Raw genomic sequence first — 144,179 nt, forward strand, 5'->3', positions numbered from 1 at the left:
GATTGTTCCCCTCGGTACACCCTCGGGAGGTCGATAGTGTGATTTTTATCTTGGTTAATTTTCTCATGAATTTATTTAGTTATCACTTATTCTAGAAACTTCTACACATACACCTTGTTGGGAACACGGAATGGGGTTACAAGTGAAGCCCCTCCACCGACCTTACCCTACATAACCATGCTCATCACATGATGAGTGCCTGTAGGAAATGTAATTTCCCAACCAAACCCCAATGAACATAACTCAAATGAATACAATCAAGACATTGGGCCTCGTAAGCACCCAAAAAATGCATATGTACGTGCTCGTGTGTAGGTGCACCAACAACACAAAGATCATACAAGCAAGGGTTGGATGAGAACACAAGAAACATAACACTCAACATAAAAGTGCAACAGGGGTTAGATTGACATCCTACAGATAATCCAAATCCATGACCAACATCATGCCAAGAAAACTTGAGAAAATTGAGTGGCACACAAATTGAGGTAAAAACCTCAAAAACCCAACGTTGACAAAAATAAATAAAAAAAAAACCCATTCTACCCATGAGTGAATGAGCCACATAAATCCAATGAAAATTAGGTTCAAACAACGTATACAAAAATAGCCAACATAACGGTGTGAAACCCCTAATCCTCATCTTGAAAATCAAGGAAATGTTAATACCCAACCAACCGGGTAGAGCTAGTAATTAGAAATAGAGGGGAACACTATTTCTCAACCTTCTAACATACAACTACCAAAAATATAGATGAAACAACAAAATAGGTGAGTCCTACTTGATAGCCAAAAGGGCAAAACAAAAATCTAAAAAATGAAATAAAAATCTTGCATAAGTTACCAAAAAGTGAGGCAATCCAAGGTCTCCTCAAGCTGGATCCAACGAGACTGATCTTGCAATGATCCCACACCTATAGCTCCTACAACGAACTAGGGATCAAGGGTGAATAGGGTCTATCACCTAGAACTTCTAGAATCCAAATTTACAAAGTCTCAAAGCTCCCACAATTCTATTCACCCTCGAGCCCTAGTTTGATATACGCCTCTAAGTTCATTCAAAATTTAAATAAATACTTCCAACGCTTTCTCATTCAAGGTAACATCCTAGGGCTTCATAACATGCCATTATATTGTATCAAATTGATCATGGGTGTGCTCCACAACAACGTCTTTTCACTGCTCTAGCTCACCTACTCCCAGCAATCAACCTAGGGCATCACTCCATAGCTTGGAATCTAGTCACAAAAACACAAAAAAAAGAAAAACATTATTTGTAGAGTCTAACCTATCATCCTACAAGGTTTCACACATTTTCCACTGTGGATGATCAGGTTAGAGCCATAATTTTGGTAGCAGCCATGTGAATGAGAATCACAGACCAGTCACCAAGAAAATTCCATAACTCCCTAATCTAAAAACTTTAGACCAATATTGAATATGAAAAATCAAGATGAAACACTACTCTACAAAAACCAAAAGTCAAAACATATGTCCCAATCCATACACAATTGTACTAGGGCATTAAAACTCTACAAAAATAATGTAGAATGTTGCAATAGTCTGTACAAAAGGCACACACGTGTGGGGAATCTGATCAAAAACCTTCTAAACTTCCAAAATGTGTCTCCCATGCTCAAATTCTCAAGCATGGGTATTAACAACTTCCCAAACTATCATTTGTAATTTTTGGCAAAAGTTGCTCAAGCAACTTTTTGAGCAACTTTGCAACTTTTGAGCATTTTTTGCTCTTTACATCTTTTAATCAAATGGGTCCATCTAGGACTATTCTAGGACCCTACTTAAGATTCCTAGGACCAATTAGGTAACCAAATACCTTATTTTCCCATCCCTAACAAATTTTAACCCATTGGGTAACTTTTGGCTCATTGAGCAACTTTTGACCAACTTAGGACCTAATGAGCAATTTCGGCTCTTTTACAAATTCATTGGGACTAGTTGCATTTCAAGGACCATTGGAACTTATTAACCACACACAACCTCTTAACTAACCCTTAACAATTCCCAAAACCAAAAAGAAGGGAGGTGCCCTGCACCACACCACGAGGTTGAAAGGAGCAATATGGGTCATTTGAGGATTCATGAATCAAATAAGGCCTAAATGGTCATTTTATGATATAATGATGGTCATTAGATCCATTTGAATGTAATTTGAGTCCAAGTGTGTTAATATAATCCAATTTGCCCATATAGGCATATGAGACCTAATGAGGACTAGCAATGGATTTAAGGGAAGAAGAAGGATTTAGGTTATATTTTGAGTTTATAAGGTCAATTGAAGACCATTTCAATGTAATAAAGCACTAAACAAATGATAAAAGATGTAAGAGAATGCAAGTTGTTTCTTTCTTGTCAACTTTATAAATATAACTCATATGTGATAGATTGGGAAGATGCTTACGGTCGGTCCATGGTGGTTATGGGAATTTAATAGTTGGTGAGTTTATAAGGGCTTTAAAAGACATGAAGGACCTAATGGTAGGAAGCAAAGAATCAATGTATGAAGTTCTATGATCAATACAAATAAAGTTTCCTACAATTCTTTCTATATTGATAAGAATTTGGCACTATTTTCAGCATTTATTAATAATGTAAATAATTTATTTTTGAATAGTCATTCTAATGGCATGTTAGGGAATTTAAATATCTCTTCTTTATTTTTGTGGCATTCATTTTTATATGATATTGAGAGAGATATCAGTCTTGGAGTGAAAATAATCTACAACATTAGTTTATGGAGCCCAAGACATATAATATGTTGTTTCCTTCAAGATCCATGTGAATCAAAACCCTAAATTAGGCATGATGATGGGGATCTATGTATTAGATGCCACCAAATTTGTAAGGAACCAAGTAAGTGATAGTATGTGTTTTGGAAGAAGAAATATGCCAAGTTGTTGAAGGTGAGTGTATGATTGTAATAAAAATTACGATCTCAATAAATGGGGTTCATATTTCACAGATCAACAGTTGGATTTTTTTCAGTTTTTTATGTTGTTAAAAAAAAATTGGAAGAATCTCACTGAAGTGATTGACAAAATGTTCTTGAGATTAAAAGCTACATAAGATTGTGTATGGGTCTATATAAATTCTAGAATGTTGGCAACTATCGTGTAAGGCAAGAGAATAGTAAATTGACTTTGTCTTAATTTTAATGGTATTGTGTAATGAGTCTAGTGGTTATAATTCGAAGTATGATTAGACTCTTGGTTTTCTGAAAGGTTTCTTTGTGATTAGGTTGCTTGGGACACAATGATTGTAAGTTGACATAACTATCACAATAGAGTTTTATGGAACTATCATAAGGATTGTGAATAGTTTTTATGTTGTTCAAGATTGTGATCAGAGTTAATAGAGTGTTGATATGTGGAGAGTAGTGGGCCTTAAGGTGAATATTTTCCATTAATAGATCTCTTGAATGTGAAGGATACCTAGTTAGATCTAGGATTTGATCCCATAGAGTATTGTTTCAAAAAAAAGGGTAGAAAGAAGTATTCCTAATGAGTTTGTGTTGGGATTCATTTTCTCTCTACATCATATTGTTATCAAACAATGTTACCCCATAACTGGGGTACGTCAGGACACCGGAATGAGTTTCCAGGATGGGGGAGAAATGGGCCTCATTTTTGAGATGGTGGAGGGATGGCCAGGGGATGGTGGCAAGGGGAGGACGAGGTAGGGAGGAGTGTTGTATAGCATACATATAAAACTTGAAATGCTAGTTATGAAATGGTGTTTTAGTAGAACATACCAAATTAAAATACTTGAACATAGCCAAATTGCAACATGAACTAGAACCATTGAACACTCAACATAATAACATTCAAAAAACAAAAGTCAAATAGAAATCCAAGTCCCCATACTAGCGGCAACATGGTTGCAGAATAGCGGATTTGTGTTTACTTGGGTACGTGAGTGCCCAGTGTGGGGACGTCTAGGGAATAGGCACTCCGAGGTTTGGGAGGGGGTGCAAGTCTCCATGTAAAATTGGTATCAGAGAAAGGAAGTGGGTCCTTGCAGTTTGAGTTTGGAAGGTTGAGAAACCATCATAGAAGAATTTGAAGAAATGAGGGAAAAGTATTCTAAAAGGCATTCCATATTAAGAATAAGATACAAATGCAAAGGCAAACTATGCAAGGATTTTATAGACCATGTTTTCTTATAAAATTTAGTCTCAGTTGAGATGGTTGAGAAGTTAAACCTATGGAGGACACCTCATGAATCACCTTATAGATTATATGGATTAAGTAAGGATAATTGGATTGATGCCACCAAACAAGCATGTATTGATATCAACATTGGTTCCTACCATGATTTTGTTCAATGTGAAATCATGCCTTTAGATGATTGCCATTTGCTCCTGGGAAGAGGTCATCGCTATCAGATAGATCAGCCCAATATGATTGTTTGAAAAATACATACACCTTTCACAAGGATGGGATGAAGTTTGTAATGTACTCTATAAAGGAGGGAGAGGCATCATAGATGATGTTAAGATGGATTGGTTTCATTGGGAGAGTATAATTCATAATGAAATAGGAACATAGTAATGATGAAAGAAATAGGGAAAGATGTTTGGTAGATCATAAAGTGCAGCAAGAAGGAGAAGAGGAACCTAATGAGGACAAGGTTCAAGATGTTGATGAAGACAACATGAAGTCAAGTCTTGAAGGGCTTGAACATAATTAGGTTATTCTAATTGGGATAATGGTATGTCTATTAAAGGTAGAAAATGGGACTCTCATGACAACAAGTTGTGAAGATAAGGATGTATCCTTAAAGGTGGATGATAAGTTGAGATGCCAAGGAGAATGGCATGAGGAAGAGAAAGAGTTGGTAGTAGAAATTACCCAAGAGGGACTTGATTTATGGCAAGAATATATGGATACTATAGAAGAATAGAAGAGAAATGATGGTATTGAATCTCATTAGGAAGAAGCCTTGAAGGCAAAGAATTGGATAGAGATGAAGGGTCAAGATGATGCTCAAGAATGGGTATATTCTCCAAGCATGGATATTTTTAAGACAGTCAAGGGGTGGAAGAGTACCTATAGTGGGTACACATGATAAAGATGCAAGCATATGTTGTAGACCTAATTGAGTATAATGAGCAATGATAGATGGTTCACATTTTTTCAATGGGGGGGAAACCAAAAGTAAAGTTGAAGGAGGGAAATGAAAGACAACATCAAGAATGTCATGGATCAAACATGATGACCTTTTCAAACCTAAGATTAAAATGAGAATTGTTTTTCTTTCTAGCTTGTTTATTGCAAGCACTTCCAAGAGGACTCGGAAGAACTTTAATTTGGGGAGAATGGTACAAGAGCACTAGGAGGTTGAAAGGAGCACTATGGGTCATTTGAGATCTCATGAATTATGAAGATCAGATAAGGACTAAAGGGTCATTTTGTAATGCAATTATGGCCATTAGAGTCATTTTAATGTAATTTGAGTCCAAATCTGTTAATATAATCCAAAGTTCCCACATAGGTATATGAGGCATAATGAGGACTAGTATGGTGTTTAAGGGAAGAAAAAGGATTTAGTTTATATTTTGAGTTTATAAGGTCAATGGAAGACCATTTAAATATAATAAAGAACTAAACAAATGATAAAATATGTAAGAGAATGTAAGTTGTTACTTTATTGTCAATCTAACAAACATAACTCATATGTAATAGATTGGGAAGATGGTTATAATCGGTCCATGGTAGTTATGGGAAGTTATAGTCGGTCCATGGTAGTTATGGGAAGTTAATAGTTGATAAGTAGGGGATATTTCCTACAGCAAGTCAAATTGTGATATTCCTATTAGGGTTGGTAGTTTTTGAGTCAAAGACATTGACCTATGTTAATAATTTTGACTCAAAAATATGGGTCAATGAGCTTGACTTAAACACTACATAATTAAATTATGATAGCAATATCACAAGTTAATAGTTACTTTGGTGAGTTTATATGGAATTTAAAAGAGATGAAGAACCCAATGGTATGTAAACAAGAATCGATGTATGAAGTTTTGTGATCAATACAAATAAAGTTTCTTGTAAATCTTTGTTTTTTTAACAGAAATTTGGCACTATTTTCAATGTTTATTGGTAGTATAAACAATTTATTTCCAAACTCTTTGTTTTTTTAACAGAAATTTGGCACTATTTTCAATGTTTATTGATAGTATAAACAATTTATTTTCAAAGATCCATTCTTATGGTATGTTAGGGAATTGAAATATATCTGCTTTTGTTTTTGTGGCATCAATTTTTATTCTATATTGGCAGAGACGTCGGTCTTGGATTGAAAACTATCTAAAATCCTAATAAATGTGACCCGAGGGCATATAAAATATAGTTTCCTTCAACATCCACGTAAATCAAGAACTTAAATTGGGCATGGTGATGGGTATATAAGTGTATTACATGCCACCAAAATTTTAAGGAAACAAGTTGATGATAGTATGTGTTTTCAATGAAGAAAGATGCCAAGTTGTTCTGTTATAGAAATTACAGTCTCAGTGCTGGGGACATAAATCACAAATCAACCGTTGGATCTTTATCAGTTTTTGATATGTTGTTAAAAATCAAGTTTGGAAGAATCTCACCAAAGTGATTGACGAAATGTTCTCGAGATCAAAATTTACCTACGACTGTGTACGTGTCCATATGAATTCCAAAATGCTGGTAAAAGTAAAGTAAGGCAGAGAATAGTAAAGTGGCTTTGTTTTACGTTTGAGAGCATTGTCTAACGATTCTAGTGAGTATAAGTTTGAATGTGAGCAGTCCTTTGGGGTTCTTGAAAGGTGTCTTTGTAATTAGGTTGGTTGGGACACAATGATTCCAAGTTGATGAGTATCATGATAGAGTTGTATGGGACTATCATAAGGACAGTAAGTAAATGTTATCTTCTTCAAGGATCAAGTTGAGTCGGAGTATTGAGTGGGTTGGTCATTATAAAGGTAATGTGTAAAGGTTTCCATGTTTATAGCTTATTTAGAACCTTAGGCAAGTAGTGATCCAATTCTAGGATCTAAAAGATGGATGCAAATATTCATAAGCAAATAGATGAACTTGACCAACAACATGATCAGAGTATGTATAGTCTACATATGGATATGTGCAGTGTAGTTTCCTAATGAGATTGATGTGAGTCCGCTATATCTCCTCATCACATTCTCACAAATATCAAGTCTTGTCGTACCAAGATATAGTGGTTGTACTCCAAGATTACTGAATTGACCATATATAAGGACTCCTGATGCATCATAACTTAAATTCTAAACAAAGATGAAAATCGCTTGCATCTAATTTATGCATTATTGGATGAGAGTTGAATGGCTAAGAATGACTTAGAGGATCCAGGGACTGCATTTCCTAAGAGTATAGGAAGGATGATAAAAGGTAACTTTTCTCTACTTCGTTGGTGAAGGTGATGAAATTCAAGACCATGAAAAAATCAATGGTTAATGATTACCTAAAAGAAATTGAACGAATGAGATGGAAAGGGGTTCTTTAGATTACCGTGGAAGAGGAGTAGGTTGAGGTGCTTGATCTATGTCATATTTAGCAAGGCTCGTGTCACATATGTAAAGCCTCATTCCTTGTGTAAAAAGACTTATGCTTGTGCACACTCATAGAGGAAGTGTATGATTTGACAGTCTTTGTGCAAGGTTAAGAATGTGTAAGTGAATAATTAGTGGGTTAATATGTTAAACCCACTTACTGAAAAGTCAATATAATAGACAATTAAACAATAGATATATTTAATTAATTTCTAAAATGAGGACAGGAAACTTAAGTAAATAAAAATACTTGGATTTATATATATGAAGAAGATTGTATATGAAATGTAATTAATGATCAAAAGATGAGAAATGGGTTCAAGTGAATAGTGATGAATAGAAAATGAAGAGTTGGTGTTTTTTAATCAAATACTAAAATGCTATTTTATTAATAAAGAGAAGAAAATTGGATAATTAATTGAATAGATCATTGTTAATTGAATAAATAGTTATCTATTCAATCAATGATAACAAGAATAGTTTGAGCAATAATGATACAATCTATCTTTTCAACACAACTTATTTATCAATTATCTTGTATTGATCTCCCTAGAAAAAATAGGGATAAAATTAATAGACATCTTGCGACTTTCTTTTGTAAAGGAATAGGGGAAAACATAATTTTTTTCCTGTTAGCTTGGGACAAGGTATGCAAACCAAAAGAAGAGGAAGGTATGATATCAAAATCCAAGGTAAAGTGTTAGAAGCCAAACTAGTATGGGGATTGTATAGGAAACCACAACTCAAGTGGGCAAATATCCCAATAAAGAAATATCTTAGTAATACCGATCCAATCAACATATTCAGGGAGAACTCACCACCTATAGGATCAAGAATTTGGAACTTCATGATGGATTGTAGATCCTCCATCTAGGATAAACTAAAATGGAACCTAGGGGCAAAGGAAGAAGCTCTCTTTTGGCAAGACCCTTGGGGAGGATATGTTGCTTTGGAAAAGGATCGTAAACTAGCCCAATAAGGGTTGACACTTGAAGCTAGATGTGGAAAAAGAGTACTAGATTATGTGACTTTTGAGGGTGGAGGAAAGAAATGGAAATGGAAGGATTTTAAGGACATGAAGCTCTCAACTAAGGAAACGGATTATCTAAAAAGAACCTTATCAAATAGAAAAGTAAATTGTAATTTTGGCAAGGAGAAGTTGATGTGTGGTGGTAGCAAGACAGGGAATAGTACTCAAATGAGGGGTACAAATTCCTCAAGTCTCTCCAAATGAGCACAAAGGACTCCTCCCTACAACATTATGTTGGAATAAAGCTTGTCTTCCTAAGGCAAGAGTTTTCACCTAGTTAGTTTTAAATAGGAATGTCCTCACCTAAGAAAGATTAAGAAAATGGGGTACCAAGGCTTATGTCGATGTCCTTTATGTGAAAATGAGGAAGAATCCATTGACCACCTTTTTTTTTATTTTTCCATTATTCAAGTCAATGTTGGAAATCACTCTATTCATAGCTAGATTAGGTATTGGCATTTCCAAGAACTATAATGGATATGTTACATGGTTGGCCACTCCTTAGAAAGGATTGTATTTATAGCTCTTTATGGATATATGCACCTTCCATAGTCCTATGGGGATTATGGAAGGAAAAAAGTTGAAGAATTTTTCAGGATAAGGAGATGAATGTAGAACAACTCTTAATTATAATTGATACTTCTGTCATTGAACTTATCAACAGTCGGGTTTTAAATAAATAAAAGAAGGATGATATAATGTCTCATTGGGATGAGAAAATGAGAGGCAAGTGGATAGGTCTAAAATTGCCCCCTTTTATAGCAATAGGAGGGGAATCTTCAAAAAGAAAACTAAGATGTGCCAATGGAAACCACCCCAGGAGGTATGGCTTAAACTCAATTTTGACAGAACTTCAAGAGGGAATCCAACAAGAGCAGGCATTGGTAGTAGTATCCATAAAATCAAAAGTCCTGGAGATAGCAAAGTCAACAATATATATGGAAAGAAACTAATAATTGGTCAGGATTAATGGCTTTAGTAGAAGGACTAGAACAATGTAAAACTCGTGGTTGCAAGAATGTAGAGATTGAAGGAGTTTCTACAATTATAATAAATGCTATAAGGAAAGGATCCTTCATTGATTTGAGACTTGATTCAATTTTATCAAAAGCCCTCTCACTATGTCAAACGTTTGACAAGATCACAATCAATCATATATACCGAAATGGCAATCAAAGAATGGATGAACTGGCTAATATATGTATAGAAGAAGAACATAAATAAGTAGCTGAAATTTCAATATAGAGACTCCATTTACGTATGGTTTAGATTTTTTAGAATTCCACAAAAATTTACATCTCATTATCCTAGGGAAGATTCAAAGGTTTTTATTTAGCTTTTACTCATTGCCTACATCAAGCATCCCAAGACATTTTGATTCAATAGGTTGATTCATTTCAAAAGGTGGGGTTGGAGCTTGGGAAAATGAGTTTGAGGAGAATTTGGAGGTTGTAGAATAATTTAGTTTGGACTTGATGGACAGGGAGCCTCTTTCCCCTCATTATATGCCAATAGAGTAATATTGGTTTCTTATTCTTGTATTTTTATGTAACTAAGCTGGCAAAACACCCTTCTATGTTACAAATTTATAATACGTTGCTTTAGATATGTTTTCTCAACTAAGGTATGACTACTTCACTTTATTAGATGTATTTTCTGATGATTTAGATGAATATTTTATTTTTGTTTAAGAAAATGCTTTTATCGCTTATATTTCATTTCTATGCCCTTTCTATATTCATGCTTCATGACTTTTCAAAGCTTTATCCTTAACATAAGTGCAAGATGCAGTGCTTAGACTATCTACAAATCCTAATTGGTGGCGGAAGAAGAAGGGAAGGATGAGGAACAACCTAGAAGGAAAGTGGAAAAATGTAATTAGGAGCTTAAAGTTGATTATCTAGATGTATCCAGTTACTTTATATTGTACCAAGGCTTAGATCATTTATTTATCAAAAAAAAAGTTTAAAGAGGTGAGAAATAGACTCAATTAAGTAAAGATTAATATTTTTAATCAAATACTAAAATATTATTTTATCAATAAGGAGATGAAAAATGGATACTTGATTGAATACATCATTATTAGTTGAATCAATAGTTATTTATATAATAATGATGTTGGGAATAGTTAGATAATTAGCTCAAATGATTATGTTTGAATTTTAGGTGTCTATAAAAGTAATATGCCATTTTTAATAGACTTGTCTTAGGATTTGTGTTGGGATTCTTAATTCAAATGATAGTGTCTTAATTTTACGTGTTTATGAAAGGAATATTTCATTTTTCATGAACATGTCTTAGGGTTTGAGCATTAGGATTTTTAATTAGGGAGTTGCATGTCAAATTTTAATTTTTTTTAATTTCATGATTTAGTAAGTTCTCATTAGATAGCCTAGTGTACTATTTCTACTATTAATTAGTTTATTAGGATGGAGGCTTTTGAAAGTGATTTGTGGGTTTTGATATACTACTTGAATTACTTTATGGTAGGTTGTTATCAATGTCCATATAAGCTCATGTACCTAAGATTATGTTCTAAACTTTATTTCTATTAATATAAATGGTTTGTGTTTCAAAGCGTTATTTATCTCTGAAATAGGAATCACCCAAGTATGCATTTGTTTCCATATAATATTATCTTCGTTCTACTTGTATATCTCCCTTTTGTAAGAGTAAAGATTTGCATATTACTTTCCTATAAGGTTATTTAGTTATATGTATTTGTTTCCTTTCAATAATGATAATATTTCATTGATCATAAAATTATCCAATATTCACAACGAACATATATAATATTTCAAATGGCATTTGTATGAAATGGAAACCTCATAATATTGACTAAAAGAATATAAAGAAAACCATTTAATTTTAAAGCAAGTAGCCTACTCATCCTTGTGAGTCAAATATAGCATTGGAATTTTATTTTTATTGAAAATTATAACTATTCACATGGTGTTTTATGCAATCCAGTATAAGTCAAAACACTTAATTATGACCAAAGGCAAGGTACAGAGGTTCTCACACTATTAGATCTATACAGGACAACTTGTGCAAGAGAAGTGTCATGATGTAGATGAGTAATAAGAATGAGTTGAGGAGACTAGGCAACCAAGAACTTCATTGCGATTGAAATGTTAATCAAATTTTAAAGAAATCTAAGGAACGTCTAGAGTGACAAGAAATTCATCAAAGTAAAAAATGACTAGAAAATAAAATTAAGTGAGCAAGTTGGTTTTTAATAACTTTGTCCGTAAGTAACGTTATGCTCAATATTTTTTGTTTTTTTGAGAGTTAGTTGATTGAAGCCTAGGTTATATACTATTCATTTATTATTAGTATTATTAAGATTAAAATTGTTGTGTTAATCTGATGGAGACACAACCAAAGACCAGAATGAACACACATGAAAAGGGAAATATTATGATCAATGAAAAATACCTTATGGGCTTACAATAGTATGATTCTAGACAAAGAAATCCTCCACATAGTACCTACTCTCTAACTCCACTAAGAACTGCCTTTACAATGCCAAAAATGTTCTTAAAAGACCCCAATTCGTTTAGGGTTAGGAATACATTCTAGAATATGCCAGTTGGCATCCACTGCCAAAATAGAAGGTTCTAGAAGTCACGTTAGAAGTAGGTGTAAAATTAGAAGAATCCAGAAATAGTAGTCCAACTTCTGGGAGGCATAACTTTTGAACCAGGACTCTGATTGATGAATCGTTTACATTTCTAAAAAGCTCTCAAAGTGCTCTACAAGCCTATGGACCAGCTTTGCTCATCCCCCATTTTTTGGGCCTGTATGAGGCCATTTAGTGCCTCAAACTTGACTTTGAAGTGCTCTTAGGAGGTCTCTAGGAAACATAAAACTGCAATAACTTTCTAACTGTAAAGCCTTTTAACCTAATTCCTTTTTTGGAGCACTTTAAATTACAAGTATAATCATCCTTCCAAATTACACCCTCTAACTCATCATAATTTTGGCTCTATTACAAAATAACCCATTTTTTGCATTTACACATATCCCAAGGTGCTTAAAAACTCTAACCCAAAAAATGAATAGTGGAACTGTGAGAGTTGGAACCTTTATTTGACCCAAATGGGTATCCAGAATTAAAAAGACATTAAACAAAAACTATCTCTAAGCATATTTTTGGGTGATACAGGATTTCCCTTACACTACTGGATGCTCCTGCATCAGACACCCAGGGTAGATTGAAATGTGACCCTATGACTTTATGGTAGAGGAAAACCCAAATGGGAAACCTCCACTTTTGATATCCAAGTTGAGTCCTCTATTGGTCATCCTTTCCACTTCACCAGGTACTCTTCATACTGCCTATTTTTGGTACTCCTACCCACACGACTATCCAGAATCTCTTATATCTCCTCCTTCTTAGAAGTAGGAATTGGACATGCCTCCAGCATCAACCCCTCATTTGCACCATCATCATGATATTTTGTTAAGTCTACAATGTTGAAGATAGGATAAATGTGAATCCCATCTAGCAACTCCACCTCATATGCATTTCCCGAGTCATGTTTCTTCAAAATTTTGTATGGGCCAAATTTCTTCATCTTTAGCTTGTTGTAAGTACCCACTGTATCACCTATTTTAGTAGAGTAAAATGAACACTAATCTATAAAAAGCATTCTCAATACTAAAAACAAATAAACACTTAAGATAGGACCAAAGAAGACAAAATTGAGGAAAGTAGACCAAAGATGGTAAACTCCTCAAGTGCTTCTCATGATGACGAAGCTATGTCCCTGATGGATAGTGGATGTATGCTCACGATGTTCTCAAGCTCCAAATGGATGAGTGATAATCAAATATGAGTGTTGATGAATGATTCAACAATGAAGGTATGGAGGGTTTTCAGCATTATAATAGTATTTTGGTAGTTTTTAGGCTCTCAAAATAGCATTATAAGTTTGCTTCAAAAGTGGATGATTTTAGTGAAGGGAGAGGCTTCTATTTATAGGCCAAGGGGTGGAAGGATGGACAGTCAGGATGCAAGGATGGCAAGATGGTAAGGGAGGGCTAGGATGCACTCAAAGGGGAGCACATGGATTGTGCTTGTTTAAAGCCAATTAGGAGGTGACACATGTCACAAGGTGATTGGATGTGAGAGGGTAGGATATGGGTTGGTCAAAGGAGTAATGAGGGAGGTTGAGCCATAAATGGGGATGGTTGGGTCAAATAGAGATGGTTGGGTCATAAATAAAGATGGTTGGAAGGAGGATGAGATTGTTGACTTTGGCTTAGAGGTGGTTGGGAGGAGGATGAGATTATTGACTTTGGCTTGGGTTAGCAAGTCTTAACCCTTGTTTAAGTTGTGCACATGATTAGAAGAGGGATTAGGATTAGCTTAGGAGTTGGCTAACCTTGTTTAGGGAATGTGACAAGGTTAGAGGGGGGTTTAGGATTAGAATTGACATCTTCTAGAAGAGTCTAGGCTTTTAGGATGAGGATAAATAAGATTTTTTAGAAAATAAATAAAGTTTTATTTATTTCAAGAGTTTAGGTTGAGGAAATATTTATTAAAATATTTTTAATAAATATGAGGATTAATATTTAATCTTAATTAAATATTTTGAGTTGGGATTAGGGGTAGGAAATGATGGGATTAGCCTTTAATCAAAATTAAAGAAGGATTTAGAAGATTTTGGAAGAGGTTAGTGGTCTTAAGGAAATTGGCCAAGTTTTGGACAAAAAATAAATAAATAATTTATTTTTGGATTTTTGGTCAATTTATTAATTAAATAATTAATAAATAAGGAAATAATATTTAAATAAGATTTAAACATTTTTGGGAGGGATTCCTTAATTAAATATTTTTAATTAAGATAAAGGGATTTAATGGCATAAAAATAAATTAATTAATTAAATAATTAATTAATTAATAAATGATGATGTCATCAGGGATTTTTTTCAGAAAATAAAAATACTTTATTTTCTAAAGGATTTTTAGGTGTCTACACCCACTAGAAACCATTCCTTTCGTAAGTGTACCATAACTAGATCCCCTACTTGCAACTCCTTATGTCTCCTCCTTTGATCTGCCCTAGCTTTATACTGTTGATTCATCTTGGTGATGTGTGCATGGACCTTCTCATGTAGTCTCTTGATATGTTTAGCAAATTCTTCTACCTCGGCACTTGTCCTCTCCCCTTGCTCCATTTTCCTTAATTCTGGTGCAGTCCTTGGGCTACTTCCATACACAATTTGGAATGGTGATCTACCAGTACTCCTATTTACAGAATTATTGTAAGAAAATTATTCTTGTGGCAAAATCAAATCCCATCCCTTGGGCTTATCTCCCACTAAACACCTCAGCAAATTGCCCAGACTTCTATTTACCACTTTGATCTGTCCATCAGACTACAGATGATGTATAGAACTTAACCTCAATTCTATCCTCAACTTCTTCCATAAAGTCCTCCAGAAATACTCCACAAATTTAGTATCTCTATCAGAAACAATACTCTTTGGGAGACCATGTAGTCTCACCACCTCTCTGAAAAACAAATTTGCAATATATACAGCATCATGAGTCTTGTGGCATGGGATGAAATGTGTCATCTTGGAGAACCTATCAACCACCACAAATACTGAGTCATTACGCCTTTGTGTCCTTAGCAATCCAAGAACAAAATCCATACTTATGTCCTGCAAAGGCTTTGATGGAATAGGCAATGGTTGATAAAGTCCAGTATTGTGACTAAATCCTTTGGTTGCTTGACATACTTGACAACTCTACGCAAATTTCTTCACATCTTTTGACATTTGAGGCCAAAAATAATGTTCTCTAAGAATGGCTATGGTCTTATCTCGAGTAAAGTGTCTTGCCATTCCCCCACTATGTTTCTCCTTGATCAAGTTTTCCCTCATGGAACTCCTTAGAATGCATAATTGACTGCCCTGAAAAGCATACCATCCTTAATCAAATAATCTAGCCACCTAGTTCTATCTACAGTAACAGGTTTTTTACAAGTCTTCCATGCTTCAACAAAATCAAGATCCTCTGGGTACAGATTCTTGAGTTCATCAAACCCAACCACTTCAACGTGCATTATTGTAAGCAACAACTGTCTCCTACTCAATGCATCTGCAACCCTATTAGACTTTCCACTTCTATGTTTCAACACAAATGTATAGCTCTGCATGAACTCTACCCACTTCATACGTCTCTGGTTCAATTTACCTTGGCTATTTAGGTACTGCAATGCCTGATGATTAGTATACAAGAAAAATTATTTTGGAAATAAATAATGCCTCCATTTCTTTAAAGCCTGAACGATTGCATAGAACTCTTGATCATAAACAGAATACTTCTTCTTTGCATTATTCAATTTTTCACTAAAATATGCAATAGGCTTACCTTCTTGGCTCAATATAGCCCCCATAGCACTGCCACTAGCATCACAATCTACTTGGAACACTTTACCAAAATCAAGAACTGCCAACATAGGTTGTTCTGTCACCTTCTTCTTCAACAATTCAAAACTCCTTGCAGTTGTTGTAGTCCACTTGAACTCTTTCCCATTCCCCCTTATTGTTTCAATCAGGGGTGCACATATGCCACTGAAGTTCTTAATGAACTTCCTGTAAAAACTAACCAGACCATGAAATGATCTCACCTCAGTAGCAGACCTTGGAGTAGGCCATTCCAAGATGGCTTTTACCTTCTCTAGATCCATTTTGAGACCTTCAAATGATACAACAAACCCCAAGTAGACTAACTCTTGTTTTACAAAGCTACATTTCTTCAAATTAATCAACATTTTCTCTTCCTTCAACCTTTCAAGGACACTACGAATGTGCAATAAATGTTCATCCAAAATCTTACTGAAAATTAAAATATCATCCAAATAGACAATAACAAATTTTCCCAAGAATTTTTTTAGTACCTCATTCATAAGCCGCATGAAGGTGCTTGGAAAGTTGGTCAATCCAAAGAGCATGACTAACCACTCATATAGACCCTCCTTGGTCTTGAATGCAATCTTCCACTCATCTCCCTCTCGTATCTGTATCTAGTGATAGCCACTCTTGAGATCTATCTTTGTGAAGTACTGAGTTCCACTCAAGCAGTCCATAAGATCATCCATTCTTGGCAAAGGAAACCAATACTTGATGGTTATTTTATTTATAGCTCGAGAGTCTATGCACATTCTCCACTCTCCATCCTTCTTTGGTGTCAGTACTATAGGTACTGCACATGGACTCGGGCTCTCTTGAATCAAACCCTTCTTCAATAGCTCCTGAACTTGTCTATTTAGCTCCTTAGTTTTAGTAGGAGTCATCCTATGAGTAGCCTTGTTAGGCCAACTAGCTCCAAGGATTAAATCTATCTGATGACTGATCTGCCTTACTAGTGGCAATCCTTCTGGAACATTATCAGAGATGACATCTCCATACTCACTTAATAGGCCTGAAACTTCAGGTGGGTTTTCACTACTACCCTACTTATCTCTTCTAGGAATTAAAGCATAACACATACACTGATGTTTCATACCATCCAAAAAAATCATTCCATCAACAAGATATATCCTAGCACTAATGCATACATTTTCACCTTCCTTTTCACCTTCCTTTATCAAGGGCTTTAGTTTGTGGCGAACTCCATCCTTTATTAGAGTATGTATTTGCATGACCATCATGTATAGCATGTCTATCAAATGGCCACGGTCTTCCCAACAATAAATGGCAGACATCCATTGCAATAATGTCACAATGAACTTCATCATGGTAACTCCCAATCTTGAACTTCACCAAACACTGTTCACTGACCAGGACCTTATGATCATCCTTAACCCAAGCAATCTGATAGGGTTTGGGGTGTTTCTCCCTCTTGAGCTTTAGCTTAAAGAGACCATCTCCTCAGACACCAAGTTGTCAGTGCTGCCACCATCAACAATCACATCACAACACTTATCCACGCAGTTGCACCTGGTACGAAACAAACTCCTCCTTTGTCTAGGTTCAGTCTCACTGCTTAGTAAGACCCTTTCATTTACAAGAACCTCTCCTCTTTCTGCATCCTTAGAATGTGATGACTTTGCATCCTCATCCACATGAGCAACCCTTGCTTGGCCATCGGCTCTCCTATATGTCCTTCCTTGTCTTTGAGGGCATTCAAATGCATGATGACCTTCTTCATTGCAATGAAAATAGGTACCATAGAAGCCTCCTCTTCCTGAACCTTATCCACATCCGCTACCTCTTCCTCTCTAATCTCCAAAGTTTTGATCATGGAAGTGGTTGAAACCCTCATTCCTCTAGTTCCTGCTAGTACCCACATCTTCATTTTTCTTCTAGGTCTCATTTCAGCCTCCAAATGACCTACCACCGCCCCTTCCTCCTTAACTGCGCCCTCTTTGCCTTCCATCAAACCTTTTGTTTAGCTTCTCTTCAACTCGTAGGGAAAATTGGTATGCCTCTTCAATGCTAGTCATTCTAACTAGACCTAACTCCTCCTGAATGCTAGGTCATAATCCACTAAGGTAATGAGCAACCTTCTCCTTATTAGCTTCTACATGCCCTACCCTAATAAGAGGTCGATAAAATTCCTCTGTATATTCCTGGACAGATTTTCTTGCTGCTTTAACCCTTTCATTTTTTTGAACAAATCAAGCTCATAATCAACAGGAATGAATTGCTTCTTCAATTTTGTCCACCATGCGATCCCACCTTGTGATTTTCTCCTTTCCTCTTCTATTCCTTTCCAGCTGAATCTCTTGCCACCAAATTTTGGCATGGCCTTTCATTTTGGCCTTCGCAAACCTAACCCTCTCTGGGTCCCTGATATCCTCATACTCAAAACACTCTTCTAGTTCATTGATCCAATCGATCAACTCATCCAGGTTTAGAGTTCCCGAAAACATTCCCACGTCAATTTTAAGTCTTTTTCCAAGCTTAGAAATGGCCCTAAAAAGCCTCTCCTCTATCTAATTTAGGACTTCCTCTTCACCTTCCCCTTCCTGTCCAATATTTTCTTCTTCTTCATTTTCTTCCTCACTTTTGTTGCCTACGGAAACATTCAGTCCTTTGTGGATCTCCTCCTGCAATGCTTGAACTTGTCTCTGGAGGGCTCTAACCTCAGGATTAACAACTCTAGCCCTTCCACCATGTTCCCTTCATGGAGGCATCTTCTTGTCTCAAAGCCACAACCACACAGTCCTAGTGCAAACTGCCTCACAATCGATGCTCTAACTACACACTTAGGAAAACTTGCTCTGATACCACTTGATGGAGACACAACCAAAGACCAGAATGAACACACAGGAAAAGAAAAATATTATTATCAATGAAAAATGCCCTATGGGCTTACAATAGTATGATTCTAGAGAAAGAAATCCTCCACACGGTACCTTCTCTCTAACTCCACTAAAAACTGCCTTTATAATGCCAAAAATGTTCTTATTTAGAGTCCAATTCGTTTAAGGTTAGGAATACATTCTAGAATATGCCAGTTGGCATCCACCACCAAAACAAAAGGTTCCAGAAGTCATGTTAGAAGTCAGTGTAAAATTAGAAGAATCCAGAAACGGTAGTCCAACTTTCAGGAGGCATAACTTTTGAACCGGGACTCCGATTGACGAACCATTTATAGGCTCTATAGGCCTATGGACCAGCTTCTCTCGTTCCCCATTTTTTGGGCCCATACAAGGCCATTTAGTGCCTCACACTTGACTTTGAAGCGCTCTTAGGAGGTATCTAGGAAACTTAAAACTGCAATAACTTTCTAGCCATAAAGCCTTAAAGCCTTTTGACCTGATTCTTTTTCTAGAGCACTTTAAATTACAAGTATGATCATCCCTCCTAAATACACCTTCTAACTCATCATAATTTTGGCTCTATTACAAAATAACCCATTTTCTACATTTACACGTATCCCAAGGTGCTTAAAAACTCTAACCCAAAAAACTAATAGTGGAACTGTGAGAGTTGGAAGCTTTATTTGACCCAAATGAGTATCTAGAAATAAAAGCACATTAAACAGAAACTGTCTCTAAGCATATTTTTGGGTGATACAGGATCGCCCTTACACCACTAGATGCTCTTGCATCATAAACTCAAGTAGATTCAAACCCAAGACCCCCCCGATGAGAGGCTCACAATTTGTCAATGCTTTGTAAGCTCTTGCTTGTTGTGATCAAGATTAGTAACAAAATTAGTGTTTTTATTTTTAGTAATGGACCAATTAAATACCCCATGTGTAAGAAGTTCAATAATATTCAATAATTAAAAAATATAAGTATCTAATGAATGAATTTTGAGTATTCATTTCATGAACCTTATTACCTAAACCACAAAAAGTCTTACCACCTCATGTAATTTTTAGGCCATTAATATTTATTGGATATAGGAGATAAAGCTTTGGAATTATTTATCTATTAAAATTTTAACTCGAATACCTCACAAGAAAATGGATACAAATGAAGACCTATAAGAGCCCCAAATGTTTATGAAAACAACATATAAATCACTAGCATTGTAAATCAATGTGTTTATATTAGTATTTTACAATGGCATTGGTTGATCTCCAAACCAAATGCACCAAAGACAAAAAAAAAATTAATTTACAAAAAAAGGTTAAACATGGTTCTTTTTCATAATCAAGAAAATACAACGAAATTTTCTCAAAAAAATTATCGTTTTCGATCACAAAATATACAGATCATGAAGATCATCTGCTGAAAATTTCAACAAAAAAAAAATTGTGTTCGTCTTTTTGAAATTTAGTCAATGATGTGATTTGTAAGGAGGATGTAAATTTACAATAATATTCCAACAAAACTCAACATCATGGAAAAAAATTCATGCTTAAGAATTTTATTATTGTGTAATTGTTTAGATTTACCAAAAACGTTAATTTTTATAATTAAACATAATTGCTAAATTATATTAAAATTTTAATAAAATTCAAACAATTTTTAAAGCATTATAGACATTGTAAAGTAACAATATTCTTTTTTTTAATTAAAATTTTATTTTTAAAAATTAATTAATTTTTCAAAAGTTTTTGAACATGACAATCAATACTAAACATAAATATCTTTCAGTACCCAAAAAAATTTTAAAAATTAATATATAATTTTCATCTTACTAATAAAAAAAGCAATCAAGTTAATAGATGCTATCTAAAATTTAAAGTTTAAATGTATAAATAATGAATTTAATCATTTTATAAATAATTATTAAATATTTATATTATGTTTTTGTTTAATATTATAAAATATTATAATCAACAATAAGAAATTAAGGATATCTAACTTTTAAATACAATATGAAAATGTCGATCCTATTCATTTTTTTAAATAATAAACTTTTTATTAAACATTAGCATTATATTTTAAAATAATTAAACTTTTTTTATAATTGAAATTAATCTTCTAAAATATATATTTTAATATATTATATATTGGCATTCAATTATACCAAAGCCATGATTAATGAATTATACTAAATTATATTAAACAAGAGTTCTTTGCTATGTAACAAGAGTTGGAGTCCCTATCTTTTGGGGTCATAGTGGGGTTGTAGGTGTCAAATACATAAGTTAAGTAGAAGAAAAAGTTAAATATTTTTTTACTGTTTTTAATGTATTTTCATCTCACTAAAATATAGGACATAAATTAGATTCATTTAAGGTGATGTAAAATTAAAGTTATAAAGAAAATAATTAGAAATATAAAAGAAAATATAAGTTGTACAATAATGTATGTTTATATATTTTAGGTGTAATTGGTCCATAAAAATAGTTTGTAAATTAGTGTTTAATTACAATTGAAATTGACACCAATAAATAGTAATATGGTTTTAATTGGCTCTTTACTAAATTTGTATTTTAAAGATGCATATTTACAAATAGTAAGCTTTGATACTTGGCAATAGATCTTCTATACGTCATGGAATTTTCATAATGATGTACTCTTATACCATCTTTAAAATTTAGAACAAATATTTAGAAATCTGTATTGTGCAATTGTAAAATGTTGTCAAACCTTCCAAACGATTTCAGAATAAGAATTATTTAAAAAATGTCACATAGTAGCTAGTACTTGTCATTAATGAATAGTGAAAAAGTATATTTATTGCAGGGTAATGTGACTCGCTGCGAGTCACATGAGTCAAGCGAGTCAGCGAGCCGCGCTGACCTCGCCGAGTCACAATGACTCGTGACACGCGAGCGGCGAGTCACGAGGAGTGACTTGCGTGACCCGGCCTTCTTGACTCAGCCGCGACAGGCAAGAAACCAGGCCATAAAAATATAATTTTTTGCATTTTTTTTATGTTTTTTTTTTACATATCTCACTCATATAACCCTAAAAGGGCTCCCGTAACAGTCTATAGTGAAAAGAAGAAAGAGAGAGAGAGGTAGAAGAGAAATAGAGGTTTCTTGTTTTGCAACCAACTGAAAGGAGGAGGAGAAAAGCTTGCATTTGTGACATTGGAGCTTGTATTTAGATCATCAAGGAGTTTATAGGAGCTCTTCTCAACACTTCCCAAAGCATTTGAAAGAGGTAAGACTTGATTGTTTAGATTTTGATGATTTTTTTGTCTATGCTTATGGGTTTTTTGCATGAATTTTTTTTGTTTGTTTATGAGTTTTTTTTTTACTTTAGATCTTCATAAAATGCAATGCTGAAATGGTAATATTTGGTCTAAAATGTCTTATTGCAGCAACCTTTACATTGTTCCTTAATTAAGTCATAATGGCTTCTGGAGGTAAAAAAACCCAAGCTCTCTAAAGGCAACAAAAAAGATGAGTGTTGGAAGTTCACCATAGAATTTCTGGGTAGAAAGAGAACTCAAACAAAATGCCTATTTTGCAAAACCATTAATAGTGAGGGGATAAATAGATTAAAATACCATATTGTTGGCTTACGTGGTCATGATATTGAGCCTTGTGGAGTTGCATCTGTTGAGGCTCAACGTTTTTGTTATGTAGCCTTGGAAAAATATGAATAAGAAAAAGAATTTTAAAAAAGAAAAAATTAGAAGAGTTAGCTTTGATTGGTTCTAGTTCCCTTCCACGCTCATCTGCAAATGTTTCTGAGTCAGTAGGCTATGTTGGAGAAGGTTCTTCCCCTCCCCCCCTATCGTCCTAGTGCTTCTGTTGCTCGTGCTTCTTCTACACCTATTCCTTGCACTTCTAGTGATGCTACTGTTGCTGCCCCTTCTAGTAGTGTTGCTCTTCTTCATCCTAGAGTCAGAAAATCTAGTAAGTTGGACAACTTTTTTGTACCGCGTACCACTCCTGATGCGCAACCCTCACTTGAGAGCATGGGCTGGAATAGGGAGATACATGAAGCTGGAGTAAAAGCAATTTGCAAGTTTTGGTTTTTCTGCGACATTCCATTTATAGCAGCCAGGTACTTCAAGTTTTCAACTTCATTTATATTTGATTGTTTTACGTTTTAAGTTTTAAAATTTATATTCAATTTTATACTTTTAACTTGATGTTGAAAATTTGAAATATGCTAATTAAAATTTTTTTATAAACGTAATAGGACTCCTTATTGGTAGGGGATGATTGATGCAGTTTCCATCTGTGGTACAGGGTTCAAAGCCCCCACTGAAGATGAGTTGAGTGGCCCCCTCTTGCGAGATATGGTTGAGGAGATGAAACTTGAGTTGGAGGACCACAAAAAGATTTGGAGCCAAAAGGGGTGTACCATCATGACAGATGGATGGACAGATAGGAGGTCTAGAACCCTCCTAAATTTTCTTGTTTCTAGCGGAGGTAATTCATCATGCTCTACTTCTTGAAGTCTAAAATTTAATGTATACTATTATTGAATAACGAAAATTTTATTTTATTGAGTATTGATTCTTGATTCTTGAATGATAATTATTTTGTTTAATTTTCACTTTCATGATCCACCATGTTTTTGAGGTCCATAGATGCTTCCTCATGTGTGAAAAATGCAAAATTCTTATATGAGACTATTGAGGAGGTCATAAGGGAGGTGGGGGAAGACAATGTTGTCCAAGTGGTGACAGATAATGCAGCTAATTATGTTGCTGCAGGTAAAATTTGAACTTCTAACTTTCTAAGTTCGACTTCTAAAAAAATTGTTTTAGTTTTTCATTAAATTTTGAAAATTAAAAGTTTTTTAATACATCAAAAATTTTCTTTGTTTACTAACTAATTTAAAATTACTACAGGAAAACTATTGATGGAGAGACACCCAAAAATCTTTTGGACTCCATGTGCGGCCCATTGCATCGACCTCATGTTAGAGGATATTGGCAAGCTTGTATGGGTGAAATCATGTGTTACCAAGGCCAAATATCTTTGTAAGTTGATCTATAATCATGCCTTGGTCCTCAGCACTATGAGGAAATACACGAAGGGAAAGGAGTTGGCTCGTCCTGGTATAACAAGATTTGCCTCTAACTTTATCACACTAAAATCCTTGTTGAGTTCAAGGTTATAGTTGAGGTGCATGTTTGTTGGTCCATAATGGAGTTCCTCCTCCTTTGCGAGCAGCCCTGCAGGGATAGATGCAACAAAATGCATTTATGATGATGATGATTTTTGGGAGCCATGTTCGAAGATTGTGGAGGTAATTTAAATTTTAAATTTTAAATTTTAAAAGCTTAAGTCTTAAAATTTTATAAATTAATTTGTCTCATACATATTTTTTATTTATATTCATTGTGCAACTTTGCAAAGTTTCATCATTCGCTAAATTGTTTTTTTGTTTAATTGTTTTGTAGATCACCGAGCCCCTTGTAGCCCTCCTACGAGTTGCTGACAGTGAGAAGCCCTCTATGGGCTACATTTATGAGGGCATGGATAGGGTCAAGGAGACTATTAAGGCCAATTATGTAGGAGTTGAGGAAAACTATGGCCCTATTTGGGACATAATTGATAAGAGATGGCAAAATCAGCTTCATAAGCTCGTCCATGCAGCAGCCTATTACCTCAATCTGGCATACCGTTTCCTTGATGATTTCAAGGCAGATGAGGAGGTTCTTAGTGGCCTATACACAGTGGTATCGAAGATGTCTCCTAATCCCACAGATGTATTGCTTGAGATGGATGCCTATAATAATGCATCAGGGCCCATTTTTTCAAGTCAAATTTGCAAAGAAGGTCGTACAAAATTGCAGCTAGGTAAAGATTGCAGCTTAAGCCTTATACAATCTAGTTTATAAATTTCTAGCTTTAAACTTAAAGCTCAAATTTTGAAATGAGACTAATATTTTTTTGTTTTTCTTTTTTCAAAATTCAGATAGATGGTGGCAAATGTTTGGGCCTTCAACCAAAAACCTTCAGCAAATCGTCATCCGCATTTTGAGCCAGCCAAGTAGCGCTTCTGGATGTGAGCGCAACTAGAGCATGTTCAAGCACATCCACTCGAAGAGGCGTAACAGGTTGTCTGTGCAAAAAATGAATAGTCTAGTCTTTGTGCACTACAACCTGCGCATTAGGATCAGGGAGATTTTGGATAGTGACACCTCTCCGATTACTCTAGAGGAGGTTGATCCAGAGTCTGATTGGATCACTGAGGCTATTGATCCTGTCTTTGATGATGAGGACCTACAGTGGCTTGACCAGGCAGATAGAGAGGGCTAGGCTGAGGCTGTGGCTATGGCAGCAGAGGACCAGAGAGCTCCAGTTGTTCCTAGTGGCAGCTCACAGAGATTGGCAGAGCCAGAGGCAGAGAGTACAGTTGATCCTAGAGGCACCTCACGAGCTGATGCTATGGCTACTAAAACATCCAGGACCTACCTTAGACGCCTTACTAAGAGGCGTTTTGTAGATTATACTGAGCCTGAGCCTGAGGTTGAGGCTGAGGTTGGGGATGAGGATGACGATGACGATGATGATGAGGATGACGATGAGGATGAGGATGAGGATGATGATGAGGACTCCGACTAGGAGCCATAGCTGTAGACTTATAGTCTTGTTTTAACTTTTTGTTTAACAGTTTAACAGTAACTTAATATATGATCAGCATTTGGAACATTTGAATTTGATGATGACTATTGAATCTTGATGTGTTGGATTTCATAATGCATAAATGATAATACATATACATTTTGATGGTTTGCATGGATTTATCTTAGTTTGACTTTAATTACTAGTAATATAGTATTTACTTTTAGCAATTTACCTTTGTAAGTTTGTAACTTTGTAGTTTGTAGTATTGTACATATGTAATCAATGTTTGACTTTTAAGTTTTAAGTTTTTAACTTTAAGTATGTGGCATGTGAATTATAATTTATGATCAAATTATCTTCTATTTAATGATGTTATTGTGTCTTTATGCTTTATTCAATAATGGGTGCATGGAATGTTCTTTAAATCCTAAAAAATCTCAAAATTTCAAGGTTTTTTCACTTTGCCGAGTCACCGCCGAGCCGGGTCACGAGTCAGAGCCGGGTCACGAGTCAAGTTACCCTTGCCGAGTCCGAGCCGAGTCCGAGTCTCGTTACACTAATATTGTAAATGAGAATATTGCAATTCTATGTTAAATATTAAATTACATTGTTGATATGAGACAATTTGTTCTAGAATTTAGAACAATAGTTATGTCACCTAGAAACTAGAATAATATCCATAAGTAATTCATAAGTAAAGCAAATATGTTCTTGCCAAACTATTGGTAATCTTGCTTTAAAATTGCTTGTAAAAAATGAGTTCTAAATTGAATACTTCATTTATCTAACATAAATAACATAAGTTTATATTTATGGCAAATGAAAGTGATGAGGTGAAATTTATCTAATTAATTTTAATAATATTATTTTATTCATAATTAAATTATATATATATATATATAAGAAACAAATTTTAAATCTTAGTAGAAGTCACATGTTTATTACAACAGAAACAATAGCTTGTGAGCCTATCACATGAGAGGCCTTGGGTTTGATTCTATTCGAACTTTTAAAAAATATATATAATTAATTTTAAAATAGTAATAATTAATCTAGGCTTTTGACTTATTACTAATAATAATTAATATTATTATTAATATTCAAATAGATATATCTATTTTAATAAATATTTTAGCAAATTTTGTTGAAGTGTTTTTTTGGTATAAAAATCATTAAAAATCTCAAGTTTAAAATGTTGATAATGGATATGCTAAAATTAATGTTTAAAATGTATTTTTGTTTAAAAAACAAGTAAATTTATTTTGGTTAAGATAAATATTTAGAATAGTTCTATAGTTCTAGTCTATGGCAGAAACTAATAATAGCCATCATCTAAAGGCAAATAATATATATAAACAATTAAATGGCATATTAAAATAACTTATCTAAGTGAAATTAAATAATTGTGTACAATTCAACAATTAAATTCAAGATGGAAATTATTTGAAATTTAATTTAATTTTTTATTTAATTAAATATATAGATAGCATAATATTATCTAAGTCATTATTAACTAGATAACATAGTAAAATTGAATGATCTTAAAAGACAACACAACAATTATCCGAGCAATATAATGACAAGGCAACTATACTATGTATTAGTTAAAAAAATTAATATTTATTCAATTGTAAATGTATAAGTAATTTAAATTTTGTACATGTGCAAGTATGTATAAGTAATTTAAATTTTGTATGTGTGCATGTATAAGCAACTCAAAGATCTAGCCTTTTTTAAGTGTGTATAATAAACTCAACCAATTGGTAAACCCATTGTAGATTATTAATATAGACGTGGCTATCCTCCCTACAAACTATACATTGACCAATCTTCAAAAAACATCATGAGTTTTTTTGAAAATTGTAGACCGATTGTAGATTATTAGTTTGACTTGGATATTGACAATATAAAGGTTATTTTCACTTCCTTTAACAATGAGTGTCAAGAATTCTATAGTAGTACTAAAATTGATCTAACAACCACAGTCAACCTTCTGCAAAAACAAGTTTGAAAAAAGTTATAAATGATTCAAAAATTGTAAATAAATGTTATCAAAAGAATATTTACAGACGACATTCAATTGAAATGTTTTTATAGAAATGATTTACAGATCACATCTAATTGAAAGATTTTTAAACAATTTCTGATAGAAGTGGAACAAAAGTAAGAAATTCTATTAAAAACAAAATTAAAAAGCTATTAAGGAAGTTTTTGAAAAAACTAAAATGTTGGAAATTTTTATTAAAAGACAACTTTTTATTTCCTTAAAAAACAGTCATATAAGGCACAATGTTTAAGACCAATGAAATTAGAAACTCTTAATTTTAAAATAAAATATGTGAAGTTATGAGTCCCACCCACAGCCTAGCCATGAATTGGAGAAGCCTTCTTGGAGGTCTTAATTTCAAAACTCCATTGTTACAATATAAAGAAATATAAAGATATAACCATTAACTTTTCCTTTTCCTAGAGACAGTTTATTTTGCAATAGTTATTTAATAAACTATGTAGAGATAGGGTTACAAATAATTTTTCCAGATTATCGCACATTTAGAACCTTCAATTCAACCCTCAATTTATAGTTGTGATGGTTAAAACAGATTTTAAGCAAATTTTCGGTGTCAGGAAAAATTCAGAACCGTAAGTCCTCAGGATGGGTATGCGTGTAAAATATTCCGAGAGATTTCACAAGCAGCATTGTCGTTGATTGTCATTTCTTTACATGAAGAAGCAGCAGCGACGGAGAATGGGATTGGATTTTTTCAGCAACAGAAAAAGATTTCGCAGGCAAGCTGAAAACAATAGCAATGCATGGTTTGTGGAGGCCAATACAGAGGATGAGTGCAAACAATGAATTCTAAAATCAGTTTGCAGCATTTTTTTAAGAATTCTCTAAACGAGATGGAGATAGTAGTCATTAAATCAACTTATATTATCCAGTTTCCTTTAGCACTGATTTGACACGTGGAGAAAGTTTGTATAAAATATCAAAGAAATTCAGACAAGAACATTAATTACATTCTTTTGGACTTTTTCTAAATTTTTGATTTGTTGCATTAAGAAAGGATTTTAATTCTGATAAATGATTTGAAAAATATGTAGTTAATAAAAAGTTTAGGAATATGTTGTTTCTTATACAAAAACATAAGGGTTAAACAAAAACATTAAACATTAGTTCCCTGCCTTATTTAATATAGAAAATTTTAAGATAGTGGTAATAAGTTAGACTGGGTAAATTTGGCACTGTCTTGGAGGAAATAATTGTCTTTAAATTTCAGACATGGAAGAAAGGAGATGATAAACGAAACAATAGCACCATAACTGTTTCCTTACCTATTCTAAATACACTATATACCAGCGAAGGGGCAAGTGATGTTTTGGTCATAGTCGACCCTGCCCTGATTTTAGAATACCATATTACAATTGAACATTGCCATAATTTTGCTTCTGTAAGTTTTCAGATATTATACCAAAAGTATAATAATCCTGAATCTCAATTACACAGCGCACATTAAGAGAGAAAATAGCTACACCTTGGAATGGTAGCATACAGTTCCCCCAACATGGAAAATGAATGGAAATTATGTCAATGTGAAGCCGCAAACTCCACCAAATGAGAATATTGTTCATCCACATAAGACTTTACCTTGAAGTTTGGAGCATCACATCTTTTCTCATGTTTACTAAGTGGAGAAGTGTACTTGATACCAATCACAGTTGCTAAAGCTGAACCACATTTAACACAAAAAAATTAGTTTCTTCTGCATCTTGGATACAAAAAGCTGTAAACCTAAAATCCAAACAAAGAAGCACCTCAATTCCAACGACCAAAATCTATTATCATTATGAAATTTCAATGAATGTATAATAGAGCTCAATTTTACGAGTTTTTAGTTACAGAGCTAGTTCCAAAAACTACTTATTCGTATATTCTCACTTGGAGAAGCAGTCCGCACAAAGCAAAAACAAAATCGAAGGTCTTCATACAGAAATATATATAAACAAACCTCAGGAAGATGAGAGATTATGCACATGAGATGCTCATGGAAAATTATGTACTAAACAAATCTATCGAAGGAACGAAAATTATAAAAGATAGAAAGCTTATGACCAGAATATCACCTATGTCAAAAAGCTGTGATATGAGAGAAAGACATTCTACAAAATCCATCCTATTCCCAAAACAATAATACTCCAGATTTCACTTAACAACATTATGAATTCTTCCATAGAAAAGTGAAAAAGCCACATTGGATTCATCAGTATGCACACTACTAGAGATTTGCAATTATTAAATTGATGAAAACACTAGAATGTATATATTAAAAGAATAGCATTTTACAGACAGTTGTTGGCTAAAGATTTGATGATTAGATGGTGACTAAAACAGCAATTATCAAGATACAGAAACATGGATGCGACTCAATTTACCATAAAAAGACAGAGTAACATGTATAGAACCATCATTAAACTGTAAACACTCATTTACCATGACGATTTTGAAAGACTTCTGCAATAAAGCAAGCAAACAAACCATCATAAGTTTCAGAAAGCAGTTAGTCAGTGGCATGCATTACATGTCCGCCTTCATTCCTTGTGACTGCACGAGAAAAAATAAATAAATAATTTAACCAGTGGTCTTAACAAGATTGAAAGAGGCTTTGGAAGCAGTCCCCTAAATGCATCTGCTGGTCTATAACAAATGAATGAGTAACAAGTGGTCAGAGGTTCGAATCTCACAGACCAAAACGAGTAATGCTGAGAGGGGGATTGTTGGCAGTGTGCCAGCATCTCTTGTGGGATAATGCAATCAGATTAACCACGATCGCAACATGGCTTAGCCGCCTACTATGTCTTCTATAAGCCTAGTGGTTGTATCAAGCATTAACAGGTCGATCTTTTGGTGAAACGGCAACCCTAGCGCGGTAAACAAGGACCACTACCTACAATTTTGCATGAATGTTTTAATGCGTAGCCATAATAAGCTACTCCTATTTCAGTAGTGGAAAACATCTCCATCGCATCCACTTTGCTTTGTAAGCTCCTAAAATTGTGGGTAAGGTTGAAGATGGACCACATGCTTTCATGACATTAGGAGGTGATGAATACTTGCAGTTTGCTTGTGTAGACAATTAGCCAGCAAGTTCATTCAAATCCCTTGCATTTCTTTGTCAGGTCCTCAAGCCTCAATTTTTCCTAGAAAAATCTAATATAGAAGCATCTTTTCATTACTTGCTTTGAGAGGTTGTGAACTCTTTCAGTTTACAATTGTGAACATTTGAACAGTAACTTCATTAAAATCTCTTATAGTCTTCACATATTCTTGAGCCAATCGTTCTAGCAAAGTCCAGCAGGGCAGCATTTATATCAGACGAGAAGCTAGGAGTTGGTTTTATGCAGGCCAGAAGTTTGAGAATAGCTTAACAAATTCACAGCAGTGTGCAAGAAATATGTTCCTTGATGGATTGATTCATGAGTATGATTTATGACCTGGCTGTGAGAGTTTGAAGTTCTTTGGATGACGTAGGGTACAGAACGTAGTGCCATATGTCACCATGACCGGGTGGTTTGCACAAGAGTTTGATATGTAAATTCATGTGTACAATGCGAAATTGGGAGAAAAATGCAACATAAAACATACTAAGTGAATCACTTCCCCAACAGGCTCAAGAGGTGTCTAAGGCACTAATTGGGAACAAGATTTGTCCTTCACTATGTAATGTGATGAATGAAATGAGAATGATTACATGATTAAATAGATCTAACAGAAAAGTCACTAAAAAGTTGATCAAAACAAACTAATATAAACTGATACAGAGTTAAAACAAACAAATGGAAACCAGAAGACAAAATTGACCTACTCCTCGAATTTCAGTCAAAAATGGTAGGGAATGTGAAAAGGTCAATCTGTACCAGGAACAGCAAAACCCAAACTCTACCCAGGGATGGAGAGAATTGATCTGTTCTTGGCACTTTCAGATGAAATTTTCACAGAATCTGCAACTGTTCCTGCACAGCTCAGATTCGAAATCGTAGCCAGCAGGCCGATTCAGACCTCAGTATTTTTATTTTTGATGGGGTTGGTTTTTGACATTTTGTGTTTTCCATTGTTGATCTGAGCTGAGGAGTCATGGCCTCCACACCTTGCAGACATATCTGCAAGATGTGGAGACCAATTTAACAGTTATAGTTAAAAAATTAAAAATTAAAATTTAAGAGCTTCTAAAGATATTAGTTTAAAATTCAATTTAAAAACTAAACTCAAAAACTATAAACTTACAGTTCTAAGTGTAAACTTGAACAATATTCATGAGTTCTCTGCTTACTCACAATTTCTGAGTTTTTATATTATTTTTGAGCTCCAACTTTTTACAGAACTATAAGTGTAAACATTAGTTCTGAGTTCTAAGTTGTTACAGGTCCGATTTTTGACTTTGCTAATCTTTAAAATAAAAAATTGTTCAAGTAAAAAAATTGATTTGTAGGGAAAGATACCTGTTGGGGAAAGATTGTGATTGTATTTGTGGGAATAAATGTTCAGGTGGAATAGCTACATATTGTCAAAACAAATGGCAAGGTTGTTACACAATGGTGAGGACTCATTTCTTTAATATACCTGGCAAAGCTGTTGACCCTTGTGAAAAGGTGGCAGTATGTCCCAAGGCTGCGAAGGATCAAGAAAGGGTTGATCAGAGAATATATCAAAATCTTAGCTCCTCTCATGCTTCAACAGCAAGGGCACCTACTAGCAACATGGTTGAAACTCAATTTCTGAATAGACAAACAATAGAGACAGATGCATCTTCTAGAAGGATGTGGCAACACAGCATTCACAATCATAAATGAGACCACACATTGGCAGCTCAAACCCCATTTAAAGGCTTTTTGATATGCAAGGCCAAGAAGTAGTTGATGCAGCGAATGTGCGGTTATATTGTGTAAATGGAATGCTATTTAATATTGTCCATTCACCTTTCTTTACAGAAATGGTCCAAGCTATCAATGTAAAAGAACAAGAAGAAGCTGGTAGATTGGTTAAAAGATAAAGCAAACTTCTGTTTGTCCATCTAGAATTTTAAAAAAATAGGAGTTACCCACTGAAACAGTGGCAACCTTCAAACATACATTCTTCCCTATACCAGAAGTGGGAGATGAAGAAGTAGAAATTAGTGCCCACGAAAGTGGTCCATTGGACACGACATTTATAATGTAGGCAAGAGACATTATTGACGAAGCCATTAGATGTTACCTCTATGTCCATGGTCTCCCTTTCAACTTGGTGTGATCACCATATTGGAAGGAGATGGTGATAGCCATCAGTATTGCACCAATTGGTTACACAAGTCCTAAGCATGAAAAGGTGTGTACTACCATATTGTCAAAATAGAGGACTTCTATAGAGAAATCTCTTTAACCAAATAGTGATTCTTGGACTACTTCGAGCGTCTCTATTGCTTTCAATCAATGGAAAGATACTTGAAACTGTCCATTAATTAATGTTATTCCAATGTGCCCCAAAGGGGCAATGTTTTTTTAAGCAGTTGATTGAGAAGAAGAAGTGAATGATGCATAGTTCAGTTCCAGAATTTTCATTGAGTGCATAGAGATGGTAAGTAGTGATAATGTGGTCTGGGCAAAAAATGCAAAAAATTGTAAGCATGTAGGTGATTCCGTTAAGGAACAAGCAGATCCAGATGTTTCTGATAGACCCCCCTTATGTCACAATCAATATTTAGCCTTTCCAAAAAAATTGGAGTTGTTGAAGGTAAAATGTACTTACTAATGTTAAATTATTTATTTCATTTTATAAATTTTATGTCATGTTCGACTATCAATTTGTCTATAAATTTTCTTAGTATTTATTGACATATTGTTATTAACTTACTTAGAGTGTTGAGATCCAATTTGAATCTCACATAATTGTTATGAGATGACTTCTCAAGGTGCAAGAGGCATTGGACCAAATTGTTATTTCCGACCAATAGGGTGTACGGAAGGCTTCAAATTCAGAGAACGCCCAAAAGGTCAAGACTGTTTTTACATGACAGTTGGTGGGCTTGTGTGTAAAATGTATTGAATTCCATTGAGCCTATAATGACTACGCTCTAATTAGTTGATACGAATGCACCTTATTTGGGGGATGTCTCTAATGGAATGGACGCAATGGTAGAGAAGTTAAAAATTGCAATACAACAACATGAGAATGACCCCATAGAAAATGACACCTTATGCAATAAGTTGGAACCAATCATTCATCACCTTTGGGAATAGATGACCACCCCATTGCACCTCCTTGCATATGCCCTATCTTTGAGGTACCACTTTCTACGTCAAAGAGAGTAGCATCATATACATATGACAAAGCTGCTAATGGGTACATGAAAGTTTTTGAAAGACTCTTCCCATATAAAGAAGTAAGAATAAAATTTGGGTTGTTCTCCTCAAGAAGAAATTACAACCATACAACTATTTATGACCAAAACGACATGGAAGCTATCATATGATGGTACCTCTTGTTACAAGCAAGGGTTGTCATTTCACCAAAAGATCAACCTGTCAATGCCCGATACAACCACTAGACTTATAGAACATAACAAGTAGTTAAGCCATGTCATGAATCCTAATGGGGAATGTTAGTAGTTAGTCCAACAATCCGCTTCTAAATGTTACCAAAGGAGATTTCAATCTGTGACCAAGTTCTGATACCTCTTGTTACAAGCTAGGGTTGTCATTACACCAAAAGATCAACCTATCAATGCCCAATACAACCACTAGACTTATAGAACACAACAGGCAGTTAAGCCATGTCACAGATCTTGAAGGGGAATGTTAGCAATTAGTCCAATGCCTCTATGGTCAATTATTTAAGTATCTACGGCCTCTTGCAATCAAGAACCTCTAACAAGTAAGTTTGTTTGTCTTCTTACCACTTGTATTCTATAGTCAGTACTTAACATTAATTATTTTACTTTACATTTTTGTTTTTGTCAACATTGTCCAGGTTGAAAGTTCTTCTATTACCGAAGACTTTTATCGACTCAATGAAGCATAAACAATTGGGCTCAAAAAAAGCTAAAGACTTGGTTATATTTATTGCAACATACAACTTATGTGACATAAGGATCCAATCTACAAGGATGGGGCAGCAAAGCATTAGGATGTAGCCCTGATTGTGCCAACTTAGATGTAACCATTGAGGATCAAATTGGACTCGCAACACATTAATATGATAATTGCATCCCGACACATGGTGAATCTAGTGCAAGTGTAATGTTCCCGTCATTAAATAAATAAATTATTAAAACCTTTGTTTATGGGCCATTTGGTTTAGCATATCTTGAACCCATTTTTATTTTTACTTTTTCATAGGTGTTTGTCATGTCTTCTATTGGCACTTAGTTTCTCCCTCAACGAGGTATTTATGTCCACGAGGTTGAGTTGTTTAAATATGTGATTTGGATTATTTCTTTGTACAACAAATTCCTATTGGAATTTTCTATTGTTCGCTATTTCGGATGTGAAATATCTTCCCTACTTCGCTTTCCAATTTTGGTGGAATTCAACCCTCGCCTTATTCTGTTCATGTACTAGTTTGCTTCGGATCCAGCACATCTAGAGCGTCATCTTTGTTTACAACTATATTTATTGATTGGTATCAATTAGTTATTCTAACCAATATTATTTGGCATTCATCATGTCTATAATTATCTAGAGTTATATTGTTTTGGGACATTCAAGTCGTTGATGGACTATGTATATAGTCAAAATTAGCAAACTTGTCATGAACACAACCCTACACACGAATTACAACTCATACGGCTTCCTCTTGTTGCCATCATACACCCTATGCTCTTCACCATACTACTCATAGTCAAATTTGTACAAGCTTACTCAACATTGAACGACACTACATTTTACCTCTACCATACATCTTTGCATCATATGGTATCTCATCCTCACCATACAACCTTGCCTTGGCACACCATATGCCAGGACAATGTCCCTACACCATTCACCAATCTTATTATATGTCCATCCCTGCTCAATGTACACCACAAGACATCTTTACCATACGAACAACTCCAACAACATTCACAGCACCGTATGACTCATGTTGCTACCCTATGAACTCTCTATCGTACGTCCTAAGTTGAGTTTGGGAATTGCATTCAGAGATTGCTTTTCTACATATTTTCTAGTTCTGAAACATTATAGCAAGTGGTAGCCCTTAAACACTATAATCAAGATTCATTGTGAGACTAGATTAAGACAGTTGATCCTAGCAACATTTTTCACCATGGTTTTTCTCATCTTGAGTTTCCACGTATTTCTATGTACTGACATCATTGTGTGATTTTCTCTCTTATCATTCTTTCTATTACGATTTATGCTTATCAAAGTTTAAATCATTTGAGAATTAAACATTTATATTAACTTTCATTGGTTCAGATTACACATGCACATTGATGTTTCTAAATCAATTGTCTACACCAATATAATAGTTAGCACTCAACTATATAACCATGTGATAATATTGAGGTGTCACATGGCACATGGAATTGAAGCAATGCACTCCATGAATGAGACTTTATATGTTAGCATCACATATATTGACTTTGTGTGAACCATCATAGTCCTTTCTTATGTGATCACACAAAATCATCATGTCATCTTTTAGAAAGTGTATCTCTCTTTTTGTGATAATCAAGTCTTTAAACATATATTCAAGTCAAACTACACCCGAAAATATTAAATCAATGTTTAAGCAATTAGACTCACTCTTTTGCCTAGAGGGAATCTATATTCAACTTGAATTGTACATTGATAATTTCAATTATATAAAAGTGTTTTTGACATCTTGGTGCTCATTTGGGTGCCCAGTTTCAAGTCTCCAGAGCTATCCTGTTGAACAAGGGAGGCACCACAGCTTTATGTGTCAATGGAGTTCTTGATAAGTTTCTCATCCCTTTGGATCAAATGACTAGAACTTCTGAATAGTTTCTCATCCCTTTGGTTCATAGGATTCAATACGTTTGCTCCATTTTTGTTATAAAGGCATAAGATGGTCAAATAATTTTATAGTGGCATCCCCTTTCATTTTTTTATTGTTGGTGGGTTGTACTTCGACCAAGAAAGGCAGTGATACAAGACTTTAACCTTATTGATGTTTTCCAAGAATCAGCGAGTATACTCTTCATAGAGTATTGCAAGTTTTGCGGACCATACAACTTGAATAGTTGTATGATCTCAAATGGCAATGACGCTTCTTTTTCTTGGTAGGGCATATTCTCCCAGAGACTTTGCTTACTTGATGATGGCTAGGGAGTTCTGGTCAATCTTTCATATGAAAAGCCATGCCTTTTCAAGATCATGAATAGTCTTCAGTGTTGGCTAATGGAAAACCATGTGCAAGTTCTAAAGAGTTCTTTCTTGTGTAAACAAAGAGTTATCATATTGCATATGAAGAGACCATGCGCGGATATTGAAGATTCAAGACAATGAAAGGTCAAGTCAACAAAGGGGTCTTCACTTTCCAACAGCAAGATAATGAAGAGTCAAGGCAATTTTATATATTCTTCAGGAGAAATTCATATGAGATTGATATTGATATTGATATCTTGTGTTTCTGAGTATCACTTCAATTGGAACCTTGTGTTTGGGCATATTGTATTTCTAACACCTTATTCATCAATAAAGTGATGTATTTATGACTGGATTTTTCTCACTCAAGTAAGAGGGTTTTCCCAAGATAAATTGTTGTCTTAGTGTTCATTATTTGTTTTCATTGTTTATCTTCATTTCTAGGATTAAAAGTTGACAACAATTATGTAATAACCCCAACCAGTTATAACTTCATCAACCACAAATTCTTCTCTAATTCACTTATTTGACATTTTGTCAAAGACTCTGCAAGCAAGCTCCTATACCACTGTAAAATCTTGTGCAATTCTAATTTTTATTTTCTAATTGCTAACTTGAGAATTTCATCAAACACTTTGCACACAAGGGATATATATATTGCAAATCTAAAGTCTGATTACTTTATAAATACCAAACTTTAATTGAGACACTTGCAAAACTCCAAACAGCCAACAACAAATGTTTTTTGGATTTTTTTTGAAACATAGAGCATTGACTATAAATGAGAAAATATGCATCTATATCAATAAGACGTTAGGGCAACAATTCTGATGTAAAACTCCGATACAAATCAGATTACAGATGATCTTTAAATTCTTCACATGCCCTAAACTATACAAATCTAACCTTCATGCATTACAAATGAAATAGATAGGAACTTGGAAAACTGCTCAAGGGAATCTAGATTTTTCTGTAGCAAGTTCCTGTAGCAGCAATGACACTGTAGCGACGGAACTGTAGCAGCGTCATTGTAACAAGTTACTGTAGCAACGGTACTGTAGCAAAGATATTGTAGCAACGGTACTATAGCAAGTTATAGTAGAAAAGTTCCTGTAGCAATATCCAACTTATTCCTTCTCCACAAATCTGGCCCTAGGCCACAAATTTGGCACAATGAAAAGACTGATTTGTCTTCTCCAACAATCGCAACCCTTCGAAAGATATTTCACCACCTCAGTTATGCAAATCAGTGGAAGTGTTTGTTCCCAACGATCAACGTAACAACTGCAGAAACCCTTGGCTCCACAAGCTATCCAGAAGAGTAGATGACAACACATTTGATGCCAAAACAATGAAGTTGTCCTCCCTATTTATTCTTTTCCTCCAATAGATGGACCTCCTTCTAGAAGAAATAAAATAATATTAAATTCCTCCTTCTAGAAGATTCTCCTAATTTACTTATTTAACTTGAGTCATTTTTAATTAAATTAATTAAATATAAAGTCATCTTTTAATTTTAATTTATTTAATGACTTTATAAGAAATTAATTTAATCAATTTCTCCACTTAGCCTTCAGAGAATGTAAAGGCTAAGAACTCCACTGAGATGCTAAAAAGATAGAGGATATTACAGTCCGCCCCTCTTGAAATTGCTTGTCCCCAAGCAATCTCGACTTTGGATGCTGCAAAATTTCTTCACTCTCCCAAGTGGCATCCTCTACTGACAAGTCCTTCCACTTCACCAAGTACTCCCTTATAGTACATCTCAAATTCCTCTCCCTAAACTCAATGATAGCCTCTAGTACTTAAAAAATTTCCACTCATCGTCCAAGTGTGGAAGCACTGTAGAAGGAACAATATGGTGTCCTAACGTCTTTTTGAGACGCGACACATGAAAAATATTATGGACTCTGCTCTTTGCCGGCAAATACAACTCGTAAGCCACCTCTCCAACTCTCTTGATCACCCTAAAAGGCCCATAATAATGTGGTTTAAGTTTTTCGGCACCACTCTTCTTGAGAATGAACTAGTGGTAAGGCTGCAGCATCAGAAATACCATATCACCTACCTCAAAAGTCCGCTCAATCCTCTTCTGATCAACATATAGCTTCTGTTGATTATGTGCCTTGGCGGTATTATCCTTAAGAGCCTTCACATGTCCTGGCTCTCCTATAAGAAGTCTCCAACACTGGGCACTCTACTATCTGATAGCAACAAAACCATGAAATTGAGTGCCTCATATCCATATAATGTCATGAATGGTGACATCTGGATAGACATGTGATAAGTGGAATTTTAACAATATTCACATAGATATATCCACTTAACCCAAGCCTTTTGTTGCCCTGCTATGTAATTCCTGAGGTATCCATCCACCCATTTGTTCACTATCTTTATCTGACCATCTATCTAGGGGCTGAAGCTAGTACTTAGAGTGAGCTCTGTCCCACACAATTTGAACAACTCCTACCAGAAGTGGCTCATAAACCTGATTTCCCTATCACTAACAATGCTTCGAGGTAAACCATGCAACCTAAATACCTCTTTGAAGAATAAATCAGCCACCCCTGTAGTAGTGTATATAGTGTTGATTGGGAAGAAGTGGGAAAATTTTGTAGGCCGATCAACAACATATATATAGTCTCTACCCTGGGCTCTCGGCAGTCTTCTGACAAAATCCATGGATAAACACTCTCACTTCCTGTCAAGAATCAACAGAGGCTTAAGTAAGTCGGCTAGGTAAGAGTGCTTTTGTTTATTCTGTTGGCAAGTAGGACCCTCTCTAACATATTGCAACACCTCATCTTTGAGCCCTTCCAAAAAAAAATGCTCACGAATCTGCCAGTAGATTTTGAAAAAACTTGGATGTCCTGTCATAAGTGAGTCATGATAACTCTCAACACCATCCTCTTAACCTTTGACCCTAGCACCAAATAAATGCGCCTTTTGTAAATGATAATCTCATTCACAAGGGTGAAATCACTATTCTAGATCGATCCATCTATGAATCCCAATGCCCGTGTATCCTTTGCATACTCTGCAAGGATCAAATGTCTCCAACCCTTTGATATATTTGTCATCAAGCTCAAGTGGGATCTTTCTGACAAGGCATCTGCTACTACATTCTGTGTCCCCTTGAAATAGGTAATATCAAAATCATATGCTTGTAATTTACTTACCCATTTCTCTTGCCTGGCATTAAGGTATTGTTGCCCTAGGAAATGTTTCAAGCTATTGTGGTCGGTTTGTATGCTGAATTTTCTACCCACTAAATGCTGCTTGAATTTGGCCAAAACATACATTATGGCCAACATTTCCTTATCATAAATGTTGAAGCTCCTCTCAAGCCCCCTAAGCTTCCTACTCTCATAAGCAATCGAGTGTTTGTCCTACATAAGCACCGCTTTGACACCTTCGCTAGATGCATCACAGTGCAATTCAAAAGGTTTGCTAAAATCTAGTAATGTTAGCCCTAGACAAGAAGTCGACTCCTTGAATTTATCAAAACATTCTTCTGCCTCAAGAGTCCATAAGAAAGCCCCCTTTCTCATCAAGTCCATCAAGGGTGTTGCATGCCTTGAATATCCACTAACAAACCTCCTATAGAACCCACACAACCCCAAAAATCCTCTCAGCTGTGTCAGGTTCACTGGAGTAAGCCACTCAATAATAACACGAATCTTTTTATGATCCATGTGTACTCCCTGAGCACTAATAATGTGACCCAGATATAATAACTCTGATATACCCAAATCACATTTGGACTCCTTTGCATACAAGGACTCCCTACTCAGAATGCTCAACACAGTGTCTAAGTGTCACACATGCTCATCCCATGTGCTACTATACACCAGGATGTCACCAAAGAAGACTAACACAAATTTCCTCAATTGATGCTGAAAAACCCTGTTCATTGTGGACTGAAAAGTAATTGGAGAATTCGTTAGCCCAAATGGCATAACTACAAACTCAAAATGGCCACAATGACATCTAAATGTCGTCTTCTCTATATCCTACTCTCTAACCCCGGTATGATGATAGCCTAATCTCATATCAATTTTGGAGAAGAAACATGCTCTATGTAGCTCATCTAATAACTCATCAATCTGTGGCATGGGGTACCTATTTTTGATAGTCTTCTTGTTTAGGACCCTGTAATCTATGCACATTCTAAGAGTACCATCCTTCTTCTTCACCAAAACCATAGAAGAAGCGAAAAGTAACTTACTTGGTCTAATGTGCCCCATAGCAAGTAGTTCCTTGATGGTTTTCTCAATCTCATCCTTCAATCTCTTTGGATGCCTATAGGGTGTGATCGTGATGGGTTTCGCACCCTCCTCTAACTCAATAATACGCTCAATACCTCTATCTGGAGATCTACCTAGTACTATTTCACTAAAAACCTTGTAGTGCTTGATTCTCAATTCCTATATGTCCGGGTGATATTCTGATTTTTGCTGCCCATGTGATGAGATTAAAGTGCAACGGGCTGCCCACTCAACCTGATCATGTCTCAACAAGCTCTTCATGCGTCTACAAGACATCATCCTGAACCCACTGTCACGAATGGCCTTAAGTATATGGGTCTTCCCTTCTGATTGAAACCTCATCTTCATAGCTCTCAAATTGAGGGTGAACTCCCCTATATCATGAAACCAAGTCATGCCAAGAACTAAATTTGTATCACTAATGTTAACAACATAAAAATCTGTTTTAAAATCAAAGTTGTTGATCTTTACGGGCAGACCTGTAATCTTCCTGTCACATTTGAGGATGTAGCCATAAGCTACCTGCACCCTCAAAACCTCAAATTGCTCTGTCTGAATCCCACGCCTCTTGATCAATCTGGAATCAATAAAATTGTGAGTAGCACCTGTATCAAGCAAAGTAATAACTCGTTGACCAGCCAATATCCCTCTCTTCCTGAATGATCCCTCTTGTTGTACACTACTAAGATGGGCCTCCTTAAGTCTACCCTCAGTCTTCTCATCACCTATATCATCTGTGCCTTCTTTTTCTTCAATTGATTCCTCATTTTCAAATTGCTGGTCTGAATTTTCAGAATCAGAATTCTCATAATATGCCGACATAACCCTGTTTGTTTTCCCCTTTCGCCTCAAGGGACAGTCATGGTTCATGTCATAAGGTCCTTTATAATAAAAACAAAGTCTTTTCTTCCTTAAATCATTCATTGTCTCTTTATCCAAATGAGCAAATGATTTATCTTTATTTTCAGCCTTTGTTTTATTTGTCTCAGGTTTCTTGAAGAATGGTTTGTCTTTGCTAGATGATGCACCCTTTAACTGAAATTTATTTACTGGGGTTGCTTGTTCCATAGTTCTAGCCTTCTTAATTGCCTCTTGCAAATTGAATGGATCAAAGGTTTTTACCCAACCCTTCAATAATTCGGATAATCCCTCAATGAACAAAACAACCAATCTCCTAGCTGATATATCTTGCACCATAACGGATAGCCTCTAAAAGTCACTAATGAAATACTTCAATCCGCCTGTTTATTTCAACTGGGCCAACTCCCTGAAGTAGGCTTTTGGATCCTTCTTATCAAACCTCTCTACCAACCTATCCATGAAGTCCTGATATGAAATCACTAGGTTATGTTGAAGGGTTACCATCCCATGGTACCACCAATCATGTGCAGCTCCGTCTAAATGTAGTGTGGCATTATTTATTGCCTCCACTTTTGTCATAGGTCTCGGTGCTAAGAAGGTATCAAACTTGTGAATCCAAGCTGGCGTTGTCATTCTGCTACTCCCATCAAATGTAGTCAAGGAAATCTTCCCTGTAGCACGCTTTAATTCATTATCCTCGCCACGAGGTCTTCTATTCTGTCCGACTGCATGTTTATGTTCTCTTCTTTGGTTCACAAACCTCTTAAAAGTCATTCTCTCCCGTACATGCGGTGCCAATAATTCACATTCATCATTAGCAACCATAAGGATATCTGCAAATGTCTCATCCTGTATTGGTTCCTCTCTAACAAAAGTAGGACTTGTGGGCTTGTCTGCTGTTTTGTAAAGAGTTCTATGAGCTCTAGGTGATCCCACTACACTCCTGTTATCCCCTTGTTCCTAATTTCGTCTGTCCTGTGAGTTCATGGGCTCAACCATGGTGGTGAATGCCTGCAAAGCCTGAGCCATCTGCTCTTGTCCTGTAACCATTGCTCTAAAAAAATTCTTTGTTTCCTGATCCTCATTCCTCTTGTCTCTTGGTGGGCAACGCTCTTGCCTGTCACCCATGGTGTCTAGCTATCTATCAAAATCTTGTTCCCTGTCAAACAAAGCTCGCCTACGAGTGTAAAATCTGTGAAAGCCAACCCCAAGTGGCTGCATGTGATTGCTAAACCCTAAAGATGGAAGGATTTAGCTCTGATACCAATGTAATAACCCCGACTAGTTATAACTTTGTCAACCACAAATTCTTCTCTAATTGACTTGTTTAACATTTTGCCAAACACTTTGTAAGCAAGCTCTTATACCACTGTAAAATCCTGATTGCTAACTTGAGAATTTCGTCAAACACTTTGCACACAAAGGATATATATATAGCAGATCTAAAGCCTGATTATTTTATAAATGCCAAACTTTAATTGATACGCTTGCAAAACTCCAAACAACCGACAACAAATGTTTGTTGTATTTTTTTTTGAAACATAAAGCACTGACTATAAATGAGAAAATATGCATCTACATCAATAAGACATTAGGGAAACAATTATGATGGAAAACTTTGATACAAATTAGATTACAAATGATTTGTAATCTCTTCATATGCTCTAAAATATTCAAATCTAACCTCCATGCATTACAAATGAAATAGATATGAACCTTGAAAATTGCTCAAGGGAATCTGGATTTTTCTTTAGCAGGAATGACATTGTAGCGACAGCACTGTAGCAGCACCACTATAGCAACGACACTGTAGCAAAGTTACTATAACAGCGATACTGTAGCAGAGTTCTTGTAGCAATATCCAACTTATTCCTTCTGCACAAATTTGGCCCCAGGCCACAAATTCAACACAATGAAAACACTGACTTGTCTTCTCCAGCAGTCGCAACCCTTCAAAAGATATTTCACCACCTCAGTTATGCAAATCAATGGGAGTGTTCGTTCCCAACGATCAATGTAACGATTGCAGAAACACTTGGCTCCACAAGCTATCCGGAAGAGTAAATGACAACATATTCGATGCCCAACAATGAAGCTTCCCTCCCTATTTAGTCTTTTCCTCCAATAGATGGACCTCCTTCTAGAAGAAATAAAATAATATTAAATTCCTCCTTCTACAAGATTCTCTTAATTTATTTAACTTTAGTCACTTTTAATTAAATTAATTAAATATAATGTCACCTTTTAATTTTAATTTATTTAATGACTTTATAAGAAAATAATTTAATCAATTTCTCCTTATTTCTCCACTTAGCCTTCGGAAATTGTAAAGGCTAGGAACTCCATTGAGATGCTAAAAAGATGGGGACATTACAAATTAGATTTTCTTCATATGTAAGTTGGGAGTCCCTCTTGAACAGAATCTATGTTCTATTCTTTGATCTCTCAAAATCTTCCTAACCTAAATCCACCAACACCAATAGTTACCACTAAGAACTTTGTAAAATTGATTGCACTCTCATATTTTGCGTTGTCAATTCTCTATACAACTATTATGCACTCAGTATAGAAACTATCTCAACTATTATGATTATTGACATTTTATTTTAGTCTTAGACTTCGGAAGTTGCCCCATTGTAATGTCCCCTTTTCTAGCTCATTAATTCAGGATGTGTCATTAACCCTGTTTGCCTTGGTCTCATGTGCTAACTAGGACTTTGCAAGGAGAAGTGTGAAATTTGGCCTAGGCAACTACAGTTTCAGGCCAATCCGAGTTGATTTGGCAAGGTTTCCAAAATTTTACTATTTTATAGTAAGTCAATCAGGTTCAGTATTTTTGACATTTCCATATTGGACTTGAAACGTCTCGTCAAGACCTTTCCAAAGAGCAATCACACATTTCTTTTTGCCAAAAGATTAAATAGTTTATTAAGAAAGTGACTGTTAAAATTAAGTACAGATTAATGTCACTATTATTATTAAAGGGACTAATTAAAGCCTCCGGAAGAAGGATGAACAAGCAAGCTGGAAAAAATGAAGAGCCACATGGTGTGCTATAAAAGAACTTTCAGAGACACATTCTCTTCATGCTTGGATATATGATTTGATTTTATACTCTTGGAGAATTTGAAAGCTTCAGCTTTCAGCCAGTTTGAGGACGGATTCCCTTGAGCTTGGAGGCAGTGGACAGAAACCCGTTGTCTATTGGAGATATCATGCAGATCTTTCATTTGTGCTTAAAATCTTATTTCTTACTGTCCTTTTCTACTGTAGTTTATGTGTTTACGATTGGATCTTGTTATTGCTCTGCTGAAGGATTGAAATGAAATATTATTTTTACAATTTACGTTTCAGCGGGTTACTTTTAATTTGTGAATGAATTGGTAATCAATAGCATGCAAAATCTGTTGTTGAGGTTTGTTTTACATTCCGACAAATTTGAGGAAAAATATCTATCAAGGATATTAGACCCAAGTTATCTACTAATGATTTAAAGAGTTTTATCCATGGATACACAATCAAGCACTCATTTAAGGATAATCCATACAAATTACTCGCAGGTCACATGTACATAATTTTTCACATCTCTGCAAATTGAGAGTCTTCTAATTAATTACTGGCCACTTGTTCACATAATGCACACAATTTCATCCCAGTAAAGTTATAGATCTGTGTAAGCACCACTGCCATTCAAACAAGGTCTAAATATCTAGTTTTGACTTTTGCCTAGTCCTTTTGGACCTGCAAAATAGACCTCACAAGTCATGACAAAATGCAAGGGCATCTTTAGAGCAGTGACAAGCATCTCAGAGTAGCGGCAAAGTGCAAGGGAATTTTATTCATTCTTCCCATTAAATGTGTTTCAAGTTTCAACCTTCCTGACTTCACCCACGTAGGCTGCAAAAGTATCCCAGACAAAATCCAAGACCATTTTTTAGCCCCCTATCTTACCGACAGGGGACATGGACCAACACAGAAACTGGGTATGTAGTGCACCTGATAAGAGGCTAAAATGGAAATGCATCTTATTTAGCTTGAAATATGCAGTTAGAGTAATCCACAAATTCAATAAAGAAAAAGTTGCTTTGAGAAAAAGAATATCTACTACTTTTACAAATCTATTATCAAATGCATGGCTATCAAACTGAAGAATTCAAGCAAACAAAAAATAATGTTACAATATATTATATTCCTAAAGAATCAGGAACTAATTTAGGACTACTAAATAAACCAGAATATGGTAAATGTAATAACAAAGGAAGAATCCTTACTATTGTGTATACGTCCATACAAGAACCTCTCCCCTCTCCAGAATTCTAAAGGTCTTGATCTGATTCGTGTACTGCGCCTCACACCACTTTTCCATAGAGTACCGGCCCCTGAAGATCCCAAAAACATTACATTAAGCATGTGTCAATTGAAAATATGAACACCTAGTCTAGCACACAGCAAGTAAAGGTAATTTAAAACTCTAGCTATCTAAAAAGCCATTATAAATTGTTTGCACTAAAAAAAAACTTGTCACTAAGAAAACTATCCTAGCCTCAATTATAGAGCTGTGTACTGATTACAAAGTAAAGTACCAGCGAGACTTTGTCGACGTTGATAATCAGACTTCTTATTTTTCCTCTTCATAGGCACTATCTCATTTGATATGACTGTATCTTTCCCATGAGCATCACGACCACTTGCTTTTAAGTTATTTTTGGATTGTGTCTTTGCCTAGAGAAAGCATAACATTAGCATGTACTCAAATACAATAAAAGAAACAGTTCCAAAAAAACCATTAAAATAAAATTTGAACTACAAAAACTATAAAAGCTGTTATATGACTCTTTTGCCACATGCATCATTTCAGAACTTTAAAAGGACAAGGAAAACTTAAGTGGATATTGATCATTTGAGAGTAAAATCTTAGTGATGCCATCTAAACCCAACAGATTTTGATATATAACTATCCTAACAAGTAACAATAGCATAAATGTATCGAAGCATGAACCTATCAGATTTTAATTTTCATAGAAAACAATCCAAAATAACTACACTTTTTGGTGAAGGAACAAAGCTATTGAACTGCCCTCAAACACTATAAATTTACTGCAACACCACTTTTTAATGCTCTGTGGGATATTGATAGTCTAACTGGATCTATTGTTTTTTATGAAAATCATGCTAAATTTAACAACAGAATAATATAAAAGTTCAAATTGAATTGTAGATCTTTGGAATGAAGGAGAACCAATTGAGAATCAAAGGAGTATAATCAAAAGAGCCTAATGGGATGTCCCACAAGGGTTAGAATAGAATATAACTCAGATATAAAGAAAGAAAAATGAGGACTATTTGAGGATTACAGAAGGTGTAAAATTGGCAGTTGTTACCATTAACACATCATGATTCCAACTTCTTGATGTAAAAATTATATATAAAGAAAAATTATGCCAAAGCATCTGGGTCCATGCACAATTCTATCACCCAAAAACAATGATTGTTGAGTTTTGTGGGCTTCCAAATTTTGGTTTGGGCCAACATGGGAAGAATTCTGTACTTTTCTTACTGTTTCATATTGGATATGGTACAGAGGAGGAATCTGCCTTGTCTTCCTGCTGGCAACCACCTAAAGAATTTTTAAATTCAGCATTCAAGTTATCATAATTTTCAACTGGATACAAGAAAAGGATGGTCAGTTACAATTTTCTGACACGGCCATTACCATTTGATTATATTTGCAACTTTATAAATTTTATAATATAAATATTTCAAATTTCAAATTCCCTATATTTTACTTATATAGTCATCCCCTGCTGTCCCCAAAAACATGTCCCATTGTCTCCCATACCGGAAACTCAGCAAAACACAGATGGTTAGGACAAGATCAACAAGCCCCTAACATAAACCATATAAGTGGGATGCAAGAGTTATTCCCTAGATCTTAGATGAAGACTAATATGGAATCCTACCCACATGGCTGGTCAAACGAAAACTTTGACTAAGCCTCAAAAAGAAATCTTGAATGCCAAATGTACAATATGTTATAATAGATGAGAGAGGACAAATCCACCGTGTAAAGCAAGGATCCTGCCCGGATCTGCACGAATCCTCAAAGATCATGTGCGAATCCTCACGGATCAACAAGTTTAAGTGAGTCTAAGTTATTTAATATGACTTTTTTAAATATATATTTTTTTAGTTTCTAGTGCTAAAATGACCCTTTTATGCATTATATATACTAAAAACTGAGAGAAATATATATATATATATATATATATATATATATATATATATATATATATATTTTCACAAATCTCAATTGGGAAAAAAAAAATCATGAATCCACGAATCCTATTCACATGCCCGAATCAGATTCGTATCCCAAATCGGTAACTAAGCATATAATGAAAGCAGCTTCAAAGAAACTCAGAAGGGGCAAATACTGAGGTTTAATCTTGTTGGAAAACAGATTTGTCACTCCGATTGTTTCTCTACAACTGATAATGTTTGCCCAAAGAGCAGTGACAACTGCACCTGTAGTAGGAGAGATTGCAATCACCCCCTATGTTTCAGAAGGCCAACTCTCTCTTATTATGTGGGTATTTGTATCTTTTGGGTTATTCTCACTTGAAATAACAACTTTATTCGTATAATGTTAAAACTTTATTCAGAAGTTTCACAAGCTCCTTTATTTATCAATCAAGATAAAAACTGAAATACCAGAGTCATGCACCTACATCAGACTCCCAGGGAACAAAAATTTGTTCATGGACTCCTAGCCATGAGGTCCTCAAAATTGACACCATACTTGAATAGAACAAAAATTGCCATCCATGTCGAATCTTCAAGTAGATGCCCTTTCTATTTGACCAAGTATCCAAATGTTCCTTACCTCTAGATTCGTGTCCAAAATTAACTCGAGTTGCTTTGATGTTGCTTTGGGCAATTGTTGCTCCCATTCGATGACTTTTTCTTGACCTATTACATTGACCTGGATTGGTTGCCCCTTACCCTTACAAGGGTATAAATCTGCAATGTTCAAGATACGAGAAATACGATTGCACTTCGAAAGTTCTATCTCATATGCACTATTAGAGAACCTTCATAACAAGGGCCAGTTTTCTATTCTTTCAACTTGTTCTATTCGCCTCTTGAGAACCTTTCTTTTTTGAGTTGGGACCAGATCTCCAACATCAAAATTAACTTATATACTTTTAATATCATCGTTCTTCTTGTACTTTACAGTAACCTCCTCAAGTATCCTTTTCACCTATTCATGCAAATCTTGTATTGCACTTGGAAAAATCGTCACCATCAACGCTCCTCGCCTCCATTTGTCCTGAATTCCTATCTCGTATACTAGTCTAGGATACATACCATACATGATCTAAAAGGGATTCATAAATGTACGTCTGTTACGAGAATCATTACATGCAAACTTAGCTTGTGCAAGCACCTAGTCCCACTGTTTAGTATGCATATACGCTAAGCTTTGCGAGACATTTATGTTAGAAAATAAAGTCAACCAAGATAATTGAGAGGGGGGACGTGAATCAGTTATCAAACCAATATAACTTTTATCAACCTTAATGGATCTTAACCATGTGATTAATAGCAACAATAACCATAACAAGATGCACATACACAATAACACCAAATATGTTAACTAGGGAAACCCTTGATCAGAGAGAAAACCCAGGTGGGTATGGTAACCACAAAATGATGTAATAATATGAAAATTCCTTGTATAATGATGGACTCTGTTAAGAGCCAATGAATTACATTCAATACATATCAATCCCTGTTAGGAGATCCCAACCCTATTAGGAGTTATGCCAACCCTATTAAGAGTTTTAGAATGCAGATGGATCCACTGCCCAAACAAGTTCAGGGGCAAGACCACCAAACTCACAGTCAAACTCACCTCTGTATTATTACTTTCAAAATAATAGAAATGCAAACGATCTTCAACAATTCAAACTCTTGCTTTGTCCTCTTACTGTGCCAATATCACACCAAATACCCTCCAGATCTCAATACCAAATCTCCAAACTCACATCACAATGATCCCTTTGATCGCTTGCTCGTGTTTACCAACTTCGCATATCCAATACGAATTCGCTTACAACTCATACACTTACATTCTACATCACAAGGAAAATAACCTTCCTTTATACCATATCCTTGAAATAATTCATTCAGGCGGCCTTGAGGCTTTCCCAATTAATCATAATAAGACCTCATTAAAATAATATAAATCATTATATCTTTTCACAACTACAAAAAAATGTCAACTCACAGTCTTAATAAACTTTTCCCACTTGCAACCTTGGACCTTACACACTTGTTGATGTCATCATCAGGTTGTCTTTTATCACTGTCTAACTTCGTTCATCAAGATTCTATCCCTATTAGGAGATACAATCTGAACACCAAAATTCACTTCTCAAGTACTCTATCTGCACACTATCTTTTGTAAACCACAAATAACTTTCATATTTCTTCGACTTCCTACACGCGCACTTGTACACGTCATCAAGACACACTATAGAACATATCCTCAACTGCACTTGACCTCATCACCGATACTCTGTCTGTACAACCACGTTCTCTTTCTATTATTCTCTCAATCTTTATAGAAACAATACTATGTTGACATCAATGATGAACAGAGTCATGAATGCATCATGTCAATCTTCCAAATGTTCCAGCAATGCTTAGGATACTCCCCTAGAGGACACACTGTATCAGGACACACATCATCATGCGCGCTTATACATGTCATCAGGACATACTATAGAACATATCTTGAACTGCACTTGTCCTCATCACTGATACTCTGTCTGTACGAACTCGTTCTCCCTTTGCTATTCTCTTAATCTTTACAAAAACAATACTATGTTGACATCAATGACAACCACAGTCACGAATGCAACATGTCAATCTTCCAAATGTTTCAACAATGCTCAGGATACTCCCCATAAGGAGTACCATCAACATTCATGCTAACAATTTCCAAGGTTTTCATTTACCATATTTGTTTTCTCATCAACCTAAGCCTTGTGAGTTGAGCAAGAACTCAAATTAGTACTCAATTTCTTGCATAGAGTCCTCCAAAAGTAGCCTACAAATCTAATGTCTCAATCAAAGACAATACTCCTATGAAGTCCATGTAGTTTATCTCCTTGAAGAACACATTGGCAATATTTGTAGCATAACTTGTCTTTGTACATGGAATAAAATGAGCCATCTTAGAAAATTTGTCAACCATAACAAATATTGAATCATGTTCCTTCTAAGTTCTTGGTCGACCAAGTACAAAGTCCATATTGATTGAATCCCATGGTCTATTTGGCACTGGCAGTGGTTGATACACAACTACACTTTGGCTGCTCCCTTTGGCATGTTGGGATTATTTACACCTTTCCACAAACTTTTGAACATCATTACCAATACCTGACCAATAATAATGTGAGCTCAATTGAGCTAGTTTCTTGTTTTGTCTAAAATGCCTTGCTAAGCTGCCATTGTGCTTCTCCTTCAACAAGTTCTCTCTCATGGAACTTCTTGGAATGGTTGGCTCGCTTTGAAAGGTAGGCCCCCTTGTATCATGTACTCCACCCAACAACCTATGTCCCTACTAAGGGTTTTAAACAAGATTCATAAGCCTCCTTGAAGTCTCTATCTTCCTCATACATTTCTTTCTGATCATCAAATCTCTTACTTGAGACTCCGGCAAGATCAAACTCCTCCTGCTCAAAGCATCTGCAACTTTATTATATTGACTACTCTTGTGTTTGATGAGAAAAGTAAAGCTTTGCAAGAATTCAACCCATTTGACATGCCTTTGGCTCAACTTAGATTGACTATTAATGAATTGCAAAGAATGATTATTAGTGTACTAAATAAACTCCTTGGGCATGAGATAATGCCTCCATTTTTTAAGGCTTGTATAAAGGCATCAAACTCCTGATAATATGTTGAATTACTCTTCATTGTATTAGAATATTTCCATCTTACAAAGCCTTTAGTTTATTAGGTAGTTTCTATTCCCATCTTTAGTTCACAATTGTTTCATTTAGAAACATCGTCTTTATAAATCTATAAAAGATGCTTTCATTTCCATTGTTTAATACAACTACAACAAAATCAATTTATCATAACATGGTATCAGAGCACGTCAATAGGATTTCTATAAAATTGGGCAATAAGGAAAATTAGAGCCTCTTTTGTTCTCGAATATTTTCCAAAACTTTTCTTTTTTATTTTTAGAAATAAAAATCACTAGAGGTATTTTATGGAACTTTTGTGGTATGTCTTCAAGGATTTTGTTCAAAATTGCAAACCTAGTTAAGGGTTTTGATCCTGCGAAGGTTTGTGTTGTCCAGTTTTGATTGATTTTTTGCCTCAAAAATCGTGTTTGGTTTTTTTACTTTTCTCCTTAAAAAACCGCACCTTTTTGCACTTTGTTTTGGGTAATCATGGTCATCTGCAAAGTTTGGAGGGTTTGTCGATTTTTCCTCAAAATCACACTAGTTGTTCTCAATGTTTGTCTTTGTCTTCAAAGAAGAGCAGCTTTGTTATCCAACATCAGCTTGGATATTTATGATGATTTCTGGTCGGATATTTTGTTGATTCTAGGAGGGTTAATGGTAGGCTCTTGTCAATTGTTGCAAAGCATTATGAAGAAGAGAGCACCATTCTCTGTTATTTTATGGGTGAATTTTGGCTTCTTGATCATTGACATTTTGCAATTCCAGGGAGAGGCTCAATAGCAGTAAAATGTTTTGAAAAAATTGTAACCAAAAGACAACAGTTAGACAATGACCATTAAGGGAGGTTATTAGAGTATTATAATGTTTCTTTAATGTTCATCTTAGTTAATCCTTAGTCTATTCGGTAGTTTCTATTTTTGTCTTTAGTTTACTATTGTTTCTTCGAGAAACATCGCCTTTGTAAATCTATATAAAGAGCTTTCATCTCCTTTGTTTAATACAACTACAACAACATTGATTTGCCATAACACTTTGCAACATTAAGCTTTTCGTTGAACTAAGCAATAGGCTTTTCATCTTGACTAAAGGTAGCGCCTATGGCAATCCCATTGGCACCACACTCAACTTGAAAAGGCCTAGTAAAATCAGCTAATAACAAGATAGGTTCTTCTATAATTTTCTTCTCAAGTATCTGGAAACTCTTATCAGCAGCTTCAATCCAATCAAATGTCCTTTTACCTCCTTTAAGGAAAAATCTTAAATAGAAAGAGCTTCATTTTTTTATTAAATGTTCAAAGAAAGCATCCCGAGCTCTGATGTCCTGTTTCAAAAATGTACATTCATAAGAATTAATTACAATAACAAAGCCTTCTTATATAGACAACAACTCAAAAGAAATAAAAACTTTCTAAAAGGTTGACAACAGGAAAGTTTCCATATTATTTAGAAACTAACTAAAACTAAAACTTGCCTTTAAGACAAAATATCTAAAATATCTAAATTTCTATATATCTAAATGACCATTAATATTAAATAATTTATTAGAACTAGCTAATTCCATGCTCAAAATAAATGCAATTTTATTTTCAAACTACTTTTAGGTTTATGTGTCATTTTTGTTAGTTCCAAATTTTGCCTAATGAAAAATTGCTCATATAGTCGTCGAGTTTTCATGCAAAATTAATTATGACCATGTGAAATGGTAAGATGGTTAATCGTTATAATTTCATGTGAAGATGACATGTTAGTTAATCGTTATGATATTATATTGTTATCTTGAAATATTGGAAAGTTGGTTACTCATTCATGGAAGTGAAATCGTAGTTAGTCGTTATGATGTTTTATGAACAATAACTTGTTATAGTGATTATGATTATTTGACGATTATGATATTATCGTGAAGAATTTATTTTCTTGGAGTATGTCGAAAGGGAGAAGCATTGCCAAAGAGGAATTGGGCAAGGGACACCACTTCACCTATGACTCGATAGATATGAATTCTAACCACCAAGGCTAAGGGGTAAACGGCTACGCAAGAAAGAGTATACTAGGGACTACACTGAGTGACCCGGTCAATAAATATGCATTATCAAAATGAACACTGAACACTTATTTGGATGATCTCAAAGCTTCATGTGATTTTGTTATGCCTTAATACTATAATACTATAGTATCTACATATGCTTGCATATATACATTCACACACACACACACACACACACACACGTATGTATACCTAAATTAGAATAAGACGTATGTATACGCCCACTTGATATAAGATGTGTATGCTAGATACCTTATTATAATATCGTTCACATACATACATACATATATATACGTGTGTACATACATACACAAGTATAGGTAGGTGGGGTATGATATTATTATATTAAGGTATTAGCATGCGGTAATTTTATTTTTTGGCAATAGCTTTAATATTCACTTGAGCAGCTATATTTCTATACTTCATTTCATCGACCTTATATTATTTCGATGGCCCCTTTAATATTAATGCCACATCGAGCCAACGGCCTTCTATCTTGTAATTCCTTGCCACCTTCACAATCTTGCTTGTAACTAAGCATGTAGCCAAAGGCAAAGATTATGGTGAGAAAGCTCATTCATAATACAACATTCTTCCCTATGAAAAAAAAGTCATTACCTGCAATCAGAATTTCTTCTCATTCTTGCTTTGCATTTATCTCTTCGAGTTCCACAAATGTATCCAACAGACACACAGTCCGCTATCACCATTCTACATTTAGATATTGCTTCCGCCTTCTTCATGCATTGAGTCGATCATAATTAGTATTTTCGGTGTTGAGCTTCCTACACCAGAGTGTCAACAGCTGATTGATACCTTAGTTGTTTTTCATAAGCATTCAATGATCGAGCATTCTAGCACTGCTTCAAGAATTATTTGAGCCATGCAAGGAGGAGCTCCAGCAAGGTCATGGAATCACCACTACTTAACTTTATGTTTTATTTGCAAAATGATATAGTGTGGCATAGTCGAAACCTACTTGGAAAGTTTAAGTAATGTTGCTAGAACCGATCAAGATATGATCCAATGTTCTCTTTCTTTATGCTTTTATCGTAAGAATGCTTTACAACTATAGCTTTTGCTCATATCAAAAATTCTCTTTTCAGAATCATCAATAACTGGAGAGTGGCTTATACATGGATGTCTGAAATATATTCCCTAAGATAAGAAGCCGCACCTTGTGAATCAACAATAGATTTCCCAGAAGTCAAAATTATCCTTTATAATGCCAAGGCCAGATCGACAGATGCATTGCTTGTAAATATAAATGCTTAAACATTAAAATTGTTTTTTATAATGTCAAAGCCAAATCAGCAATTTGTCAACCGATAGGTTTGAGTAAAATCCAATCACAGCAAGTGAGACAGAGACTCTGCTACATTAAAGGGAAGGCTCCCCCTTTTCACCATTCCTTGGATCAACTCAAGGTAAGCAAGAAGTTGAGAGATTTTGAAAGGATATTACCAATATTCTTTCCTCTTAGCTTTCAAAAAAAATCCACTTACTCGTGGAGCAAGTAATGGGCTAGATGAAACCTCTAACTACACTTCTATTTAACATTGTAAATAGTGATACTGATAAACCAACACTAACTCAAAGGCTAGCTAAAAGCGTACCAGTTTGTCTCTAAGTTCGGTCTTAATTTATGCTATAAGAATAACCTTTACTATTGGGGAACAAAGACTTCCAATAGTAAAGAATTCTAACTATTTTTTTGAATTAAGAAAGATACAAGCTACAATCAAAGCTCGTAGTCTATATATCTCCACAACCACTCTCAATCAAAGCTTCGGCTCTGATTGCTTCCTAACTATTTATACTCTATTATCAAGAATGCAATTACACATGAATCAAAGATAACAAATGCAAATCACAGATAAAGCTTCCAACTTCGACAAGTCACAATTAGACTCAATCGAATTTCTACTTTAATTGTTTCTTTGTATTCACCTTTCTTTCTAAATAGTACTACACAATCAAAGTTATCCTGGCACAATTTCTCCAGAGCTCTCTTGCATACAAAATAAAGATAAAGATGATATTTACAATGAGAGGACACTCCTTTATATAGGCAAAGGAGTTGAGAAAAAAGGAGCGAAAACTAGGAGCAACTCAACCAACTTTGACCTGGTCTAAGAAGAGAAATTATTGGATTACATGTCATAAGGACATGCAAATCGTATTACATGTAATTACACAATTTCATGCAATACATCCTCTTTAATCTACAAACATAAAAAGAAAGAAGACAGAAATGGAGGGAATAATCCTAAAGATTATTCTGAAGTGCCTTGTATCTAGCGATGTAGTCACACATTGTAGGAAGATCTGAGATCTCCATTGATTTTGATATGGCCACAATCCTGACTATATCGGTGTATGTTGATCTTACAATTTTGTAGTTTGTTGCAATTAAATCCTATAAATATTTTCCCACAAATTTATATGATGCAAATCTAATCGTCATTTGTGAGCCAAATTCCCTAGAATCAAGTTCAAAATTTACTCTCTGTGTATTATGAAACCATTTCTTCCGGAGAGATCAAATTATCATGCTCAGTGAGAACAATAAATCCTATTTGTTCCAAATTGCATATAAGTTCTGTCTCAAATGTCTAATAATCTTCCAAGGCTGCCAGCACTTTAGTTAATAGTTTTCCTAATGTCTCTTCCTTGTGTCCCATGAGACCTTGACATCTATAAAACATCTTCGAAGACGAAATCACTTCACACACCATCATGCCATCCAAAACAACATTAGGGTCTATTTGGTTGCATCATGGAATATAATTTAAAAATTGGCATTCAGAATCTTGGATTTGGGACTCTAGAACTTGAAATCCAGATTATAGTTTTGGGGACTTAGTTTGGGACCATTTTGTTCAAACTCAATAATATTTAATATTCCAAATTTGGCATTCCAGACATGTTTGTTTCAAACACAAATTCTTTAAAAAGAAGAACAATCTATGAATAGTTTTTTTATCTCAGTCAAAGATCAGTGCATTCAATCATAGCTTCCAGTGAAATAAATTCAAAATTATGATGAATTTCGATATCATATCTATTAAAAACTGTGGGGGTGGATCTGTCGGACACATCAAAGGGCTATAACTATAGGAGGTACTGTTGCCTCTTGAAGCAAGACAATACCTCTTAATTTGAAAGGTTATTACTCAAAGTGGTAGCCCAGCTCAAATTGCAAGTATTTTTCCAACCTAGTTCAACCTCTCAGTTGAGTTTATATCCAACATAAAAACTTCTACACAATTTTGAAATAAGTCAAAATATTTTGAATAGCACATAAATTATTTGTGAGAAATCATATCCCCCACACTCACATCCCCACATCAACATAGACCCGTCCATCCAACAAACACTCTCCTACTCGAATGCCACCCACGCAGTCATGGAGAAAGAAACAAAAAGCAATGATGATTTATTCCCTTCCTCTCTATTGGTTGCAGCTCCATCTATGCCCGAGTTGCACCCCCACGCCACTCAAACCCACCAGTGCTTCCACCACATGTGATATCTTCTCTTTAGATGGGTTAAAAGTGTTGCTCATTGACCATCATTCTATCCCACCACATCTCTGCTTAGTATGCATTGTGGCACCTACAAATTTGGCCTTCTTGTTGCAGATGGACTAAGCCTACAGGTGGCTCGAATGCTTTATAACTTGTCATTTCCCTCTATGGCAACGTCACTCAATAGCCTACTCCTCATTGTTGCCACGTGACTAAACCCTCATAGATTGATTTGTAAAAGTGTCAATCAAAAGAAACAGAAGAGATGTTGAAATGGATTTAAAACCTAATTAAATTTCATTTTATTTGGAATCCTCATTTTGAAAAAAATGGGACTTAAAACATGGATTCCAGATATCAGGTATTTTTTGAGGAATTTGAAATTCTAGTTTTGGGGGTGGAATGGGGATACCAAATCCACATTTCTTCAAATCCCAATTCCAATATTGCGCACCCAAACAACGGATTTGAAACTTTCAAGGATTGGGCCTGCCAATTCTTGTCTAATTCCAGCAACCAAACAGAGTCAAAGTTGGTTGAATAATCTCATTTACGTGAGCAACCTCCTGCTTGAGTCGACTCTTCTTCTCTCACAGCTCGTGATTACTCTTTGATACATTGGCAATTACATCATGAGCATCCTGTAAACAATCCAATCGTGATTCCTTTCCAAGTTCAATTTTGTTGAACTTGTAATCTGAAATTTGAATGGTTAAGTTCTTTAGCTGGTTTGTCCACCAGTGGTTCAACAACCTCCATAAACATAGTCTTATAAAAATCAACTACGATCCTTGAAACAATTTTATCTTTCAAAGATTTAGACTTGGTTTTCTTGATAGGAAGATTATCTGGGAGCAACACAACCTTTCTTCTCTTCATGATGATCTTGCCTAACCAAGCAAGCACGCTAAAACATTTATCTACTGATTCAGGATCAATAGCAATCATTGACATTGATCCTGATTGTATTTTTGTGTTGATTGCGCAAGCTTTAGTTTGTATTGTTGTAGCAAGAGGTGTCTGATCAAAAGACTCTTTCAAGAATGCTTCAAAACCAATTATTGAAGTATCAAGTTGGGAAACTTGACCTTCTGTGAATGTTGGGAAATATTCAAACATATTCTCCAAATTCTCACAATGTCTAGCTGTGAGAATAGGAGCTGCCGAAGAAATAGGAAGCTCAATATGTCCACCTTTGAGGCAAGGCTGGTAGATGTGAACAGAGTAGAGAATGAATCCACATCATCATCAATGACACCTATTAAATGTGTTTCTTGAATAGATTGACCTTGCTGATGTAATGGTCATGGAGGAGATATGATCATAACCTCTCTTTCTTCCTCTTCATCTTCCTCATCAGGTTCTTGAGTTTGCACAGGTATATGTGAGGCTTCTTTAGATGACTTAGATCCCTTTCCACCTTTCAATTTGAACTTGAGAGATTGCGTTGCAATGGAGTAAGATGAACCATCTTCGCTTAAAATTTTGAGTTGGGATTTCCTTCCAAGTGTTCCGAACTTTGATCTTCAACCATTTATTGGTATTTTCCAAGATGGATTGAAATCTATCAAAAATAGATTACACCTTTTTGTTGCCACTATATAGGGAAAGGACATTGTTTGTCAAAAACAGCTCAATGGTATTCTAGATCCAGAATGTTACCATCATCTTCAATCTAAAGATTAAATGGAATTTCAAGCATGGTAAGATCAATGATCTATTATAGTGTGAGCCTGCAATAATCCATCTTAATGATATCCATCTATGTTCGCACGTCAATCCAAATATCTTCTATACGATGGATATGGGTGAAAGCTCTCCTAATCCTTGAATTCATCCCTCGACAGTTGAAGTCGTATCTAGCTTTGAACTTCGTCAATGTTATCGGTAGAAGTTTTGCCTCCATGGATTTGGCTTTATATATTAAATTGATCATGTAATGACCAATTACCAAAGGTCTGGTAAAGGTGATACCAAACCCTGGCCTATGTTGCGAGTTCCGATAAGCCTGTACTTCCATGAGTTGTCTAGCCAAAACCATTAGAATGATTTTGCCAATAGCATACCTAGGTAAGGTGTATGGTTCTCCTTTAAAATACCCAACTCTCAAATGAGTGAAAGTTAGAATTTGAAAAAAGATGCAACCATATTGATTAACCTTATTGCAAGCTTCATTTGACACTCACTTGATTCCTAGTTGATTATCAAACAAACATCAGAAATATGCAAAAAATGCATCTTGGACTCTCCAATAATGATATTTATTGTTTGTTAAAGTGATTTGATCATAGTAATCTTAGATAGAAACTTGTAATCGATCCCCTTTGGTGGAAAGACCCGAGCAAGATCCCATAGATGCAGCTATGTAAATCAAGTAGGAATTCATGTAAAATGGCGTTGAGGTTCCCACATTAAACAACTGCCCACAAATAGCGGTAATATTAAGCTCACAACTGAACATATGTTCATCATTGTTGTAGATCTAAAAGATGAATTTGTACATCCATGGCTCAAAATCACCAGAATCCTTGAGACCACATATTTTGCTAAGGAGAGTAATCAAATCTTTGCATTCTAGTTTAATTCTAGATCTATGAAGGATTTTAGGTCATCTTGAGAAATTGTTTCTTTTAGAATCCAACCAATAAGAGTTTACACATTTTTTATAAGTAGCCTTATAATCATCCCACATCTCATGTGACATTTCTTTTGTCAGATCCACACAACTCTGCACTAGAGGCACCTTGAAGATTTGTTCAATAGCCTCATGACCAAGGCTGATAATCACCTTGCCATCTTCATTTTTATTGTCTTGGTCTTTGGATTGAAATACTTTGCACATCCCAAAAGAAATTTTGGTTCCAAGACAACCATAGGAAAAGTAGACACCAAGTGAATATTGCCTTTTTTGATACGTCTTATCTCCCGATTTGAAGGGGCTTCAATCCTTTGCAAAAAATCAAAGATGTCAATATGCCCAATCTTTGTGTTAGAAACATTGTCTAGAATAGACAAGATATGAGATGGAGTTGCATGAGCCAACTCTTTGTTATATTGATATTTCATCTTTCCTTTTGGCTTTGTGGGTGAGGGCATTTCTTGTGTTATAACATGAAAATCCCAAAATGTGAACACATCATCAGAGGGTATTGTTTCCATAAAGGTTCTATGAAGGTTCTATGGAGTATGGATTAAAAGATCTTGTGTAATGATCTATAAAGGCATATGTTAAGGCTGAAATGCAACTCAGGAAGATGGAAACATGTGAGAAAGATGCTTCAAGGAATGAAAGTTGGACACATGCGAATGGTGTTGATATTAACTTTTGACTTTAAAAGTGCGACCTTCAGTTAAAATTGGGTTCTCTGGATGTCATTGCATGCAAAGTGATTTACATGTAATTATGATATGCAAATGGATTCAGAGGATGGAAATTCATGTAGCTAGGAATGAACAATGAGATTACATGTAAATGCAAATTAAGGATGAGATTAAATGTAAATGAGGATGGAAGATAGAACTACATGTAATTACTCTTGGAATGTATATGCATATAAAACGAATATGGATGCAATGTGGCTTTACATGTAATGGTGGATGCAGAGTGAAATGATGCACTTGCATGAAAAAGTAAAAAATGGAGTGAAGTGAAAGTACTTAAGTTCTTGGGAAAGAAGTTGAACTTCTTCCTAAAGAAGAAAAATGATAAATCAAGCAAACAAACAACGAAAAACAAGCACAAAACAAACACACACCTTTGATCTTATACTCAAACATGCCAACAAGCAAGTTACTTTCAAGTGCAATTTCAAAATTGGAATTTGGGGAAATCCAAACACTCAAAAATGGAAGTTCTCATCTTATTTAAAGAAAAATTGCACTTTACATGGCATATATTTGGACAAGTGTGCAACATCAAGCTAAACATGCAACAATATAGCAAGATAAGCATAAATTAATGAATAAGATTGAAAATGTCCACTTACTTGGAGATTAACGAGCCAAATATGGAGGATTGACAGGTTTGAAGAAAAGTTCTCCAAAGTTGAATCCACCAACAACTATATTGACTACTTCAAACTTGCAAATAATGGACATTCAATGGCCAAATTTGGCATGAGGATGCTGAAAACATAGTCAAAGATCAACAATACATGAAATGTTTTTAGCAAAATGTCCAAGTAGAACCTGTTTTTGTATTAAAAATGGCCTCAATTTGCACTTTCATGCAACGTTTTTTGCATTGGATAACAAAACATGATCTCCAAACGCCAAATCTGGGCATTTTTGGGCAAAACGTCGCTCCAAAAGATCACGAAATGAACATTTTTTTGCATTAGATTAATTTTTTAGAGCATGACAATGCATGGAAATGCAAATATGCCTCAAGATAGAGAGATTCTACGCCATGTAATGATCCCATCTTTTGGCCTTCACATTCTCCAAAGTCTAAGTGGAGGATAAGAAGAAATTAAATTAATTTCTTATAAAGTCATTCAATTAAAATTAAAAGGTGGCTTTATATTTAATTAATTTAATTAATTATTGTATTACAAAGGAGATGCGTCTAGAGTGTGTATTAATTATTGGAAAGATGGAAGCCTCTAGAAGCACAATTCATTATTGCAAGAGAGGAGTTTCTAGAGAGTGCATTAATTATTGGAAGGGGGAAGCTTCTAGCACTTGCAATTAATTAATATTTTAGTTCTTTCTAGAAGGGTGAAGGAATAGGATAAATAGGGGTGAGAGTCTCATTGTTTAGCATGGGATTATTGTATCGAATGATTATGACTTGCATTTGATAACAGCTTGGATGTGTGAATCACACTCTTTTTTGGCAATAGGGGACGTTCATTCTCTGTTGTAACATTCTAGACGTCATTCCCTTAGGGTTTGGCCTTTGGAATACATCTCTTTGTACACGTGATTGCAACATTTTTAGAATTAATATAATTTCAGCAATTGATTCAGCTTTTGGGCATTCCTGGGTGTCCATTACACGCCATAACATGGACAAATCTGGGCACAAGCATGAACGTTTATTTGCCTTGGAGAAGAAATGTGGTTTCTAAATGCAAATGCACATGATGTTCGTCCAAACGCACTCTCTAGAAGAGATTACATGTTTTAAAAATCATGTCTTATTGCTCTTTCATGCAAAACACATTCTCTAGAAGTGTCAACATGTTTTAAAAATATGCATTTGGTTTAAAACGCACTCTTGGAGTGCTATTATACATTTTAAAAATACAAATATGCCTTGCTCATACAAAACGCACTCTAGGAGTGCATTGACATATTTTGCAAATATGTAATATGTCCTCAAGGTGCAAAATGCACTCTTGGAGGAGCGTTGCATTTTTTTTTAAAAACTTGATAAGAATAAGTCTTTTAGTGCAAAACACACTGTAGGAAGGTGATTGCAAATTTGAAAAGCTTGAATATGCATTGCTCATTCTAGAAATGCATTGACATGTTTCAAGTTGTATGCATTTACATGCCTTTACTCAAAAAACACATTCTCTAAGAGCATTTGCATATTTACATGCAAATGGGTTAAAAGACATGTTTGCACAACTTAAAGTGATCAATTAAGCACATGTTTAATTGATTTTTAAAGAAATATTACTTAATCAAGTCACAAACAATATTTACACTATATATTTTAATATATCACGTGTAAATATCATTCAAAAAGTAATATTTACTAAGATGTTTGGAATTAAAACTCAAAAATTAAATCAAACTATATAGTTAAGATAGTCACGCAAGGGAAAAACTAAAAAGCAACTCATCTTTAAAATATGACATAGAGTGCTCTATAGTTACTTTAAGTGATAAATTTAAATGATAAAGTAACTTAAAAACATGATATTTTAAAATATGCAGTTGCACCTGGAGAGTCCACCTTTTAGACACTAAAATAATCATATCTTTTGATTGCTAACTCCAATTAAGCCCTAAGAAAAATTAAATCGAAGGGAAAAGCAAAAGCAATGATTTGTGCAAAACCAAAATACCAAAAGCTAACTCACACTCAAAATGCGTAAAAGGAAGCTGAAGGCTTTGAAATCCAAGCATAGGATAGACAAACAAAAAAGCAAAAAAAGACTCAAAATGTGAAAACTAAGTTGAAAAGTTTTGTATTGTTACCTGCATTTTGTCACCCCAAAATTCAAGACAAGTTGTGTTTTCAAAAGTTTATACATCCACTCAATGATTCATCCAAGAAGACCAGCATGGTCAAGATGAAGGGTGTGAAATGGCAATCACTGAATTATGTTTTATGCATGCATAATAAAAAGAAAACAACTATCAGAAACTTAAGCAACTAAAATGAGATGTTTAAAACCCGTGTCAGGTCATGATAGTCATTAGTATAATCTTGTCGTAAAGTCAAGCAGTGGGTGATTGAATACATAGTGCCCTCACAAATCCTTGGCCAAGGTAGGTTAGTACCATGCTTGTTGATGTGATCACTAGAGGTCAAGGTTGCTAATAGTTGGTAGATAGGTGTATGTAAGCTATCCTAAACCTAGCTGGTTATTTAGTCGACACTAACACCAGGATGCTCAATGTTTTGACAGTGGTGGCCCAAGCCTAATCCCAAAATAGAGAGGGCATTTCTCAGTAGAGATTGTGTGGGGATACTTAGGGGTTTGCAGTTGGGTGGTTAAGCCCTTGCAAATGCTTCTCCTCTCCTCTGCTAGCCAAGGCTTGCACAAGTCAAGGTCAAATTCTATTTGCAAGACGTCTCAAATTTGGGTACCTTATTTTTTATTTATGTTCTATACTTTCAATTATGTATTGTAGTTAGATAATATGGTTAAGATTAGTTCTCTTTTATTTGTTTATGAAGCAATTAAATCATTTATTTCTTTACTTGAATATGTATCAATTGAAATGAAATGATAATCATGCATAGATGATACTAAGGTAATTATAATTGTCTTTCATGTTTCCTTGAAAGGAAAATGTTAGTTCTGGTTAATTCCAATTTATTAAATTAGTATTAAAATTTAGCATATTACAATTTCATATGCTTAATAATTTTCTCTCATGTTTTGCAAGGTAATTTTGAAGAAGACTTGAGAAGCGAAAGGTGGAGATGATTGTGAGGTCAAGCTAAAGACTTTAAGATCGACTCAAGCTCGAGGACTCAAAATGAGAACAAGATGCAAAATAAGATTATTGAAGGATAAATTCAAGCTAAGACAATGAACAAGTTAAAGTCGTAGTTGTCATTAGACTTGGCAATGTTGAGTATCATGAGATATTTTCCCATCATTGGAGGATTGATCAAATCTACAAGATGCGAAAGATGAGGTGACACCTAGTCGTCTTCAACCAATCATGAAATTCTACTTAAATATGCTTGAATCTTATTATGCCAACTGTACAATTTTTCATTGGCTCTCAAAAGCAATGTAATTTTCTTCTCCATTCTTCATCCTCCTTCTGGAAATCTATGCTTACCTTGTAAACATTGTGTCAATTCCATTTCTTTATCCTCCTTCCATCGGGAAATGTTCTCATTCCAATGTTCTTGAAATTTTTCTTATATTTATATCTGGGGCTTGATCCTTCTATTGACTTGGACTTGTCAACCTTCGTTTGATCTTGTTTCGGCTTGATCATGATTTTGTCACATGCATTTCTTGTTCACCATCATCCTCCATGCAATTACTTTGTCTTTGCGGTTGATTTTTATCTCGCTTCTCCTTATTCAATGAGATGTGTATATTTGCAATTCGATTACCATTCTAAGTGAGTGTTTCCAACAAATTTGGATATACAACATTTTTCGTCTTAATCCTTTCCTTTACATCATGAAGAAGTGGAATTTTTGTTACATCCCAATTTTTGCCCTAAAAATTTTAAGCTAAATATAGCCGTTGAACCAAAATATTTTTTCTTGTTTAAGTGAAATTAGTTCATAATGGTCGTTATTTCATGGTAGTTATAGCCGTTGTTTATTTATTCATGTTCATGTGAAATTCGAGCAGTTATATTTTAGCCATTACATCGATCTAATTATCATATGGAACTGAGTCAATTAAATCTATCCGTTGTGTTCATGTGAAATGAAGTCAATTAAATCTAGCCATTTTGTTCATGTGAAATGAAGTCGGTTAAATCTAGCCGTTGTGTTCGTGTGAAATGAAGTAAGTTAAATCTAGCCGTAGCGTTTATGTGAAATTAAGTCAACTAAATTTAGCCGTTGTACATTTACAATGAATGAGTTAGTATTTATAATGAAATATCCTAACGATTTTATCTAACAAATTATGAATCATGAATTGATGTTTTCGTGAGAATGTTGATTTAAAGCTTGCAGGATAAAGACCGGAGAGAGAGGGGAAGCATTACGAAATGAGGTCATCAAAATGGGATGGTCATAAGATTCAGTCATCAGGAATGACAAGTTTGACCTAAAAATCGCCTTGGCAAGTTTATTAGGACTTGACAATAAATTCCTTGGTGAAATCTCCATGAGCTAAAATTAAAAACTAAAAACAATATAAATATAAAAAATAAACAAAATTCTTACCTTAATTAAATGTATCAAATAATAATATTCAGTGTAACCCGGGTGTGCGCACCCAAGTCAAAACACCGATGCACCCGGTGTGCATAAGCACCTGGTGCGGGTGCGTCACGCACCCGAGTACCCTTGCCGGGAGTTTTTCCGCCGCCGCACCGATCAAGCACCTAGGGGGGACATGGTGCTTAGGTGCTTCCAGAGTGCTCGAGTACGCGGGTGCTTCTGGGTGCTCGCGAGGTGCTTGCGGGGTGCTTCCTAGGTACTCACTTTGATATGGCTATGATACATTATTATTATTTCACTGTTTCATGCTATTCAGCTCATTGTCATCATAAGCATCTTTATGATATATGATATTCATAGAATCATAGTTGAACAATGAATTTTGAATCTTGCTTCTTGAACCAAGTTAATTTGTTAAATGGTCATTAGTAATGGTTATGAAGTTTCAAGTTTCAAGTTTGAACTTATGGTTTGTGAATCACATTTCAATTTTCTCTATTCATTGTATTCAACTATATTTGGTATGTTAATGTTATATAATATATTGAAGTATCATTTCATAATTAGCATTTTCAATCATATATATTATATATATACTATGCAACCCCCTCCCCCCACTCCCCCTCCTCCCCACCCCCCCCTCCGCTCCCCATCGCCGTCCCCAAATTGAGGCTTTTTTTTCCCGCACCCGAAACTCATCCCGATGTCCCCCCGCACCCCCACGCTGGGGTAACACTGATAATATTATTTAATATTATTTTACTCTCTCGATTAAGATCATAAATAAATAAATACAAAGTGGCACCATTACATTAGAATTATTAATCCAATAATGCCACCTTGCATATACGTATTGATAAACTTAATGAAGATGATAAAATAATATTATTAATTTGGCCCTTCATCTTTCCTCTTCATTTCATTTTCTTTTCCCACTTTTCTTATTTGTTCTTTTCAAAAACAAATTGATAAAAGAATTTGAAATGTAATCTTGTAACGGCAGGAAGTCGTAAGGACAAGTTTAACTTAATAAATATTGCATAGTCTTGTCGTGTATAGGCATTCTTTGAATTCAACTCTCTACTTTTCCATGCAGCTTCTCTCTATTATTTTTATCTGCTAAGGTGTTGTCAATACCCGTTTTCCATCATTTTTTCATCCCATCACCTCCTGTATGCCTGTGGGAGTCTGAGAAGGAAGTGTTGAACTCGGAAAAAGCAAATCAACAGCAGAGCTTTGTGTCACATAAGAAGACGATTTGCAATTCCTTTATTTTATTTTATCAAGTCTATGCTGAGTCGGCTTTGTACGATATCTTTTTGTTTATGCCTTCCAAATAAAAATATAGCAAGTCGTTTATTATATGTAATATTTTGAGCAGTCGTAATCTTTCTTAGAGTCTATGTTTTCATCCACGTAAATAGCAACAAGACAAAACCTCAGTTGAATACAAACGTATGTCTACAGCAATACAAACTAGACGTATGTTTAGTTTAATTAAGTATGCCAATTCTAGTGAATAAAGTCTGAAGATTCATCCTTAACACTTTACTTTTAATCTCTAAAAAAGTGACACAAAAAATGATAACAGTATAAGAGCACCAAGGATATCATCTAGCCAATGCCAAAAAAGGTGATGAGGGTGCAAACTTGCAAATAAGGATAAATGTTCAGGCACCAATGAGTCACCGGCAAGATGGCCCGAATTATGGTGATGAGGTGTAGATGAACTTATTAAAAGAAAAACAAGAATGAAATCAGTAACTGAAACTACACAAATAAACTAATGCATTTAGCTCATGCAATTCCACTTTAGAGAATTAGTTGTCAAGCTGAGTGGTGGAGATCGGGTTATAAACCCACATCTGAAATCCTTGGCCAGGGTGGTAATAGGCAGACTTGCCACAACAAATTGATCGCATTGTTGTCTTGATGCTTCAGTTATTCATCCGAATAGTTGTTGGGACCTCAACCCACCTAAATACTCCGATGGCTGGATCGATGAACGTCCCATGCCCGACCTCAAGGTAGGGAGGGTCGTTCTATTAATTTAGAACCTGTGGGGATAAGTAAAAAGGTCCACGGTTGGGAAGTTAGGCCTATGATAATGCTTCTCCTCTCACCAAAGTCAAAGATTGGAACCTCAGTCTATAAAGTTGGCCAACTAAAAACAGTATGTTCTAATTAACTTTTAAGTTAGTGTTTTCTTTTTAAACTGAAAGTTTCTTTTATTGAAAAGTTAGATGTTATCTTAAAATCTAGTTAGTTGTTCATGAGCATTTAACTACATTTTCATTTATGTAATCTATGGTTAGTTTAGATTTACTTTCAGCTGATTATATCAAATATTATTTAACGACAAACTTGTTCGAATGGAATGGCAATGTAGATTATTTTCAGTTTCTAACCATTTTTGAATTTTATGTCATTGTGAATTATAAATCAGTTACTTTAATACTGAAATTAGTTAGTAAGAAATTCAGCTGTTACAATTTCATTGTTTCAATTCCACTTCTTCAAACAAAAGGGCAAAAAATTAATAAAGCTCAACATCTTTGCTCAACTATCCAAATATGAAATAATATACAAAAATATCAAGCTCAAAGTCTTCAAATTCTAGTACTTGCAGCGACTATCAAATTAGATTAATCTCGTTTATAAAAGCTCAAAGTCTTTCAAAAACAACATCAAACACTCAAGTGCTTTCAAAGAGAGAAGTAACAAAGATGAATGAATCAATGTAACATAAAAGACAATGATCAATTGCAAGTATCTCAACACAAAATTTGGGAAAAACTTGTTTTCTTGTTCACTTCAAAGATTTGCAACAATAAATACAAAGCCTTCTAGTCACAAGCCCAACCTTCTCCTATAAAGAAAAAGATGATTATTTACAATGAACTCTCTTCTTTATATAGGAAAGACGAAGAGAGAAAGGTGGAGCAAAAAGTGCAACAACCTCAACCACACATACTTATCCTAACTAACTACTTTGACTTTATTCAAAATTGCACACCTAATGCAATTGCATCTAAACTACATGAGCTGATTGTACAAGTACATGTTATCATGTATTTACAACATGAATTCTCCTTACATGTACTCTTCCTACAATTGTTCTACGTAAAGGATATGAAAATTTGAAATCTTAATAAGGCCTCAACAATCTTTAAAAATTTGTGTAGTGAATTTCAGACAACCTCGGCATCGAGCTCATCGGTGTACTCAAGAACAATTATGATCCTTCAATATCTAACGGTAGACTCTGAAATCTCTTGACAGAAACCTCATTTTTGCTTTGTAGTTCATCTAATAAACTCTTCCAGCTTGCAAATGTATTCGTTACACTAAGATTGAAATCATTTGCTTCAAGTTGTAAGCAAATTGTTTCAGTGAACTCTATAAGAATATCCTCTAAGCTTGTTCTTTGTTAATCATCAGATGTGTATAATCATGATACATCTCAACATATGAGATGACTTCATAAGCACATAAACCCTCCAAGTCGAGCTTCATCATACTCTTCCAAGCATCTATCTAACAACTATAATTGTTGTTTAAGTGATCCTTGAATATCATTAAGTTGAGAAGCAGTTTCCTTACCCTTCCTTACTATTTTGTAATATCACAAATGCGTTGATAACCTTCTGATTCAATGTTGGTTGCCCATTCATCTATGTCATGTGCCTTCTACTTCACTCTTTTTGTACATACAACCAAAACAAGTTCACTACCCACGGAGAACCTATTCATTTCTTCAATGATTCCCAACAGACGTGCATTCTCCTCTTTGTGTTTCATTTTATTTTCCCAAAGTTCATCAATCTTTCGAGAAAGAAAGTTAATTGCCTCGTGCATCCTGTTGATAACTCAACCTTATTTGTTTACCAAATTCAACCCTTGTAATTTTGTAATAAGTAGGTTGCATGTCTTCAGTAGATTTCACCACAAGTGGTTTAGCGACTTCAGCATACTTGATGTGATTTTCGTCAACCACTACTCGAAAAACTGTCTTAGCTTTCTTATTCTTTAAGACCCTTGGTTTGCTTACTTGTTTGTCAAATTTCTAAGGTAGGATTTTATTTTGTTTCCTTTGTTGTGTGATAGTGCTCAACCAAGGAGGAAGGTTGAAAGAAGATGCATTAACAATGGATGGTATCTTAGTCTGAATAGTCATAGGAGGAGGACTACTATGTGTGACCTCAATCATGAATTGCTCAAACTAAGTTGAAGGTACATCAAGCAACATTATAGACTGAATAGTAGCAAAAGGAATGGACAAGGAATATTGATCTCCTCGTGTTTCTAGTGCACATGTAGCTGAGGACACAGGCAATGTGGGTGTAATAGTCATAGAATCTTTAAAAGATGGATGCTCAATGGAGAATGCACCCACAGCAACACTAAAGGTAAATCATGGGATTCATCTACTACTGGAGACAAATCTGGAAGAAAAGTTGTAGCAAAAACCTCAAGAGGACATGAAGCAAGAAGTGATGGCTCCTTTGATTTCCTTGTTTCATCATCACTTGAGTCAACTTCAATTGATTCAGATTCAATCACATTTACCTCAAGTACTCTTGAATCCTTTCCTTCTTCCATGGACAGCTTGGGCAAACTTTGAACAGGAAACTCAAATGTAGACAAGGATGTGTCATCTTTACCTTTACCTTTTATTTTTGATCTTAAATCAATAGGACCAATAGGATCAAAGTCTTAGCAATGACCATGTAGGAGGAAGAATGGGTAACTTCTCCACATTGTGCTGAAAATATTCAAGATCTAAGATTTGATCATCATCTCCAAATCCAGAAGGGATTGATGCCAATTTGAAATCTACAATCAGCTTCACAGTCAGCCAAGTATAATCCATGCGTTGTATATCCACCTTGGTACGTACATCAATCCAGAGATCGTCTAGACGATTTATGTGCAAGAACTGCTTCCTCATCTTATCATAGAACCCTCTCCAATCCAAACAATTCCTAGCTACAAACTTTTTCAATGTGATCCTTTGGAGTTCAAACTCCGCGTTCTTTGCTTTAGGCACTATATCTATTAAGTATCCTCCAATCTTCAATGGTATCGAGACGAGATCCCCACTCCAGGCCGATGCAAACTAGTTTGATAAGCATGTACTTCCATAAGTTGCCTTTCCAACTCCATGAGTATTATTTTATCAGTAGGGTACCTCAACAGTGTGTATGGCCCTCCCTTGAAGCATCCAACTCGTAGATATGTGAAGTTGGGGAACTATAAAAACATACAACTATACTCATTTACCTTGTTCCATGCATCAGATACTCACCTATTAGGAAGTTCTTTATCAAATAAGCACATAAAATTCTCAAAGAAGGCATCTAGAATCCTTTTGAAGTGTATCCGACTTTGCTTTAAGGGCAGCTACTCATAGTACTCCCACACATGAACTATAGACTTGTCATTTCTTGTTGACAAACCATAAAAGGTGCCCAAAGCAACAGCAACATATACCATGTGAGAGTTCATGTTGAACACACCAGTAGATAGTACGTTCACCAATTGCTCACATATTGAGTCACTCACCAACTCAACCCCAAACACTTTTTCTTTTTACCTTATTATGAGTGAAATGTACTTATACATCCAAAGTTTGAAGATGTTTGAATCCTTAAACCTTGCCAAGCAACTGAGAAGTGTGATGAGGTCATTGAATCTTCCTTGAAATCACATCAGCGTACTCCCTTGACTAGCCATTTGACAAGATTTGGCCTCTTGGTAATCAGCTAGTTGTCAAAGTGTCTCGCACATGCAAGGATGAATTCGGGTTTGTGAGTTACCAAGGGGAAAGTGGACCGAAAATGAATATGATTCCGCCTGACCCACGCCATATCTTATATAGCTGCAGCATTAACTCGTCCAAGGAAATCTTCAATATTCATGTGAGAACCCGTACTTATCACAATATGAAGTTACTTGTGATGAAGGGATGGAGTTATGATATTGATCGTTTTGATACTTCATCTTCTTTTTGCCTGTGCCCTTTGCTGGAGTAGGCTCTCTTGACATTGCAAAATGCTACGCCTGTACAATTGTTACATGAAAATCCCATAAAATGAGAACGTCTTCATGTGAAGGATCCATAGCAAGATTTTGACAAATTTTGGACAAGGTATGGATGGGGAAAATGGATGGAATGAATAAGGATAAAGAACGAACAAATGGGTCAAGCTCACAATGGGTAAAATATGAGTAAAATAGCCTCAAATGGGATTTTTCGAGTGAATTACATATGCGACCAACAAGCTTGGAATTAAATGAGCAAGGGGAAAAATGAATAACACATTGGGCATCTCATGTGCTAACAAGTGCAAAATGAGAAAATCTATCCGGAGAGCATGTGGGAATGACTTCAACCATAAGGCAGCCATATGGAGGTACATGGAATGCGTGATGGTGGGGTTTTAACTTGCATTTGCATGTGAGGAAAAAACGAACTCATCTCTCTTTTAAAACCGGAATTTTACACCCAACCGCATGTGCAAGTAAGATGAGTGCAATGTTCCCATTTTTGTCAGCATCAGAGTTTAAGAGATTAGCCTATTATTGTGATCCTCGTAAGCTAATTATTGTGGACATAAGGTCTTCCGTGGTAGTAGCTTGGCTTGGGACATAGGGTCTTCCGTGGTAGTAGCTTGGCTTGGGAGGGTCTTATCTTCTCCACAATTCAGTAAGTTGTAGGTTGGTCTTCGTTTGGCTCAGATTGGACTTCATTTGGGCTTAGTTTTGTGTACTTACTATTTGTGGTAAGTTGGTGTTGATTGACATGGACCCTTTCCATTTTTTGGAAAATGCATTTAGGCACATGGACAAATAATAGGCATGACTCCTATTTGAAACGAAATATTTAAATGATGAGTGTTTTGGGAGTTATTATGTTTTTAGTTGCCAAATTATTATTAAATAATTAAATGGCTTATTATAAAGTTATAATTTAACTTTATAATTTTATTTAAGTTTGAAGGTTGAGTTATCATTGGAAAGAGTCATTCATTAATTAGTTAAGCCAAGTCAAGTGAGAGAATCTAATGGAAACTTCTAATTAATGTCATGTGGTGAAGCTTCTTGAGCGAAATTACAATTTAGCAACAAAAGGGAATTTGGAGGTTATAAATACAAGCTAATTTGTTGAGAAAAGCTCATTTGAATATTTATTTGCTTTTATTGCCTTTGTGGCTTTTCTAAGGTTCTAATTTTCAAATCCCTTGCTGAGGTATAAGGGTTTGATCTAAGGTTTTTGCGCCATTGCTGAAGTATTGTGGAGATTGGTTTCTCGTGAATTGTGAAATATTCATAGTGGCTTCTCGTACTGTATTTCATGCGGCTGAGGAGCAATTATTGGTTGGAATAATTGAGTGTCTTCTCTTACTGTATTGACTGTAGCTGAGAGGGCAATTCTATCTTGGAGAGTTTGGTAATTTATATCTCTAATTTCTAGTAATTTCTGATTTGGATTCCTCGAGGCTAAACGTTTGTGGTTTTGCTGGTGACAAAATCTATGTGATTGCAAGCGGGAATTGTCTGAAGCATAGTAAGTTAATGAATAAATTCAGAATTTGTTGTGAGCCAATTGTTGTTTCAGATTTAAATGTGCAAATTCACATCGCAGATTTATATACTAGTGCTTGATATTTATTTGAGCAATGTATAAGGCTAAGGTTAATTTAATTTGTGAACAATTGTTGCATTTTCCGATACCGTGTTTTGAAATTTTAAATACCATATATTCAATGATAATTGGGTTGTTTGTCAAGTGTTTGTTGAAATGTCAAATGTCTAAATAAGTGGTATTGCTAGAAGCATAACCAAACAAGGTTATTACAATGAGACCTTGCATATGCAACTTGGAGAAGAAGATAGAAGACAAAAAGAGCAACTTGATGAACACAAAAACATGGAAATCTGAAAATGGAAATGACAAAGATTTCCATTCAAACAAATATAAACAAATGCCTTATAGAAAATAACCAAAAGAAATTACCTCAACTCCACAAAGAATTAAAAAAATAAATCCTTGTCCAAATCTTGCGCAAATCTGGAAAGAATCCAAGAGATTTCATATTTTAGATTTGTCCAAAGCCAAGACTTACATAGATTTCAAAATCCTCATGACATGGTTCGAATTTGCACATGTGGATATGGTTAGAGAAATGCAATGTCCAAAATGTGGAACAAACATAGACCTAGCAACTTCAAATGCAAAGACATGAAAAATGACATCTAGGCCAAAGATGAGCTTGCAAAATGATGAAAAAAAAGCTTGGGATCAAAAGCCCTTGCCTTAGATATTTTCTTGAAGAGTTTTGATGCAAAAATGCCTTGAGATCACAAGGTATTTTCATGGAGATCAAGCCCAAAATTGGTTGTTTTTGCTCAAACACATGTATTGACACATTATGCAAAAGCTCTTAAACTCGCCGCCTATAGCCTTGTAGGCTTTAAACACACTTTAGAAAGGCATTAACATGCTATGAAATGCATGCATTTTTCCCAAAAATCGTCATCTATAAGAGATAGAATGTTTTCAAGTCAAAACACATGTACTGAAACTGACAACATATTGCAAAACATATGTATTGCCTTGCAAAATCACAACTCAGCCTCTTAATGAAGGAAAATGGTTTTTATAACGGCAAAAGCATGTTTTAAAACACATGTTATTGCAACAAAAAACTGTCCATGAGAGATAGAGTGACTTCAAACCAAACCTCATTTTTCGGAACTTATAACATGTTTTGAAGTATATGCATTTCTTTTAAAAATCGCCATTCAACCCTAGATAGAGGAAACAGCAACTTTTGGGAGCAAATGCATGTTACAAAATACATGCATATCCACCAAAAATCACCACTTTTAGTTGACCATTTCAATTGCTAATGAAAACGCATTTTTTGGAAGCATAGGCATATTGGGAAATATATGCCATATGATATAAAATCGGCCCTTTTGCTCCAAGTGGAATTTATAAGTCAAAACGCACATTTCAATGGCATTTACATGTGTATTCGGGTCTAAAATCACCACTTTGCTTTAAAATGAATAAAGAACTCATTTTAATTTTATACTTACATGTAAATGAGTTTCAAAAACCCGCTTTAAATCGTAATTTAAAACACATGCATTTAATTATTAAAAATGAACGTTAAATACAATAACATATGCAATCACATTTAAAAAGCACACTTTTAAAGATGTTGGGACTTAGAACTTATTGAAAGTTGACTTTCATGAAATATTTTGCATGTGGATATATGCAATATGAAATAAAAATCCCACTTATACACTTAGGTTGTCTCATGTAATTATATTTATATTTGACCATAGTTTTTAATAAACTAACATCAGTAATAACCTTGAAATGAGCTATTTTCATAAAACATAAAAAAAACTATGGTCAAATCAACTCAAAATGAGTTGAACTTTTTAAATGGAACACAAAATCCACTTTAAATATCAAATATAACTTTATATCGTGCAATCATCAATAAAAAGTCCACTTTACGAGATTTTTAATAAAACTATGCAGTTGACCTGAAAACACCCACTTTTCCCCTTATGACTTGAGCTAGACAACTCCAATTTGGACCAAAGTTAACTCGAATAGAGCAAAATTCCAAGGGCTATTCACCTAAGTCAAAAACAAGGCCACAAACTATTTATAGCACAAAGAAAAACAAAGAAAGTTAACCAAACATCGAGTGTTTACAGTAAGAGAAGGAAAATTGTTTCCTACAAACCATAGTTACGGGACTCGGACTCACTTCTGACTCGAAAAGTCAAAATCAAACTTGAACTCGGCAAGGACTCAGAAAATCTAAAAACCCACGAAATTCAAGGATTTTTAAAGATTTAACGATTTTTTCATGCATAATTTAGTCAATTAACATCAAATACACAATAATTTAGATAAATAAAAGCTACTTAACAATCATGCGCAATTTTGCATAGATCACATAAGTATAACAGTGAATTTTTGAAGGAAAAAAACTGAATAACATAATATAAAGTTGGAGATTTAAGATTTAAGATTCAATCCTTAATAAATTCCTGACATACCACAACATCATTTTCAGAATTCATATACATTGAAAAAAAAAACACCTTCAAGAAGTCTCTATCTTTTTAAATTTAAAAAAAAATCGCAGTCCTAAGCTCAGGACTCGGCAGAGTCCTTGGACTCAGCGAGTCCACGTGGACTTTGCCACAAGTCGACCGAATCAGAGTCTAGAGGCCATTTGCCTCGAAAAGGCCGGCTCTGCCTCGGACTCGCAGAGTCCCGGAGCACTACTACAAACAATTGGGAATAATCTCCACGGAGAAATTTCAAAAGAGCACATAAATAAGACTACATGTAGAACAATTCAAGATAATGAATTATTTTCATTATTCCTTATGAATGCACTAAAACAAGGATGCACCTACAAATCCATGAGAAAATTGTGATGGGTTGCCTCAATTTTGTGATGTCAAAATTGAACAAGATTACCAAAAAATTGCATCATAAAAATGAGTTGCGTCCAACAAAAAGTCGCGAGTAAATTGTTTAGCATTTGTAGTTCCCTTGTTCAAGAGAGAATTGGAAACCTAGTATTCAATCCTACACATTGGGTAGTCACAAAACTCACATCAACGAGTACCCTAGCCATATATTGTACATATTAAAACTAGACATGATTTCACATCATAATTTGGTGAGCATACATTAAGCAACATAGAAATTTGTTAGCTGATGTAACCTCGGAGCACTATAGCAACCAACAAATAATGGTGTAGCTAATAAATACAGTGCATCTTAAACATACCTAAAACCCAATAGGTCACAAAAAGTAACTTTATAAAGACACATATTGAGGTTTAGCGAATGTCTGGAAAAGCATGCCAACTCGTTGCTACTCGCAAGGCAAAGCCTTTTTGTGAGTCGCTTAAAAATTTCATGGCATGTTCTTGGCAAGTTCTATGTAAATCACTTGCCCAAAAACACATCAAAATTTGCAATTTAATTGGAAAACTGCACATAAATATGCATCAACCTCTCAGATAAAAATGCATAAAAAACAATGATTTTGCACAATGTTTCTTTAAACATTCACTCCTTTGACACGTTTAGAGCATACAATGCATTTGGAAGTAATTTGTAAAATAATTCCATGATACTGAACTAATTTAATGAGCTCTAGGGTAGCATTTAATAGGAACATAACAACATCCATGCATGTGTTCTTTTTTTTCATATTTTTGCCAGCTGTTAAGGTTCATGTTTTACAAACTTTATTTGTTTTTGCATTATGCCAAGTTTCAAATTTAGTTTTCTGTCTGCGACATGCACTGAAGAAGCAACGGTGTTAGTAAAACACAGATTGTATTAGTGTTTAATTGATAATATCTCACTAATCATCTTGCATAGGCCCTTGGAAGAGATGTTTCACTTTGAGATAAAGTAGATTCCGAGATTATATGAGAAAACAGTATTCCTCTTTTTTGATACAAGAAGAAAAAGAAGAACCAACGTCAGATCTAGCAAAACGAGATGTTATTATAAATCTGATCATTTAAGACTATGATGTTTGAGATTTATGACTGTTTGACTGCTGAGACTTCAATGTCTATTATTATTCATTTTTATGCAAGAATTTTTTAAGATTATTTTGCAACATGATCTTTTATGTTCAGAAAAAATTGCTATATTTTTTCTGTGAAAGCCACATATTAGGCAGGCCAGTTGAATTCAAATTTTATGCACGCCAATGTTCATCTCCAATCAGAGTTACCAGTTTTGACGAAGAAAAAAGAAATTCACTTGAAATAAAGCTGTCTTACAAGTCCAATACAGGATAGATTAGATTTTTTTCAATCAATAGAAAGGACACCTGAAGAAACAAGCCTATATGGAAGCTGGAGGAATTCATCCAAGAGTACCTACTCTTGCAAAGGATTTGACAAGAAAGCTTCCCAAAAAGTAGGTATATTGTATACACCATCACAGCATCGTAATTTTAGTCGTACTAAGAAGCAGACTACTCATTTCATCTATTTATAATAAACCTAATAGTCCTTAACATCTCATTAACTCCAAATTCGTTTCAAATAATTATATTACCCCATAAGCAGTCACTGAGTTCTCTCAGGCCTCAAATAACTGTGTGGTTTTCTTTTTTCCAGCGTGTTTTCATTATACTTCTTTAGTGTGAATTGTGGGAACTCAATAAAAAAATCGTTTCAAATAATTATATTACTACGTTAGCATTTGCAGAGTGCTCTCATGCCTAAAATCACTGCATAAATTTATTTTTTCCAGCCTGTTTGCATTATACTTTTTGCAGTATCTTAATAGTTCTTTAGAATCTAAATTTGAGTATTCTATTAAACTCTTCTAAGAAGAACCCCAGGAATATAAACAATTATTTATAATATTGATTTTTGGGAGTTGTTTGGTTGAGTCGTTGTTACTAATTGTTTTTAGGTAATAATTATTCTATGCAAATCAACAAATAGGACGCTAAGAATTAGAAGAAGTCTGTTCCATCCATTAAACCATGGTTGCTCTCTTTTCTTAGAATTCCTTTGAAATATTTTACCTTTGACAAATGCATGACAGACTAAAACTAAATAAACATGATACCAGTGTACAAAAAACATCACATAGAGTTAGCAAGATAAAAAAAGAAAAGAAAAGCTTGTGAAAAATTCTTATAAACCTTTCTCACATTCTTTTTGTGTAAATTTACTGGAGCTTCTTCAATTCGCTTGCCTGATGCAGAACCAAGAATATCTTTCTCCATGTATTCTAAATTAGATAACGTGAGACATTAATCAGTAGCCTACCTTTAATTAAAAACAGGCTTAAATCTAAGAATAAAGGTTAAGATGGACCTATAAATCAAGAAGGAAACCAATTTCCCAACATTTACATTAGCATTTCTCATTTCTGAGCCAAGAGGAACACTTAAATTTATCCTGATTTCTGAGCAGAATGATATCAAAGTCAAAGAAATATTTCATTTTTCTAAGATATATAGGAAAAAGTTACCAGGTACAGCTGCGTGGAGATCTTGAACTTCGGTAACCATCACTGGAGTACTCTGTTGGGGTCTCATGCCAGTTAGATTTGAATTTTCTAAATCAGATATCTCCATTTCTCCCTGAGAACAATGTTGCAAAAAACATCATTCCACACATATTCCTTAATATCTCATTTGTATCATTTCTTAAAGATAAAAAAATGTGAGAAACTGAACAGGAAAAATCAAAAAAATGGTATGGAGCTACACACCTTATCACTCTCAGAATATGTAGAAGGGTTCACTACGTCCCTGATTTTGACATCATTTGGGCTTTCCCCGCTGTCAATTTCAGCCTGCTTGTCATCTTGCTTTGCTGATTTTGAAGAACTATCAAAGCTCAATCTTCTAACCCCGGAGCTCTGATTTTTCTCTAATGGGCTTTCTATACTCAACATTCTAGAAATGTGTGAGGGTGAAGAGGTGTTGAGTCTTCTAGATCTTTGTCGTGGTGAAGAAATGTGCAGCCTCCTAGAACTTTGTGAAGGTGAGGAACTGTGTGAAGGTGAGGAATTGTGAAGACCTCTAGAAATGTGTGAGTGCAAGGAAGTGTGTGGTCTTCTAGAAGATTGTGAGTGTGAGGAACTGTGAACTTTCACTACCTCTTCATCCCTTTTTTCTAAGGAAGGCTTACATGCATCTCTAATTTTAATCCCAATCCCTCTTTTAAGCTCTTTGTGTTGCAGGAAAGCAGCAGTTATTTTTGAAGGTGGAGTAGGTGATGTCAAAGGTGTAGGATTTTCCATTGGCTTTTGACAAATATTCTCACATGGACTTTTATCAAAAACTTCCAAATGAAAATCTTTGGGCAATTGGTGCAGTTGCATGCTAGTTTTATCTTCATCTGTAAATAAGGCTTGTGAATGAAAGGTATTACTCGATTCTGTCTGTGATTGTTGCAAAGCATATTTTGTATCGCAATCAAGAGATTTTGCATATGACTTTTCAATCTCATTAATCTCATGTCTGGCTTTTGAAATTGTCTTTGAGTTTGTGTTGTCCGCACCTTGTTTCATACAGTCCTTTAACAGCTCGCAAAATGCATTTCTAGTTGAATTTCCAAAAGAGACAAATGTTTTGAGGGGCATGTTCACTGTTTCTTCAGTTTCAGATGCGCACAGTGTCTCTGCATATTTTGACACAGAAAACAGCATTAGGGAAAAAAAAGTAAATCAGACCACAGACAAAATGTAAGTTAGTGGCATGTGCACATAAAAATATCTTGAACTGTAAAACCAACAACTTAATCAAACCTTTTTCTTGCACTGGATTTGGTAGACGACCATCAATTTCACCAACATTTGACATACTATGTTGATCATGTGCCTGTTTACAGATTTTTGAGTTATTGTTAAGCTGAACATCCTTATGGTACTGCAACTCTGCATTAACCGTCTCAGAAAGACATTCTTTGTTCCTTTGTTCCTCATAGGACCTTTCTGCTTCACTCGTGAAAGAGTATAAAGCATCTTCTTCCTCCACCTCTAATTTTTCATCATCTAAGAACGTGTATTTCTCAGTATCGCCAAGAAGTTTGCAATCAAAGTTCTTGGAAATTTTTCTCCTGAAAAAGATATCAAAAGAATTTAGACACAAGCTCAATTAAAATAAAATGTATTAAATGCAAAGATAGAATATGTATACCTTCCTGTACCTTGCCGGCGAACACGTTTCTTGAGAGATTGTTGACTGCAAAGAGCATCTGGTGAATTCTCACCCCTCAATTTTCTTATTAGTGCTGCTGCAGCTGTTATTAACAAATTGACAATCAAGTCATCGTTAATGATTTCACAATGAAGTCATTAGGCATCAAAACAAGATATGAAAATTCCACAAATAAAAACTATAAAAAGGAGAGAAGCAATAAGAAAGGGATCCTGGCAAAACAAATTTTCAAGGGAAAGGACCTTCAACTAGAAAAAGGATCCGCCTAATATAAGAGGATCAAAGCTAGGCAAACTAGCCAGTATGATGCTTGGGCCAAACAAAGGTATTCACATGAGGCGCGAAGAAAAGGTTTAAGGAATTCAACCTTCAAAAGAAAGAGACGAATGGAAACAAAATAAGACCTAAGGATGTTATATTGGATTGTGTGTCTAACAAGATGTGATACCATGTAAAGTAAACATGTGTCTTTCCAAGGGTTGACAAATAATAGAATGTTTTAGCCATTGCTTGGTGTTTCATGTTTCCACTAAATGTGTGTAGAATGTGTGGATGGTCAACAAGTTGAAAGGCCAAGCACCTCTTAACCAAGACTCTTGGTCTTGGTTTCAGCCAAAATGTTTCATAACAAAGAGGATTTTCCAATCATGATCATATCCTCCAATAGTAGAGAGAGTTACCCTAGTTACAGCCAAAGATGATCCTATCTTCCACAAAATGTGTCTAAAAGATGAATCATGCATCTTCAAAAGTTGCATTTGTAGGGTAGAAGGTGTAGAAAGGCAAAACTGGAAAGAATAAAAGTGAACCAAGAACGCAATAAACAATGTTGGTAGAGGATAATTAAAGGAGGTTACACTAGAGGTGAAAAGTGGGAAAAGAAGAAAACAAAGCCCGAGTGAGGATTGTTGTGAAGTTTCACAGCATTGCCCCATTGTTAGTGGGGACACCCACTTTTTGCTTTGCCAGTAAGCGTAGATAGTCCTCAGGGTCTTGATACAAAAAAATTCAAGTCTTTGGGTCATGTTAGACAATGAGACTAAGTTTGATGAGTTTAGGGAGCTAAGGCTAGGTAAAATTGACTAAGTCTGAGCAACGGTGAGTATAGAGAAAAATCTTGGAGGTAGGTCGGATTCCACCTACCTCCTAGGATTCATTATCCTAATCGCCCTTGATTTCCACCTCCTACTACATGTAGTTATAATCCTAGCCTATCCTTAGGGTTGCCTATGGGTGAGGTACTAAGACTGTACAAGGGCAGTTTGGCATGGTGAGATGCCGACTGCAAATCTTTCCATCGCTTCGTTCGCTCCACTTTTGAGACTCATTCTCCTGCTTTCACCCATCTGCGTTACTCTTAACTTTGTTTTCTTTGCTACAAGAAACATTTTTTTGTCCCTTCTCACTGCAGAGTCCTTCACTCCATGCTTATTTGTAATCCCCACATCTTCTTGCGCACCTTATTCCCTCAGTGTTCCCCCCCGCCCTCCATCCTTGACTTTCACTATCTGACCTCTCACACCATGACACTTTATGACATTCCTGACCAGCCATCTCTCCATCCCATTTTGCCTCCTTACTGTCATCTGTTCACCCGCTCCAATGTTTACGAGGCCATTAGATCCATGAGATGCCGCAAAGCGGCTGAGAAGGAAGGTTTCCAGGCCAAACTTTTCAAGCTTGGTGCCTCAATCCTTGACTACTACTTCCCTACACTCTTTAATAGAGTGGTTTGTACTGGTTTTCTTGATTCTTGGTCGAGGCATGTGATTTATCCTTTTCATAAGTCTGGGCATGTCCTTGACTGCGACAACTACAAGACCATCATGATCGAACATACATTTACCAAACTTTATGCCACAGCTCTGAACACTATGTAATCCAATGAGCTTGACAAGAGAGGTTGTAGAGCAAGAGGCCAGGTCGGTTTTTGTGCTGACTACTAGACTATGAATCACATCTTGACACTGGTGGCTATTATCGAGGAGGCTAAGCACCATTATGATAAAGCCTATTGTTGTTTTGTAGACTTTCGGAAGGCTTTTGATTTCGTTCCTAGGACGGCCCTATTTGAGAGGCTTAGTAAGATTGAGATTTTGGATATGTTGTTGACTGCTATTATGAGACTTTACGAGTCTGTGGTTGGTAGATTCAGGACTTCTGAGGGCTTCTCTGTTCCAATCCAAAGCACCATCGGGGTGAACCACTGTTGCCTCCTCTGGCCCACTCTGTTTGGTCTATATATCGACAAGATCGAGGACTTCCACATGACCTCCTCGCACCCCGGTGATGGGTGCTATTTACATCAAGTTTTGATCTCCATTCTCCTTTTTGCAGATGATGTGGTCCAACTGGCCTCTTCCACTGACAATTTACAGAGACTCCTAGATGGTTTGGCTTCTTTTTGTGATCAGCATCACCTCGTGGTCAATTTGAGTAAGACTCGGGCTATGATCTTTAACTGCTTATAGACCTCTCATCTTCATTTCTTTTTTCTGGGGAAGGAGATTGAGATCACTTCTTACATGTACCTCAAGGTGAAGTTCTCTGGGCCTTGCTTCAATTTGAGACAAGCTATCCAGTCCACAATCAGTAAGGGCATGGTTTCCCTTGCCATGCTTGAGAGACAATACTTCAGACATCATTTCTAGGACATTTCGTCCAAGTCGTCCCTCCTAGAATCCTTGGTTAGGTCGACCGTTCTTTATGACTCTGTAGTTTGCGGACCTGTTCTTCTTGTCCCGAATTGGGCCTCTATCAAGCACAATTAGACATTGCTTCTACGACATATCATCAGATACCACAAACTCACCTCCCATAGCATTATCTTAGTCGAGGTTAGTGTTCACCCTTTGAAACTTGCGACCATATTTGATTTTATCTGATTTCTCCACCGCCTTTGTAGTTTTGCAGATTCAATTGCCGATCGACTTAGATACTCTTACCTAGCCTATTGTTCCTCTGTTACAATTACGAGATCTAATACTAGCACTAGATCTCATTTTTGGTATGCCCAGGCTACCTCTCTTTTGAGTTCGATTGGAATTGAGATTAATCACCTTCCTCCTTTAGTTCTCGCTAGATACTCTGACTCACCTCAATCCCTCACATCAAGAGTTGAATGAGCATGTCAGACTAGCTATTTATAGACAGTCCATTACCACATCCTCCCAGAGGATTGGGAGGATTACGTCTGAAGATGGCCTTCTACGCTCAGCATTTTCTTGAGACCCATGATGGAGTTATTGTTTTCCCTGCCTATTTATCTTAGCGTTGGAGTCACGCCCTGCGTTTCTCTCTAGACTCCTCCAAAGTTGGCTCCCACCACCACCATATGGATAGAGATGACCAGATCTGTTGGCTATGTGCTTTGGCAGAGGTTGAGACTGAGACTCACTTTATTTTTTGTTGTCCTATCTACTATGAGATCAAAGGGAGATTTCATTACCTATTCAAAGATTGCATCTCTCTTTCAATATTCTTCAGTTACATTGACAAGCGATGCCTTGCACTTTACCTCTGAGAGGCTACCCAGCCCCGCGATCATACCTTGCAGTCACTACTACCACAATATCATACCTTCGATCAGCTCATCACCGCCTTTTTCTCCCCCTTATCTCCACCACGGGGCGGGAAAAGGTCATCCAGTATCTCTCAATCCATATCGGTGAGACATTGCACCAATCTTTCCAGGCAGCGACACCCTTCCAACGGCTCTCAACAATGATCTAGGACTCTTGACAGTCCGCAGTTATACCATTTTGTTATCAATTTCTTTTTGCCAAGGAAGGACCCCTAATTCTTGCCTTGGCTTTTCTACTCTTACCTTTTGTTTTGTTCCTTTTCAAACATCGTTTGGTTCTCCTACTCTTGTCGACTCTCTTGTTTGTAAGCTAAGTCCCATAGACCCGTCGTGGTTTTTTTGTTGGACATTAATATTATTATCTTATCTTATGCATCAAGCTCACCTTGGAGCCAAGTTGAAGAAAGAAGGGGGTTGTCTAGTAAAATTAAGTGGTGTTAGTAGTTGTTAGTTTGGTTGAAGGGTAGGTGGGAATGGTTACAATGGTTAGTACTCACACACCTTCGACCTTTATATATGTCATGTACTTGTGTCAGAGAGATATCCTGATTATGTTAGCATTTTAGTGATTATTGTCGAAGTACTTTGATGGCATACATTGTAGGACATAAACGATATTAATAAAGAAGCATCTATAAGTTCTTTGGCATTACTATGTTCTATTACCCTACGGGGATTTATTTGGCGAAACTAAAATAATGGGTCAACCACTAAATAAAGATGGTACAATTAGCAATCAAGAAACCAAACACACATTTGAAGAGTTGTTTAAGGAAAATGAGCATTGACTGTAGATTTTACAAATATTTTGTAAACATCAATGAAACTCGCGCCTAGAGGGGTGACATAGGAGGATCTTCCCATGAGCATGGTGAGGAATTCCATAGGAGAGAGTCTCGTGGTGGCGAAGTACTTTTGGTGCCAACCACGACTACTAGTACAACATGTCTTTTCCCTAAACCCTAAACATTTCTTTTCCAATGAAACAGATTCTTCAAAGACACGAAGAAAACAAACGAAGGAAGGAGGAGCATGAGGAGAGCTCAAGGAGGCAACGCATCCTAAACTCCTGCAAGAAAAATAATTAATGCCCAATATTTTGAATAAGCACAAAAACTATACCCAAAGATGATAGGAAGATGAATATAAGGTTATTCAAAGAGCACTAAGATTACATGAATAAGCCAAAAGAAGGTAAAGGCTATAGAGAATTGTCAAGGGATGGCCTAAAGGGGAAGAGGGGTTGCCCAAAATAAACAAGATGAGTGTCGAAGGTGAAGGGTACGACAGTTACCATGTGTATGGTGTCAAACAAGTTAACCTAATAGAAAGCAACAAAGAAATTGAAATATTCAAAGACACTAGAAATTGGTTGAGGGACCATACCCTTACACAACTGCAAAGTCATGGGATGGAACGAGAAGCCCGAATGAAAACAAAGGAGACCCAAATAGGGGTGAAGGGGATGTTTGCACGGAGGAGAGTATCAGGAGGGCACTGAAGCACAGTAACCAAAACAATCTATTTGGTTCTATTGTACCAAGCTCGGGAGAACACACCAAACTAGGACCAAAGAAAACCATAAAAATGGAAAATAAACAAAAGTTGCCTAGGTTCATGTGTGACCAGATGGAGGATCTCGTACGCCATTGTCAGCCAATGAGATGACCAATCATGATGAATGGGTAGTGCAATTTCTTGCAACCCTACTTAGAGGAGCCATTGATGGTTCCCTGACAAGAAAAAAAAAGTGAACATGTGGTATGAATTGATGGAAGCATTTCAGAGTGAATTCTGACTACTTTGGGAAGATAATGAGATCGTGACAGAGATCTATAGTACCAAGCACGGAAAGAATGAGATCGTCAAAACATACAACCAATGACTAAAGGAGTTGGTCGAAAAATGGATAATCGATTGGTGAATGACTTGAACCAACAGTAGTTTGTTGAGAGGTTGAAATCCTCTCTAAGTTAGAAAATGAAAACCTAATCTCCAACATCATATGAAGATGCATTTAACAAAGCTATGGACCTGGAAAGTGAAAGTAAATAATCAAGGAAGAATAAGAATAGATTATCAGATGATGATGTTTTCTCTAATGGGAGCAGCAGTAATGAGTAGTCTACCAAAAAGTTGCAAAAGCTTCACATTGATATACATTGTATGATGGAGTTTAAAGCAATTAAGCGTAGCACCAGCAAGACAAAGGCAAGTTATGGTGCATGATTTATATGGAGGAAGATCATACGAAATGCAAATGCCCAAAGAAAGCCTTCTATGGCATTTGCTAGGTGATGGGTCATTCCACCAGGGAATGCCCATACAATATAAAAACGAGAGGTCCACAAATACTCCTCCCAAGAACAACTGGCAACACTCACAGAAGTGGGAACCTCTTAGATGTAATCCAATACCAACACATCATCAGGTGGATATTGTAACAATCGACGCGAGGGAAAGGTGGCAATAATAACAAAAAAGGTTGGAGTCGAATCCAACATGATGTTAAGGGTCAAACCCTACAACCAGTGCAGGCCACTTTGCTCATGATTGCTGGAAGGAAGAAACTTAGTAGCATTTATGTTGATGGTGTGGTTTGGGTTTTTACGAGGATGCAAATTGATTGAAGCTCGAAGTCAACCTACTGAACATTGAGAAGTCCGATGAAGATGAAGGGGTACTGGTAATTACACAAGTACAAGCCAAGAAAGCCACATACCCAAACCCCTAAATAAAGAAAGCAATGGTACGAGAAGCTAAGACATATATTGAGTTAGAGATGAAGGCAGAACGAATAGACCAACTACACGGCAAATAATTCTTCTCGAACACATACAAAAGCTGAACAAAACATTAAGACACAAGTGTTGTTGGCAAAGGTGCTAGTTAAGATAAAAATTCCTTCCAGAAACAATCTCATAGTTGAGGGTGGTCATACTAAGCACCGTTCCGGTGCCTACCCGTACGGCAGAGTGCACAAAGATTTCGGTCATCCCTTTGGCAAACCAAATGCTATTGGTCTTGATCAGTGGTCGACACCCAACGGTAGAGGAGATGGCAATCACAGGAGCACATGCCAAAAAGCCCATGTACCCAGACCCCTAAATGGAGAAAGAGATGGTACAAGAAGCAAAGGCAAACAATGAATGAAAGATGATGGCAGAACGAAGAGAGTCACTACACGGCAAATACTTCATCTTGAATGCGTACAAAAGTTGAACAAAACATTATGAGGTAAGTGTTGCACACAGAGGTGCCAGTTAAATTAAATACCTTCTGGAAACAATGTCATGGTTGAGGGTGGTCATACAAAGCATTGTATTGGTTCCTACCCATATAGCAAAGTGCACAGAAGTTTCAGTCATCCCTTTGGCAAACCTAATGTTATTTGTTGTCAACAATGGTCAACACCTAGTGGTAGCAAAGATGGGCATCCTTAGAACCCTCCAAACCAACACATTGTTGACGGAGGATATAGGGTTAATGTCCTACCTGAAGAAACTTGGAAGACTGAAACTGTGGCTACCTACCTTCAATCTAGTGGGGATCGACCAGCATAGCATCAAGTCAATCAGTACTGCGATAGGACAGTGGATAACAATTTTTCCTAGACTTCAAGGTGATTCCCTTGAAGAAGAAAGAGTACAATACCATTTTGGGGAAAGTGTGGATCGTCACGTGAAGGTGAAACACAATTGGAAGAAGAACACCCTATCAATGGAGAGTGGAGGAAGGAAATTTGTCGGCAACCTTAGATGGTGAGCAAGGAACTTGCATCTTCTTCAAGATTTGAATTCAAAAGGAGAGGTAAGTAGCATAGACCAAGGAAAGTGTGAGATGGAGTCGAATGATGAAGCCATCTTGGAGCGTGACGGATGCTCCAAAGATGACATAGATTCCGTGAATGTACTCTTCCACTAGTAGATGGAAGATTACAAATTACGAGAAGCCTGGAGAGAACTTGTTTCTGGAAGGAGAGACCCAAGTCAATGTGACTCTGACACACAAGTTTAATTTTTAAAAAAACAATATAGTATGAAGAGCCCTTGTTGAAGGTCACAAACATCGAGAACGAGGCAAACCCCAAAAATATATTGGTCGGGGTTCACCTTGTTGAAGATGTAAAAGCATGGACGTACAAGGACGTAAAGAGGGCACCTTTAGAGTTGTACGTACATTGCATTCCATCGGTACCTAGAACCCAGTTCATATGGCAGACTGTACCAAATGAACAAAAACTATGTTGTTAAGGTAAATGATGAGATGGAGTGAATGTTGGAAGCTGGCATTACTTTTGGGTCCAAACCCGTGATCGGGTATCCCCCAATGTCATATCATCGGAGAAGGCAAACTACATCCGCATTTGTGTGGACTTTTGGTGCAAAAACGTCTGCACCGTCAAAGATCCCTTTCCCATACCATTTAGAGATAGCATTCTTTAGGAAGTAGCAGGACATCAAATGTAGTCTTCATGGATGGATTTTCAAGCCATAACCAAATCTCCATCATCTAAGAAAATAAATTGAAGACTACATTTGTGGTGGACAATGTCTACGTGTACAACTTGACGGCCTTTGGACTCTATAACATGCTAGCAACCTTCTAGAGGACAATTCTAGACATCTTTGATAAGTTGCACTAGGGAACTTCAAGGGTAATAGAATAGGTCGTAGGGTAATAGTTTAATACATAAGAGATTATACAGAAAATCTAACAGAACACAATAACGCCAAAGAACTCACAAATGCTTCGTTAATATCATCAATGTTTTACAATGTATGAAACCAAAGTACTTCTACAATAATCATTGTAACCCAACATAGTCATGATATCTCTAGTATGTAAGTACACTGCATATATAAAGGTCAAAGGGATGTGAACGCCAACCATCACGACCAATCGTAACTACGTACCCTTTGACCAAACTAACAACTACTAGCAACATTTAATTTTACCCAACAACAAAGTTAAGCAAATCAAAGCTAAATTTTGATAAATTAATAATGTAAAAATCCTTGGGTAGTGACAAAATATGTCCCCTACCTAAGAAATTATCCTTCATTTCATTTGATTTCCACCCACTATAAGATTTAAAATCCTTCTCACTTCTTAATTTTTGCTCTAACAATAGAGAAATTCCTCTGAACATTAGGAATCTCACCTCTACATGAGATGAAGACTAGTCTAAGTCGATGCCACAAGTCTAGGTGGAACAAAAGCGAACTATGATTTAATGTATGGCCAAATTATGTTGTCAAGACTAGACATGGGGTTTGAATTCCTCTTAGTGGACTAATGTCTGCCTTAAATTTGAAGAGTCTAAACATGACACAATTCTTTCCAAAATGCAAGATAGGCTTTCAACGCAAAATGGTAAGGTGATTTAACGAGTTGGGATAACATGAATCCTATCTTTGGCATGGTATAAGTTTCGCCCTAACATAAGATGATAAAACATGCACAAAGTATTTGATTTATTGGGAATAAACAAGGCCAAAGCAAAGAGAAAATTATCCTCATCCTCCTCGAATTCCCACCTTTCATTATGAAGGCTAAAAAACTATTTTTTTTGATCTCCAAGCATGAACGACACCAAAATGGTGATGAAGATAGTGAGGGGCTAGAGCTATTTGATTGTGAGCTCAAGAAAGATCAAAGGGGAAATCCCTCTAGGCTAGGTGGATTCTACCAACCTATGAGGAATCTATAATCTACAAATAGTTGAAGATTCCTCTAACATATGAAATATCCATCCCAAACAATAAAATCCTTGAGCAACATTAAATTTCACCCTAGAGTTTTTGAGTTGATAACCAAGATCACAGAAGAATTAAAAATCCTTGAGCATTCAAGACAATAATAAGAAGCAATGTTATTAGGGATCGACTAAGCGTTTCAAGAATCATTTCCTTAAATGGGGCAGCCCAAGGCTTTGGAAAAGCAAATAAAACAAAATATTTCATCAACCCAAAGGCCAATCAAATCAGCCTCTAGTGAAAGTTGTGCCTTCCTAAATCTGAACCGCCTTTATAAGAGCAGCAATACTTAGCTATTTCAAAGTCGAAAAAATGTCCTTTTACATATGTTCAGCCATAAAAGTGCTCTTTGATTGGTAGCAATCTTTTCCAAAGACAATGATATTTCTATCAACTATGAGGCAGTGAGTCATTTCATGTGGTGGTGAATTGATTTGAGAGGTGGCAGACCTAAGGAGGAGGATGCCAAAGAAACCGAATTTGGGCTTGTTATGAATAAAACTTGTTTATTTCGAGAGGAATTCACAACAAAAATTAGAACTAGAGATGTGCCAACAAAATGAAACTTACTCTTGGGCTTGAGGAAATCCAATTTCATTCTCTCTATCTTGATGATATTGCAATTTCATTTCATAAGCATTTTAAAATCTCTTTTGCATTGTTTATCTCATATCATCTTATGAGCTTAATACTTTTCTCCTTGGTTTTGCAAAGTGGATACAAGAGACCAGCAAAGCTAGAAGGAAAGGAGGAGATTCAAGGGAGATTAGGGTCAAGAACCTAAAACTCGAGCTTGAAGACTTCAAATGAGAGGAGTGGTTCAATTTAAGTTGTCAAATTTCAAACTTAAAGATAATGATTAAGTTCGTGAAGATCCAAATGTAAGTTCAAGTCATAGCAATGAGAAAAATTTCTAGAAGATGAATAAGATTAGAATGATGAAGCAATTGGGGAATATGCCATCATGTGGCAAAGCTGGACAATGTTGGTATCAAGACCTATTTTCTCTTCATCAAAAGATTTGACCAAGTTTATAAGATAAGGATGTTGAGATGGCACCTAGTTAGCCTCTAACAATCAGAAAATTCTACCTACAAGCACATTCAATCACAACATGTCAAGTGTACAATTTTCTCATTGTTTATCAAAGGCATTGCAGTTTTCTTATTGGCCCACAAGGTGTTGCCTTCATGTAATTGGTCGACAGTGTGGCAACCATAATTTGGGTTTTCAGGGATTCATCTTGGCCCTTAATCTTGAATTGATCTTGGCCCTTCACTCTGATTTTACAACTATAAAATGTTGAGGCCTTCTCGTTTCTAAATGATTAGATTGGAAGAGATTAGATTAGATTAGAGAGCTAGAAGTAGTAGGTTAGCTAAGGGAGAGCCTAGATCAAATTGTTGCTATAATGCTATCAAGGTGGTTGATAATTCGTTGTTGATTTTCATGGTGAATTACTTAATGTTGCTTTAAAGTGTTGCAAGTTTTCCTCAACCTTGCTTGGAGTAGATTTCATTTCATGTTGATCAAAACCGGGCCACTAGCCCTTAGCTGATGTTAAGTGTGCCTTGTGTGGTTAGTTGATGATTAAAGAGGACATGTTGATAATTTGCATCCATTTGATAATATTGAAGAGGATATGTTGATGTGAAAACCATTATTCCTTAGAAGCTTGCACTAGATGAGCTGACAAGATTGCATCTAGTAGAGTCCATTTTTATCCTTGATTCCTTGGATTCATAGTTAGGAGTAGCAGTCAAAGTTAGAAAATTTAAGTTGAGGTGGATGTTGGGAAATCGAAACCATGTTTTCATTGCACATTGTGAAGCCAAATGTTTTGAAGTGCAAGCAATCCATATCCATTGAATAAACAAGCATAAGTCCCCAAAGTGATTGCTAACAAATCATATTATTTCACTAACAGATTGTCCACAATTGGAAGGAACCTTAAAGTCATTTCATGATATTACTTTGCAAGCTTAGCATGAGAGATGACCTTATTCAAGATAGGATTGAATGTTTGTTGTTTCATCTCAAAGCATTGAGTGTTTCATTATGTATCTTGTAGTGGCACAGAACTCACATCAGCAAGGACCAACTCACCGAACTAGGAGGCATTTTGGTACAATTGCCAAGCCCAAGTGTCATGACTCCTTTTAGTAATATTAATAATAAAATAAATTTAAATTTAATTGCAACTTAACTAAGATGAAAAGATCCTTTTTCTAGTTAAAATTTGTCTCACAATGATGACACGTGACAATCTCTAACAGCTGCTTAATATCATTCACCATCACAACTCAGCATTCCGAAACTAAATCATTTATTCGATAAATAAAGGTGTCGCGGTCTGTGGTTATCTTGCTGCCAACAATCAACATAGCATGAGGCTTCATGGAATAAGTTTAAGCATGAACATACACATACAATGAATTTATCATTATAAAGTATAGCAATCAATTTTGATCGTGCATATACAGTACACAGCTAGTGAGGAAATGGTGATATGTTAATCTAGAAATGATTGTATTGCAGAAATTATATTTATGGCACTGATGTCTAGCAGCAGTAGCTCGTATAAAGTGACCAGAAATTTGTATGTCCAAGGCCGGGAATAACAACCCAATAAATATGTTAGTAAGCATAACAAATAGTGACCAGATCGTAACAGCTGACTACATTATATATCAACTACATTGAGAGTAAAACACAGCAACTCACATGCTATGCTTATGTCAGAGACTATAAAAAGAATTTTAACGTGCAGTTGAAAAAAGGAAGGTAGCAATAACAGGCAGCACTTCTAATAAAGCAATAAAATAATACAAGTGATACAATCAGACAGTGACGGCAGTTATAAGGGACAATTTATATAACAAATCAATCTGTTATGAAGAGACGCAGTGAAGGAGAGATGTGTCTCTTAAACATGCAAGGAATGTAACCCTTGAGTCGTGTAAGATATATAGTGGATAACAAAATCCATTCTGGGAAAAGCTTTGAAGGTTTAGAGATAAGGAAAGATATTTGACAGTCTACAAGAAAGAGTTCAGAGGGATTATATAGGTTATCTGGTACTGAACGAATGCATCAGAAGTTATTATCTATTCATGATTGGAAAGACAAGAGATTATAGAATATATTGGGTACTCATATCAAGGAAAAGATCATGATATCAAGTAACAGCAGATCAGTATTCTATAGTTTATCTATAAATCAAATGCTGATATACAGAATAATATATTCAGTGGAACCCGGGTGCGTGCACCCGGGTCAAAGCCCTGGCGCACCCGGTGCGCGTAAGCACCCAGTGCGGGTGCATCACGCACCCAAGCACCCCCGCTAGCTGCTTTTCCGCCGCCGCACCGGTCGAGCACCCGGGTGGGATGTGGTGCTCGGGTGCTTCCCGGGTGCTCGGGTGCACAGGTGCGCCTCGAGTGCTCGCGGGGTGCTTCCTGGGTGCTCGCGGGGTGAGCCGAGAAGAAGCCCAAAAAAGTATTAAAAAACAATACTTTTTGCATTTTTTTTTGTTTTTGTTTTTTAAGTATGCTAACCCTAATTGGGTGTGGGTCCCATGTGGTCAATTTGAAGGCTTAATAAGACCAATAGATCTCATTTTCATTTCACCATTTTGGAGCAGCAAAGAGCTAAGTGAGAAAGAGTGTTTGGAGGAGTTTGTGAGAGATTAGTGGGTGGTTTTGCAAGGGATTGCAAGATCAAGAGGAGCAAGAGGAGCAAGAAAGTTTGATTTGGCAAGAGGAGCAAGAAAGCAAGATTAGTCTATTTTAAGAACAATGAAAAAAACTAAAAATTAATATAGATAATAAAATAAAAAATTATAGAACTAAGAAGATTCAACTATCAACAAGATCCAAGAATGAAACTTGAAACTTGAAAGTAACTTAGTAAAACGTTTCAGCATATGCCATATTGCCATATTTTTATTTAGTATTTACTTTTAGTATTTAGCTTCATTTTTTAATACTTTAAATTTTTAAATAGTAAATGTTAAAATTAAATAGTAAAGTTTTAAGTTCTAAATTATTTTTACTTGGGCTGAAATGTATCATGATCATTTTTATAATTTTATTTTCATTTTGTTAAATGCAATTTTATAAATGGCTTCTAGATCCAGCCAAAGTGCAGAAGACATGGAAATTAATGAGCCAAGTGCATCTGATTATGAGCCTGAACCTAAGCCTAAAGGAAGTGATCATGGGGCTGATGTAGGTGGTCAATCTGAGCCTAAGGAAGAGCCTCCTTATGTTGCACCAAGGGTGCCTTCTACTGATTGCCCTTTAGAGATTTTGAGGAAGTATGCTAGGGGTCCTTATGACCCAAAGTCCCCTCTTAAACAGTTTGCTACAAAAATTACACGCCCTACACCTTCAAGGGGTGGCACATGCAAATGGAAGTGCAATATATGTGGAGCAGAATGATTTGGCAGCATTACAAGAGTTAATTCACACCTTTTTTGGAGTGGCTATGGTGTGAACCCATGCATGTTCTTGTCAAATCCTGAGAATGTCAAATACAGAATTGAAGTGAATAAACTATGGGGCATTCCTGATGATACTATTGTTCCAATGCCTAGATCTTTGTCTGCTAGGCAACAGGTACAGCATATACAGCAGTTACAGGGGCAGCGAGATACATCTACTCGTATCTTGCATCAGAGAGCAGGGACTATGTCACCTAAACCATCATTCTCCTCACCTACACACAGTTCAGCAAGGGACAGCAGTAGGGGGAAACGGAAAGCAACTACAAGTCGTACTAATAGTAACCCCATTGCTCATTTATTTAACACGCATGCAAGGGACCAGTTAGATGATGTTGTTGGTGATTTCTTCTTTGCCAATGGCATCTCTACACATGTGGCTCGATCTCCCTATTTTGTGAGGATGATGACCATGGCAGTGAATGAGTGAGAGCCATCATATGTGCCACCAAGTGACCACAAGCTGAGGACTACAGTGTTGGATAGAGCCTATGACAAGGTTGGGATCTTGATAGAGCAAATGAAAGCATGTTGGATGGAGTCAGGTTACAGCATTATCATGGATGGGTGGACGAACATTAGTCATCGTCCACTCATCAACATTATGGTTACATGCACGGAGGGCCCATATTTTTTGAAAGCAATTGATTGTTCAAGGCATCGTAAAGATGCTGATTTTCAGTTTCATGTGCTTAGGGAAGCCATTGAGGAGGTTGGACCACAAAATGTGGTCCAAGTTGTGACAGATGCAGCACATGTGTGCAAAGTTGCAGGGAGGTTTGTTGAGGCAGCTTATAGGCATATTTGGTGGACTCCATGTTGTGTACATGCCATGAACAATGCACTCAAAGACATGGGGAAAACAGAGTGGATTAGAAAGGTGGTTAATGATGGGAGAGAGCTGCAGATGTTTATCTGCAATTACCATACATCACATGCACTTTTTAGGAGCTTCGCAAAGAAGCAATTCCTGAAACCAGTTGAGACCAGGTATGCATCATATTATATTCTCTTGGAGAGAATGATTGAGCTGCAAGAGCCATTGCAACTCATGGTTATGACACAAGAATGGAATCAATGGCCTGAGTTCAGAACAGAGCAGGGGAAGAGGGTAATGGAGACAGTGAAGGGTGATCAATTTTGGAGTGATGCAAAATACATAGTCTCCATCATTACTCCAGTGTTTCAGGTGATCAGATATGGAGATGTAGATTCACCTAGCCTTGGAGAGGTTTATGAGTGCATTGATTCCATGCTTGGGCAGATGAGGGTTGTTGTGCGTGAGAAAGACCCCACTCTAGCATTCTATATGGAGCACATTGAGCCTATCATTCACCGCAGGTGGGAGAAGTTGAACACTCATTTGCACATGGTTGCCTATGCATTGAACCCGAAGTGGTACATACCTAGGCCTGGTAGAGTCACACCACTTCGGAATGATGAGGTGAAGAATAGGTTCTTTCGATGCATTGCCAAAAAGTATGATACTGAGACTGCTAATGAATTCACACCGAGTTATCCGAATTTGCTAGTCTTTCAGGTAATCCTTAAATCTTGATTCAGTGCTATAAACTCTTTATAATTATAAGTTCTTTTAATAATTAATTGTTACTTTACTTTAAGTTATAACTCTATTTAAGTTATTTATAATTTTAATATTATGTTGTAAACTTTAAAACTTGTAACTTGTAGGATGCTCAGATATTGCAAAGGTGGATCTCAAAACCATGGCACAAAAAAATCCCATTTTGTGGTGGAAATGTCATGGGTCACAAAAGTTAAAGATCACCTCACTAGCCATTCGACTGCTTTCTCAAGTTTGTAATACTAATAACTAATTCCAGCCCTTTACAATCTTAACTTGAAAATTTTTACCTTGCTGATTTTAATTTATGATTCATTGATTCAACAATTATTAATCATCAATTTATCATTTATCATTTGTTACAAATTGTATGAACATTTGTTTATAACTTGTAAGTTGTAACTTTCAACTTTGTTATCTCAGATGTCTAACTCCTCAGCTGCAGAGAGGAATTGGTCCTCCTATAGCTTCATTCACTTTGTTAAGAGGAACAGACTTACCTCTAAGAGAGCAGAGAAGTCGGTTGTTGTACATGGTCACTTGCAGCTCAAAGATCGCAAGACACGCAAGTACAAAAAGAGCCCTGCAGCACGATGGGATGTGGAGCCAGAGGATCCAGCTCAGATTGATGAGGATGCCGATGCAGAAGCCAATGTAGGGCTAGTTGGTGTTCCTCTAGAGGATCAGGATCTTACCTAGGAGGAGTCTAGTAGTTCCAGTGATGAGGACTTCGGCATAGGGAATGATTAGAGAGCACTTGAGAATCATCCATTCTCATTATTGGCATTTTGTCATTTTGTTGATTATACTCACTTTGATATGGCTATGATACATTATTATTATTTCATTGTTTCATGCTATTCGGCTCATTGTCATCATGAGCATCTTTATGATATATGATATTCATAAAATCATATTTGAACAATGAATTTTGAATCTTGCATCTTGAACTAAGTTAATTTGTCAAATGGTCATTAGTAATAGTAATGGTTATGAAATTTCAAGTTTCAAGTTTGAACTTATGGTTTGTGAATCACATTTTAATTTTCTCTATTCATTGTAGTCAACTATATTTGGTATGTTAATGTTACATTGTTATATAATATATCGAAGTATCATTTCATAATTAGCATTTTCAATCATATATATTAATAATATTATATATATACTATGCAACCCCCTCCCCCCACTCCCTCTCCTCCCCCCCCCTCAGCTCCCCCGCCGTCCCCAAATTGAGGCTATTTTTTTTCCGCACCCGAAACTCGTCTTGACATCCCCCTGCGCCAAGGTAACACTGAATATATTTGAATGCTATGACTAATTAAGAATACAGGGTCAATGTAGGGTCCAGTTTATGTGGTGCAGCAATGTTATCAGTTTATATTAGTGCAACTAGACAGACAGACACACACACACACACACACTTAAAGAAGCCCAACCGGTTCCAACTCCAACAACATCAAATTACTTCACTTTTTACATGTTTGACATTTTGTCAAATACTTTGCATGCATCCTCACATCTCACTGTCCTTTTATTTCAGATTGTATTTGTTTACTTGAAATGGCTTAAAATAATGTTCAAATGCTTGCAAAATAACTCATTGATAACTGAGCAAATCACAAGAGGTAATGGCAGCTTCTCTTGATCATTTCAAATGCAAAAATTACAATTTTCACATGTAAACCTACACCTATAGCCAAGGAACATTTCCACAAACGCTTGGCATGCATACTAGTGAATAAATATAACAAAACACATATAACTACAGCTTGGCATTTCATCAAACAGTTGTGGTGAAACCTTATAACTACTTATTCCAATAACAAACTGTTTGCAATGAACTCTAATAATGCTGAAGTAAACAACGCCAAACGTGAACCAATGGTTTGCAATTATGGTATTTGCTATGTTACCCTAAGTTTCCGGGACGAGGGGACGGGGAAACGGGTTTCCGAGACGGTTTTTTTTTTTGCCGAAACAGGGGACGGCTATATATATATATATATATATATCTGAATTTTATCTGAATTTTCAAATATATTCATCAATTCTACATTCATCATAGCAACATAGTTTAAAATTATCAATTTCATTCATCAAATAATGATTCATCAATGATCATAGAGCATAGCAATCAGCATCTAATCGAATCATCGTAGAAAATTCTAAATAGCATCATTTTCAATCATCATTTAAGTACTTAAGATACCATTAGCACATAATGAAATGAGTCAAATAAGAGAATGAAAAACATCAACTCTCAATAAAATGGAAACATTGAATAGATAAAGACTCAAACTTTAAAGTTTAAACTTTTGAAGTATCAACTATAGTGTATCAATGATCATATAATATTATAATGTCAAGACAGAACGCTCCAAGTCTAAAACATCAAAGTCAAAATGAAAACAAAAGATACTAAGGCAGCTGCCCCTAATCATCCATATCAAAGTCACTATCACTATCATTCTGAGCTTCAAAATGAAAACAAAGATGGTATGATAGTTGCCCCTAATCATTCATTTTATAATATATTTTATAAAAAAATTGACTTCTACATGTCCGGGCCTGCAGATGACTGGAAAATCATTTTTTTAATGGTTTTTTTGAGTTTAATAAATTTTAATAGGAAACCTTTTACGCAGTCCCCGAGACGTTAGGAAACGGAAAAACAGCCCCCGAAACGGTCAACATGGTTCGGAAACTCGTTGACTGTTTCCGAAGTTTCGGAGATGCGTTTCTTGTTTTCTTCTCCAAGTGGGGACATCTAGGAAATGTCCCCTGCCGTCCCCCCGTCCCCGAAACCATCCCCGTTTCGGAAACTTCAAGTTTAGGGGTGGAAACGCGTCCCCGGGTAACATAGGGTATTTGCAAATTATTACAACGGCTCTCAAATCAACTGCAATGATAATTAAACAACCTGTTAGATATGGCGCCAAATTGCTTGCAGCAGGTACAGACTTGAAGCCATACTATGTATGTTGAAACTAGAATAGGAGATGTTACCCAAATAAGTCTGGAAACACTTGTAAATTTCCCAACGTGCCCCTTCTTGTGTAAACGCTGCCTGCTACTGGAAATTGCAGCCTTTACCAAACCTCCTAATGTCCCCTTTAGGCATTACCAGTTACCACACAACAAGCAGGGTTTAATGGCATCAAAGGGCAGCGATTTATGATGCCAGATTATGGCAGCTAACATCACACACAAACCCCAAATACTGGCTGCCCAAGCTGAAGAATATAGCTCGCCTGTGTTCACAAAGATTCCCAGACAAATGACCTTCAAATAACCACAGTTTGTAACAGATTTTGAAGGCACATAAAATGTTCAGCTTTTCTGATTGATTTGCAACCAATAAAGAGCAATTTTGGTATACAACAGCACCCAAATTGTGATCAGAATAATCAGAACAATTTACCAGATAATCAGGGCACAATAAACCATGTCTTTCAATGGTGTGAACCAAAAGAAGAATAGGACCTCAAGAAACCCTTGTTGAAAATCTTCAACAACTTCACCAAATAATAAAAAGAATAGCCAAGAGAATCTGTTTCCTTCCTGTAGTCTCTTTATTATACAAAATGCAACTTGGCTTCTCTAATACATTTTTCATTAAAGATGTTTCATCAATACACCCTTCAATTAGCAGCTCTTTCAACACACCTTCAAATTATAACAACATAATGTAAAAGTTATTCATTAAGATAGCCTTAATAAATAACTTATAATATGAAGTTCCACTAAATGACCGAATCAATCACTAAAGAAGCCAAACACAAGGTGCCTCAAATGCACTGCTAAAAATAGTAATCGTCCATAATTGACTTCCTATAAATAGCAAGTCACTCAATAGAGACTCTCAAATCACGCATTGCACCAATTGAGTTGAATAAAACCACCAACATTCAAGGCAATTAAACAAAAGAATCAACCACTGGAGCATTTAAACTAAGAGTCAAGCCTAAGGCAACTAAGCACATTCACTAAATTGAGACAGTCAATCATGAACATTTGGAAATTGAATTTCCAACGGGCACTAGCTAAAAGGTGTACAAGTATAGAATGCACAAGGCTTGAAGACAAACACCCACGCATCAAAACAGGCTCAGGAAGAATATATTGTGCAACAACATAGGAAGAAATGGATGATATCAAGGAATACCGTAATGGACTACAAAGCTTGGAGGCTTGACAATGCTAAGACACAAAATAAACATTAGAGAATTGAGTAAGAGAAAGAGTAACACATATATGGACCAAGCGCAAAGGTGAGAGAGACTAACATTAACACCAAAAGATGATTAAAGGAACAATATCAATTCCAAATAAAAGAAGAAATAAAATCAACTATAGAAGGGGGTCGAAGTAGATCAATGGAGGTAGCTTGCAAGCCTCAAGATTATGGACTTAAGGAGTTTATGGCAGAAGACATTGTTGCACAAAGCAAGCAACAAGAAACTCGCTAGACACACAAAGTAGCATGAGTGTGGAAGAACATAAGGAGAAGTAAGCCATAGGAAGAAAATGCCTCTATACTTCACGGCGTTTTGGGGATTGGAGGATGGCAGGGCACATGTTTCTGGCACATTTCATAGATGGCCGAAAAGAGGGGACGGCAAGACACAAATTTTTAAACATATATATATATATATGAATATCTCAGTATATATAAATATATTAAGTCATTTTTATGTTCATATAACTTCTAATGGCAACAATTATGGTTATATCAGTAAATGTCTTGTCTAAGAAGAAAAATTATCCTACAACTCCAACACTTCCTAAGTGTTTCTCAAATGGGGATGGCAGGATGGAAGGGACATGTTCCCGGGATGTTTCATAGAAGGCCAAATTTATGGTTAAATAAGCAAATGTCTCGTCTGAGAAGAAAAATAAGCATGTGACTCCAACACTTTGATGCATGCATGAAAACATAGATTCAACTTAATGTTGGCTTAGAACCATTAGTTAATGTCCAAGCCCACTTGGAATTGTTAATAGTTTTCTCTTTTAAGATAAATATATGTGTGCTGGTTTCTTCCATTTTGGCCAACAATGTGCCATTTTTTAATGATTTCTTGGAGAAAAGAATCTCTTAATGACCCAAACTGCCCCTAGTCTGATAAAGAAGTTCAGAGTGTGACCCATATTTGAGATTCACAAACGTGGCCTTAGAAGATATAAACCAAAATAAAACATTTACAGGTTGTCAAACTTGTTCCAATGTAGTTTGATTGTACAACTTTTTATGAAGAGTTGTTTTCTTACTTTTTTTTACTCTGGAAGGATACGCTGCAGTTTGGGGACAGCTAGCTGTTTTGAGGATGGCCAAGGGATTTTCCAATGTCCCACAGCCATTCCGAGGACACAATAGGGGGCATTTCCTGCCAATTCAGCCAGTTTCTGCTCATCAGGGATGTGAGGGGGGGCGTCCCTTGCGTCCTGCCATCATCAAAATACAGAGGGGACAGGGACACCGGGTTTGGGGACAAGGGACATGTCCCTGTGTAAACATGAATTGCTTACAACAAGGTTGGCAAAAGGTGCCCTTGAAGCAAGCCAACTATTTAGAGATAAGCTAGAGCACATCAAAGCAAGATGAGTTCACAGAGGAAGGTGATACTAGACAGCCAAAGTGTGTTGAGAAGAGCATCACTTGAGGCAATCACACACACAGCTCAAAAGGATGGGAGAATAAGAGCATCAAAAAATGACATGAGTGGCCTAGGAAGGAAATCTAGACAAGACAAAGGAGGTTCAAATCACGTCAACAAATGCACCAAACAATGAGGTAGTTCATGTTACAAATGCACCAAACAATGAGGTAGTTCATGTTATATATAACCATAATTTATATAAAATCAAACAGAAGATATTTCAATGTCAAATAAAAATTGCTAAAAACAATCAAAATGGTTTTACCAGTGCAACAGCACATGGCAAAATCAACACAAATCATCACATTGCTCTTCAACAAGAGCATCAATGCCATGAATAGGGCATTGCTCTTCATCAAGAGAATTAATGCCATCAACAGATTCATTAGAACAATGAGCAGTGACAGTGCCACTCCCACTAGCTGCTTTTGTTTTGTGCAGCTCATATATGGTTAGTGAGTTAGAAGTCAGTTATCCAGGTCAGTTAAGAGTTAGTTAATATATTGTTTATTTTAATTTTTTACATTTTTATATCTGTTGGCCTGCCTCATCACTAAATTATGCCAATGTATACCTAAATGTACTGAAGAAACCCACAGACCTAGGCATGGCACTGGCTGGACCAGGACTGAAAACAGTATCCACTCTAAACCAGTCCAGGTTCGGCCAGGGTTCTTGCCACGTAGGTAAAAGAGATTGTAATACACATGTCAAATGGCTCTTCACAATCAAGCTCCACTGAAGACATAAACTTAAGAGCAGATACTTACCTTCTTGGCGTGCATCATCTAAAAAGAATTCAAAAACATCTCCCCGAGTGCTAGGATCTTTCTGTACATTTATATCTGATCCCAATGAGCTGCAACTTAAATACAAAGTGACAATGGCATAAGAATTTGCAGTCATTAAAAACATAACAGAGAATAACATTAATTCATCTAACTGTGAAACACAGTGTTGACAATTTCTGCCTGGTATAGAATTAAATGTGCAACGTGATTCAAAATGACCAAAATGTCCAAATACAAATCTAAGAGTATTACTTTCCAATTGAAGAAACAATTGAGTGTTATAAGCAACATTCACCTTGAGTTAAGAGTGAAAGGCCGTCTGGAAGACACACGACCAGTGCCTTCTCTTCTTATCCGGGAGTTTGGGAAATGTTCATTGGGATTGACATTTTCCTTACAAAATTCAGGTTTCTGAACCATTCCTTCAATATACTCTGGCTGTACACTTTTTGTCTCACAAAATTTATCTGTATCAAAATTAATTTCTAATATATTAAGTGTCGATGTGTCAGCTAAAATTGCATTTATCTGTTCAGCATCTCTGGCAGTCTTTTTCAATGCCTGCAAACCACAAATTCCAAAAGGTATCTTGATAACAATGCACAGAAACAAAGATAATCTTGGTAAAGCTGTCAAACTGGCACTCGCGTCAATATCCAAATGAAATACAAATTAGTGATGTACACCCTAACATGCAATTTATGCTTTGAAGGTAACTCCTATAATTCATGCGATATAAAAATTCAAGCACCAAAAATGACCAGCACTTTTCTCAGCGTTACTTAGTACTAAAGAAATATGTTCCACACAAGTACACGATAAAAACATATGTTCCACAGCCTTTGGTAAGCAGGGACAGCAAGATGAGTGCTGGAATTTGCAATATGGAAAAGTAATACACGTACATACGTATATGCACACACATGCAAACATGTATGTTTATGAATGCGTACACACACACACACACATACACATACGTAAACTTATGGGTATAGATATGTATATACACATGCCTGTGCATATATGAATGCATGTGTATACATGTATTCATATATGCAATTGAATGTGTACATATGTATGTGCACATGTGTGTGTGTATACACATCTATGTGTGAATACTTGTTATATATTACAATTATACACACACACGTGTTATATATTACAATTATAGATACATATAGATATATTCTGACTTGATAAGGAAATTGATACCCTAAACATCAAATTTATTCATACACTTACTAAGAAATGACATTGAATATATTTTATCAATTTGTAATGTCTATAGAGTAATCATGTATTTGAAAGGCACCTAATCAATTTACTAATTTTATTGAACAAAGTTAATAAAACATTTGGTTATATGAACCAATATAGAGTTAACAGCAGCTTACTATAATCTTGGTCAGTCATATTGCATTGGCAAATACTTAATTTTGAATTATGGTTGTCTAATGGGATTCACGACATACCTAAAACATTAATTTTAAATTAAATAACAGTTGATTAGATTATTGATAATGGATAACATTAGAATATGAAAACAAATTTGAGTTGGGCAGATATGCTCATAGTGTTTAATCTCTACACACGATAAAAGGTGGCAGTCTTATCATGCCCACTCATTGTACGAATGAGGGTTATGGGCAGACAAATTGAGTTTGGAAGGTGGTATGAAAGGAGATCATTTCATTATTGTGCACCACCCTTTCATCTCTGCTTGGACGACAGTTGTAGAATGCATCTCATCGTTCTTTAAATATTATTGGAACAAACACATTTAAGGTGGGTGATATATAGAGCAGACTAGGGTGTTTTTTAGAGGCGAATATTCATAAGTTTGTGAATTTTGGAAAAAAAAAAACTAGTAATTTGGCTAATAATTCAAGATTTAATGCAACGTATATCGCCAAATTTTTATTAAATTTAGTTCTAAAATACTTTAGATCACTCAATAATTTATTTTATTAAAAAATTTAAACTCAAAGATTCACCACAATATTCGATATATGATTAGATTTGATTCACCTAAATATTATATATTATTGAAGAAATTAAAATTAATTCACCAATAATTATCATAATTACTAGTTACTTTAAAAATATATTACCAATATTTAGTTTCCACCATTGATTTAAAATATAATGTAATTATCCTCATAATTTCCATGAGATAAAACATGTTGAATTTTGATTTGTAATATTCCATGACGATTAGCGAACTTCTTATTATTATTGAGATTCGCCAATATTTTCTACTCAAAGATTATGATTCCAAAATAATTGCCAATGTAAATAATATTTAAAATTAAAAAAATAAGAGATTTGCCAATAAAAATAATTTGGTTTTTAAAATAATGAAAGATTCGCCAATAATTTATTCTTTTTTCTGGAGGAAGGTTTCTTAAAGTTTACCCTGGCGCAGACTTAGCAGAAACTAGAGACTGTTGTGCAATAGACTCTGAACTACGCTCTTCATGAGGATAAATCAAATTGAGTTTGCAGACACTTTACACACAATAAGAGGTGGCAGACTTACCGTGCCCACTCATTGTACGAATGAGGTATGGGCAGACAAATTAGGTTTGGAAGGTGGTATGTAAGGAGATCATTTCATTATTGTGCACCACCCTTTCATCTCTGCTTGGACGGCACTTGTAGTATGCATCTCATCATTCTTGAAATATTATTGGAACAAACACATTTAAGCTGGTGATATACAGAGCAGACTCAGCAGAAACAAGAGACTATTGCGCAATAGACTCTGAACTGTACTCTTCATGAGGATAAATCAGATTGAGTTTGCAGACACTTTAGTTGTCTTTTCTTACTGCATGCAATATTGTGGTAGACGTAATAGGTTGCACAACTGTTGGCATATACTTAATCTAAAAAAATTAGAAACATAAATATGTAGGCTGTAGTGGAGGACAAGTATGAATCTCTACATTTACTTAGAAAGAAACAGAAACAAATAGAGTGTTTCTTGCTTGTGTCTGGTGGCTGGAAGTACTTGGTGGATAGAGTTATTTCATTAGTATGTAATTTTCTGCATTGCTGCTTGAAAATAAAACAGGGTTATTTTCCTTTGGTTAAGTTTCTAAGTAACCATGAGTACTATATGTTGAGAGCTGTCTCAATTTTAAAATAAGAGGGAAGAATCATAGAACAGTTCATATATGCATAATAATGATGGTTGAAAGGATCTTTCTCTTTGTTCAATTGTCAGGAAGAAAAGAGAAGTATTTTCTTTTGTAACAATTATTAGTGAAAGGTCTTATGCTATTGTTAATTTGGCAAAGAAATCATCTCTTTTGTATTACATATTTCCTGACAATTAAGAGAATCTAAGTTTGTCAGGACAGATGTAATAAGGAAAAGAAGATTTCTAGCCAAGAAAGCCATCATGTGACTGGAGACTCTCGCATACTGATTAGCTAGGGAACAAAAATGGATATCTGTTCTTACTCCTTGCTTCTTTAGTACTGGGAATTACAGTTCAGATTTTAATTTTTGCAATTTAGTATTTTTGTGTATTGTCAATACAGAATAAAACAACTGTGAAAGAGAATGAAACCATAGTTAATCCATGGGGTTTAATCTGCCTTCAGGCTGTAACTGGTATTCTTAAACTATCACATCTAAACATAAAAAAAACACAGCAGTGATAGCCCTCTGGAGAGATGATATGAGAGGACTTAGAGGATGGTAGTTTTTGTTTATGTGAAAAGTTCTCAGGACAGTTGTGAACTTGTGAGGACTCACTTAATAAGAATGATACTTATTCATGAGCCTTTCAGCATTGAATTGCATAACGTGAGCAAACAGCTTTGGCACATGTACTTCTTGGAATTGTTAAGGTCCTAACAGAGTACATGGGCTTGAGAGTTGCATGTGCAGTTCCATGCTGAATAGTTCACATGTTTACATTGAAATAACACTATTGAGAAGTACACAACTTAAGAACCAAAATCAGTTTCCTTCACTCCTTAATGTGTCTCCAAAGGTGCAAGTCGAATAGGGTGTGAACTAGACATCATGTTGATCATGTACAATGATTCCCTGACCAAGGTACACTAACTAGACATTAGGGCTTGTAAGTTCATAAGTTCCCAGATACAGTCTTAGGTGTTATACCAAGTTAGCAGTAGCTATAGGGTATAACCGATTAAGAGTGTGAACTTACACCAATTCCAGATGACTTGACCTAAATACATACCGATACCTTGCGGAGGGTCGGGCCCACTTGAGCAAGAACTGAGCAAGGGAGGATTGAGTTATGATCCAAGGTTGGGTGAATAAACCCCTTGATGATATATTTTTCATTCTCTGTACTTTGATTATGATGCAAAAGAAACGTAAATTTAGAATAGAATCTACTTGAAGTTATTTCATGGCATGTTGCAGTCATGGTTTCTCTTATTGTTTTCAAAAAAAAAAAGCATGTTCGACATCTTCCTTTCTTGTTTATTTAATCTCAAAACTTTGACAAATCTTAAAACTAGTTGTTTCTTTTGTTCTAAGTAATCTGCTTGTTAAGTAAGCTGAATGAAGACGATCTTTGTGCAATACGATCCAAACATCATTTCATGCGTATGTGTCTTGTGCAATGATTTCTTTTGCATTAAATTAGCAGCTAAATGGCTAGGATTGTCTATTTGCATCAGAGTTATTGGACTCGCCGAGTCTAGGTGAGTCGTGGGTCTACAGAGTCACAAAGACTCAGTCTCAGACTCGATCGAGTCTAGTCAGTAACTCGTTGCATAATGGTGAATCATGAGTCTTAGTGTGATTTGCCTCCACCATTAGTTTCCTTTTTTGTATAAAAAAGCATAAACAATGAATGTATTAAATTGTTTTTCTTGAGTCGTACATGATTAAAAAATGATAGACGCTTTGGAGTTTTATGTGGTTTTGAAGGTGCTGATTTGGTCTTAGCGACAAGGTCACTCACTCTCAACACCGTCATATTTTGGAACATGGTGTGGCTTGGGCACCACCCCTAGACCCTGCTAGGGTCTTATTCTTTGACCCGTTGGTGGCCTTACTACCAGACTCCCATTTTATTTTTGGAGTACACTACAACTTTGAGTTGGTGTAGCACAAGTCATTATCTACAACCTTGTCATTAGTCTTCTTGGACATTACTTGATGTATCCTTGTCATTTGGAAGACGGCTTTTCATTTAGGGGGGATGACGCAATCAAGGCAAGAGAAATACCCAAAGGAGTTGTCCAACCTTGCAACTAAAACACCACAGCGGAAATGGCAAAACAAAATAATGAACAACTGCAACAAATAAGGAAATACGTCCTCCAATTATCATCAAGTTGGCTTGTGAATGCAAATGACAAATTATTCAACACACATGCCTCATTACTAAGGACATAAGCCTCTTCACAATCAAATATATTGGCTCTCCTCATTACCAATCTTTGTACCTAAATGCTACTTCCCAACAAGAACTACTACGTTGCTTATATACAAGATCGTCAGCTTCAAGTCGTTTTATCCGATCAACCATCTCCAAGACAAAAAAAAACATATTACAAACAAATAGTTCAGGACCCAAATCCACAAGAGCCTTCCTAATTAGATACATCATGATGTGTGAACACACAAGAAGGTTTGCCACATGTATAACAACATAAAACAATACACCTTTAGACTTCCAATGACGTAGATCTCCATTGTAAGTCGAACCTTACCAACTTGGCCATCAAAATAGGAAACCAAATATAGGACTGGACCAATCTTAAGATAACCTCATCTGAAAACATCGAATCGAGCTAGAAAGCTCGACATATGATCTCCAAGATACCTAGATCACACCATAAGGATGACATAAGATAACGAGCCAACTGGACCAATTGCAACCTAAAACACAAGAAACTATCCAACTAGAACATAAAACAAACAAACAAAAAAGAAATCTTTTTTAGGTGATGCAAGATTGCCAACTACCCCTAGATGCTTCTACATCAAGGGATGTAGTTGACATAGAATGTCTATTGTTGTGTTTGATAATATTGGTTATATGCCAATGAATTAAACTATTAATTGTCATCAATGTTTTAATCTACATTTGTACTTATGTGGTTGATGTATATTTATGTATGTGATCAAATCAGTTTTATTTAATGATGTTACTGTATCTTTAAGCTTCATTCAATAATGGGTGCATGAAACAAGTTTTAAATCCTTGAGAATCTCTGAATTTCAAGGGTTTTTTCACTTTGTCAAGTTCTGCCAAGTCGTGGGTTGAGTTAGCCTTACCAAGTCCAAGTTTGGCAACTTTTAGCTACATCAAGTTCTTGAAGGGTGGTTTTAAATTTGTACTTACCCCATAGGTAGGTGATGCAAATACAATGTTTTGTGTACTTGTAGAAAATTCCAGCACAAGGTCATGCCTATGGAACAAATTGCCAAATACAATGCAACAATGGACAAAGTATTTGATTATCATACATGTTCTTAGCTTCTTTTTAATGTTCTCAATTAGATATGTAGTTGGTATATGGCATGTCATCTAAACAAGGTTTGATGAGATGTAAGTTGCAAATAGATGAGTGCCTAGGATGTTATTCTCAATAGTACTTTTTGCATTATGCATTCCTTAGATGAAGAATTATTAAGGCAAAGTGTTACATGACTTAGTTGCAATGCAAATTTTGGGTAAGCCCAAAGCTACAATGTTGGTGATTCCCTAAAGTTTTAAAGTCTAAAACATGTTACCATCTGGTTTCCTTTTTTTAGAAATAGAGGGAAGAAGAAAGTTTCTTTGTTATAAAAGCATATGTGAGATTTTAATACCCAAAATAATAAATAAATGTATATATGCTAGAAAAAAAGAAACCATGAGGAATTTGTCTAATGAGTGTGAATGATGAGGGGTGTCACATCCTTTTGATGTACATATGCACTACAAAGTAAGTATATGAAATAATGTAGTTGCCAACTTGCCCTTCAATTCATTTCCCTATGCTCAGGCAAGAAAACAAAAATTTGTTGTCTGCTCGTGTACAAGACATCAAGATGGTGCAAGCCACACCGAACAACTAGTGGATACTTTTAACTTAATTAGAAATATCCACAAGGAGATTTAGAATCAATGTGAATCATACAATGATGGAATGGACGTAATTTGAAAAGTTGCCACAATTGGGGCAATATTAATGAAGTAGTTCAATGTGGCTATTTGGCTTACGATACAAAAATCCTTCAATATATTTTAAACTAAATGGAAACAAAAAATGGTCTCCAAGGAGAGTTAAGAAAATGATATGAAGCCAAATTTATGATAGAAGAAATGATTTCTATGCAATTGAACCCACACCAATCAAAAGCATCCTACTGCATTCAACTTGACTACTATAAACATGTTCATTTGTTCAAAAAATTGAGTAATATATGCATTTTAAGAAAAATTATAACTTCTTAAAACCTTCTGGTTGGAGAACCTTTGATCTGATGAACGAGACATGCCTTTGGGGGTTCTAGACATTACGTTTGTCACACTTTATAGAAGAATTACCACTGTGTGTTTGGGCAAAACACCTACTTAGTCCCACCATTTATTCTCAATATCAATGTGTTGAAGGGGTTAATCAAGAGAAAACATTAAGACACATTTGATGATTGGTCTACCATCTAGACCAATGTTACCCCAAGTTTCTCAAACGGGGACGGCAAGGGACGAGGGGACACATTTCCAAGATAGCAATTTTTTTTGCCAAGTTTGGAGACAGCAAGGGAATGCCAAAGGAGACAGCTATATAAATAGGGAAATTTACATGTATACATTACATTTGTATGTGAGAATGGATAAAGGACACCATTTAAACATTATAAAACCATAATATACAACACTTCAATAGTCAAATTAAACACTCAATACGCATTCATAATTCGGAATTTATTGTAAATATGCATGTAATATTTAAATAATAACATAAAAAAATTGAAATACACCCAAAAGCATAGTTCAGAATTCATTGTCAATAGCAACAAGAGCAATAACCCACCTTCCAAATTAAAGCACACAACTATTATTTAAGTCTGATATAAATTATCGGTGTACACATTATAGGCATAGCCGCATAGCATTAAAATTGCTTTCGAAGATAATCATTTGCACATTAGTGCCTATGCATTAAATAACAATCATATAATATACTAACATAGAAATCTTGGAAACTGTATTGAAGTTGACTGTTGCAGGTTTGACATTGACTCTAGAAAGGGTTGCTACAAGTAGTGGATCAAGTATGTCTCTCAGTGCTCTTCTCTCTCTGGACCACATTCACCACTGATCTAAATTGGGGTTACACTGTTACGCCCCCAAAACTATACATTCAGTTCATGTAAGTGGAATAATATTGATAGGAACAGGCCTGCGAGACAGTTCTGATCATGATATAGGTCTGTTATAACAAGATGGCACCTTGATGCAACCTCCAATATTCACCAAATCAACAAAAACTCAACCTAGCACTGATATATTGCCACAAAATGACATAAAGATGCATGTTCCAGGTCTGTAATGCACTTTTCATACGTTCCCAAAACCTTGCAAGCAGTTTACTATATGATTCAGAGTATGTGGAATTACTGCAACAACATTCTTAATTTCACAATTCTTAATGCAATGTTGCCAAATACTAATTAGAGGACCCCAAATAGTAAGTATTAACTACCAAACAATAATAAGTATAATAGGGCAATCTTGGAAGGAAGGATCCAGTTCAACATTAAAAAAAAGAAAGAGATTTATAACAGAAAAATGTGTTTTTTAAGTGCTAATGAAACCTATCCCACTGGGGATGTCTATCCATCTTGGGGACTTCCAAAGCATCCCAAAGGCATCCCCGGAATGTACAGGCATCCCCCCCACCCCAATTTTGGGCAACGTACCCATGTTTCTGGGAAGTCCCCAATCATTTTTTGAAAATTGAAACTGAGGTGAGGACATCCCCTAGCCGTCCCCCCATTCCAAAAGCGTCTTTGGTGCAGGGATGAGGGTTTTCAAGTCGAGGACGCATTCTCAAGTAACACTGGTTCACACAATTTTGATACTTCTGTTCTTGTGGCCTTAATTCCAATCAAATCCTTTTGAGGTCTAGGAAGTCATTTACATAGCAACTTCATTGCCATTAGTAAAAAGAAACAATGTGAGCCTTCATAGCACAAGTATATAATAGATTTTGATACATGAAACAAAGATACTGAAAGATCCCCAACTAGATCCAATCTGATTTGTTCAGTTGCTGATTGGAGATGTTTTATACTGTTTGCAATGAGTTTTGATGTTCAGATGTCAATGCAAATGGTAGTTTTAACTTCGCCACATATAATATGCAAATAAATGTGACTTTTGAACTTGAAATGTAAAAATATGACTGATAAGAAATATCAGAATTCTGATTTATTAAAAACAGCAATGCATCTAATTCAAAATGAGAAAACTAAATCACCACAACAGGAATAAGCATACCACGAAGTCCAGCTCTAACTCCAAGAATGGGATTTTTATTGAAGTTTATTTGCAATTTTGATGATTAATAAGAACAAATTTGACAAAAACTCGTACACCTAGTCTGCAGGCAAGATCACCCCTGCCATCTGCCAACTCTCAAAGTGCATGAATTCTGATTTAGGTTGTAGGGTTGCAAGAGAAAGAATATTGTAGAGGGATGTATGGTTGGCAAGTATGCTTCCGGCCATCTCAGTTCCCAAAAATGTCCTTCAACTGCTGCAAGATAATTAAATTACCAAATAATTGTTGTCAATCTGCCCAAAAGGTGAATCCTGGGTGAATTCATTGCTCAAAGAAAGTTGTGGTTTTGTCCAACCCTCAAATCTTCACAAAGTTTTTGTTCCCAAAACTCAATCTGCTGCTCAAACCCAACTCAAAGCTCAAACTTCAAATTGAGATGTAAAAATGAATCTGGCTGCTCAAATGAAACATGACAACATTATTTTATTCCGTGGCTAACAAAATTAGGGTTTCAATGTTATTTTTTAATAAAGTTTATTTAATTTTTCTTTCCTCTTAAATGGTTCGCCCATTTGAGGGTCTTATTCCTCATTACTAAAATGCCCACATTTTTCGAAAACAACTTAATCCTTATAACTCATAGCCTCTAGGTTTGTGTGTCATGAGGGGTCACATCATAACACTTTATTATAATATAAAGTAATGTAATTAAATCACTATTTTTATTATAATACAAAGTAATGTAACTAAATCACTGGCAACTTGGTCATTCAAGATTTATTTATAAATTCATCACCTAGACTCCAAAGAAAAAAATTTCAATGCACATGCCACCTATGTGATTTCTAAACTTAGCAGGTGAGCTGATAATCCCCTCCTAAAAACTAGGGATCCTCTCTAAAATAATAGGAATTACAACCAAAGTCTCCTAAATTATATCTAAGGTTCCTTGATGTGTTTTGATCAACACCCATTCAATCCATAAAATTTAGAAACCCATCCTAAATAATAGGAGATTGTCTCAAATGTCCATGGCAGCTTACCAAGCCCCTACATAGCTCTACAAACCTTTCGATGGGTCCCCTATCCACCCCATTGACCTGTGGGAACCTTGATAGTAGGCCAACCTCTGCTGAAAGCTAACTTGTCTAAAGAAGAGACATTAAAATACCTTAGGAGTCCCCTATTGAGTAGAGTGTTAAACTTTAAATAAAGAGATTGATAAAAGTTGTTAAACAAGGGAGACATCAAAGTGCTAGAAACCATCAAACAGAATTGATCCACCAAACATGCAAGTCTCTAGACATTGATTGTTTCAAAAGGTTAAGTATCAATGTAACTCTGGTGTTCGGGTCCGTTGAGATGTGGGATAAAGGGCCTCAATTCCGAAATAGCGAGGGGGAAAGGGCTGTTGTGTACTATACATATGGAACTTGCAATGCTAGTTATGAAATGATGTTTTAATATAACATTCCAAATTGAAATACTTTAACATAGCAAAATTGCAACACAAACCAGGACCACTAAACATAGTAACATAGTACATGCCCAATAGTAACATTCAAAAATCAAAAATCAAATAGAAATCCAAGTACTCATCCCGACAACAGCATGGCAAAGGTGGGGATACTTATGTACTCCAAATATTGGACATGTGTCCTTCGAGGTTTCTTTTTTTTTTTTCGTGGGGGGGGGGAAGAAGTCCCCGGGTTTCATTCACACAAAAAATTCACAAAAATGACATTTTTTGTTTCTCTTGTATATGTGTTAGGCTAGTTCTATGGTACTTCATTGCTAAAACTTTATTTTACATTTCTATCTTGTAGAAACTTTAGCAACCATGATAGCAAATAGCACCTTGAGAAAGGGCGCCTATACTAAGAAAAAATTGGATATTCTCAAGTTTGATTTGAATCATGCAATATATTATCAGCATTCAAAGCTTCTTGAAGGAGAAGGAGCTTCCCTTTTTAGGCAAAAATAATCAATGGTGATGCAGCAAAGTAAATTTACAGATCTCTTTTTCACACTCCAAACCTAGCTTTGGAACAAGGGAAACCCGGAAAAGAGATACTTATAACTGGTAATGCATATCATCAGAGTTCTGTAATGTTTTTTGCTGATCCTACTGATGAGCTTGATTGTGCTAAAGTTTTCCCTCAAGCCTATCATCATCTCAGAACGACAGCCTCCTACAAAAGTGCATTCAGTTCCAAGGAGAACTGGACTGTAATATTCCATATATGACTGGATTGTGCTTAAGATGCTGTCTCTCTCATGGACTTGAGTCTTATTGACCCTCTAAGCTTGATGCCTTTTTGTGGTAATCTAGATGAAGCTTTCTTTTAGTCATTTAGAAGTTAGAGGTTGTAGTTTATTTCACATTTGTGGTTCTGTCCAATCAGTTGATTTCTATAGTGATTGGCCTCTTCTCCTTCAGTTTCAAAGCTAATACGAAAGAGTTATAAATTGGCCTCAGCTTATGTGATGTTTATGTGATGTTTCTTATAACTTGTGCTCCATCAGTATTATTAACAATGCTACTTTGTCAAGATTTAGTTATCATATTTTGCATATTAACACTCCAAATTTTGTCTTTGTATCTGTTTAATTGAATTTAAGTTGGTGATGCTCAAAGCTCAAATGCTAGGTCAAACTAATTAGGCACATCATTTTAAGGCTTAAAAATGGATGAACTCTACAATAGTAGTTACACAAAAATGACTGTAGACAAGGCATTTTGCGGTGCCTTGGTATTTACCACAAACTTTAGGAAGAAAAATACAAGCACTGCAAGCAGTAAATGCCTAGCAGTCTCACCCCTAAAGAGATTTCTACCCTCAACTGGACATCAGGTCAAACAGAAAAGGTGTGACAGGGTAGGGTCTTATATCATGCAACAGACAGACTTCCAAGAGGTCTACCATCATCCATCGGGGGGGTGCGCTTCCAGTAGATTAGTCATCCAAATGCTAGCCAGGTTAAAACATGATTGACTGCAGTGTTCTAACAAGATGCAGACACTCTCACAAGACTTATTAAGAGCTGGCCATATACATACCTCTACTTCAATGTTTCTAGGTTGTTTACTGTCCAAAAAAAAAAAAAAAAAATGGAATATAGTATTATTCATATTTTTTTCACTTTGCTATTCAAACCAAGGCTGACCAAAGCTTAACCAATTACCAACTACAATGTGAATGGGGTATGTAAGTGGTTGCCTGAGAGAAGTTTGACATGAGAACCAGTCAGTTGCCAAAAGTTACAAAGAGCCTTTGAAACAAATGTTTTTCCTGGGCTTAAAATACACTACTAATCAAACTTGCTATAACTGTGCCACGGCAATACATAAAAATAACTTCCCCTAATCAGTGCTATAAGAGTTTTGGAATGTGAAATCCAAATCAGTTCACAGAAAAAGACTGAGCTTGGGTCCTTGGGGAAGCATTCATATTTGAATTCATTGTATCTTTTCACAGTAGACTTTTAAGCTTGCTTGCCCTGCAACAAGCCACTGCAGAGTTCGAACTATACTTACTCAATTTACTTGTAAATATAAGATAACTGGAATATTGTCAGTTTTCACTTGAAAGTCAGAAACTCGGAAATTCGAAATGTTAACCTCTTCACAAAGTATATGATGAAGGCTTGTTTCAAAGAACTCCAAGGTCCAATCTTTATATTCAACATGAAATTACACTAACTACCAAAATTAATGAAAGTTTATTAACCAGTCATATAAAAAACAGTCTCTCTAGTCATTAATCTGAGGTTCCATATATGGAGAATTAAAAACCTCAAGGCAATATCCACTAAGAACTTCAAATAAACTGAGAGATTTGATGTGTAGTCCAAGCTCTAAATTAGTTTACTTGGTAATGCAAACAAACTCACCGGACATTTAAACCTTATGTTCTTGTAGCCTCTTGCTAAAATTCCCATGATTCAACCTTTATCCTTGACTTAACATTGCACTAAACACCAAACTTACTTGAAATTATGAAAAACCACGCATAGATATTAGAAAGTGAAACCTCTCCCTCAGTAATTTAAAATACAGCTTTTGAATTGACAGTTAGTGAATAAGCCTTCTCATAGGCATTTTACAATTCTTTTTATTGCAGACTCTCTCAGGTAGATGTTTTGAGCTTAACTGTCATAAATCATACACCTCTTGGGATTTAAAAGATCCAGTTTACTTGCAACCATATGGTACATGAAGCATAGCCCTAAAAGTATATTCTATTGAACTTTAAATATCCTTGCTTCTCAATCCTGGTTTAGTTATGGTAACTCAAACCATGGGTGGCTATTTTAATTCTTGCTGTCTATGGCTACAACACTGATGTCTTCTTTTTCATTTACCTATTACAAAATATTTTGATTTGATATATACAACACATAAACTCTGAGACAATGGGAATGCGTACATGTTGATGAGTATATGATGAAGATTATATTCACAAAGAAACCCTAAATTCAGTAATTGTCTAGGAATTGAAAGTAGACAACCCATCTCGTTGTTTAAAGTTGAAATTGTGCCAATGCGTTACATTAATGGGATTCTAATAACTAGGTTCTGACCGAGACTTTTGTGGGCCACTTACAAATCTTTTGATTTATTGTATTCTATTACAAGGGAGGGATTGAAGCGCTATCTTGGTGTGCAACGTGTCATTATGGGGTTTGCACTCGGGTTACATTACATAGAAATACAATATCATGAAAATGCCCCAATTTTAAAACAGCTTTAATATGTCAGACATTGAAAATGCATACCTCCTAGCTCACTAAACAAAGATTTTGATCTTCAGTATCGAGTGACTTCGATTTAATGACCAGAAGACTCCAGAAAAGCACATTAACCATCAAGATTCCTATAAACTATGCAACGACAGTAAATAAACTTCCCATAATCCCTAATATGAGGTTTTCCACGCTTCAAGCATTAAAACCCTTGAAAAACTGTTCCTTCCTCGCCATTCAAAAAAAAAAGCTCAGAGAGATTCGAAATGCACACTTGGTTGCCTAGCTTGCGACTTACAATTATCAAAATTACTTGCAAGCGTGCCATTACACTCCATTGAAAAAAAAAATTCCATCGGTTTTGAATTGTCGACCTTTAAATGGGTTTGTTAAAGGTTTAGAGATCAATTGGCACTGATTGTCACCACGGAATTTGAGTTAAAATAGATTTACATATAGACATAAATCCCTAAAAAATTGCTGTGATTTCAAGTTTTAAAAAAAAGCAAGAAGAGACTTCAAATGTGTACCTCTGGTCTGCTGAGAATGTGATGATGATCTTGTTCGCCATTAAGCGGATCCGTGGGGTTTTCGGGGAGCAAACCCCTGAATGATTTAGGCATGAAGGTAAAAAGTGTGTCTTGCTCGGACAGATCTTGCAAAGAAGAAATGGGTGCTTCTGTTTCTGTTAGGGCATTAGCGCTGCTCCGCTGTAAAGCTTCTGGCATCTGCAAAGATATTTTTCTGTGCTGCTCCTATGCTGCTCGAAACATGTGACATCAAATTGATCAGAAGGAGCAGGAGGAGCCGAAGGACAAATGAACTGCTGTGTGAGAGGATAATTTTGCGAATGTGCTCAATTATTTCTCGGGCGGGAATCTCAGAAATTTTCGAATTAGCTGCCCGTTGAATTTCGTCACATTTATCGGAAGTGGCAAATATTTATTTTCAGTATAACAGAGATCTCGTCATAAGTAAAGTGGCTACTTAATCTCAATTAAGGTGCGTTTTCTAATTGGAAGATTAATTGCTTGCAACCCCACTTCACTCCATTGCTTCAAGGGGCAAAAATTCAATAAGGTCTGATTTTTGATATTTTTTAGGAGTCATTTAGCTTTATCACTAAAGTAAGGATCACATCTTTTTAAATATATTAAATGCTTAATGCTTTTAATGTTTTTGATTAAGTTAAGCAGCAAGAGGGTGTTGGCCCGTGGTACAAACAATTCGCACTATACTGCTAAATGTGATTAACAGTCTCAAGTGCCAAATCCAAGATCACCAAGGATCTACAATATTAACTTACCTCCATCAATGACAGAGGTCAGAGAATAACACACCTTGGGACAAGCCCCCAAACAGCTGTGAAACAAAACCAAAAACAAGAACCAAGGACTTGGATGAGCCCTTTAAAACTTCCAGCATTCATCCAAACACAAAAACCAATGGTTTGGAAGCGCCCTTTAAAACTTCCAACGTACCTCCAAACAACGAACAACTAGGACCAGGAAGTAGTAGGTCCTTTTAACATCAGCACATGAACAACAAAACAAGGCAGCAAGCTGCCTGCCTTTTCTTCTCTGAATCAAAGATCTGAACCCATCTTGGCCCAATTCTTAGGCCAGCACCTTCAAAGATCTTCCAACTCACAACAGTCTCCTTTCCCACCTCAATAGTGAAAGGGTCCCCCACAGCAGAAGCACGGCAATGGAAGATCAAAACAACAAAGTTGGGAAGATGGAACCACCAACCCCCCCACCTATCAGCAACAGCAACCAAGAAATTGTTCCCCTCACTAGGAGTCTCCCACAACTCACACCAGATCTCCACCTCAATAGGAGATAGCTTCACCTCCATAGAAGCCATGCAAGAAGGAGCAGAGACACGAATCCAAGCCCACCACCATTATAATAACATTTTTCTCATAATGAGAGGACAAAGGGAAGTCCTACCACCAACGGTCCAAATATCAAGGTTAGGAAGGTGGAACCACCAACCCTCCAACCTATCAAAAGTAGCAGCCTTGATAATGTCTCCCACACTAGAAGTCACCTCCACCCCCAGCAACTCACAAAATATCTCCAGCTCAAGAGGAGATAGCTTTACCTCCATAGAAGCCATGCGAGATAGAGTAGAGACAAAAAACCAAGCCCACCACCACTGTAACCACATTTTGTTCATAGTGAGAGGACAAAGAATAGCCCTCCCAGCCAAGAACCAACCACCCACTAGTGGTGGAACCCAAGCATGGTTAACCAGCATTAGGACACAAGAGCCTAATGCATGAAACTGGTAGTGTCCAAGAGAAGCTAGCTGCATAACCCTCCACAACCTAAGATTGCCCCAATAGTAGCAACCTGTCCTGATATCCAGCAAATGGAGGGGGAGAGGGAACCTTCCACCCCGGCCATTACCAGCATAACAGCAAGGAGAGTCATGTAGATAGTAAATCTCCATACTAGCACTTGGGAAGACAGAGGATCTAAAAGCCTTGATCCAAAAAAGGTCATTCCAAGGTAAGATGAGCCAAAGAGAATGAGAGCCTTGGACCAAGCCTTGGAACCCCAAGCTCCCACCTTTGCCCATGTTACCATCACAACTAGCTACGCATTTGAGGGAACACCTCTCACCCCAAAAACATAGAAGGCCAAAGCTAGCTTTCTCAAAAACTAGAAAACAACCTTCTAAAGAAAGTTGTCACCGGCCAGGAGCAACACCCAGAAGGAACCCGTCAACATTGTCACCAGCAGGAAAGGGACTGAATACCCAACCCCGATCCTTGCATATCATTCTCAGAAAAAGGCCACAGCCAAGAGGAGTTCCACCCCAAAGGAAAAAACTCACAGCTGAACTGCACCACACATGAGCAATTTGACCCCATATTTTCTGACCAACAGCAAGAGAGTGCTGAGACAACAAGACCGCCGGATCCAACCGGAAAAAGTCCTCCAAAAGCCCACAAAACCCGATTCCCTCAACACCAAGCTTCGCATCATCCTCATCTTCATCACTCCCTTCTCCCTCTCCAATCTCAAACGCCCCTGCAGTGCATCCGCGTCTACAGGGAACCCTTCGTTTGAACTCCAAGCCCGCTCCCTTTCCCGCTCATCCCGCTCTAAAATTTTTATTTAATGTTATTAAAATAAACTTTTAATTTTTTTAGTAGGGCAAAAGAAATTTAGAAAATATTTATTTTTTAAGTTTTATTAATCTAGATGAATAAATAGTCGACAAAATCTAATAAGACATTATTTGAAATAAGTAGATTGGGGTGTTTAGCTCGTCTAAGGGGTGAATGTATGAAATGGATGTAATTTGTTCATAGTTGCATTTTGTAGCTAGAATTCATGTGTATTCTTCAAATCTTATCATTTGATGTGTTATTAAGTTATAGACATCAATTAAACAAATTTGAGAATTATATTTTGTCTTTGTTAATCTTTTGCCTCGCATTTTAGTCATGCGTCTTAATTTTTATCCAAATCTCATTAATGATCACTTCTAACGAACATATTGTGTTGAGATGTGAGAGTGTGCTAAGTTCCCCCTTCCATCTCAAATGAGTATCATGTTTCTTTTCATGTCATGCAATTATATATAAAAGAATTTTCAAACGAAAGGAGATAAATGTAGATGTGTCTATTTATTTGATAGCACTCTCGTTCAGATAAAAGTGAAATTACTATGATAAAATGTCTTATAAGTGTATACAAATCTAGAATTTAGGTTATTACTATGATTATTATCAAATCATAGGATTGCCCTATGATGATCGTGTGATTACATAAAAGTGGTGATGAGAATAAAATCAACAAAGCATATGAACACAAGATTTACATAGATAAGCCCTTTGAAAAAAAAATTGCACATGAAAAAAGGACAAATATGCAATAATATGTAATACAAAGATGCTTTCAATGCATCAATGGTCTTGTCACTTGTTAGGACTCTAGAGAAAATTGTGTGCTTCTATAATTAACATACAAAACTATTATCTTCTATCTACAATTGATACAAATATAAAAGAATGCCACAAATAGTTTTCAGAAATAATGTATCATCAAACAACACTAAAATGCAGAAACTCTTAGGTCCAAAATGAAGAGTTTTTATTGAGAATAATGATATAACTCTCAATGAGCTATGACTTGCAAAAAGAACCTCCATACTAATAATAAACAGTGTCTTTGAATTTAAGCTTATTTATAATGACTTGTATCCCAGGATACACATCCAAAATTGTTTCCCAACTCACATAGGGCAACTAACAACATGCAAGATGCTTTACCACTTAATTCTCATAGCTAGGTTTATAAATTTATTAAAAATAGATTCATAACCACCACTAATGAATCCACTTTTTTCATGAACGCATATGTTATCACAAAACAAAAATACCTTATCTAAATGCTCCATTTAGCCATTTGGCAAAACATGGAATCATTATAAGGCTTATATATTACTCATGATTTATAGTGAATCTCTAGAGAGAGTTGGCTCCCCTAAATATCATCTAGTTCAACTAAGCTAATGACTTGCTTGTGAAAAGGGGAAATAATTATTTTCTTCTTTTTTTTTATTGGTAAATAGTCGTAGCCTTGATTAATTTTATTAGCCTTGATTAATTTTGTTAAATAAAATTAATAGTACAAGCGGTCCACCGTTCTAACAGGCACTGGTAGGAAAGAACGAGGAAAGAAAACCTCCAATCTTGCTCGGGACCGGAGTCCTATATTATACATTGTTAAAAGGGGCATACCCCAGTTTATTACATAATAATAGTTGAAAAATGACAACCAAATTCTTCTGATGTGTCTCAAAATGTCTCTACTAGATTGACTGCATCACCAATAACTAGCAAATGTGTTAAGGGTTAGTAGAAAACAATTAATAATATTTAATTGGATCCCGGGGAAGCCAACTCCAAGTGATAGTAGATATTAATGAAGGATTGAAATATAAAACAAATGAAAGTGCTAATGAAAAGGTTCGCAAATTTGGGTCATGGGGAAAATGAATTGAAAACATGATACTCATCCACTGAATTATATAATAAACCGAAAATCTATGCAGAGATCATGTATCATTTGCTAAAATTTGGATGTGTCACGAATACAACTAACATGAGCTTAAATAGTATAACCAAAATGATAATGAAATCCAAAAAAATTGCAACAAATTTTGAGGCTTTCATTTAATTAAAACTATCTTCATTTATATTAGAGTCATTATATACAATATCACAAACTTCTGCAGAGAGCATATGAAGAGGACAATGACAAAAGAGTCCTGCAACCTACCATCCGAACATAGTATAAATGCAAAACACTATTAATAGGGAGGGACCATTATGAAATTATATACTAAAGGCTATATTAGTGGGTCAATTTCTGATACTAAAGTGACCCATCTACTACACAAAGCTCTGAGTTTTCTTAAAATCCATGATAATTTCTAAGGCCTCAAACAGATTTTTGGCCTTTGAGCCTGGGGAAAATTTGTAAGTTGATCTTCCCCTGCTCGATTTATCATAGTTGGGTAGGCAAAACTCCACATCCTCTAGGTTGGAGAGATCAGCATCTGAATGTGTATAAGCTTCAAAAGCCCTAAGATAATTGGTGAGCCATTCCTGACCTGGGTCTTCGATGATACCTCTCCACCTTAGTAGGAAATTTGTACTAACCTCCATTCTCAGCCATTCTCTAAAAAATTGGATGTTATCCCTAATGACCAGACAAGGATGCCTCTGGCATCTTTCAAGTTCTACACTATCCACTTCAAGCTCCATGTATGCTTCAGGGAGAGGAATTTAGAGTCTAGCATCAATGTTTGCCACCACGATTTCCAGCCCAATTAACCAGCAGGGGTCAAAGATGTTATATGTCAATTGGATAATATCCCATTTCTCCACTCCATCCCTAGCTAAACACCCTGTCTAGAGCCCTATGATGTCGCTATTAGTCCTCCATGAGTATTCATAACTAAAAACCCCTTCTCCCAATGCTCGGCTAACTGCTACTCGGCTCATGTCATCAATAGGCCGAAGCAGCCTATTACATCTTTCTTGTTTGATTGGACCGCAGAAAGACATTGTTCAATTTTTATAAGCATGGAAAAGGAAAATATTGGTATCCATGGCGAACCAAATGTAAATCACAAGCTAAACCTAAACTGATACTAATCGCTATCTAGACTAAACTAAATGAAGTGTCCAAATTCACAATTAAATAGATGAGGGGAAAGGTCTAGAGACCTTAATAATTATGACAACGTCCTAATGAATGTCAGAGCACCTCACAAGATCATCATACCAAAGATTGTTTAACTTGAGTAAGAGATTTCCTTTGAAGTCAGGTACTTGGCCCAATTCATGATTAATGAGATCTCACGCAGGAAATAAAGAGGCTATGATTAAAGCCATTTACAACAATGATTTATAGGATATGATTAAATGATAGGAATTAAGTCCACCAGTTCCTATATTAGCTAAAGTGTGGGCCTCCTTATTGCCCTCTCTGTAAATATGTAAAAACCTTACGTCGTCAAAATATGAGAGTGATTCAATGATTGATTCGAGTTTAGAATTTAGTATACAATTTGGAGTTTCTCTTTTCCTAAGAGCATTAATAATAATCTAGGAATCCCATTCAATCATAATCTTTTTAATTTAAATTTTATACATAGGTTGATTCCTTCTTTTACTGCTTCAAGTTCTATGATATTATTCGATACCTTTTCCAGAGATTTAGATCTCTTGGCTAGCCAATTACCTGGTTCGTCCCTTATAATACATCTTATACCTGCCTTACCCAAATTTCCTCTCAAGGCCCCATCGAAATTTAATTTCTTCCATCCTAGTGGTGGGGGTTCCCACTTACATCTTTGCTTGGCTAAATTGTTTTGCTTTTTATAATAAAGTAGGGGGTGGGGGTTAATGAGCAAAGGCCATAATTTTTTTATCTTTGCATCCCATTCAGAGAATGATCCTTCTTCTCTAGGTCTTTTCCTGGGGTCATTATTCATAACTTCTGTAATAGCCACTTCAATTTTTGCAACTAGATCTTGCTCGGGAAGGTTTTGATTTTGGAAGATGTGACGATTTCTTTCTTTCTATATTTCCCATGTTATAATTGCTAGGGAGATAGTCCAAAGTTTCCCATATACTTTTTTTGAAGCCTCTTTCGGCCATCCCATCAGATGGTCTATCCATTTGCCTACAAATGGGGTTGTCCAGTTTAATTTGCCTTGGAGCCACTTCCAACATTTATGAGAAAAATTACATTCGTAAAGGAGATGTTCTACGTTTTCTCCATGTTCTTTACATAATATGCATCTAGAAGGGCCTTCAAAGCCCATCTTTTTAATCCTATCTTCAGTTAGTATTCTTGTTTACATAGCATCCCAGAGGAACATACTTGCTTTAGGAAGTCTCGTTGGGTCACAACATAGATTAATTGGGAGGGTATTTTCTTCCCATCTTTGTGAGTTTGTAATCCTTCTATATCCTTATTTTACTTTATATGTTCCATCCTTTGATGCAACCCAAATTAGTTTGTCCTCCCTATTCTTAATAGAGATTGGTCGATTCTTTAGAATACTTTCAAGTATTTCTTTATCTGTCTGATTAAGTTCGCAATCCGCAAAGGATTTCCATTTCCATATCCTACTTGTGTTTGAGTCTGCTTCCTCTAAGTAGTCTTTCACCTTTGTTCCTCGTAATATTTTGAGGTAAGTAATTGCTTATAGTGATAGGTCTGAAAAGATTAAGGGGGGGTCCATTCCAGGAATCTTCCCAAAATAGAGCATTTTCACCTTTCCTTATGTCCCATGTAAGGTATTTAGAAACCAGATTTCTACAGTTGATGAGAAAATTCCACCCCGGAGAGCCTTTAGGTGGGTTTTTAACTTTGAAAATGGATGTGCTATCTTTGAGGTCGAGATATTTATTAAATAGGATTCTAGCCCATTTCCTATCCCTTTCATTATAAAGTCTCCAAACTTGTTTAGCGCCAAGAACTTCATTCCGCCATTCTAGGTTTTTGATTCCTAGGCCCCCAGTTATTTTAGGTCTACAGATTTTACTCCAGCTAATTAATGTCACTTTTTTCTTATCCTCCAGACCATTCCAGAAGAAGTCACACAATTTCTTTTCCAATTTTAGATTAATATTTTTTGGAAAGTGTATATAAGAGAGTTGGTATGTTGGAATTGTCGATAGAACTACTTTAATCTTAGTAGTCCTCCTGGCCTTTGTTAACCATCTTCCTTTCCATGATTCTATTTGGTTGTTGATTTTCCTAAGGATGTGATCCCAACCAGGGTTGGTCCTATTGTTCTTATCAAGAAATATTCCTAGATACTTGAAACGCATATTGCCCTTTTTGAACCCTAGTTTATTGCATATTTGATCTTCTATATCTTTGGGTGTATTTAAGAAGAAGATTTATGATTTCTGAGCATTTACCACTTGCCCTATCATTTTTGTGTATGTCTCTAGGATATGTTGCAATTGATTTGCTTCATTTAAGGTATTAATACATGCAGGTATTGTGTCATCTGCAAATTGTTGGTGGGTAGTATTTTCTACTTCTTTAGTGACTTTAACACCTTTAATTTTACTTTTTGCTTGTGTTGCTTTGATTTCTCTTCTGAACGTTTCTGCCATGATGATGAATAGAAATGGGGATATCAGGTCTCCTTGTCTAATGCCCCTTGAAATATTAAAGAATCCTTCTGAGGTACCACTGACGAGAAGGGAAAATTTGGGAGTTGAAATACAATGAAAGATAATGTTGATCCATTGTTTCAAAAAACCAAAGGCCTCCAAGGTTTTATAGATAAATCTCCAATCTACTTTATCATATGCTTTTTGAATGTCCAGTTTTAACAACATGCAAGCTTCTCTATTTTTAATTGTTGAATGGATAGTTTCTTGAATGATGGAGATACCATCTAAAATGGATCTTCCAGGGACGAAGCCTGTTTGCTCTTCGAAGATAAGTTTTGGAAGGAATCTCTTTAGATGGTTAGCTAAAATTTTTGAGAATATCTTATAAATGGTGTTGCATAAGGCGATCGGTCTAAAATCCCTAAGCACTACACTTTCACTTTTTTTGGGGATAGAAGTAAGAAAAGTGTGATTAATTTCAATTAGTATTGATCCTCCATTCTGAATAGCTTCCAGGGCTTTCCACAGTTCTTCACCTATGATGTCCCAGCATTGCTGGAAAAAGAAGGCTTGAAAGCCATTTGGACCTGGTGATTTGTCTGGGTTTATATTAAAAAACACTACTTTGACCTCTTGGAGAGAGAAAGGTTCGTTAAAGTATCTGTTGTCCTCCACTGAAATCAGCTTTGGAATATATTTAAGAATCTCCTCCTGGGCTATTCTATTTGATGAGTCATAATTCTTAAGTGTGTCATTAAAATATTTGACAAAGATATCTGCTATTACTACTGGATTTTCAGTTAGCTCCCCCTCCAGATTCTTAATCTTTGATATGTTGATGAAGCTTCTATTATGGATAGTACTATTATGAAAAAAAATTGTGTTACAGTCACCTTCCAGTAACCATTTTTCTCTAGATTTTTGTCTCCAGAATATTTTTTGTTTAGCTAAAATTTCTTCATGTTTTAGTAGGTATTCTTTTTCTAGATGGTAGGCTTCATTATCCATACCTTTCTTGATAATTTCTTTATTCAAATTATTTATCTTTTCTTCAATGTCTAGTATTTCTTTAAAGATGTTTTTAAAATGTGTATTGTTCCATTTTAGAATTTTTTCTTTAATACTTTTTAATTTTGATACAAAGAAAAACATTTTTGATCCCTGAAACTGTTCCTCCTACCACCATTCTCTAATTTGATCCATAAACCACATTTTCTCACATTTGAAAGGATTCTTGCTTGGTTTGATTTGCTCTTTTATTTCTAGTTTCACTGGGAAGTGATTAGAGCCTACCATAGATAGTATTTCTGCATTTACAAGCTTATCCATGTTGAGATCTCCTTTAAGTAAAAAATCTGTCCAATCGTTCTACTATATAACATAATCCTTTCCTTCTATTATTCCATGTATAAATTCCATTCTTTGTAGTGATATCAATAAGGGAATCCTTTTGGACCCAGTTTTTAAAATCTTCTATGGCTCTAGGTACTGGATTAATTCCTCCCTATTTCTCTTCCTTTCTTAATACCACATTGAAGTCTCCTCCTAAGATGAATGATTCTTGGGGCATTAAACTGATAAAAGCATTGATTTCATTCCAAACTTCTAGTTTGTCTGTTGTTTGGCTAGGCCCATACACATTTATTAAGATTACTTACAAATTATTTTTTGTGTTGACGACTCTTGCTCCCATCCAATTGATATGGTGGGTGAGGATTTTTGTATTAATATGTCACGAGTTCCAAATCATTTTGAGTCCTCCAGATGCTCCTTGTGATTGATGAAATTTTGATTTCCATTTTCCCAATTTCTGACTAAATTTTATTCCTTCTTCATCGTTTAATTTGATTTCTTGTAGTAATGCAATATCATAATCAAATAAGTTGAGGTTATGCTTTAACAAGCATTTTTTACTAGGGGCATTTAGGCCCCTAGCATTCCACGTTGTGATCTTCATTGCTCCTTGGGAAGGATCTTCCCCTTCCCTCTTTGTAGAATATCGAAGATCTTAGTTTGATCCTTTACCTTACCAACTGCCTCTCTGAGTTCCTTTAGTGATTTCCTTCCAGGTTTCTACTTTGACTTTCCACAGTTAGGTGTTTTCATTCCTTCTTAATCTACTGAGATGCCTATCCTTTCAAGATTTTGTTCTTTTATTACCTTTTCCTCAATTGTTGAATTTTCTCTTTCTTGCAAATCTTTTGATATGGTTTCTTTGATCATTAATTTATTGATTTGGTATTCCTTGCTTTCTAAGGATCAATCTAACCTAGTATCCTTGATTTCTTTGTTGCCACCATCTACCCCTAGACTATCCTATGATTCATTCCACATTATTTGTTCTTCATTTGAAGGATGTTGCTACTCTGGAGATGACCCTCTCATTTTTTAATCTGATATCAAATTCTCTGTGGTTGATGCAAACATATCCTTTCCATTGCTAGGAGTTTTCCAGAATTTGTACCTTTTCTTTTTCCCTTTTTTTCCTAATCATTATGTTACTCCATTGGGCAGAATCTGTTGGTGGGATCATGACCTCTTGCTCATAAATTTCCTTTTGAGTTGCTCTTTCTTGTGAAATGTCCATGATCTATTCATCTTCTTTACCTGATCTTTGAGCTGAATGTACAATGTCTGTATTTTCAGTCAGGTCCTTTGTTTGATCAGGCATCTATTCCTTCATCTGTTCCTTGTTAATTCCTGATGTTTCCCTTGTTTCTGTAATTCTTATTCTTTTTCCTTTATGTACCTTATGGACTTATTCCGCTAGTACACTCTAATCAATTAGATTATTTTGTATTAGGAGGGTTTCATGCAGGAGCTTATTTAATTTCATGATATTGGATTCCATTTCTTCTATAGTTTCTTTTTCCAATTGACAATCCTTACACTTCTTAAATTTGTTTAGTGAATTTTTGTAGCTTATGTTATCCATCCAATCATCCCCTCTAGATTCATTCTTTTCCATCTCCTCTTGTAGAAATCCTTTATTATTTTATGGTTGCCTTTTATCTGAATTGTTGGCTTCATTCTCCGCATTCCTGTTTTCTTTGAGTTTTTCTGATTCTATGATTGCCTCATCTTCCCGTGCTTTCTTTTTGCTTTTGCATCTTTTAACTGTTAAGCTATCTTTAATGTTATTTTTGATATGTGATTTAAATAAGTTTGGATCTAGAATTTTGTCAATTTCTCCTGAGTATTCTTTAAAAATTAAATAATAAATGGATCTGTTAGTGATTATCTTCTTACATACTGGGTGGTTAAGGTCTGATTTTATCAAGACCCTAATTGTATTTGCTTTATTTATATTATCTTCAAACCCTATAACTATTCCTAAAGAATTACCAATTTTCTTGATAGTGTTTTCCTCCATTAATTCTAATGGAATTTCTGAGGTTTCCACCCATTTGATCGATTTTATGTTTTTAATATGATTTTTATTAAAATTTGGTTTCCATGTTAGGAAATTGATATAGTGTCCTTTGTAAAAATAGTTATCAGATTTTAGAATTTCCTCTTTATCCTTAGCATTTCTACATAGAATGAACCAATAATGATTGGCAAAAGAAGTAATGCTACTTACCTTGTCACCCCATTTTTTGGCTATGATGCATACCAGCTTGAAGTTTTTCCTTGATGGACTTTTCCAATACATGTAGATGCTTTTTTCTTTGCAGTCTCTATTCTTTGTTGATAATCTTTGTCTATTGTTTTTGGCTACTTTTTCCTTAATTGTTGCTTTCAATCATTCTTTCGATGTGGTAGAATATAGAGTGCTTTCCTTTTAAAAGGCAATACTATCTGCGGATTGTAGTCGCATTTATTCTTTTGATGATCAGGCATCCTTATAGATTTGGATAACTCTTTACTGTCGGCCCTAAGGGGACACAATTTGCCTCTGATATGATTTTGGGTCATTTTACTTGCTTCTCTTGGTGGGGATTTTTGCACATCTTAGGGCTAGGGTTTAGCTCCATGACTAGCGCATAATTAGTTTTGCTGAAAAAAATCTTTTGCCTTTGGATTCTTATTTAATTTCTGACTTGTTCTAGCTGATGTTGGCTTCATTTTTTCCCGTTTATCACCATCTGCCATCCTTCTTCGACTTTGAAGTTTTGCCTATCTTGGATTTTTTTTATTTTGTTTAGAATGTTGCCTGACCAAGGTTTCAAAATTGTCTTCGCCATTATTGTGGGGATTGTTTTGGTTAGCTTTCTACGATGAAAGAGCATCATACTTGTTACTGGTTTGCAGAGGGGGAAAGGGCTTCATATGTTGCTAGTACGTGTGTGTTCTCAAATTGGAGCAGATTGTATTGATTCGTAAATTCACTTTTTTTGCCATTTTACAGGGCAAAAGGGGAAATAATTCTTAAAATAAAACCTATGTGTTATTTAAGTGAGGTGTCAAAATAATTATTAAAATGAGACATACTGAAAGGAGTTATGCATAACATCGCCTAATTTACATCAATCATTCATTTGTACACAAAAATGGACCTTTAAAGTAAAAAATCTTGTGCCTAATTGATGAAATTGGTGTATATAGCAAGAATAAATCTTAGAGTGCTTTGTTTCTCTTACACAAAGTTAAAATGTTATTATTTTACAAACAAAAAAATTACTTGCAATGGACAAAAGGAAAACATAAATGAATTCATTTTATAGATACAAAATGCTTCTCTAGGACTAGCAATAGTTGTATTTTTAGTTACAATGTTTAATCTAGAAAGTAATAACTAAATGAACAACTAGCCAAGATACAATTTGTCCAGTCCTTACATGAGAGAAAAATAAGGACCTAAATTTAAGATAGTCAATAGCCTTTCCTTCTTTTAAGTTATTTGCAAATTTTTTAGAACGTAGACCCACTAAGGTCTCTAACATTGTGCTAAATGACAAGCTACAACTCAATCATGATCTGATTGAAGGATTGTCTTTTACAAAATGCAATACAATCAATCATTCATATACAGTCGCAACCCTTGAGTGATGCTTGGTACTAAACCTTATGATCACGTGCAATGATTATCTCCTCAACACTTTCACCAAATCACAAATTGCTAACATTCGGATGCAAATCTTTTGCAAAACCATGCATATCAATTTGTCTAGTCCTTACATGAGAGAAATATAAGGACCTAAATTTAAGATAGTCAATAGCCTTTCCTTCTTTTAAGTTATTTGCAATTTTTTTAGAATGCAAACCCGCTAAGGTCTCTAACACTGTGCTAAATGGCAAGCTACAACTCAGTCATGATCTGATTGAAGGCCTGTCTTTTACAAAATGCAATATAATCAATCATTCATATATAGTCGCAACCCCTAAGTGATGCTTGGTACTAAACCTTATGATCATGTGCAATGATTATCTCTTCAACACTTTCACCAAATCACAAACTGCTAACATTTGGATGCAAATCTTTTGTACAACCATGCATATCATTGATCTAATCCATAAACATGTGGCACAATTGTACATACCCATAACTCAAATACCTATTTTAGTAATACCTTTGTGATCATGCAAGAAAGTATTGTCTTTACACCCTCAACATGATAGAGATGGTATCCATTTGCATCACTGCAAAAAATAATCCTTATTGATAAAACTTGTAGGTGGAATACTAGTTACATCTTGGTGGGTTGTGTATGACACATGAAAATCATTCAAAATCAAGCCTAGATTGCTGGCTTGAGAAGAGGTCTTCACACCTTGAGATATCTAATACCATGTTAGAGTTTTAGGTGACTCTAAAAAACCCCCATGAACAAATGAAATACCAAGATAACTTCCACAAGAGATTGACAAGATAGTTACATTAATATGCAAGAATTCTATTATTGATTACGAACTTCCTTGACATGATTAAAATGTACATAGTAGGCCTCCTTATATAGTAAATGTGATAAGATACAATGATAAGGAGATGATAAGATGTCACCTACATAAGGTGGAATCACATGTCCACCCAAGGTGGATCATCCTCCATTGTGCAATGAAGTATGTGCAAAAATGAGAACGATAATGTGATAAGTGTAGTAAGGGTGGAATAATATAACAATTGTCACCACATAGAGTAGAATTCTCATACACTGTGCACTTTATTGAGGAACAAAATGCTAGGTGTTTCAATGACAAACTAATATTCATATCATTATCCTAAGTAAGATTAAGTAAGTGCAATTAGTGAATATCTAATTACAACAAAAAATAATAATAATGTAGAAGTTTTTACCATAATTTAAAGAGTTGAGAATGATTACCAACCTAAGCCATGTCCCACTAACTTGAAATTAGGGATTTTAGACTCTCAACTCTAAACCACATATTTTAAAAATTGAATGGCCACCATTTTAGGGGATTTTCTAGCTAAAGAATAAACTATACAGGGACATTATTTAATTCTATGTAAGGAAGAACCTCGATTGTAGTGAAATGATCATGAGTACGATTGAAGTTGATGAAAGATCAACCCCACAACTTCCAATAATCACTTACATGCAAACACCTATCACAGAAAGAAAGAAGCAAAAGCTACGAAGGTTCAAATTCCTAGAATCACAGATGAGACCTTCTCGATGAGCAAAAAGATAAATTTCTATAATCAAAAGTAAATCGATAAATTACAGAGAGATCGATCCTTATAAAAGGAGATCAAAACCCTAACTGGTAACTAACCTAGGTTTCATGATAATAATTAATAAAAGAATTAATTATTATATGCCCAAAGTTTAGATCAAGTAAACTAGAGACAATAAGTGACTTAATAATTAAATCGATATGATTTAATTAATTAAAAAAAAACTTTATTACTCTAGCACCCTCCCTTACAATAAACTTAGGGAGTAGCTAAAAGCCTAAAAACTACCACTGAAAGTAAATTTGGGTCCTGATAGCAAGGCTTGATGAGGTGCCCAAGCACAACCAAATCTCAAAAAAGAGGAGAAATAGATAAAACTATTGACAATTGGCTAATAGTGATATGTAATTATTGTCATTTGCGACAACACATGATGTACATGCTTCCAGGAAACCTCAAAAAATAAAGATACTTAGTGTTTGGCAATCATAAAATTGTCTGAGTATAGAATTTGGTTTACAACATCGTGTTGTTTTGTTTGTAACTTGTTGCTAACATCATATTATGATTAGTGAAGTTAGATGGAGATAGCATACATGTTGGTGATGGATGTGTATAACATTGCAAGTCAGTACAGACTGTATGAAACAGAGATAATTACGTTTAAAGTGAAACAAGACAATAGAATTAAAGGAAAGGATTATTTTGTTTACAAGATAATTACTTGTCCAATTAGGGTTGACATCCTAGATGTTTACTCTAAGTTGGAAAATTAGATTGTGGTCTTAGTTGACCTAGTAGCGATTTGTGTAGAGGCATGGTATTTATGCAAAGGACATCGTATGATAAGAAGTGTAAGTGATTTGTGATTATGATTGTAAGTGTTATCTTGTAATTGTGATTATATGCAAACTTTTGTGAAAGCAATATATGTGAAGTTTTATATGAGCTATTTTGTGATCCAAGATCAAGCTAAAGATTAGAGATCAGACAAGGAAGAAGATACAGTACCTATTCCAGAAGTCTGATTACTTGTTTGGGTAGTGAGCTCTTCTTGTAATTAGAAGTGCATGTTTGGGTAGTGGGCTCATCTTGCATTTATGGTACCATAACTCCTAATAGGGTTGGAATCTCCTAATAGGGATTCAAAGTCTCCTAATAGGGACTCCTTATACTAAATTTTCTTATTGACTCCTAACAGGGTCCATCCTCTAACTTAAAACTTATATATCAGTATATTATCTAGTGGGTATCATCCCTATCGGGTTTTTCCCTTAACTAGGGTTTCCCTAGTTAACAAAATATGGTGTTATGAGTTATCTTTGTGCATTGTTATTGTTACTGATTAGTATTCCTTTATTGCTTGGTTATGCATGGCTTAAAGTAAGAAATAATATCCAATTGGTGACTAAAGTTTGTAGATTACTGATTCACCCCCTCTCTTAGTAATTCCTATTTCTAGCAATTGGTATTAGAGCACAATTACTTTGAAGAGGCTTAATAGCTTGAGTAAGATCCCAATGGATATGGAATAGTTGATGAAGAACCTTGAAGAAGTTCTTGAACAAATTGATCTCCATACTAAAGAAAGAGATAAGTTGAAGGATAAATACGAAGACTCCAATGTATACATCAGTCAATTAAAGGAAAAGATTGAACATCTCAAATCCAAGCCCGAATCTACTGAATCTAGAACTAGTGATGGTGATAATTCAAAGTTGAAGATGGAGTACAAAATCTAGAAGCATGAATTGAAGATTATGAATCTAAAGTTGGCTTTGAGAAATGATCCTAGCAAAGTTGAATCTGATTTGAAGACTGAAAATGCAGATTTGAGAGCAATTCTACCAAAGAAAACATCTGAATTTGAAACATTGAAAGAAGATCATGAAGAACTCCATAAGTACAATATTATTATGAAAGGTTAATTAACTCAATGCAAGTAGCAACTTGAGAAGCTTTGTTCTAGCAGAGAAAAGTTTGATGATTCAATGTCAATACAAAGACCTACTTATGATAAGATCAGTCTTAGTTATCTAATTAACATGTCTACAAAGAAACGTGATATTAGATCAGATTTGAAAGATAAATCTAATAATAAGATTGAATCCAATCAATCTTCTGATAAATCCAAAGAAATTGAGCAAAATAAGGAAGTTGAAATCTTGGATGAACCAAAGCAAGTGGAATCTCCTAAGGAAACCAAGTATGAATTTAGACATAAGTGCTTTTTATGTAATGAAATAGGCCATATGAAAAGAGATTGTACTAATAAGTCATTTAATCATGTTAAGGACTTTTATTGTCATAATTGTCATGGTATGGGTCATAACACAATTGATTACAGGAAACCTAAGTATGATAATGACAGAAGAAATAGTAGAATGTCTAGAAATACTAACCCTGTAGATAGAAGAAGATCTAATGAAAGGACATTGAGAGAAGGAAGATCTTATGAAGACAAAAGACAGATCATGTGTTATAAGTTTAATAACTTAGGACACATTGCTCAGAATTGTCATACACCTAATGATCAACAGAATCCTAGAAGTAAAGCACCTATATGTTAGTTATGCAACAACTTCGAACACACAGCGAATTACTACAGAATGGACATAAACTTTGAAGATAGAAGGAACAATGGAAGAAACTTCAAGAATAGAAGGAATGACGGAAAGAACATTGGAAATGATAGAAGGAACCATGAAAGGAACTCTAAAACTAATAGAGACAATGAGGAATACAAAAAAATTGTTAATAAACTTCGAGAAGAACTTGTGAAGAATTTGTGAAAGGAGTAGATATCTCAAAAGTAAAGCTAAATGATGACGAGACAGGAAGATCAAAGTCAATTATTGGATTTGATTCAACTAAGTTGAATTAAGCTTGTTCATAGCATCATAATTTGAGAACTTCATCTAGAGATGGAACTAGAGGTATCAAAGTTGGGAAAAGGTGTATCCAGATAAGTTTAGTTGGTACCTAAGCTCACTTCTAATTTGGAGCTCATCTAAGCAAGTTATGAAGGAATTTAGAGTTACAAGTACTATAGTAAAGGTTTATTTTGTAACAAAAGATGAAAAATATGTTTTTTTTTTTTTGAGAATTTCATGATGTGAAGTTTAGTAGAGTTTTGTCATGATGGAAACTAGCTATGACAAACCTCAGGTGACATCTGAAGATTGGATAGATGATCTTAAGCAAGTATTTGATTACAAAATGTAATTAACAACTTTTTCATGTTTGCAAAGTATGGAATTAATGCAAGTTCAAGTTGATGAAATAAATGAAGTACAAAATTAATTTTCACTTCATTGTGAATTCGTCCAAAGTGAAGAGCACTCAGAAGTGACTTGTCAAAGTAAACCCTATTTTGGAAAGAGGTATTTTATGATTTTCCACAAATTTATTTGGTAAAAGTTCATAGTTAAGAGAATCATGGATATGTCAGTAGTGCACAATGTTGAGAATGAGGATAGGCCTAAGTTGAAGGTTGTTTCTATAAAACCTACTAAAGGAAACCCTAACTCAACATTGTCTATCTCTCTGAACAACATAGTATATCTTGAAGATGTAAGAAGTTATCTGAATAGTAAGTTTGAGTCTATTGGTATTGAATTCATAAACAAAGACATGGAATTAGTTTTCAATCACGACATGACTATGAAGCCCACATTTGAAACTTAAGGGAACTAGACCTTTTCAAATATCACTTCTGCCATGAATTGGACACAGATGAGTGGACACAGATCATATTGAGTAGGATACATGATGGAAAATTATGGATGCAAGATAATGTAATTGATATTTCTCCCGACCTTATTCATGAGGTAACTGGTCTTAGTAAAAAAGGCAGTGTACCTATAGGTGAGAAAATGGTCAAAAAGAAGGTTGAGAGCTACACTAAAGCAATGTATAATGGAAAGGCTATGGTGATCAACACCATCAAGCAAGATGATGTAAGATTTTTGAGCAGAATTGTTGCCTATTCTGCTTGTGCAAGCTCAAAGATTGATGAACTATCAACCAAATTCATCTATGTAGCATAGAAGATATGTATAGAAAAGGAATAAGTGAATCTCAGTGAAATTCTAAGAATGCAACTCTTAGAAAACCTAGAAAAGATCAAGAGGACAAAGAATGGCGTGTTCAAATTCCAATCATTAATCAATCACATATTCATTCATGTACTTAAAAGATTTCCTTACTTATTAGTCACATACATAATGAGTAGTGACAGATGTACAATAGAAAAGATTACAAAAGTATGCAGAAGGCATCTTGCAGATAAGATATTGGACAGTGGCAACCTGATAATGAGAACATTTCAAAATGAAATGAAACAGAGATTCAAAATTACACCTACAATTATGGACAGATTTAAGGAAAACATTTGTATTATGGTTGATACAAATTATAGCTATATTCAAGCAATGGAACCTTGGGAAACATTTCTCGATCCCTTGGGTTATGAATTAAATGATGATATAGCAGTTGGTTATATTGATTTATTGTTGAATTCAAATAAAGACATAGCAAAATACAGATTCAGTACTTATGATGAGATCACACAGTCAAATCATTAGGCATCTACAAAGAAGGCATCATAGAAGAAAATAGAATCTATAACAAAGAAAGCAATATCAGAGGCCATAATGATAGAGAGCGAGTCTGAGGCTGTAAGACAAAATATGAAGCAAGGAATACTAAATATTCAACCTCTGTCAGTATCTATTGTAGAAACATCTTTGTAACAGAGCATTTCATATGTAGCAATGTTAGATGTTCAACCTAGTGAATCGAAAAGAAAATCTGACAGATTGGTGGAAGCAGTGACTACTAAGACAAAGAGGGTCAAACAACAAGCCACCAGACCAGGCAAAAGACAAAAAACATTGGTGACAATTATTGATGAAGAAGAACAAGAAGAAGAGATTAAAAAAGTAGAGAAAGTGACTCCATCAAAGCAATCAACAAGCAAAGCTTGGCAACCCTGGAAATCAAAGATAAAGAAAATCAACACAAATATTGCTAATGAAGGTAACTTTGTTCAGATGAACAAGTTTTATGATTTGCATAAATTTTTTGAGAAGGATCAGATTGATATATTTACTGTGAGATATATTATAGAAAACAATATGAAATTGAAGGATCTTGAGAGCATAATTAACTAGAAAGTCTGTGAAAGACTCATTCAAAAGAAGGCTCCTGCAAGGGAAGAAGATCTAGAACTTTGGAAGTCTATGCTTAGAACTATTTGCAAGATTGATGATGAAGAAAAGATTAAAATATTATTGAATAACCTCACTCTGTATTTAAGGAATAATTTGAGACCTTTTTTGTTTATGGTTGGTGAAAAGGATAAACTAAAAAGTGAGACTATGACTGCTATTAGTCAAATGTTGACAGAGTCAAAAGCAACATCTCCTCCAACACCTAGAACCTCAGACATGTCAGTGAGTAGTGACACTATGCAAATTGATCAAAGGAATGTTACCATTAACATTGATGATGACAATCCATTTGAAGGTTCTAAACCTAATGAACCAAACAATGAGGATATTCAGGATAAACTAAGACAGATTGAAGAGGAGAAAAGGTTACTTGAAGAAGAGAAGAAGAAAATAGAGGAGGCCAAGCAGAAATTGCTTGAGGAAGAAAAGAAAAGAAAGGAAGAGGAGGAAAAGAGGAAAATTGTAGAAGAAGAGATGAGAAAGAAAACAGAGGAAGATGAGAAGAAGAGATTGGAAGAAAAGAGAGAAAAGGAAAGAGAGGAAAGAGAAAAGAAAGAAGAAGAGAGAAGAATAGAAGAGGCAAATAAGAGACAAAGAGAGGATGATACTAAACCATCTAGTTCATCCACTCTTCTCTCTCTTGCTAGTTTAGCTACTGATGATGATGATCAAAAAGATCTGATCTCATCCCTAACAAAGCTTATTAAGAAGAAGAGGAAAGTGAAGAGTTTATAGAGAACTTTAATGGAAGTTACTGATAGACTGCATAGTACCTCGATAGTACAACACACTGAGAATAGAGGGCACAAGCAGTGCTAAAATCATTCAATGAAGAGTTTACCAGTTTGTTGAATGTTACAAAAACAAAGGCACAGATTTCCCATGATGCTAGCACCATCTATCAAAACATTAAGAATGATTTGGTTAATCTTGATACTTTTATCAAGGAACTTTGAAAATGCCAACAGGATAGGAAAACTTTGTATGTCAAGTGTACCTTATCATACAAACAGATTAAAGATATTGATAGTTAGATAGAAGGAAATATGAGTGAGCTAGAGGTTCTATCCAGCCATATCCAACATCCATATTGCAAGGTAAACGATTTTGAAGGACTAGTGGACAATATCCACAATGATATCAAGAAACTAGAACTTCGGAAGGAACAAATTTTGAAGAGGATATCAGATTTCAAAGAATCTATTGCTCTAAAATTATCTTTTGTTAAGAAATAAGTGGAGGAATGTGTCAAGGCCAAGGACACATATTCTAACTTTTTATATTTAGATATTAATGCAGTTGAGATTGCATCATATGCCTTATGTGCAATACTCACCTCAGCTGAATCCACCAAGGATGCATGGACTAAAGGTATGGATAGTCTAAAGGCAAATTTTGATGATTGCATGAAGATCCTATCAGCATAAGGAAGGACAACATTTTTTTGATAGTTCTAGATAGATTTATGACATTATGACCTTTGTCATTGATGTCAAAGGGGGAGTAGTTGCAAAAAATTGGGAGTAACTGCAAAAAATTGAATTGTCAAAAGGGGAGAATATTGTAAAGTATATTTTAAGGGGGAGCTTATGTAATGTTGGACAAATTGTAATTGATGTAATGTAAGGTGTTATTTATTTTTGTTGTGTTAAGTTTTGTCACTTAGCTAATTTCCCCTATTTTGTTGCCATTAATGCCAAAGGGGGAGATTGTTGACAATGGCTAATAGTGATATGTAATTGTTGTCATTTATGGCAACACATGATGTACATGCTTACAAGAAACCTCAGAAATAAAGATACTTAGTGTTTGGTAATTAGAAAATTATCTAAGTATAAAATTTGATTTATAGTAGTGTATTGTTTTGTTTATAACTTGTTGCTAGCATCATATTATGACCAACGAAGTTAGATGGAGATAGTATCCATCTTGGTGATGATGTATATAGCCTTGAAAGTATAGAACAAAGATAATCATATTTAAAGTAAAACAAGACAACGAAATTGAAGGAGAGGATTATTTTCTTTATAAGATAATTACTTGTCCAATTAGGATCGACATCCTGGATGTTTACTCTAAGTTGGAGAAGTAGATTGTGGTCCTAGCTGACCCAACAACAATTTTTGTAAAGACATCGTATTTATGCAAAGGACATCTTGCGATAAGACATGTAAGTGATTTGTGATTATGATTGTAAGTGCTATCTTGTAATTGTGATTATATGCAAAGGAAAGGATTATTTTGTTTACAAGATAATTACTTGTCCAATTAGGGTGGACATCCTAGTATGTACAGACTGTATAGAACAAAGATAATCATATTTAAAGTAAAACAAGACAACGAAATTGAAGGAAAGGATTATTTTGTTTATAAGATAATTACTTGTCCAATTAGGGCCGACATTCTAGATGTTTACTCTAAGTTGGAAAAGTAGATTGTGGTCCTAGCTGACCCAACAACAATTTGTGTAAAGGCATCGTATTTATGCAAAGGACATCTTGCGATAAGACGTGTAAGTGATTTGTGATTATGATTGTAAGTGCTATCTTGTAATTGTGATTATATACAAACTTTTGTGAAAGCGATATATGCAAAGTTTTATATGAGCTATTTTGTGATCCAAGATTGAGCTGAAGATTAGAGATCAGTCAAGAAAGAAGATACAATACCTATTCTAGAAGTCTGATTAATTATTTAGGTAGTGAGCTCTTCTGGTAATTAGAAGTACATATTTGTGTAGTGGACTCACCTTGCATTTACTGTACCACAACTCCTAACAGGGTTGGAATCTCCTAACAAGGATTCAAAGTCTCCTAACGGGGACTCCTTATACTAAATTTTCTCATTGATTCCTAATAGGGTCCATCCTCTAACAAGGAACTTATATATCAGTATATTATCTAGTGGGTATCATCCCCACTAGGGTTTTCCCTTAGCCAGGGTTTCCCTAGTTAACAAAATATGGTGTTATGAGTTATCTTTGTGCATTTTTACTATTACTATTCAGCATTACTTTATTGCTTGGTTATGCATGATTTAAAGAAAGAAATAAAATATCCAGTTGGTGATTAAAGTTTGTAGATTACTGATTCACCCCTCTCTCAATAATCTCTGTTTCTAACAAAAACCACATGGGAAAACCCCTACTCCAAAAAGAGATGGAAAGAATATTCTAGAAGATAGGAATAAAAGGATGATCATGAAGAACACCACTGAACCATGAAGCTACTAATCTAAAAAACCTCCACTATATAGAAGATGACCAAGTGGAGAAGACCAAGTTTGAAGAGCTGTTCAATCGAAGATGGAAGGTATTTTCATGGTCTTAAAAAATAGGAATGAAAGAATGTCTATATGGTAAATGATCCATCTCACTAAAATGCATAAGTATCTAGCCACTGCAATTGCCCAATATATAAGATCAAATACTGAATACATAGCTCACTCCTTCGAACCAAGAAAGTAATAGAACCAACATAAGCCTCCAATAATGCTAAGAGGTAAGATATGAACATTGAAATTGAATGCAATATCTCTTGCAAAAAGAAGAAATAGGAACATTGAGGATTCGAGAGTGCAAAAGAAGTATAATCACCTATAATGGCACGTGTCATCGACATGCCACGAGGCTAATGTAATTGAAGGAATACTCACTTGATAAAGGAAGATGGTGAATATGGCCAACATGAAACCCCCCAAGGAAATTCATAATGTAGTGCAAGTACAATAAAGCACAAAGATGTGCAAGATCCCGAAATGCAATAGAGTGGCACTTTATCTCAGTGTGTTTGCAAAAATACTACAAAAGGGTGTCAACAAAGACCAAAAGAAAATAAGACTAATACAAGAGATGGTACAAATCATGAAAAATCATTTGAAGCAACAAAATTGATCCCCAACCCAAAAACAACCAAGATATCTACTAGAATGCAAAAAAGGCAAAAAGATGAATGGGATGTACCTGGAGTAGAATTTGGAAAATAGAATGTCTCAAAATATGTCCCTCGGAGTGCAAAATAGAACCTCCAACTTTGACTGCATAAACTAAAAACCAAACAACATCAAAAGTCCAAATAAACCACACCATCATGATAGGCTCAAAACCAGCTTCTCAATGATATCTCATTTGTGAAAAATAGAGTCTAGATGAGTAAGATATGACCAAACCACATGTAGGTCAAAAAAGAGTAGGAAGGGAAAAATAAAAAAAATATTGCTTGAGGATCTATGCTAAAATTCCTTAGGAAGTAGGCCTATTAGTACTAGAAATTACCTTAGGAAGCATGCCAATTTTGTAGCAAAAACTAACTCGATTTGCATGCCAAAAATCTTGATTTGTGCATTGAAAATCTTGATTTGTGTATAGAAAAATCTCAAGTTTTTGTGCCAAAAAATTTTGATTTGCATGCTGAAATATCTAGATTTTCGTACAAAAAAAATCTTGATGAAAGATCAACTCCACAACTCACAAGATCTAAAAGCCAAGCCAAACTTCCCATAAATAGAACAGGGGCATGAAGATCTAAAGCTTTGATACCATGTTGAAGTTGATAAAAGATCAACCCCAGAGCTCCCAAGAATCACCTCCATGCAAAAATCTATCACAGAAAGAAAGAAGCAAAAGCTATGGAGGCAAGAATTCTCATATCCATAGATGAGACATTCTTGATGAGCAAAAAGATAAATTGTTATAATCAAAAGTGACTCAATAAATTACAAAGAGATCAATCCTTATAAAAGGAGATCAAAACCCTAACAGGTAAGTAACCTAGTTTGCATGATAAGAATAAAAGAATTAGTTATTATAGGCCCAAAGTTTAGCTTAAGTAAACTAGAGATAATAAGTGACTTAATAATTAAATCAATATGATTTAATTAATAAGAAAATACTTTATTACTCTAGAAAAAGTACAAGTAGAGATACCATTCAAGGTTTGAACTTCTCAGAACTTGTTTTCCCCTTGCAAAACTATTGAAAATGTAGTTGGCCCTATGATAAATTGGTCAATCCACCCATTTTGTCCAAATCATCTAAAGTGGAACCAAAGGACCCATAACCATCATCACCATTTCATAACTTAAATATTGAAGAACACTCCCTACTTGAAACTAAAACTTCTTCCATTCTTTAGTTAGGGTTTCAAAGCATATGCATTAATAAAATATACTATCATGTTTTTCTCTTAATATTCTCAATTTCACCAACTACCATATTTATCTATCTTTAGCACCTTCACCTAAAAATTTTAAGGACTCTAAATAATCCCAAAACTTTTGGAGACTCCTTTAGTACCAACAAAGTACCTAGTTTCTCATTTCATTCTTTGTTCACTTTCCTCTATGCTCCAATTTATTTATTTTATGAAAATTATGCTAAGTCCTTCATTTTCTTTGATAGCAAAAGTTTGCTTCATTTTTATATTTTCCTTTATCTCATAACATTTCCTATAACCTCCCTACTTTTTCATATCTTTTTTCTCCCTCTTTTTCTTTCTATGGTAGATTTGGTCTCCTTATTTTCATTGAATTTTCCATTAAATATTTCCTCTATGGTATTAGTTTCATCCTCTTTGAGTTTAATTTCATTTTTTAGATTCTAAAAGCATATCTATTTCATCCAAAAGTGGGCCTAGTAGACATACTTGACCTTTTGAATAGTATGATCTTGATCATTTGTTAGGGCCTAAAATTCCTTCTCCCCTTGAATTTATATACCCAGATCATTTCCTTAAGACCACCTTCCACTTTTGAAGTGGAATTTTCTGAAGAGTCCTCAATTAATAATCCTTACTTTCCTTACCTTCCTTGAGAATATGGTTTTCCCACTCTATCTTTAATATCATTGTCCATCTTAAGATCCTCTTCCTTGATCCATAGCATGATCAACAACACTTCACCCCTTTTATTCATACACAGGTCACCTAAATCCTTATTGTTCATCTCATTAGGTTCAATTATGGTAATTGTGATCTATTGACAATTTGATCCACCCTTTTTATCTATTTCTTGATCCTTGTAAATAAAAATTTGAGTCACAAGATTTTTATTTTGATTGTTATATGTTACAGTGTCCACTCCTTCAGTTTTCCATCTCTTAAGCACCCCTATCATTATGAATATAATCTTCTTTACTTGAGGTTTCCTCAATTAAAAACCTTAATTTTCTTCTTCTTGGATGATTTCTCATTGTTGTGAATAGGTATATCACTATTATTATTGATTGTAATCCAATAGTCCAAATTTATGTATCCTTTTGAATTATATAGATCTAGCAGAGAGAGAGAGAAAAATCCTTCATTGCCATATTTTCCTATAGATGTCCCATTTAGTATGTATTTCTATCTCCCAAGGAAGTGACAAAAGTGGCATTATGTTGAGACATATTCTTGTGTATATTCTAGAAGTCCTTTCCTATAATTGTTTTTCTCGCTTGACTAAAAGGCTAAATATTTTTCTAATTCTTGATAGAGTATCTTTCTATAATAGTCAAAGGAACTTATATTTCTTGATTTCAAGGATTAATTATTTTAAACCATTCCATCATGAATAAGCATATGCACCATCCATTAGGTATGGCTCGTGAGTCATTATTTTTCCTCTATCACTATTTGAAGGAAATTCCACTTGAAAAATATTTTAAAAATAAAATAAACAAACAAACTATGCTATAGGGCTTTAGGTAGGATATT

General features: G+C 35.4%; 1 protein-coding gene across 4 annotated transcripts; it reads right to left on the bottom strand.

Moving 5' to 3' along the window:
* Positions 1 to 28,766: 28,766 nt before the first annotated feature.
* Positions 28,767 to 117,963, bottom strand: LOC149553169 (uncharacterized). 4 transcript variants are annotated; one of them, XM_089788669.1, is made up of 11 exons: positions 117,536 to 117,963; positions 103,059 to 103,324; positions 102,743 to 102,831; positions 80,858 to 80,960; positions 80,467 to 80,777; positions 79,426 to 80,339; positions 79,183 to 79,294; positions 78,860 to 78,939; positions 46,592 to 46,730; positions 46,280 to 46,387; positions 28,767 to 29,244 (listed from the first exon to the last, which is right to left on the bottom strand). In XM_089788669.1, the coding sequence occupies exons 1-11, from the start codon at positions 117,731 to 117,733 to the stop codon at positions 29,105 to 29,107; spliced, it is 2,460 nt and encodes an 819-aa protein (XP_089644795.1). In that variant the 5' UTR covers positions 117,734 to 117,963; the 3' UTR covers positions 28,767 to 29,104. The 4 variants fall into 4 exon arrangements, with proteins under 4 accessions (XP_089644795.1, XP_089644793.1, XP_089644794.1 ...); XM_089788667.1 differs by having other exon boundaries at positions 78,851 to 78,939; XM_089788668.1 differs by having other exon boundaries at positions 102,743 to 102,837; positions 117,536 to 117,920.
* Between the last annotated feature and the right edge of the window lie 26,216 nt (positions 117,964 to 144,179).

Source organism: Cupressus sempervirens, chromosome 6 (genome assembly GCF_028749045.1).
Source record: "Cupressus sempervirens isolate cs-2001-9-10 chromosome 6, ASM2874904v1, whole genome shotgun sequence".
In the NCBI taxonomy this organism is placed as follows: Eukaryota; Viridiplantae; Streptophyta; class Pinopsida; order Cupressales; family Cupressaceae; genus Cupressus; species Cupressus sempervirens.

What these genes read in the sequence shown, in the direction of transcription:
- LOC149553169 (XM_089788666.1), bottom strand. Translation starts at nt 117,733, where the DNA reads ATGCCAGAAGCTTTACAGCGGAGCAGCGCTAATGCCCTAACAGAAACA. An exon ending in CCTTTCACTCTTAACTCAAG is followed by an intron (nt 102,838 to 103,058) that starts GTGAATGTTGCT and finishes TTTGTATTTAAG; the next exon opens with TTGCAGCTCATTGGGATCAG. An exon ending in CGCCGGCAAGGTACAGGAAG is followed by an intron (nt 80,778 to 80,857) that starts GTATACATATTC and finishes TATCTTTTTCAG; the next exon opens with GAGAAAAATTTCCAAGAACT.